The sequence below is a fragment of the Oncorhynchus masou genome, chromosome 20 (assembly GCF_036934945.1).
Source record: "Oncorhynchus masou masou isolate Uvic2021 chromosome 20, UVic_Omas_1.1, whole genome shotgun sequence".
Lineage (NCBI taxonomy): Eukaryota > Metazoa > Chordata > Actinopteri > Salmoniformes > Salmonidae > Oncorhynchus > Oncorhynchus masou.
This window is the reverse complement of record NC_088231.1, coordinates 8,682,530-8,824,910: the sequence shown is the minus strand read 5'-3', so window position 1 is coordinate 8,824,910 and position 142,381 is coordinate 8,682,530. Positions and strand designations below refer to the sequence as shown.

General features: G+C 43.3%; 7 protein-coding genes across 11 annotated transcripts in view; 4 read left to right on the top strand and 3 right to left on the bottom strand.

Moving 5' to 3' along the window:
- The window catches only part of LOC135506842 (phospholipid-transporting ATPase ABCA1-like), a 42,433-nt gene extending 2,456 nt beyond the window's left edge, over positions 1-39,977 (top strand). The window contains exons 3-48 of one of the 3 annotated variants that reach the window (XM_064926241.1): positions 1,154-1,247; positions 4,807-4,948; positions 5,202-5,320; positions 10,621-10,742; positions 13,189-13,380; positions 14,822-14,911; positions 18,622-18,868; positions 19,197-19,336; positions 19,597-19,713; positions 21,028-21,222; positions 22,125-22,333; positions 22,582-22,758; positions 23,079-23,301; positions 23,426-23,647; positions 23,867-24,071; positions 24,294-24,401; positions 24,525-24,699; positions 25,077-25,208; positions 25,424-25,563; positions 25,674-25,811; positions 26,062-26,288; positions 26,616-26,688; positions 26,897-27,099; positions 27,267-27,324; positions 27,435-27,542; positions 27,949-28,097; positions 28,376-28,500; positions 28,780-28,866; positions 29,409-29,598; positions 29,724-29,818; positions 29,938-29,970; positions 30,106-30,211; positions 30,538-30,612; positions 31,171-31,340; positions 31,788-31,965; positions 32,720-32,835; positions 33,872-34,016; positions 34,330-34,453; positions 34,616-34,745; positions 34,918-35,101; positions 35,459-35,565; positions 35,854-35,995; positions 36,341-36,475; positions 36,823-37,019; positions 37,147-37,390; positions 37,654-39,977. In XM_064926241.1, coding sequence (XP_064782313.1) covers positions 1,154-1,247; positions 4,807-4,948; positions 5,202-5,320; positions 10,621-10,742; positions 13,189-13,380; positions 14,822-14,911; positions 18,622-18,868; positions 19,197-19,336; positions 19,597-19,713; positions 21,028-21,222; positions 22,125-22,333; positions 22,582-22,758; positions 23,079-23,301; positions 23,426-23,647; positions 23,867-24,071; positions 24,294-24,401; positions 24,525-24,699; positions 25,077-25,208; positions 25,424-25,563; positions 25,674-25,811; positions 26,062-26,288; positions 26,616-26,688; positions 26,897-27,099; positions 27,267-27,324; positions 27,435-27,542; positions 27,949-28,097; positions 28,376-28,500; positions 28,780-28,866; positions 29,409-29,598; positions 29,724-29,818; positions 29,938-29,970; positions 30,106-30,211; positions 30,538-30,612; positions 31,171-31,340; positions 31,788-31,965; positions 32,720-32,835; positions 33,872-34,016; positions 34,330-34,453; positions 34,616-34,745; positions 34,918-35,101; positions 35,459-35,565; positions 35,854-35,995; positions 36,341-36,475; positions 36,823-37,019; positions 37,147-37,390; positions 37,654-37,797 — 6,732 coding nt within the window. In that variant the 3' untranslated portion in view covers positions 37,798-39,977. Of the gene's footprint in view, positions 1-1,153; positions 1,248-4,806; positions 4,949-5,201; positions 5,321-10,620; positions 10,743-13,188; positions 13,381-14,821; positions 14,912-18,621; positions 18,869-19,196; positions 19,337-19,596; positions 19,714-21,027; positions 21,223-22,124; positions 22,334-22,581; positions 22,759-23,078; positions 23,302-23,425; positions 23,648-23,866; positions 24,072-24,293; positions 24,402-24,524; positions 24,700-25,076; positions 25,209-25,423; positions 25,564-25,673; positions 25,812-26,061; positions 26,334-26,615; positions 26,689-26,896; positions 27,100-27,266; positions 27,325-27,434; positions 27,552-27,948; positions 28,098-28,375; positions 28,501-28,779; positions 28,867-29,408; positions 29,599-29,723; positions 29,819-29,937; positions 29,971-30,105; positions 30,212-30,537; positions 30,613-31,170; positions 31,341-31,787; positions 31,966-32,719; positions 32,836-33,871; positions 34,017-34,329; positions 34,454-34,615; positions 34,746-34,917; positions 35,102-35,458; positions 35,566-35,853; positions 35,996-36,340; positions 36,476-36,822; positions 37,020-37,146; positions 37,391-37,653 lie in introns of all 3 variants that reach the window. The other 2 variants (XM_064926240.1, XM_064926239.1) reach the window with 2 other exon arrangements.
- A 1,573-nt stretch (positions 39,978-41,550) lies between these two features.
- Positions 41,551-50,361, bottom strand: LOC135506843 (beta-1,4-galactosyltransferase 1-like). The gene is made up of 6 exons (XM_064926243.1): positions 49,540-50,361; positions 48,071-48,306; positions 43,610-43,797; positions 43,282-43,404; positions 42,822-42,926; positions 41,551-42,576 (listed from the first exon to the last, which is right to left on the bottom strand). The coding sequence occupies exons 1-6, from the start codon at positions 49,910-49,912 to the stop codon at positions 42,447-42,449; spliced, it is 1,155 nt and encodes a 384-aa protein (XP_064782315.1). The 5' UTR covers positions 49,913-50,361; the 3' UTR covers positions 41,551-42,446.
- Positions 50,362-65,719: 15,358 nt separating this feature from the next.
- On the top strand, positions 65,720-68,366 carry spink4 (serine peptidase inhibitor, Kazal type 4). The gene is made up of 4 exons (XM_064926238.1): positions 65,720-65,875; positions 66,208-66,242; positions 66,624-66,736; positions 68,252-68,366. Exons 1-4 carry the CDS (start codon positions 65,821-65,823, stop codon positions 68,295-68,297), a joined length of 249 nt encoding a protein of 82 aa, XP_064782310.1. The 5' UTR covers positions 65,720-65,820; the 3' UTR covers positions 68,298-68,366.
- On the bottom strand, positions 68,364-76,053 carry LOC135506839 (beta-1,4-galactosyltransferase 1-like). 2 transcript variants are annotated; one of them, XM_064926236.1, is made up of 7 exons: positions 75,739-76,051; positions 72,939-72,998; positions 72,566-72,801; positions 70,540-70,727; positions 69,756-69,878; positions 69,346-69,450; positions 68,364-69,233 (listed from the first exon to the last, which is right to left on the bottom strand). In XM_064926236.1, the coding sequence occupies exons 1-7, from the start codon at positions 75,965-75,967 to the stop codon at positions 69,095-69,097; spliced, it is 1,080 nt and encodes a 359-aa protein (XP_064782308.1). In that variant the 5' UTR covers positions 75,968-76,051; the 3' UTR covers positions 68,364-69,094. The 2 variants fall into 2 exon arrangements, with proteins under 2 accessions (XP_064782308.1, XP_064782309.1); XM_064926237.1 differs by having other exon boundaries at positions 69,145-69,233; positions 69,346-69,406; positions 75,739-76,053.
- A 3,346-nt stretch (positions 76,054-79,399) lies between these two features.
- On the top strand, positions 79,400-103,668 carry LOC135506838 (tudor domain-containing protein 7A-like). Its single transcript, XM_064926235.1, has 23 exons — positions 79,400-79,710; positions 79,873-79,945; positions 82,214-82,360; positions 83,139-87,798; positions 88,131-88,278; positions 88,526-88,763; positions 88,983-89,035; positions 89,323-89,564; positions 89,771-90,248; positions 90,305-90,546; positions 90,758-90,894; positions 91,163-91,352; positions 92,710-92,821; positions 93,188-93,393; positions 95,267-95,401; positions 95,534-95,617; positions 95,818-95,952; positions 96,117-96,221; positions 97,694-98,110; positions 101,672-101,793; positions 102,059-102,219; positions 102,465-102,586; positions 102,844-103,668. The coding sequence occupies exons 4-23, from the start codon at positions 87,598-87,600 to the stop codon at positions 102,940-102,942; spliced, it is 3,627 nt and encodes a 1,208-aa protein (XP_064782307.1). The 5' UTR covers positions 79,400-79,710; positions 79,873-79,945; positions 82,214-82,360; positions 83,139-87,597; the 3' UTR covers positions 102,943-103,668.
- Positions 103,669-103,975: 307 nt separating this feature from the next.
- Positions 103,976-130,574, top strand: LOC135506836 (tropomodulin-1-like). 2 transcript variants are annotated; one of them, XM_064926232.1, is made up of 11 exons: positions 103,976-104,283; positions 115,639-115,849; positions 117,583-117,739; positions 120,572-120,688; positions 122,464-122,553; positions 123,056-123,186; positions 123,624-123,731; positions 124,193-124,336; positions 126,096-126,240; positions 127,720-127,844; positions 128,295-130,574. In XM_064926232.1, the coding sequence occupies exons 2-11, from the start codon at positions 115,724-115,726 to the stop codon at positions 128,295-128,297; spliced, it is 1,146 nt and encodes a 381-aa protein (XP_064782304.1). In that variant the 5' UTR covers positions 103,976-104,283; positions 115,639-115,723; the 3' UTR covers positions 128,298-130,574. The 2 variants fall into 2 exon arrangements, with proteins under 2 accessions (XP_064782304.1, XP_064782305.1); XM_064926233.1 differs by lacking the exon at positions 127,720-127,844.
- A 391-nt stretch (positions 130,575-130,965) lies between these two features.
- On the bottom strand, positions 130,966-142,171 carry LOC135506837 (complexin-1-like). The gene is made up of 4 exons (XM_064926234.1): positions 141,946-142,171; positions 140,948-141,065; positions 136,716-136,894; positions 130,966-132,196 (listed from the first exon to the last, which is right to left on the bottom strand). The coding sequence occupies exons 2-4, from the start codon at positions 140,976-140,978 to the stop codon at positions 132,002-132,004; spliced, it is 405 nt and encodes a 134-aa protein (XP_064782306.1). The 5' UTR covers positions 140,979-141,065; positions 141,946-142,171; the 3' UTR covers positions 130,966-132,001.
- Positions 142,172-142,381: the final 210 nt, after the last annotated feature.

The following is a 142,381-nucleotide window of genomic DNA, read 5'->3' as shown; positions in this document are numbered from 1 at the left end:
ACAGAAATAATAGCATTGTCTATGTATTGGTAAAAAGGGTGAGATTGTAAAAAAAAAAAAAAATGAATGAACTTGATCCTTTGACTCATTGAGGATGTTCAAACCGTAGAGGATGTCAATGTAGCAGAAAGTCAATGTAGTGATGGTGACTCGTAGCGTGGAGGAGTCTTAAGTGCTCTCCCAAGTGCACGTTTTCCACACAAAGCGTTTGGATTCTGGAACATTTTAAACAACACCGTCACCTTGTCTTATCATGTCATCCAACTGTTAAACCTCAAAATCTCTCAGAAGAATCTAAGAACCAGACACATTTATAGAACATATCCCCGGCCCCCATTTGACCAATCATCCTTTCGTCTCCCATCCCCCATCCCGATGCTCTGTGAGTCTGGGGCTGGGAGGACAGCAGCTGTTGTGAACATATGTCCACCCAACCAACACCTCTCCCTTCCCACTCCCAGTCCTAGCTCGGATAAAGATTATAATATATTTACCAACAACAGCTGATAAACCCCTTAATGGCTGCCTGACACCCCAATAAGGGTTTGTGGAATGACCCACTTCCACTGAAAAGCTGGACCAGTCCATTCTAAAGGGGATCCTAGGTTTTAAAATAATATTTCTGTAATTGATGAAATGTCTCTTAGAATCAAAATGACCCATCCAACATAGTCAAGAAATTGGTAACCTGGATTGTAAGACTAAAGTACACAAAGAAGCTTAGAGGTGTGTTGTCTACTCTAGCACAGTGGTTCCCAACCTTTTTCAGTTATTGTACCACCAACTACATTTTGCTCTGCCCGGAGTACCCTTGAAGTACCCCCTCATGAGTCTTCTCAAGTACCTCTCCTCGTACCCCTGGTTGGGAACCACTGCTTTAAGTCACTGAAACTTTCAGTATTTTTTTTGCGTCAAATTGTTTTTACATCCATGGCCACCCTACTTTGCAAACAATGTCAGGTTCAAAGATTCCTCCTCATCTGTCGTTTTGCCCCGAATAAACTCCACATGATTGTATGATTGAAATCTCCAAATGGGTTGTTCTGTAGGGAGACCATTCTTCCTTACTATGGCATTGGTTTCACTGTTTGAATGCTGTTTGTCCTGACTGAATTTGTCAGTCTCTCATCGACCTTTTGAACTTCCCTTTCAGCTCCAGTTAGTTATCGAGATAATATGGCCGCTCTTCATCTTCTTCATCCTCATATCTGTGAGGATGCATTACCCGCCCTACGAGCAACATGAGTGTGAGTAGCCCACACATACAGAGTGCCTGAATTCACAGTGTGCTATTTTCTGTCTTATGTCAATTTAAATAAAGCTTTTAGAATTTGAATTGAGCTCAAATCGACTCAAATCGAGCTTTGTCTATTTGCGCAGTTATAATGAGGCAATTCAAAAATAATGTTAGTGCCTCGACTGGGTAAGTAGTGACGTACTAGAGGCCTCATGACATTTGGTCCGAATACTGTTGCCCGTAATCATTTGTTCCCATTTTCCATTCTTTGTAGTCAGATGAGTCAGAGATCACAAGATGGAGGACAACAGGATTCTAGACAGTTGTCCTTTATATCATCAGCCACTATTGTTTATTGAGTCCAAGACTCATTGGAAAGCAAAGCAATACAGACAAAAGATACTTCAGGGAAAGAGAGAGCTCATCATTTTTAAAGGACATTACTGTTCGTATCAAAGACAGTTAGTCACAACAGAACAGTGGAAGGCAGGAGATTCCCACAAGAAATGTGTCTCAATGGATTTCATTTTACTAGAATCTAGAACAATGGATAAGGGAAGAACATTTGTGGACTTAGTGAACACATGTGGAAATGATACAAATACCTGGAAAGGAATATATATATTTTTATTGTCCAAGAAATGTCAATGCAGAGAAGAGTACGTTAATGGCCTTACCTGCCATTCCTCATCACAAGCCAAGGTCCTCCCTCTATACTGTTTTCTTAAAAACATCCCACTCAGTCGGTCAATATCCCACTCAGTTGTCAATATTTGATATATTGACCCATTGGCCTTTAAAACTCCTGTAATACACCATAACAGCTCTGGGAACAGTTTGTTACTTACACAGATAATATATTCTCAACTTTGAGGGTACTTCATTTATAGTGTAATTCTATTTCCTTTGCATTCCACTTTGTGAAAGACCCATTGATCATTGATTCAATGGAGTCAGTCAAGAAAAGCCGTTTTCCTGGAACGACCAGATTACAACATGTACCTGTTGTATCTTGGCAAACTCACATTGATTAACGCGGTCAAAGAATGTTAATAAGAACATGATAATAATTCTTAGAAAACGTCAACTCCGAGAAACCCGTTGTTGACATTTTAAAGGTGTTTTGACAAAGTTAGAAGCTAAAATAGAATTGTTTATTTCTGTAAAATCAGAGAGTGCAATGAAATTGAATTATTGCGAAATTCACCTGAAAGCAATAGTAAATGAATCTCCATTAAATGAACTTCCTGAATTCAAATGTATACCAGTAGGACTCCAACAACACTGTACTGTGCAGTATGTTTGTTTACATCAATACAGTATGGATGTCAGTGGAAGGATGTATAGCTACTATACTGTCTATTGCCCTCCTTATATCTATCTTGTCAATACAGGTCTCCAGTAAAGATCTTTGTTTCATCCCAATTGGCATGCTATTCCCTATATAGTGCAGTACTTTTGACCAGGGCCCATAGGGAATATGGTGCTATTTGGGATGTACATACTGTATTTCATCAGGTCAGAAGGCTATACCTTTGCCCTCATATATCCCCCTCACTAGCTTTAAGCACCAGCTGTCAGAGCAGCTCACATATTATTGCACATAGCCCATCTATAATTTAGCCCAAACAACTACCTCTCCCCCTACTGTATTTATTTATTTAATTATTTTGCTCCTTTGCACCCCCATTATTTCTATCTCTACTTTGCACATTCTTCCACTGCAAATCAACCATTCCAGTGTTTTACTTGCTATATTGTATTTACTTCACCACTATGGCCTTTATTGCCTTTACCTCCCTTATCTCGCCTCATTTGCTCACATTGTATATAGACTTATTTTTCTACTGTATTATTGACTGTATGTTTGTTTTACTCCATGTGTAGCTCTGTGATGTTGTACCTGTCGAACTGCTTTGCTTTATCTTGGCCAGGTCTTAATTGTAAATGAGAACTTGTTCTCAACTTCCCTACCTGGTTAAATAAAGGTGAAATAAAAAAATATATATATATATAATACACTGAGTGTACAATACATTAGGAACACCTGCCTAATATTGAGTTGCACCCCCTTTAAATTCATTGGGCATGGACTCTGCAAGGTGTCGAAAGCGTTCCACAGGGATGCTGGCCCATCTTGACTCCAATGCTTCCCACAGTTGTGTCAAGTTGGCTGGATATCCTTTTGGTGGTGGACCATTCTTGATACACATTCTTGTTGAACGTGAAAATCCCAGCAGCGTTGCAGTTCTTGACACACTCAAACCAGTACGCCCGGTGCCTACCATATCCCATTCGAAGACACTTAAATCTTTTGTCTTGCCCATTCACCCTCTGATTGGCACACACACACAATCCACGTCTCAATTGTCTCAAGGCTTAAAAATCATTATTTAACCTGTCTCCTACCCTTCATCTACATTGATTTTAAATGGATTTAGCAAGTGACATCAATAAGGGATCATAGCTTTCACCTAGATTCACCTGGGCAGTCTATGTCATGGAAAAAGCAGGTGTTCAGAATGTTCTGTACACTCAGTGTAGGTTGGACAGCAGGCCAGTAGGCTAGACTATTAAACTCTGTGTATGATACGTTAACTGTGGACTGTGAAAGGACAATTCAAGTGTCACTACAATGGCACCGCTTTTAAAAAATCCAGCAGGCGTGTCAGACACACACACACACACACACACACACACACACACACACACACACACACACACACACACACACACACACACACACACAAACATTGACAAAAAAGTAAAGTGTGAATACTTCTATAACATCTTGTTTTGCAGAATGTGCACGTCACCATTTTGTTGACTGTCAAACTTGTCACTAGTCAACTCGGCCGTAGATAGCAATACTTGATTTCACCCACTCAACTCGACAGTATTGACCTCAGGACTGGGTCACACTGTATCGTCCCACTCTAGGTGATTGCTTCACAATCTGCCGGGCTTTACAGTAGCAGATAACGGTTTACTGACAACCTCTTCTGACTCGTCACTGAAAGTGAATGCTGATCCAAAGGTCACATGAGTCATGTGGTTCACCGAGGCAATTATTCACCAGATACCCCCACGGGGGTCTGACTGTTGTCTATGGTACGGAGTTTGAGGTTGCGGACAATGGCGGTCTCTCTTGGTCTCCGTCCCAGATGTCCCCCTATTCCCTACATAGTGCACTGCTTTTGACCAGAGCACCTGCGGAATAGGGGGGCATTTGGGACGCAGGCTTGGTCTCTCTGCTAGATAACACAGTTCCTCCGAGAACACGAGGAACCTGTGCCCACTCCAGGTTCCCCCGTTGTACTGTGCTCTTGCTAAACAAGATGTCCGCCTGGCTGCTCTTTCGATCTGCTGAATTGAGCCAAGCTGAAATGGAGTTTCACTCAGTCCTCCTTGCTCTGCCGTTGTGAAATGTTGGGTGACTGACTGAAGTTCCACAATTACCCAACCTAATAATTTGACTTCAGTGGCCGTCTGGGCAGTTTCATAGGGAGATATTGTGACATAGAGTGGTGTCGATCATTGAACTTCTCTATTCCCCCCCCCCCCTCCAGGCCATTTCCCTAACAAGGCCATGCCCTCCGCGGGCACCTTGCCCTGGGTACAAGGGATCATCTGCAACGCCAACAACCCCTGCTTCCGCCACCCCACACCAGGAGAGACCCCAGGGCTGGTGGGCAACTTCAACGATTCTATGTGAGTTCATCCCGGGTAGACTGACCCTTTGACATTGCCTGAGTTGATAGGATGATTTGATTAGTCATGTCTATGACAAACAACCAGTAATAACAAGCAAACAATGTAAGCTAAGACATTAAAACATTGAAATAATGGACCATGCCACAAGGAGCATTGTTCCTCCTTTCAGACCCTCAACCCCAGAGGATCCCATGTGTGTTTTACCACCGTTGTTCCTCACATCGTCTATTCGTCTCTCTATGAAACACAGAATCTCCCGTCTGTTCATTGATGCCAAGAAGATCCTCCTCTACAGCCAGAATGACAAGAGCTTCGAGGGCTACAAAGTTCTGGTGCGGGCTCTGAGGAAACTACAGGGCAACACGGCAGGTAGGACAGATCACAGTACATAGACCCTGAGCTTCAGACGTAAAGATGCATCCCACTGGGCCAAAAACTGGTTGAACCGACTTTGTTTCCATGTCATTTCAACAAAGTAAATGCAATGCGATGACATTGAATCAATGTGGAAAACTGATTGGATTTGCAAAAAAGAAACAACAACATGCGGGAATTTCGTCTTTTTTCTTTTGTTGTTGATTTCACATTGAATTCTCGCTAGTCGACAACTTAACCAAATGTAAATTAAAACTAGACATTGAAATGACATCTGTGCCCAGTGGGATGTACATGGATATTGATGCACCGTCCATATATTTACGCTGATGTATATATTTGTACGTATTGTTTAAAGTACTGCATGACATCACATTTTATGTATGTTTCTGCATGTACATTGATGTTACTGAATCTGATCCTAAGCCTGTACCCACCTGCATACATAGGCCCTGAGCCATAGACGTATTGCACGCATACTGATCTGAGTTTGGTTAGCCTGGTTTTTCAGTAGGTAGGTATGATCACCTATCTGTACATGCCTTCTAGCTATAGACGTAGGACACACATTATACACTTGAAGCACATAGTACTGAACTTGAGACTTGTTTGACGGTTTCAGTCCTTGTTTTCCTGGGGCCATACGGTGCAGAGAGTTCAGAGCAAATGGCATGCTTAGATTTTAATGGCCTCCATGAAAACCCAAATTCCTAATGCGAAGAAAAGCAGATTACTGGGGACCATACAGCTCCTAATCAAAATGGGGCCTTTTGGCTCATAATGGAGGGCAATGGGTGCAGGTTGGCAGCATAGAAATAGAATTACTAGAATGGACGTTCTCATTCCAGTAAATGTTCTATGATTCAGTGTACCCATGAGTGATCCAGTCAAAAAACGTGGTGGTCTGAGGGGCTTTGTTAGCCTGGTCACATATCTGCTGGGAGTTGGCTTGAGGGCACAAACAAATATGGGACCAGGCTTTGTCCCTTCTAGTAATTAGATTTCTATGGTCGGCATAGCACTGGTGTAATCAGTCCACGCCAGTCCTGGGGTGGGGAGGTTGCTGCTGGACCAATGGGGGGAGGGGCAGCGCCCATGTCCTGTTCTATCTCTTTAAATGGCAGGAAGACCTCTGGACCCACCCATCACAACAGGATACAGATTTAAACTAAGTGGCCCTTTAATGTTTTGACTGCTGTGTCTGTGTCTGAACTGGACCAACCCTGGGCTTGGAATGTGTCTACATCCTGTTTGAGGATCATTATGTGCTCTCGTCTCCCCTCGCGTTACTGTCCATCTCATTTTAGATGGTGAATAAGTAATCGTATTAACTGCATGATAAAACTGAATACCCATTGAAAAGAACCTCCTGCACACTGCTCCACAGATTTAATGGGTACTGTATATTCGCTTTTGGCTCTTGCTGAGCGGCCATTTTCAGAGTGGAAGGCACATGGGGATGTCATGACCTTGGCCCAGGAAGAGGGGGGAAAGGTCTTCGAGGATATCAGGTTGATGATAGTATCTTTCCCTTGCGTGAGTCTTGAGGTGTCCCAGTCCCCACACACCTACATATCTGCCATACATATTGTCTCCCCACCGGGCAAAATGCGTTGAATTAACGTTATACCAATGTCATATTTCAACGTTCAACTGACATTGACTATTAATTGACTTTTTTTTAGGGTTGAATTGGCTTATTATGTCATATCAACTGCTGGATGAGCCTCATGGTCTCCTCATCGAGGGTAACGCTAAGACCGCTGTTAAACCATTTTGAAGATAACAAATGTCATTCGTTATTACATAAAGGAGCATAAATGAACTGTGTCTGTGGTAACCATACTATCTAACGATTCTATATCTAACCAAAGAGTAGTTCCGCGACTGACATAGGCCTACCACTAAAAGATGAATCGCTTCAGAACAGAGCTCACTGACCCCACTATGGCCTGGATAGAGAAAAGGTGTGAAAAAGTATTTCACATTTCCACTCCAACATGCATTTATCGTCTATCTACTTCTTGCAGTATAACTTCACACCTTCCTTCCAGAGGACTCGAGCACAGTTAAGATATTACCTGAGATATTCAGGTCACAAAGACCCTGTCAACACTATTGCGTAACAGCTCCTTCCAGCATAATTATGTTGTGGGCAAATTAAAACGAGTCACGTGAACAGTCTGGCCAAACGTGGAGAAAGGTGTCAGTGTTAAAAATACCAGTGTTTTAACTTCAAGACTTGAAAAGCAACCAGTGTTAAAATTGGTTACGTCAGTGTTTAAAAGGAGTCTAGGAGCAGATCACAGCTCTGCATTGAGCCTCTATAAATCCTTCCCCCTATATAAAGCCTTACAGTGGAGTGTCATTGTGTCAAAGGGGAGAAAGTTCATTTTGTTAGAATTAGTGCCTCGTGTCACAACAGAAGCACTTTAATCTTATTCATGAAACATATCCACTTCTCTTTAATCTCACGAAATCCACAGACTTTTTCTCTTCTCTCACTGTATGTTCTATATATGCTAGACATCGATACGATGCTGATTGCATTTCTCGTTTTGGGTTTGTAACAAAAACTAGCTTTAATGTAATGGGTTGATGTGTCAGCCAGACTGACACTGACGGGGGTTTCCTAGGTGGGTCGTTTGTTCTTTCGAAGATCGCTAAAACTATTCTCTTCACACAGACGCCCGGATCCACGGCACTCACAATTCTCCTTCTCAAAGTGGTCTGGCTCGCCTAGTGTCCCACATTCTTTGTCCTTTTTCCCCGTCGCTCGGTCAAGTTCCAGATCAGCCAGACTCTCATTTCCCGTTTTGGTTCTGTCGAATAACACCACAGGCAGCTTCCTTCTCTCAGGTTATTAGACTCAGTCAGTCAGGACAATCATCCCCCTGTGTCCCAAATTGCGCCCTATTCCCGATGTAGTGCAGTACGTTTGTTCCACGTCTTCTATCAACCTGAAATTATCTGTAGCCAACTGTCTTTTGCCATTCTTGGCAAAGGCAGCCATTTTGTTTGTCTGATTGTAGGTTGTTTGTTGAGTCAGTGAGGTTTGGGAACAGGTGAACCATCAGTCTCCTCGGGTCTATCAAGTATTACTCACCAGAAGCCAGAGCCAGTAGTGACAAGTCTGGATACCAGTCTGCCTTGTATTGTTGTAGCCTACTTGTTATTGTTTTGGTAGGTCCGAGACACAGCATAGTCACCACCTAAGCCAAGTGCAGGGCTATCCCTCTTTCTTGCATGGCGGTACTCTCACTAAGTAGTTAGGGGCCAAGTGCAGACAGACAGTACCTTTAGGGGCTATCCCTCTGGTCTTGCATGGCGGTACTCTCACTAAGTAGTTAGGGGCCAAGTGCAGACAGACAGTACCTTTAGGGGCTATCCCTCTGGTCTTTCATGGCGGTACTCTCACTAAGTAGTTAGGGGCCAAGTGCAGACAGACAGTACCTTTAGGGGCTATCCCTCTGGTCTTTCATGGCGGTACTCTCACTAAGTAGTTAGGGGCCAAGTGCAGACAGACAGTACCTTTAGGGGCTATCCCTCTGGTCTTTCATGGCGGTACTCTCACTAAGTAGTTAGGGGCCAAGTGCAGACAGACAGTACCTTTAGGGGCTATCCCTCTGGTCTTTCATGGCGGTACTCTCACTCAGTAGTTAGGGGCCAAGTGCAGACAGACAGTACCTTTAGGGGCTATCCCTCTGGTCTTTCATGGCGGTACTCTCACTAAGTAGTTAGGGGCCAAGTGCAGACAGACAGTACCTTTAGGGGCTATCCCTCTGGTCTTTCATGGCGGTCTTTCTCACTAAGTAGTTAGGGGCCAAGTGCAGACAGACAGTACCTTTAGGGGCTATCCCTCTGGTCTTTCATGGCGGTACTCTCACTAAGTAGTTAGGGGCCAAGTGCAGACAGACAGTACCTTTAGGGGCTATCCCTCTGGTCTTTCATGGCGGTACTCTCACTAAGTAGTTAGGGGCCAAGTGCAGACAGACAGTACCTTTAGGGGCTATCCCTCTGGTCTTTCATGGCGGTACTCTCACTAAGTAGTTAGGGGCCAAGTGCAGACAGACAGTACCTTTAGGGGCTATCCCTCTGGTCTTTCATGGCAGTACTCTCACTCAGTAGTTAGGGGCCAAGTGCAGACAGACAGTACCTTTAGGGGCTATCCCTCTGGTCTTTCATGGCAGTACTCTCACTAAGTAGTTAGGGGCCAAGTGCAGACAGACAGTACCTTTAGGGGCTATCCCTCTGGTCTTTCATGGCAGTACTCTCACTCAGTACTGTTGCTAAGGCACATCTCCAGTCTCTTGTTTCCTGAAGTCAGGATGATTAGAGCTCATGACCACTCCTTGGTTATTTGCTCTGGGGTCGTCCCTATGCACTGGAGTGGTCTCTATGCCGTGGGGACGTCTCTTCAACACATACCACGTCCCCCCTGACCTGCTCCCAGGAGCCTCTGGGGCAGCTAAGTGTTTCCTGTCTAGTTTGTGTTACCAGTTGAGATTTACCTGGAACCCAAAAGGGTTCTCCTACAGGGACAGACAAAGTTGTAGGTATAAGTTTTCTTCAAATAGTATAGGGTTAGGAATAGGGTTAGGGTTGACCAGGAAAAACTCCTTGGCCCTAGTTATGGGTGAAACTACCTTCTAGTAACCCCCCCTCCAAGGGGTAATGTTGCTACTTTACCATGTATCCGGTAGCTACTCTTGTCACTGTGCTAACTAACGCAACACAAACACAGAGACGTTAATGTTTAAGTAAGGAGATTACAAATTCAAGGTGGGCAGGGAGGGACGGAACAGAGTGAAAAGTGAGGAGCCCAGAACTCTAGCTCAGTATTTGGGCCAAAGTGGAACGCCCTAGAGTAACCCCGGCTACGGAGTGCGAAGCAGCACAGTGCTGAGCTGACTTCAACTGGTTTTGAAGAGGAGATGACTTCTCTGGAATGGTCTGACCCAGTGAACACAATAGCCCTCAGGGTAAACTGGGTCCACGATATCTCTCCCTTCACTGTATCACTCCATTCTGTCCATGCCAGTATATCAGTATCATATATCTACAATACCATATTATTGAGAACTTTACAGTTTTCACCCAAAGAACACTGTGTATTTGGAGTTCCCCCAGATAATAGACTATCATTTCTTTATTCAAGACGATGAGTTTCGATGCGAAATCACAATTGTATCCATAAAAACACATTTCTGTCTTTGAAATAGATCCGTTTCTAAGTTTGCAGCGCGGTGTTCCTAGTCAGTCTGTTGAATGTGCATTCCATCATCCCATTCAAGGTTTCAAGCTGAAGGACTTTCTCCGCGATAAGGAGACCTTGTCGTCGTTCCTGCATTGCAACGCCTCCCTATCCCATCACGCCGTCCAGCAGATTGTGGAGGCTGACCTCAACCTGGAGAAGGTAAACATATTCACTGTGTGAGGAGAAAAGAGAAGGCTTCTCCTTCTGTTTGTCACCACATCAAGTACCTTATTAAAGACAGCTACACTTGTAACGCCCTGTAATGACATCATAAGGGGGGTGGTGTTTTGAGGAGAGAACCAAGTCTGTGGCTCATATCATCCTCTTTCTCAGGGAAAATAATTCAGCTCAGTTTCAGCACAATTCATCACTGTCTGTAGTTGGAGGGCAGTAGTCACATGATTTAGCTCCGCCCTCCGTCTCTCCTCCGTCTTCTGTCTGCCTCAATGTGAGCATGTGCAGAGAGGGTCTCACTCACACGCGGTGGGTCTATTAACTGTATCCCACCCCCCAACCCCTGGGGATGTTTTATTACCCATCAGCCCCCTCTCTCTCTGGCCTTTTTCCACAGATTGTCTGGGAAGGTCCAACAGTACATTGTAGAAATGTTCAGGGGATTTTAGTCCGACTTTCTGTTGAGATACATTTCTTCTTCTGATATGAATCAATTTGCGTAAGGGATATTTGGTTTGGTAAAGGATTTGGCAGTATTATCCACGCACAAAAAAAACTGTGGCGCCTTTAATACCCATAGGTACCAAGTAGTGCAGTTATCTAACAGTTTGTCTCTGGTTCAAAAGTAACCTGTGATGCTGAGGGTCAAGGTCATTAAGGGAGTCTCTTTACTCTTCCACTCCACTCTACAGTTACACAGAAAGAATGTCCTGAAGCTGTCTCAGCCAGGCTATTATCTAGTTCATCCCAGCTTGGATGTGGTAATACAGGACGCACTGTTATTCACCGCAGCAGCTTCCCTCTGCCTCCCTCCCTTCCTCTGCCTCCCTCCCTTCTTCTGCCTCCCTCCCTTCTTCTGCCTCCCTCCCTTCTTCTGCCTCCCTCCCTTCCCCTCCCTCCCTCCCTCCCTTCCTCTGCCTCCCTCCCTTCCTCTGCCTCCCTCCCTTCCTCTGCCTCCCTCCCTTCCTCTGCCTCCCTCCCTTCCTCCTTCTGCCTCCCTCCCTTCTTCTGCCTCCCTCCCTTCCTCTGCCTCCCTCCCTTCTTCTGCCTCCCTCCCTTCCTCTGCCTCCCTCCCTTCTTCTGCCTCCCTCCCTTCCTCTGCCTCCCTCCCTTCCTCTGCCGCCCTCCCTTCTTCTGCCTCCCTCCCTTCCTCTGCCTCCCTCCCTTCTTCTGCCTCCCTCCCTTCTTCTGCCTCCCTCCTTTCTTCTGCCTCCCTCCCTTCCTCTGCCTCCCTCCCTTCTTCTGCCTTCCTCCCTTCTTCTGCCTCCTTCCCTTCTTCTGCCTCCCTCCCTTCTTCTGCCTCCCTCCCTTCTTCTGCCTCCGTCCCTTTTTCTGCCTCCCTCCCTTCCTCTGCCTCCCTCCCTTCCTCTGCCTCCCTCCCTTCCTCTGCCTCCCTCCCTTCCTCTGCCTCACTCCCTTCTTCTGCCTCCCTCCCTTCCTCTGCCTCACTCCCTTCTTCTGCCTCCCTCCCTTCCTCTGCCTCCCTCCCTTCCTCTGCCTCCCTCCTTTCCTCTGCCTCCCTCCCTTCCTCTGCCTCTCTCCCTTCTTCTGCCTCTCTCCCTTCCTCTGCCTCCCTCCCTTCTTCTGCCTCCCTCCCTTCCTCTGCCTCCCTCCCTTCCTCTGCCTCCCTCCCTTCCTCTGCCTCCCTCCCTTCTTCTGCCTCCCTCCCTCAGTCAGCCAGTCTGGACACATGTGCACTTGTATGCGCCTCAGACCGGTGGGACCTTTGAGCTGTGCCTCCCTAAGTGGGAAAAACAAGTCTCTCCCATGCATGACTGAAAAGCGGCACAATGCACATTTTTCACACGTTTAGTTGTTGACCATGTTGTGAGATAGCTATGACCATGTGGAAATGTAGAATAATAAAAAATTTAAAAAATTAATGGGTCAGTCCGCAAGCAAATTACCTTCCTGGAATATAATTTAAAAAAAACTGTAATTCCAGAGTGGTTCTGAAAGGTTAGAAATAACATTCCCCAAACATCTTTGTTTGTGTTGAGTCATAGGAACATTTAGTAATGCCTCTGGAGCACGTTCTGGTTTTTTGCCCTGGCGCTACACAGCTGATTAAAATAATCAACGCCTGATGATGTGTTCATTTATTTGAATCAGCTGTGTATTGCTAAGGGAAAAAAACAAAACGCGTCACCAGGACTGAGTGTTGGGAAACGCTGCCCGAGAGGCAGTAGTACTGACAGCAGAGATATGACAACAGCTTTTCTGTGATGATATATGATTCAAAACATCTGTTTCTAATTTCTGTTTCTAACATTTGCATAAATCATTCCTGACTAGGCATTCATTGTGAAAGTTGATAGAGTTAAAACACGACATCACAATTATCCCCGACATCGTCGCAACACATTTATTTTTTTTGTTTCTCGACTGCGAGAACTTGATCCCTGAAATACAATTTCATATCATCTACCAGGTCCTGATTGGAGGTTTCGGCGTCCATCTTAGAGATATGTGTAACACCACTTCTCTGGAGGAGTTTGTGACCATCTCCGACAAGAATGTGTCACGGCTCACTCAAGACATCATCTGCAAGGCCTCCCCTGATTGGCTGAACAAGGCCCAGGACCACTTCCTGTCCAACCTGGACTTCCTAAAGCCCATACGGGTAAGAAACACTTTTTAAAACTTAACACAGAACACTTTAACACCGGGGGCTTTAACACTGGGGGCTTTAACAGTGAACGCCTAATAACACAATTCCATAGGCCTAGAAAATCTTCATTTGTTCAATGAATGTATTATTACACTATTGGTCAGTCAGACAAACTGAATAAGCTATTCCCTTTGCACTCACTTTCACACAAAGCACACTTTATGGCGGGATAATTTAGCCTGCTGACACCAAGCCTTCCTTCTTCTGATAAAGAGAACATCATGTTCCCTGGCATGATTACTAGTTAGGTCAGGAATTATCAAACCATATTTCTGTACAAGATTTAGAAATCCTGTTCCAGTCACCAAACATTAGCTTGACAATGAACGCGTCCCTTTGTCTCTTTCTCGTAATGGGAGTTGGAGAGGCCGTGAACCCTGTTGTGGCAGATGTCTGAATATAGACTTTTGACACACACACACACACACACACACACACACACACACACACACACACACACACACACACACACACACACACACACACACACACACACACACACACACACACACACACACACACACATAGAACAATACAGTGTGTTAACTTCAACAATAATAGGACTCAGTGAATAGAATCACTGTACCCCTCAGATAACCAACACACTAAAATGCAAATAGAGGAGTGATCCATTTTAGCTGACCCAGTTGCGTTGGCTCAGTCAGAACTCTCAGTCCGGTTGTTGGGACAAGCTTTTGGAAGGTGCCAAAGTGTACAGAACAGTCTGCCAATGAAAATGCTGTCGCAATGGTCAACTAACACGGGAGAAAATGTTGTAAATATTTGTTGAAATATCCTACTGCTGAATCAGCCGTAATTTCAAACCGGTGTTATGGTGATACTATTTGTTCTGAAAAAGACCAATAGGTTTCCCTTCCTAACAAAACAGATCCGGGATATTAGACTAGGGTTTGAATAAATACCCCATGTTCTGAATACAGTATAAAGTACTGATATAGGCCCTGATCCAATATCCAATATCCACATCCTACAACTACACATACCATTAAACCTTGCATTAGGCTTGTGTTCTAAGTGGTACACTAATATGGACAATGGAACGCAGCAATATTGGACCTATAAGGAAAGCTGACCCCAGACCTGTACTTAGTGGCTCAGGTGCGTCTGAAATGGCACTCTTTTCCCTATGTAGTGCAATATATAAGGAATCCGGTTCCATTTCAGATGCACCTTAGCCACTAAGTACAGGTCTGGGGTCAGCTGTGAGAGTGCAGCAGCTCACATTTCAGCGGCCCTCTTCTGACAGTCAATAACAGATGAGGTTGAACAGGAACCACTCTCTGAAGTGTCCCTGGAGAGTGTTTGTTCTCATGTCTTTTATCCCCCCTCCCCCTCTCTCCCTTTTCAACCCCCTCCTCCTCACCCACAACAGAAGGACGTGAAGTCCGACCCTGAGGTCGTCCAGAAGGTATCCGCGGCAACTGACGGTCTGCTAGAGAGCTTGGGAGCGCTGGCTGTAGAGGTAGGTGCTGTCTGTCAGGCACACACACACACACACACACACACACACACACACACACACACACACACACACACACACACACACACACACACACACACACACACACACACACACACACACACACACACTCAACCTGCCTTATCCGTGAACTCATTTGAATGTAGGCCGAAAATAACCACAAAGATAGCCATCAGTTGTAGCAGTGGTCTGACAAAAACTGGTCCTCCCGCTGCTCATCTCTGGACCGCAATGTGCAAACAAAACCCATCTGTCCCCTCGATAATAACAAGCTTGCTTGGTGCTCTGGCCCTCACAAAATGGCCACCTCAAATGGCTGCAACCCTGCAATTTTGTACACAAGGTTAGTCTTTCGCAACAAATCGACTGTTTAATGTCAGCAGTCCAGTTGGTACCAGTCCAGGTCAGGACATGGCCAAACTGTAATGCTATCCCTCTGTGGCATCTGCACTGTCAACATAGCTAACTGCCCCCAACATATCAGACCCAGTTTTGGAGTAACCAAATCTGTGCTAGCTACAATAGAAATGTCCACTATGGGGGCCTCCCGAGTGGCGCAGCGGTCTAAGGCACTGCATCACAGTGCTTGAGGCGTCACTACAGTTCCTGGTTCAATCCCGGGCTGTGTCGCAGCCGGGCTGCGCCCAGGAGACCCATGAGGCGACACACAATTGGCCCAGCGTTGTCCGGGTTAGGGGAGGGTTCAGCCGGCTGGGATTTCCTTTTCCCACCTCACTCTAGCGACTCCTTGTGGCGGGCCGGGCGCAGGGCACGCTGACACTGTCACCAGTTGTATGGTGTTTTCTCCGACTTATTGGCGCGGGTGGCTTCCGGGGTTCGGCGAGCAGTGTGTCAAGAAGCAGTGCGGCTTGGTTGGGTTGTGTTTCGGAGGACGCACGGCTCTCGCACTTCGCCTCTCCAGAGTCAGTACGGGAGTTGCAGCGATGGGACAAGACTGTACGTACCAATCTGGGAGACAAAGGGGTAAAAAGTACAAAGACATAAAAGTACAAAAATAAAAGTAATGTCCAATACAGTACATGGCTGGGAAACGCTGAGAGACTTAGCAGGATGTACTAGGGGAAAAAGACTACAATAGATCACCTTGTCACGAGACTCTCAACTCCCTGTCCCTTCTCTCCTCCTTCCACCTCCGCCCTCTCTCCCTTCCACCTCCGCCCTCTCTCCCTACCACCTCCCCTCTCTCCAGCCACAGCACTGCTGAGTTGGCGGAACATAAGGAAGCCGTCAGCTGTGGTTTAGAGAGGTCGTTCCCACTGATGTGTTTAGCATACGCTCTCTGGCAGAACTGTATGTCCCTGTATATCCACCTGGCATACTGTATGTGTCATCAGAGGAAAGATAAGTCCCTTAAATGAATGATGGAATGATCCCCTCCCTACTCAAGTCAAACAAGCAGCAATGTTACAAGACAAGAGAAGCTCCCGGTATGAATGTCTCAAAAACAGAAAAATACACCTTTTTCCACCTTTAGTTAACCTCAACCACAGCTTTTTGCAGTTAGCTGCTTTTGTTCCCTGGTGTGAGGGGGAAGACGTTTAGTTAGTCTCATAGCTAACTGACCTGCCTTGGCACGGAGACATAACCTCTAGTAACCTCTCTTCAGGCTGGAGGCACGAGGTGTTGGAACAGACGCAGCCTTCCTCAAATGACTCGGCTTGTTTGCGTGCTATATGTCTGGCCCGCGGGGCATGAGGCAGACAGATAGGCACAGACAGAAAGGTGGTGGAGAGGAGAAAAAACCTTTTCCTCTCGTCCTTCCACTGGCTGCCCTGTTCTATCTTTGTGTGTTTTTGGACAGTGAGGAAGCATGTGACTTGCTGAGGCGGCTCCCGAAATCAGCTGCAACCACAGAACACTGAGGGCGGATCTCGGAGTTTGCTGGAATTTCTTTGTCTTTGTTATGAGAAACTTGACTGCAAATGATTACACAATTCTAAAGGATTACACCATTCGAAATGATTATACCATTCTAAACGATGACAAATTCTAAACGATGACAACATTCTAAACGATGACACCATTCTAAACGATGACACCATTCTAAACAATGACAACATTCTAAACGATGACAACATTCTAAACGATGACACCATTCTAAACGATGACACCATTCTAAACGATTACACCATTCTAAATGATTATACCATTCTAAACGATGACAACATTCTAAACGATGACACCACTCTAAACGATGACACCATTCCAAACGATGACACCATTCTAAACGATGACAACATTCTAAATGCTAAGAACGTGTTGTCATCTTTGTCAAAAAGGGGCAGCTCTAGGAAAACTAGGGTTGTTAATTAAAGGGTCAGTGTCAATGAAGATATGTTACGTGTCGGGGGGTCTGAAGTCGTCTCCTTGTGGAAGAAAACTACTAGAACTGTGCAACAATATCCAGTCTGTTGCATTTCATCACGTATCACAAGATATTATGCAACAAGGTTAGATAATAAAACCAATATATATTTCATAGTTCCAGAAAGATGCTGAGTTGGGTTATAATTACTGATCTACCTGTTCTATTCTCCGTCTTAAATGACAAAAGACCTTGTTATGCATCGGTGCGTTCATTTTTAGCTCCGTCCACCTTCTTCAAAGTCTTTTTCCAAGATAACCAGCCACTTGTGCGGTGAGTCCACTGTGGCTCCTTTCTTAGGTTACTCTCGGCCATTTTTCTTTTTCTCCATTGTGCAAACACTGATACACACGCACAGGGCCTGTCTCACTCTCAAGCACACAGGTCGGCCTGGTTTTCGTAACGTTACATTACACGCCGACAGGCCCAGATGAGCTAAATAGACTCAATAAAAAGGGGAGCATCACGCTCTCCCAGACGTTTGGTTGGTGCATAAAACCTGGGAATTCAGATAAGCAAAAAGGTGTGATGGGTCCACACAACAACAACAACAACAACAACAAGTTATACTCTCATAGAAGTTTTTTAGGGTCTTAAATGTTTGTGGATCTTCAGCATTTCTGACCTAGAGTGCACAGTGAACCCGTTGCTATTCTAATTTATTACCAGACACACAATTCTCACAAGTAGTGAGGACTTGAGGAGAATAAGGATTTGAGTATTCAAAATGTTTTTTTTTTAATCCTTTATTGAAAATATGGGAAGGGGGGGTTGCACAATAGATCACACAAGCCACATGTTTTCAACATTCTCAGGCTACCGTGTCATTTTGAGTGAGTGCGACAAGAACGGTTGCTGTATTTGTCCCAGGCTGTTAGGCAGTCAGTTAGGACAAGTGTTTTTCACCTTAAGTCTAACAAAGTCTGTTTCCCAAATGGCACCCTATTCCTTATATAGTGCACTACTTTTGACCAGGGCCCGTTGCAGCCAAAGGCTCCTACCTGGAATAGCTTTCATTAACTCTCTGAACTCACACAGTACATCGGTTCTAGAACATGTCTCGACATGTCTTTGGCACATGGTGTAATCATGTGTTGACTTGACACATATTACTGTACTCTGAAAAGACTTTAATTTACGCATACACAAAACACAATAGAACACAATACACAAATACAAGAGTAAACATTCCAATACATCGGTACCAGACAAATGCGTTAAAAAAAATTTTTAAACTCAATAATACGATTCATAAGATGTAATCTATGGTGTTTTAAATGTACACATCCCACTCCTCTTCCCCTAGCTGGCCAGTATGAAGAGTTGGAAGGAGATGCGTAACGAGATCCATTACCTGACGGTCAACGCCACAGGCTCCCCCAGCCACATGTACCAGGCCGTGTCCCGTATCGTCTGTGGCCACCCCGAGGGCGGCGGACTGAAGATCAAGTCGCTCAACTGGTACGAGGACAACAACTACAAGGCCCTGTTCGGTAACCACGGCGGCAACGGCAGTGACGACCAACCCGTGTCCGCCTACGACAACACCTCAAGTGAGTCCTTGGTCAAATCCCTGATCTGAACTCTTACATTAATTAATAGTTTTTACTGATATCAAACGTGGATCAATTTGTTAGTCATTTTATAGTAGAAAAGGGAGTCTCCATGCACTTCAATCAGATGCAAATTCTGTTTTGTAATTTTTGGTAAAACTTTTAACAGTTTGGGGGGGGGTACAGGATGTATGGACACCAGTGTAATCCTCCCTGGTGTTATGACAGAGATAGCCACAGTAACCCTCTTCAAAGTGTATAGGCTATGGAATACTCCGCCTACGGTGGTGTGATACTAACCTGTGTCCGTCTGTCCTCCGCCCCTCAGCTCCGTACTGTAACAGCATGATGAGGAGTCTGGAAGCCAGCCCCGTCTCCAGGATGATCTGGAGGGCCCTGAAGCCTCTCCTCATGGGAAAGATCCTCTACACCCCCGACACTCCTGCCACACAGAGGATCATACACGAGGTGAGAGACTCTAACGGAAGGAACACCAAAGGAACCTACATATAAATGTTTCTCCGCTAACTCGGCATCGAGGACAAGGCAGCCATTTTAACCATCTCTCTCCGTTCTCTCTCCGTTCTCTCTCGCTCTCCTATAACTCTCTCTGATCTCTTTCGCGACTCGCTCTTTCTCCCCTCTCTCTCCCTCATATCAACTTTTCTCTCCTATCTCTCTCTTTCTCTCCATATCTCTCTCTCTTTCTTCCCACCCCACCTCCCCAGATGAACAAGACATTCCAGGAGCTGGGTATCCTGAGGGACCTGGGTGGGATGTGGGAGGAGATGAGGCCTAAAGTCTGGACCTTCATGGAGAGCAGTGATGAGATGCACCTGGTTCGGGTGAGTTTCTACTCTCTCATCTGATCTCATGGTATTTACAGTTGTAACTATTGTAAACAGTAGCTACAGATCGGTTGTCATGATACCAACTGTATCGGGCACTTTAGAAGAACACAGAAAACAGAGAACAAGATGGGGTTCCACGCATAGGTTTGGTGTTGATAGGGTTTGAGTCTGCTACTGTTATCATGGTTCCTATTAGCCTAAAAGAAGGCCGCTGGGGAAGATCTTTTACATTGATGCTTGAGTCATTTAGCAGACTGTCTTATCCAAAGCCACTTACAGTCAGTGCATTCATCTTAAGATAGCTAGGTGGGATGACCACATATCACAGTCATGGTAAGCACATTTTTCCTCAATAAAGTAGCTATAATCAGCAAAGTCAGAGCTAGGAAGGTAGGGAAAGCATTTGAAGTGAAAGATCTCCCAGACAGTCCAAGCAATATATCATTTGCTGTGTGGTTTATAATTATTTATTGACAAGATTTCGATCACCGTAACTAACGTGGTCTACGGTGTCCCTTACGGAAATAAAATTACGGTCAGAGTGCAGTATAACTGCAGTATGCTGCAAATACTGTGTCCAAAATAAAAATAAATGTTGACTGCAGTAATTTTGCAGTGCAGTATATTCTGCAATTGCGGTGTCCAAAATACCACAGCCGACTGCAGTTACTGCACTTCTACTGCAGTTTCAAAACTGTAATATTTTTTTGGAAGGGGTTAGAAAAGAGGGGACATTGTTTTCAGTGTACACACAGCAGGTTTATCGTTTTGAGAATCTGACATGCAGTTGAAAGAAAAGGGACAATGAAATGACATTATTTGATTCATGTTAATTTAAGGTAACCGTAGGTGATAGGATCTTTACATTTCTTATGGAGGTAACCACCTAACATGGCTCCTCCTCGTGTTATGAGAAAGGCCATGGTCCTACCAGTAATGTATATCACCGGTCCAATACTGCCACGCAGTGGTCAAAAATATATGACAAAAATAAACTCCCAGAGGCATTTTCTCCATTATCTCCAGCTAATGTTGCCATTAACCACAATGGCTTGTAATTGAATTATCATTACATAATACTTTGTGGTGTGAGTGATATTGATAGGAGACACCTGATAATAGATACAGGCTCATGGATACGATGGATGAACGATTTGAAGGAAACAAAATACAAACACATACCATTTATTGTCTTTGAACTGGTGGAAATGCTTATGAGAGAGCTCCACACTACACAAACAACTACAGGCAGCCAACACGACGTCTATACCTGAATCTATATCCGTCTGTTACCTTATTCCTGTTTAGACGCTGCTTCAGAACAACGCCAGCGCCCGCTTCTTTAACGACCGCCTGGCTGGCACAGAGTGGAAGGCGGAGGACGTGGCCCGCTTCCTGACCAAGACTGCCGAGGACAAACGTCCCGCCGGCTCGGCCTACACCTGGAGAGAGGTGTTCAACGAGACCGACGACGCTATCAAGACCATCTCCCGCTTTATGGAGGTGCGTGTGCGCGCCGTTCTCAAGGGCATTTACACGCTTAGATGACACGAATAAGCTCATTTACAGACCGCAGGTGGAATTGGCCCCATTCTATAGCCTACACTCCTATCTAATTCTGTCAGCTCAGTTCAAGGTAAAGGACGTAAGGTAACGAATAAGACCGTGGTTGGTTTCTGTTAAGACTGAACACCAATCGATCGTGGTAATTCTAAGCCTTGGGCTTCCCGTGAACATCACAGTTACCATGCCTTTGCAAATCAAATCAATTCAATACAGTTTAAGACTTTGGGTCCGTTTGTCAGTGTCTTACGTAACCCCGCCTTCTGTAGCAGAGTGCCGATCCATTTGAATGGCTCCACTGTAAGGGTTCCTGTCGTTGCCATGCCGGGTTAAACGCTATTAGACAACCCAATGATTTTCCATTCCAGATCATCATACATGACACATACTGTACGGGTTGAAAATAGTTTAGGGTGAACATATAGGCCTTGGCTTGGTGACTCTGGTCCCTTCAAATAGACATGACACAGGAACAATGACGACTGGGGATGAAACCCGTAAGGGAGTGACTGATAAAGGGCAGGTAATCAAGGAGGTGATGGAGTCCAGGTGAGTGTCATGATGCGCAGAACGCTGGTGACAGGAGTGCGCCATAACTAGCAGTCTGGTGACCTAGAGGCCGGAGAGGGAGCACACAGTGACACTTTCTTGGAAATAAGGCCAATGGCCATTTAAATAAGCTTTTCAATGTGCATTTGTCAAAATGAGAAACTAATTGAAAATGGTCATTTATTTGTACAAGTCATTTGAAATCAAGTGAGTAGTTATTATCCTGACAACCCTTCTCGTATCCCTCCGCAGTGTGTTAAAAGCCTGATAACCCTTTTTGTAATCCTCCACAGTGTGTGAACCTGGATAAACTAGAGCCAGTGGCCAATGAGGAAAGACTGGTCAACAAATCCATGGGTCTCCTAGACAACCAGAAGTTCTGGGCTGGGATAGTGTTCCCGGACATCGCCCGAAGCAACAGTTCTGACCTGCCGGGTAACGTCAACTACAAGATCCGCATGGACATCGACAATGTGGAGCGCACCAACAAGATCAAGGACGGGTAAGATCCCATTTCATAAAAATGTTTACCGTGACAACTCTGGCTGGCCAAATCAAATTGTCTCGCAGGTTGTATTTGGCCCGTCGGCCGCCGGTTGCCAACCCCTGCTGACTCTAATGTATTTCATGCTTTTAGCCATTCTAGTCATTGAAAGAGTCCCGTATGTTGTAATAAGGTAGTAGAAGCCAATCGTGAACATAGAGTATATGAACACGTCTTCCTAACCTTCTACCCTGGTCTCTCTGTAGTTACTGGGACCCTGGTCCCCGGGCCGACCCCTTTGAGGACCTGCGCTACATCTGGGGTGGTTTCTCCTACCTGCAGGACGTTATAGAACAGGGAATCGTCAGGGCGGTGACGGGCAGTAAGGAGAAGACTGGAGTCTACATCCAACAGATGCCCTACCCCTGTTACGTGGACGATATGTAAGTAGCCCTGCGGAGACTTGGAGACATGCTGTTGTTCTATAGCCAGGATGAAATATTACAGTGTATATGTGAATAACACAATATTATATTATGTCGTAGCATAGCATAACACAGCACAGCATAGCATAACACAGCACAGCATAGCATAACACAAAGCTCCCCCCCCCTCACTGGGAGTCAAGCTGAAAAGTAGACATTTTTGAGCATAGAGATGAGGCTACAAGCTCCGGTTAGTTGTTAACACTGCCTGCGAAAGTACGCTGTATCTTTAATCATTTTCAGCGTTTCGGGATTTCTCTGTGCTCCCTCCTCTCCAGGTTCCTGCGGGTGATGAGTCGCTCCATGCCTCTCTTCATGACCCTGGCCTGGATGTACTCTGTGGCCCTCATCATCAAGGGCGTGGTCTATGAGAAGGAGGCGCGGCTCAAAGAGACCATGAGGATCATGGGATTGGACAACGGCATCCTGTGGCTCAGCTGGTTCATCAGCAGCCTCATCCCCCTGCTCATCTCCGCCTCGCTGCTGGTGGTCATACTCAAGGTGTGTGTGGAAGCAGGCACACACACACACACACACACACATGCACAGAACCCTTACGCAATCACATACATACACACAATTCACCATGTTTCACAATCTCATCCATCTCCTCTGGTCCAATCAGATGGGGAACCTGCTTCCCTACAGCAACCCTTGCGTGGTCTTCCTGTTCCTGGCTTCCTTTGCTGTGGTAACCATCATGCAGTGCTTCCTGATCAGTACCATCTTCTCCCGTGCCAACCTGGCGGCGGCCTGCGGAGGAATCATCTACTTCACCCTCTACCTGCCCTACGTCCTCTGTGTGGCCTGGCAGGACTACGTGGGCTTCGGGGCTAAAGTCATTGTGGTGAGTTCAGATCGCTAATACACTCTTTTGTTGTCGTGGTAATGTTGGAATGGGGATTGTAATGGAGGTGGGTTCGTGAAACCCTCTCATGTGATGACGAGTTACCTTGCCCGAGACCTGAAGACTGTTTGAATCTACTTTGTCACTTTTCTGTTTGTTCTTTGTCATAAACATAGTCCTCTTTTCTAACTTGTGTTCTATTCTCCCATCTTTCTCCAGAGCCTGTTGTCCCCAGTGGCGTTTGGGTTCGGCTGTGAGTACTTTGCCCTGTTTGAGGAGCAGGGAGTGGGAATCCAGTGGTCCAACCTGTTGTCCAGCCCCTTGGAGGAGGACAGCTACTCCCTCACCACCTCCATCTGTCTCATGCTGTTTGACTCCTTCCTCTACGGGGTCATGACCTGGTACATCGAGGCTGTCTTCCCTGGTAAGCAGCAGCCAGAGGAAGTCATGTTGTTTGATGAAGCTGTATTGTTTTTGAATGTGTTCCCAAGCATACCTACACACGTTGTCTTATGTCTACCAAAGGTATTAGGCAAATAAATTAGACCAGAAAAGAAATGTCATATTATAAAATGTCATATTATATTGTACATAAAGGAGTGTGTATTTGTACTCATCATGTATGATGCCTGGTACTCCCCTTTAGGCCAGTATGGGATCCCCAGACCCTGGTACTTCCCCTTCACCAAGTCCTACTGGTGTGGAGAGAAACAAGGGAAGAATATACAAGAAAGAAAAGAAGGAAACGCAGAAGGTAGATTTAAAAAAGAAAATCTGCTTACTGCTCTTTAAAAAAAAATGATTTAACACTTTTTTTTATTGGCTGATTTTGATTTGAGATATTTCAGCTGCTAATTGTGTCTGGTTTCGTCCTCAGCTGTGTGCATCGAAGAGGAGCCGTCTCACATCGAGCCTGGTGTTTACATCAAGAACCTAGTGAAGGTATATAGCCATGGCAACAAGCTGGCTGTGGACGGGTTGACTCTGGGTTTCTACGAGGGGCAGATCACCTCCTTCCTGGGGCACAACGGAGCCGGCAAGACCACCACCATGTAAGGCCTAGGATCAAAGAGCGTAATCTTGGGGGCCGTTTCCTTAAAATCTGCATCCAATCCCCTCGATCCCTTACATAACTAGACCAATCATATGCTTCAATGTGCCACGGTTCACAGAGCTGTGGCAGGACAGCTTATGGGGTTTATACACCTTTTATCAATCTAGACATTTTACACAGCTGACATTAATTTGTGTGTAAGGGCAATCTTTTGTTTGGATCGTTATTAACGTCGGGACAGATACAAATAAAACATTTTGACACGTTGAAAATACAACAGTCCAATGCAATATGAGTTCATTGGAAATGTGTGAAACTAAACTGTGTTGAGTATAAATTGTGTTAATTGACAGGTATGGCTGTGTGTTCTGATAGGTCCATCCTGACGGGTCTGTTCCCGCCCACCTCTGGCACCGCCTACATCCTGGGCAAGGACATCCGCTCGGAGCTCAGCGCCATCCGACAGAACCTGGGCGTCTGCCCGCAGCACAACGTTCTCTTCAGCATGTAAGTCATCGCTACTGTACCATGACTGTTACACATACTCACTGGGGTTGACCGTTTTAGTCCTTCACTAGTTCAAGTAAAACATAATGACTAGTAGTTTCAAACTCAAGTTAATTTGCATAATACGATTGTAGCTGTTTATGACTGACTGTATCTGTTTCTTGCCCTCGTATCTTCCTCCTCTTCCTCCTCTTTCTTCTCCTCCTCTGTCCCAGGCTGACGGTGGAGGAGCACATCTGGTTCTATGCCCGTCTGAAGGGTCTGTCTGAGGAGAAGGTGAAGGCTGAGATGGAGCAGATTGTCAACGACATCGGCCTGCCTCACAAACGCCAGTGTCGTAGCAACACGCTGTCCGGTAAGTGGCTCTCCTTCCTGTCGATATAACAACTATATCAGCTGTTGTTAAAAATAGTAGTATTGCTGAGAATAATTGAAGCTGATCGACCCTGTTTGTTTTGGTCTCAGGGGGAATGCAGAGGAAACTGTCAGTGGCGTTGGCGTTCGTTGGAGGGTCCAAGGTCGTGATCCTGGATGAACCCACTGCTGGAGTCGACCCCTACGCACGCCGGGGCATTTGGGACCTGCTTCTGAAGTATCGTGCAGGTAGCAAACTGTACATATACTTTTGACTATTTCCCCTGTGCTGGAGGAGTGAGACTGTCATTATGCAAACAATTGCTCTGAAACAAATGTGTATGGAAAACAGGCAAATGATTGTGTAAATAGGCTAATGGCTAGCTTTATATCCAATCTAATGTCCTCCTCTTGGTTCTTCACACCCTCCCCTGGTTCTCTCTGCCCCCTCAATCGCACTCTCTCCCCACCTCTCGCCCCCCCTCTCTCGCCCCCTCAGGCCGCACCATCATCCTCTCAACTCACCACATGGACGAGGCGGACATCTTGGGCGACCGCATCGCCATCATCTCCCACGGCAAGCTGTGCTGCGTGGGCTCCTCCCTGTTCCTGAAGACCCAGCTGGGGACGGGCTACTACCTGACCCTGGTGAAGAGAGACTTCGACCTGACCCTCAGCTCCTGTAGGAACTCCTCCAGCAGCAGCTCTGTCTCCTACAGCAAGAAGGTGGGCATCCCTCAGCCGCAACCTCAGGCCCTCACAGTCCTAAAGGTAGATTGAAATACATCCTGGATGAAGGGACGAAAATCCCCCAGATCCCGACACCTCCCGACACATATAAACTGCGGTGCTCACTTTTAAAGGTAGATTTAAAGACATCACAGTTGTGAGAAATGGCAGAAATTGAACTCTTGTCACAGCTAGACTGCCCTGATCTTTAAGTCACATAATAACCAAGTCAATCGCCCTGCGCCAGACAAAGATAAATGCACCTTTTGCTAAAGAGATTTTTTATCTCAGTTAGACTAACCAGTGTTGTTTTTCTCTCTGCAGGGGGACAGTGTTTCTGAGAGCAGCTCTGATGCTGGACTGGGTAGTGAACCTGAGAGTGAAGCCACCACTATTGGTAAGTCAGAAAAATGCCTTACGAGCGCACCATGATCCCTACAAAAGGATCGTTTTTATTGTACCCTTTTCAATTTGATCAGAAAGGAACAATAAATGATCATTTAAACCTTTTGGTACTTGTCCTTTTTTGGATAACAATAACATGATGACGACGCTGACGATAATGATGCTGACGATAATCCTTTTGATCCTTATCCTCCTCGCAGACGTAACCATGATCTCCAATGTGATCTTCAAGCACGTCCCCGCTGCCAGGCTGGTTGAGGACCTGGGCCATGAACTCACCTACGTTCTGCCCTACGAGGCGGCCAAAGGTGGAGCCTTCGTGGAGCTCTTCCACGAGATCGACGACCGCCTGTCTGACCTCGGCATCTCCAGCTACGGCATCTCAGACACCACCCTGGAAGAGGTATGGCAAATAACCAAGCAGTTGGATTTTACACATTTGTTTTTCAAATATTGATATGATATATTCTTGTAATTGAGTTATTGTGGCAGTTGATTATTTGATGCATGTATGTTGATTTTGGTTCTTTTATAAAAAAACAACAACATATTTATAATATATTTTTGTAGATTTTCCTGAAAGTAGCAGAGGACAGTGGAGTGGACGCTGCTGAACTTCCCAACTCTGGTGAGACATTATCATACTACCCCATTGAAACCCATTTATAGCAAGTACTTCATTTCCGTTACTCGTTATTATTCCGTGACTCAACCTCCTCTGTGTCGCCTTTCATTCAGATGGCACCATCCCGGCTCGTAGGCACCGCAGACACGCGTTCGGAGACCACCAGAGCTGCCTGAAACCCTTCACCGAGGACGACGCTTTCGACTTCAACGACTCAGAAGGTGACCCAGGTACCATTTATTACCCATGAACCATCACTTCACTCCTCTCACCTTCCATTGGAACGAAGTGCTCTTCGTTTCGCCGTTAATTCACTAAAAGGATCTCATCTCATTTTAAAGCATCATATTTGTGCATTTTGTCCTTGAACACGGTCGTCACTATTTACCACAGCCACAAAGTCATAAACCCTGCCTATTTCTACAATTTTTCTTCTTAAAATATGATTTTAAACCCTAACTTTAATCACACAAACACACATTATGCCTAACCCTAACCTTAAATGAAACATGTTATTCATTTTTACAATATTGCAATTTTCACGATATTTCAACTTTGTGGCTGTGGTAACTAGTGGAAACCCTCGAACACTTGAGGCTCATTCCCTTTCTCCTCTTCCTGCCCCAGAATCTCGTGAGACAGACTGGCTGGGAGGCTCGGATGGTAAAGGCTCGTATCAGGTCAAAGGCTGGCGTCTGATTAGACAGCAGTTTGTGGCGTTGATATGGAAACGCTTCCTGTATGCCCGACGCTCCAGGAAAGGCTTCTTCGCTCAGGTAAACTGGACTCATTAGGGCATTACAGATAAAATCAAAGTTGATCAAAGTTGTTAAGTGTTACATTTTAATTCATCATCATTACATGATCTAGCAATGGTGCAGCAGGTACATTGACCTCTCTGCATCTATTGTACTGTGCAAGTTTATACCATATTTTTACTGGCATTGTGGGTAATTGTTTACCTTGGAACCTCCTCATTTGGTAGCGAAGTAGATCTTCAACGTCAAATATCAGTTCCTGTTGTAAACGGAGCCTTGTCCTGTGTTGGTTTCAGATCGTGCTTCCTGCTGTGTTTGTGTGCATCGCCCTCGTCTTCAGTCTCATCGTCCCTCCGTTTGGAAAGTACCCCAGCCTGGAGCTGGAGCCTGGCATGTATGAAGAACAGTTCACCTTCATCAGGTACGACCAACGCTAACTTTATGGAGCGATGTTAGTGCCAACAGAATCTTTATTTTGTTTTCATATATCTTTGAATATGTAGATACTTCTCCCATTCACTCAGTTATTTGAACCGAGGTTAGAAAGCCTGGAAATCAAAGATCAAAAATCAAAGTATAGTGTTTCTTACGTTGAGAAATTATGTTATGTAAATGTATACAATGAAGGTCACCCATTGGGTTGTAAGAAGTAGTGCCGTGTCTGTTTCCGTGACGATGGTACAATATTATCTCGTTGCAGCAACGACGCCCCTGAGGATCCAGACACTAACAAGCTGCTGGGTGCCCTGACAAACTATGATGGCTTTGGTTCACTCTGTAACTCACCGTAAGTCTGACCCCCCCCTACTAACCAAGTACAGTGAGGCTAAACTACAGTATCGATATTCACTGGTTGTAAAAGAGTTGATAGTTGATACTTGTCGCTTTGAATAGTGATTATAACTCTTTCTCTCTTGCTCTCCCCCGCATCCTTCCCTCTCTCTCTCTCTCTCTACTCTCTCTCTCTCTCTTTCTCTCTCTCTCTCTCTCTCTCTCTACCTCTCTCTCTCTCTACCTCTCTCTCTCTACCTCTCTCTCTCTCTCTCTACCCCTCTCTCTCTCTCTCTCTCTCTACCTCTCTCTCTCTCTACCTCTCTCTCTCTCTCTCTCTCTACAACCCCTCTCTCTACCTCTCTCTCTCTCTCTACTCTCTCTCTACCTCTCTCTCTCTCTCTCTCTACCTCTCTCTCTCCCCCTCACTCTCTCTCTCTCTCTACATCTCTCTCTCTACCTCTCTCTCTACCTCTCTCTCTACCTCTCTCTCTCTACCTAACTACTTCTCTCTCTCTATCTCTCTCTCTCTCTACTTCTCTCTCTCTCTCTCAACAGTCATGTTCCTTGCAACACGTTGGATGAGGAGTGGGCCATTCCTGAGGTACCGGAGAGTGTGAGGGACATATTTATGAATGGCAACTGGAGTATGGAAAACCCCTCTCCTCTGTGTGAGTGCAGCTGTGAAGGACGCAAGAAGATGCTACCTGAATGCCCAGCGGGAGCTGGTGGTCTTCCTCCTCCACAGGTACACACACATAAGAAAACACACGCACGCACACACACACACACGCACACAAAAACACACACACACAGAAATGCAAATAATGTAGTATCCACGAAAGTTTAATCTCGTTCTTTCTTTCTCTTCAGGTGAAAATCAGTGACCAAGGTACCCTGCAAAATCTGACTGGCAGAAATATCTCAGATTACCTGGTCAAAACCTATGCTCAGATTATCGGGAAAAGGTATAATTGATAGTATTATTTTATTACAAATATAGATGTTTATTTTAATGCTCCATTTGATTTCAATGAAAAAGGAGGTGGAACATTATGTTAATACTGTACATGGTGTCTTTTCACAGTTTGAAGAACAAAATCTCGGTCAATGAATTCAGGTAAACTGGCAGGCGTCAATCTCTCAATGCTAAATACACTGTAGGTCTTTAGAACGTGCCATAGGCATCAGTAGTGGTCTGAGAACATTCTGTACCACGTTATTCAATAATATGCAATTGTGTTTTTTTATGCAGATATGGTGGATTCTCATTGGGCGCTAGGAACACTCAGCTCCTCCCACCAGGTGATGATATTGATCAGGCCATCTCTGAGATCAGACGACGCTTCCACCTGGAAAGAGTAAGCCTTACCATTACATACTAAATATCCCCTATACTTACCCTGGAACAATGCCACTGTAATGTAGTGTACAGTATTATCAACATAGAAATAGAATTGCTAGAATGGACGTTCAAGTCCAGGTTCTGTTTTGCGTGTAACGGCGGCCATATTGAGTGTACTCATGACTGTGCCACTCAAATTATCAGGGTCTGAGGGGCTTTGTCCCTTCTAACAAATCAATTTCTATGATTACCAATACTTGCTATTTGTTTAAATGTTGGCATTTAATGTTGTTAGGGTTAGGTTGCGTACTTAACTGGTTCTTGCGGTCTTTCTCTGTATAGGGCACTGCTGCTGATCGTTTTCTTGCCAGCTTATCGAGTTTTATCCAGGGACTGGACACTAAGAACAACGTCAAGGTTAGTTTAGTGCTTTGGTGCAAATTTTCCACACTCGTATAAATGTAGGGTTCAACTGCAGGTCTTTTGTTGCACAATTTAGATTGCACAGTGATTCATTTAATCACATGTTGAACTTCGTTCCTGCTTGTACTGTGGGCACATTGTTTGAGACCCAACACAGTAGATTTCTATGCTTACACAGCTGAAAAGCTTTTAAAATTGCTACGGCTGCACTTTGACCTTTAATAAGCAGGTTCAGACTGACGGAAATGCCATGACCAGGAAATGAGACTTGAGGAATGAAGAGGAAACGCTCACACTGTTTTTCAGGGAACTTGAACGATGTTGATTATATCCAGACCAAAGACCTTTTGTTCTAGAACCTAAAGTCACTCATCATCACTTCCATTATTCTACCAAGAAGCGGAAGATGAGGCCTTTGGGTGTGTGCTTAGTCAGTTTTCGCATTTATCGCTTCCGCCATTTTTAAGACCTCACAAAAACACTTCTTCCTTCCTCTTGTTTTAATAGCTCCTCCCTCCTAACCTCTGTCCTGTAACCTCTGACCCCATCCAGATCTGGTTCAACAACAAGGGGTGGCACAGCATCGGGTCTTTCCTGAACGTGATGAACAACGGAATCCTGCGCGCCAGCCTGCCCGCCGGCCAGGACTCCAGCAAGTACGGCATCCGTGCCTTCAACCACCCACTCAACCTCACGAAGGAGCAACTGTCCCAGGTCGCACTGTAAGTACCTCGCCGACAACTCAAATTCTTCCATGAAATACATTTCTCATCTATCAATAACATGGATTGCTAGAAATCTACAGTATGACAATGCACCTCCTTATAGTAATTGAAAGGTCGCTAGTTCGAATCGCAGAGCCGACAAGGTGAAAAATCTGTTGGTGGGCCCTTGAGCAAGGCACTTGATCCTAATTGCCCAATGGAGGGGTGAATCAGAGAGAGTTGGGATACGCAAAAAAAACACATTTCCAAATCACACATGCATATAATACACACTGTGTGTGAAATAGAACAAATATAAGTACCTACCTAATTATTAATGAATTATTTAATTTTTTATTAAAAAAGCATGGCAGCACTTTACTTAAATCATCCAGGCATACTGCTTTATAACCTGTTCTATGTATGACTCAGAAGCATCTTTTCCCCCTGCGTGCTCCCTTCCAGGATGACCACCTCTGTGGACGTGCTGGTGTCCATCTGCGTGATCTTCGCCATGTCTTTCGTCCCGGCCAGCTTCGTAGTCTTCCTCATTCAGGAGAGAGTCAACAAGGCCAAACACATGCAGTTCATCAGTGGGGTGCAGCCCTTCCTCTATTGGCTGTCAAACTTCATCTGGGACATGGTAAGGCTTCTCATCTCATCATGCACTCTTAGGAAGAAGAAAAAAGGTTCTATCTAGAACCTTTAAGGGTTCTTCAGCTGTCCCCATAGGAACACCATTTAAAGAACCCTTTTTGGTTCCATGTAGAACCTTTTTTGGGTTCCATATAGAACCCTTTCCACAGAGGGTTCTACATGGGACCCAAAATGTTTCTACCTAGAACAGTGGAGGCTGCTGAGCGGAGGACAGCTCATAATAATGGCTGGAATGGAGTCAATGGAATGGTATCAAAGATGTTGTTTCCATGTGGTTGATGCCATTCCATTGACTCCCTTCCAGACATTATTATGAGCCGTCCTCCTCTCAGCAGCCTCCACTGGCCTAGAACCAAAAAGGGTTCTACCTGGAACCAAAAAGGCTTCTCCGATGGCCAGAGAATTGTAAGTTGTAAGAGTGTAGAGAATTCAGTGTGGATGTACAGTATACCATATATATTAGTTTACAGTGACTAGTGAACGTACACCCCATTTAGATGTCATTTGACATCAGCATAATGTGAAGACTGTACACATTCAATAACTGTATATTAGACTTAATACAAATGACTTGAGACACCATGGAAATGTCACAAACACATCTTCTCCGTTGTTTGAATTCAACTCATTGGAAAAGCTCTGTATCTGGACTGTACGCAGCATGTTCCTTTGCCCTGAAATGGTACGTGACTGTATGAGAAAGTCCTGAATGTCCTGCCCTCTTCCTGTATATGTTCCAGTGTAACTACATCGTCCCTGCTACTCTGGTCATTATCATCTTCATTTGCTTCCAACAAGACGCCTACGTCTCCTCCACCAACCTGCCTGTACTGGCCCTGCTTTTGCTGCTCTATGGGTGAGGGACACACACATACACACACACACACACAGAGGTACACAGATGCAGAAACACACACCACATGCAGAAACACACACCACACACAAACACACGCAGAAACACACACCACACGCAAAAACACACACCACACACAAACACACACACAGAGGCACACAGATGCAGAAACACACACCACACACATACACACACACAGAGGTACACAGATGCAGAAACACACACCACACGCAGAAACACACACCACACACAAACACACGCAGAAACACACACCACACGCAAAAACACACACCACACACAAACACACACACAGAGGCACACAGATGCAGAAACACACACCACACACATGCACACACACACACAGAGGTACACAGATGCAGAAACACACACCACACGCAGAAACACACACCACACACAAACACACGCAGAAACACACACCACACGCAAAAACACACACCACACACAAACACACACACAGAGGCACACAGATGCAGAAACACACACCACACACATACACACACACACAGAGGTACACAGATGCAGAAACACACACCACACGCAGAAACACACACCACACACAAACACACGCAGAAACACACACCACACGCAAAAACACACACCACACACAAACACACACACAGAGGCACACAGATGCAGAAACACACACCACACACATGCACACACACACACAGAGGTACACAGATGCAGAAACACACGCCACACACAGAAACACACACCACACGCAGAAACACACACCACACACACACACGCAGAAACACACACCCCACACACACACAAGCAGAAGCACACACACACACGCAGAAACACATGCCACACACACTCACACACGCACGCAGAAACACACACCACACACACATACACACGCAGAAAACGTGCAGGCACATATGTTGCACACTCAGATATGTCGCAGACAAGCCACGTCACTCACCATATGTCCTAGCGATGCAAGGCTGCGTCGATATACGATTGGGAGTTACAGCGTACCTGTTCTAACTTCCTTTTTGATGTATGTTCCTAGGTGGTCCATCACGCCCCTGATGTACCCGGCGTCCTTCTTCTTTAAGATCCCCAGCACGGCCTACGTGGTGCTCACCTCCGTCAACATCCTCATCGGCATCAACGGCAGCGTCTCCACCTTCGTCCTCGAGCTCTTCGGCAGCAACGTGCGTACAACAAGGCTTCATAGGGCTTCTTAAGACTTCATGGGGACTTAATAGGGCTTCATATGGCTTCGTTAGACTTCATAGTGACTTATAGGGCTTAATGAGACTTCATAGAACTTGCGAAAGTCATTAGGTGGAACCATACTGCAGAAATCAAAGATCTCTGTGGAAATGCTTTTTATCCGTGTGACATACTGTTTCAATTCAGCACTTAATTTATTACAACATTTAAAGTGAATTGAATTAACTGGGGACTTTAGAAATGAAGGTGACAGTTTGACTGATTGGGTGTTGTTCTACAATGTGACAACAGGAGATCGGAGGGATCAACGACATCCTGAAGAACGTGTTCCTGATCTTCCCTCACTTCTGTCTGGGCCGAGGCCTCATCGACATGGTGAAGAACCAGGCCATGGCCGACGCTCTGGAGAGGTTTGGTAAGTAGGCTCAGGTCATAGGTCGTAGGTCGTTTATTACGTTAGGACAAAAATGTCAATGAATCAAGTTTGTGATTTAATGTTTTTTAAATGATTATTGTTAATTTGTCAATGCTCTGCTTCTGTTTCTTGACAATCATCTGTTCCTTCCATTGGTTCAAGGTGAGAACCGGTTCCGTTCCCCTCTGGCGTGGGACATGGTGGGCAAGAACCTGTTCGCCATGGCTGTGCAGGGCGTGGTCTTCTTCACTATCACCGTGCTCATCCAATACCGCTTCTGTATCAAGGCCAGGTAGGCGTGGCCTTGCATTTCATTGGACAGACTAATCAGACTCTTTTGTTGTGTCCTTTATCCACTTTCTATTTAAAAAATAATACAAATCAAAATTGTCAAGTCAGTAAAACATTTTGTATTCATAATGATCTGCTGTAAATATCCTCCCTGATCTGATTGTTTGTCTCAGATCTTTGCGCACCGACCAGATACCTATCGGTGAGGAGGATGAAGACGTGGCCAGAGAGAGGCAAAGGATTCTGGGAGGAGGGGGACAGTCTGACATTCTGGAACTCAAGCAGCTGACCAAGGTGTACAATAGAAAACAGAAACCAGCAGTGGATCGTCTTTGTGTGGGAATTCCTCCAGGAGAGGTGAGCTGGCTCTGCTACCACTGTACAGCATAGATAGGTACAGGAGTTTTCCCTGGCCACATGACCTGACCTGCTCACTGGCCTCCATTAAATTAGTTTTCCTGGCCATAATTCCTCACCTGCTCATTAGTCTCCATTAGATTCGTTTTCCTGGTCACATGACCATTAGACTCCACTAGACAGGTTTTCCTGGTCACATGACCTCACCTGATCTTTGGTCTTCAATAGACTAGCTTTACTGGTCAGGTCAGATGGTCAGGAAAAGTTGCTGGCCCTGCCCATAGATTCTCCCCTTTTCCATATCCTGTTGGTGGTTCAGTCCAGTGAAACTCTTATCTCTCCTCTCTCTCTCTCTAGTGTTTTGGTCTGCTTGGAGTCAACGGAGCAGGGAAGACGAGCACCTTCAAGATGCTGACTGGAGACTCAATAGTCACGAGTGGAGAAGCTTACCTGGCGGGAAAGAGGTGAGAAGGATAGTAAAGATAATTAAACAAGCTGAACAAATTGTCATTATGGGATTTATACAGTACACAGGTGCCGTATTTTACAGTATATCTTAATGGTTAAATGCATGATTGATTATAGCCTCTAAGACCTTGTTCACAGGGAAGCTTCCATGACCTTTGTACAACACAATAGTCTTGAAATAGCCTTACAACGTCTTGAAATACGTACTGTGAACAGAGTCTTAAATAGTTTGGAGGTGTATGCTGTTGTGACTGACAGTGTGCGTTCTCTGTGTGGCTTGTCAGTGTGTTGACGGAGATAAACGAGGTCCACCAGAACATGGGCTACTGCCCTCAGTTTGATGCTATCAATGACCTGCTGACTGGCAGGGAGCACCTTGAGTTCTATGCCATCCTGAGGGGGGTTCCCGAGAAGGAAGTGTGTGAGGTGAGTGTGTTATCCTCTTGACAAAAAAATAACATTCTTACAACCGTGACATTTTGTGCCCTGTCAAAGGACAGGTAACTTGTGTTATGCTCTTTATTTGGAGACCTTGTTGTTGGTCCATTTTAAGGACATGTTTTTGTTTTATGGGACGGGTTGTTGTTTTAAGGACGGGTTGTTGATTTAAGGACAGGTTGTTGTTTTAAGGACAGGTTGTTTCGGTTCACTTCCTGAATTGACTGAAGTAAGATGGGATTGACCCCAGCCCTGGTGGGCTATAGTATGTGATCTTGTTTGTCTAATCATGTCTTTGGCACCTCTCTCTCTCTCTCTCTCTCTCTGGTCCAGGTGGCAGAGTGGGGCATCCGTAAACTAGGTCTGATCAAGTATGTGGACAAGGCAGCAGGGAGCTACAGTGGAGGGAACATGAGGAAACTCTCCACGGCCATGGCACTGATCGGTGGTCCACCAGTGGTCTTCCTGGTTAGTAGGCCTACTTTATGAGCCTTTTAACTAACTAATTCTTTGTTCATATACCCAATCATGGTTATAATGTTATTCAGTCATGGTACGATACAGTATAGCAATGTGTGTGAACTGGACCAACCTTTTAAGTTCAAGTTCAATACCTATTACAGATCTAGGGCCCAGAGTTTTTCCTGATCACGTCATGGTCAGTTGGAAAAACTCCCAGCCCAACCTAGAAACCAATCTCTCCATTGAGGATGTCAACAATAGACCAGGCGCTAGAGGATGTTGTTTCCTACACCAACTTGTTCCTGGGCCTAGTCTGACCAGGCTGTGGTGGTGTTATTCTTTGTGACTGACAGGACGAGCCCACCACTGGTATGGACCCCAAGGCCAGACGAGCTCTGTGGAACTGCATTCTCAGTATCGTCAAGGAGGGGCGATCGGTGGTTCTCACCTCGCACAGTATGGAGGAGTGTGAGGCCCTGTGTACGCGGATGGCCATCATGGTCAATGGGAGGTTCCGCTGCCTGGGCAGCGTACAGCACTTAAAGAACAGGTAAGAACAGAGACGGGGAGAGATGGGATGTTCAGTAGTGAATCACTACATTGGTGAAGAAGCACTGTGGCCATTTTGGATCAACATTGAGCTAACGCTAATCATTCCTATGCGTTTCCTCATTCAGATTTGGGGATGGCTACACCATCATCCTCCGGGTGGCAGGACCAGACCCGGACCTGAGGCCGGTGATGGAGTTTATTGAGAAGGAGCTTCCAAGCAGCACTCTGAAGGAGAAGCACAGGAACATGCTGCAGTATCAGCTGTCCTCCTCCAAAACCTCCCTGGCACGCATCTTCAGCATCCTGGCCAAGAACAAGGAGTGGCTGCACATTGAGGACTACTCCGTTTCCCAGACAACTCTAGACCAAGTAAGCACTGAGGCTGGTTGAAGACATTGTCGTAGACCATTTTGATTATCGTATCAATTACTATTTTATTATATATAATTTTTTTATTGAAATAAAGTTGTTTTTTTAGGGGGTCTTGCGTAGGTTTAGTTGAAATTAGTGTTTCATTGCCAATACAAAATAGAACAATAAAAATAAACATTTAAACCAAAATACAAATGAAACAACCTTTGCTTGCATAGCACACTGATTCATCTGGTCCGTGTGTGTTCTCTTGTCTTCAGGTGTTTGTCAATTTCGCCAAGGACCAAAGTGACGAGGACCACTTAAAAGACATTTCCGTGCACAAGCGAGAAGCGGTGGCAGTGGACATTACTCAGCTCAAGTCTTTCCTCACCGACGAGAAGGCCAGGGAGAGCTGTGTGTGAATCCAAGGCTGAAGTGGAACTCTATTCCCTGCGTAGTGCGCTACCTTCGACCAGAGCCTGGTCAAAAAAGTGCGCTATGTTGGGTATAGGGTGCCATTTTGGACGAACCCTGTGTCTGTTCCTATCCCTCTCCCAGATGAACTGCTGAGGCCCCTGTAGACGGGTCATTCTGGAGAGGAGGGTTTTCTACTTTATTGTAGTGGTCTTTTAATTCTTTCTCAGTGGGCTGCCCAGCGTTAGCGTTCTTTGTAGGGCGACACGAGAACGAGCGGCAGAAGTTCAACACTGAAACTCAATGCAAATCAATGCAAATCAATGCAATCCAATGCAAATCAATGCAAATCAATAAAGATGATACAATCCTCATGAAGTGTTCTCCGAGGAACAGCCTTGTGCCCCTCGCTAGCTAGATTGAAAAGACTTGAATATACTTTAAAGTTGCACCCCAGGCAGAGAATGAAGGGTTCTCAGTTTCTGTGTGCTCACTCGACCAGGACCTTCGACACGCTCGACAATGTAAAAAAGAAGATCCAATCAACTCGCTCACTTTCCAACCGACGGTCATTTTGATTCAACGTCTATTTTCTCTCCCTCGCTTTGTTACCACGAAAAGTACTTTGTTTTTTTTATGAACTGGAAGAACAAGAATCAATTTCAACGACAGTCCAATCCCAAATAAAATACATTTTGAATACAGTATATTGATCAATTTAGTTTTGCATCTGAAAAAATGGAACCTAAAGGTGTTTGTTGTATTTTTTATATTTTTTTAAAGATGACTGTTTTGTCGTTGTTGTCATGACGCCTAGCACAGTGCCTGCAATCATGGTGGAGATAATGTTAACACTCCAAAAGAGAGGCCATGGAATGTTCTGGAATGACGAAGCAAAAAGGCCGGGGCTTCTTTAGAACCCTGAAGGGATGTCAGAGAGACCTTATTGTCAGATTATTGCTTTAAATGTACTGTCCTATGGCAGTGAGGCGTCAATTTCTGTACCTCTGTATGTGAATGTGCAGTCTAATAATGACAAAGGTTGTTTATGAGCTAACAATCATCCGTCTGACATTTGTGACAGGTTTTCTGAAGTATGAGGATGGAACTTCATTTCATGCTTTCTAATAGCGGACAACCTACTGGGTTTTCCCCCCCAGCAGGCTTCAAGATTCTGTGTTAAAAAGCGGTATTACTAACATGACCACGGGAGAAATGGGACTGTGTATTCATTTTTTACTTCATGTTCATTTATATATGTTTTGTGAAGTGACAGGAGAACAGACGTTGATGAGATATATCTTCAATATAGAATATATATATATATATATATATATATATATATGAATATGTGTCGTTCAGTAAACACTGTCACCAGTGCCAAAACGTTGAGTCAACGTTATGTTGAGGTTGAGTCAGGATGGCGGGCGACTTATTTGTACATTTTTACTTGTCTTTTTCCTTGAACAGCTGACTTCCTGTAGTTCAGCCACCATCTTTGGAGTTTTTCGCAGAGCACATGGCTACACATGGAGGCTGGGTCTCACGTGTTGCTCACAAACAATCCAATCATCATTGTACTTTCTGTTGCCGTTGCCACGGTCCTTCTTGTGCATTGTTATTCCTGACCATAACCCCAAATGTACACCTCCCTCTTCTGTAACTCCCGGTGTTGTATTTACTGACACACGACACTTTTGCCATAGTTACACCAGCCGTCTGCCATATTAACATGCAAATTTAGGGCCAAACAAACACGATAAAAGGCAACAGTCGAATTGAGAGGGACCAGACCAATAAAGTGCCACTGTTTTGGTTACGTTACGATGAATACTACGTTCATGCGGACAGAATAGCTGATGACACAAAGATGTGATGTGGACACCTTCTAGCACTTTATAGAAGTTTTCTATGTAATCTAATCTACACAGTACAGGATTTACACTGGAATTGCCCCAGATTTCAGAAGACACACCTGAAACTACAATGCATTTTGTTTGTTCCATGACAAAAAGAAAAAGAAGGAAAAAACAATTGAGGAGAAAATGTCCGACAGTACCATAGTAGTTATATTCTTGTGTTTGAATATTATATGTTTACATTTGAAGTATTAAAAATGATGTTTGTGTCTGTTTTTGTTGTTGTGTACAGTACTTATTTACATGAATAAAAATTGATACATTTTGAAGATATTTTGTCTGCTTTCTTTAAATCTTAACAATGATCTTGTCTTCATCACGATCAAGTCTGGATATCTTTAAGGTAAAGTGTTTTCCAAATCCTTTCTAAAATACATGGCTTATATTTTGCCCTTATTTCTACAATAACTCAAGTCAAACACCTGTTAACAGGTGGCACCATTTCTGCTGTTTACATGTCAACTTTTCTCTTCTATCAAAGATGATAGATATACTGACAAGATACATGTCTCACCCCAACAGCAGGCTGTTGCGGCAGAGGATGTAAAGCCACAACACATACACATTGTTTCGGCAGCAGACTGATTGATAATGTCAAAAGCTACACTGAAGTCAAACAAAACAGTGATAATCTGCTGCATCTAATCACCAGCTTGTGATAGTTTTTCTATCTCAAGTTTACCTTTCCGTTAGTCAGCACCTCTAAATATTTTTGTGTGTTTTTTTAATGCTTTTCATTTCATGACTATCTGCTGGCGTATTACCCTGCCTTACATCTTCTCCTATCAATCACACGTCATAGATTGCATCAGGTAGGTAGGTAATAGCAGAGCGGAAGAGGAAGAGAGGCCCAACTCGACGGAAAATCTGTCTCCCTCCAGCAGGTGTTTTTTTCGTTGTGTTTCGCCCACCAAGCAAGGTGTTTTTGTATGGAAGTCAATGAGTATCAAATGCGGTCAACAAAAAATGTATAGGTTATTTGTAATTTGCTACGTGATGTTTATTTGATCAAATAGAAGTTTCATAAAGCCAAAGTTGTTATGATTCTACTGATATAAGTAGGACAAGTGACATCCCGACAACTTTGAGGAAACACTGAAGTGGGCGTTGTCTAGAGATGTTTATGTATATTCATGAAATTAGGCTAGTATCATGGAGTCTCTATATTGAATACAGGTGGATGACGTCAACGACCCTCGTTTTAGAAGATTACAATAATGAGATGTATCCACCAATCCAAAGAAAAGATAAGCGGCAGCTTGTGGATCGAGAGTTACGGAACACAGAGGGTGTTTTTAAATGCTTGCCTCTGACGATAACCAGGTAGAGTAAGGCATATCTCTATTTTTACTGAAGACCCACCACTATCCTTGAGTAAAGCCAGTGTGTCCGCTGATGACTCAACATTATACACGTCAGTTCCCACAGCAAGTGAAATCCCTGCAACGTTTAACAAAGAGCTACAGTCAGTTTGAGAAGGATTGACAGGTAATAAGCTAGTCCTAAATATATATAAATACAACCTATCTGGGCAAATTGAGGAGACTAAGCTGCTTGGTGTAACCCTGGATTGTAAACTGAAATAGTCAAAACATATTGATACAATAGCAGCTAAAATGACTAAGCACAAATTACCATACGTTACTGGTTTCCTTGTAACAGGACGAAAATCAAACAGTACTAGGTCTGTAGGCACTTTTTGGAGTCCTTAACTTGAGACTTGAAATAAAATAAACTCAATAAAATAATGTACTCCAATCATTCTAATTCTAATAAATGTATGTATTCAATAGCTCAACTGGAGAATAAAGTCAAACGTATTCAATAGAACAATTATTTGAATAATTAAAATGTAAAACTTTTTTATTTTACTTAATAACTTCCCCCTGTTCTATTCCATTGACTGAACACCAGACATTAGGCTTTTACTTTCAGTCACATGAAACACAGTGACTTCAGTACCTTATTCATGTTACAGGTACTGAATAGGTTTTGAATGTAAAGAAGCAAGAAAGTGATCATTAATGTAACAAGTACTGAATAGGTTTTGAATGTAAAGAAGCATGGAAGTGATCATTCATGTAACAGGTACTGAATAGGTTTTGAATGTAAAGAAGCATGGAAGTGATCATGTCACAGATTGGAATTGAATGGACAGAATACAGCAAACAAGTGTGTATCAACTGATGTTTTGGGAAACATGTATAAGTAACCAAACCAACAGTTGCTGTAGATCGGGATTAAGACCTTTCACACCGTTTCAAACATGGGAAACATTTCTGCAAAATATATTAAACCATAATCATCTCAAATATCTCTGCCAAAAATGCAAGAAGAAAGAAACAAATGTATAAAATATGTATTAACTATATACATATTTATTAAACTGATATACGCATTTAAATCAAGTAGTTGTCCCTTACTGAATTACACAAAGGCAACTCATTACAAATGATGTACAAAATAACTTATTCGTCCCACGCCCCTCCCCTTTTGTACTGCCATTAGAAGTCAAACACGTTGACCAAACATTTTGATCCACTCTGATATTTATAAGGTCTTGTCGTGCCGTCCCATTCATCCAAGTGCTGCCCATTTGTTTCCACAATAAATGCCCGTGTTCCCGGAGAATTCAGAGTATCCTCGGTATTGTATTCCATGGTTCCGCCGTGCTTTCTCTGCCCACCACCGTGTGATAAGTGATGTGCAAAATAACTCCTCACATTTATCCACTTTCACTAAGGTTTCCCCACATCTACTGTGATTTTCGTGAACAGAGGATCCTTTTCCACTTTGACGACTTCGTACTTGAGAGAGTTTATACCGTCGGTATTCATCGTCAGTCTTGTGCGTTGTATTCTGTCAAACCTGCGATGCAAAAGGAAACGACTATCAGGACACCATCCTCATATGAAGATATTTGGGATGCACTGATATGTCCATTCTGGGGCCATACAATAGCCAATGTTTTCTTGGCTTTGATGGCAGAGTATCAATGCTGATATTATCATGAAGAAAGAAAAACTTTCCCCCTTAAAATCTAAATTCTTCTTTTAAAGATACAACCTTGTGGGGAACCTGGTGAATGTGGTTGTTCTCATCTAAAGCTTTACCTCTGAGGATTTGGGTCGTTCAGTTTGTCTCTTTCGTGACGGATCATCCGGCATTTTCCGACCTCGCTATCTGGACGAGAGATGGACATTCCTCTAGAGCTCACCCTGTGGAAATCAGAGTTTACTATTATAATGGATTTTGCATACAAGTTGGAAATACTGTGGAATTCAGGGTTGGGGTCAATTCTAATTCAATTCAGGAAGTGATTTGAGAAAAATAAATTCATCTTTTTAAGTAAATAGCTTCTCCTTTTCAGTTGATTGAAAAATCCTTGAAAAAATAATTGCCATTTTAGTTTACTTCCTGAATTGACCGACACTAACACCCTGTTTTGCATAAACATTATACAATACATCGCTAACATTAGAAAGTGATGATGTCCCATTGCCAAGTCTGACTTTAACATAGGCTCATCTGTAATGCTTTAAAATCTGTTTGGATTGGAATGCACTGTCTTGCCTGTTGAAAATGTCATCATCTTCACCACCCCAGCCCCAGTAGTTGTTGGGAAAGCCATTGATTTCCAGGAACTGCTCCTTACTTAACGCTGAGACACCGCCAAAGTACTGGTTATAGGGCAACCTGTGGATGAGACAAAGACAAAATATTTCTCATCTGGCCCATACAAAGAGCCAAGTAATGAAAAGAGTAGGCTAAGCATAAATAGATATACTTGTTTACTACTCTTCTAGCTATGTACTCATGGTATGAACTGAGGAAGAGGGAGAGTCCCAATGAATCCAAATAATGATGAGATAGAAGTTGTCGGTTGAGTTTTGTGCCGTACTTGAAATCAAACTTGTCCATGGAGACAGACAGGTGTCTGGGCTGGCGGAAGCATTTGTAGGTGTTGCGGTCATCCATGGGGATGAGGTCCACGTCACTGAACACAAAGCAGTCGTAGTCATACTCTTTCAGGGCCTCAGCATAGCCAATGTTCATCAGCTTGGCCCTGTTGAACGTGTTGTCTCCATCCTAATGAAGAAGTTACAGTCATTTTCAAAACATGGGTACGCTAAATTATTTGCCAACTAATTCACATATAATTGAATAACGTTTGTCCATAGAAAATGTTTAATTCATCGAAAAGTGTAAAAAAAGAAATGTAAGTTCCGGTATATGCAAATTTTTGTCATTTAGCAGACGCTCTTATCCAGAGCAACGTACAGTTATCTAGGCGGGACAACCACATCGGAGGCATAGAAATAATAATGTCATTCTTCTTAGCTGTCACTTAGCCATTCCATTGTTGGGTAAACTATTTCCAGATTTAATGAGAAGGGGCTCCCGAGTGGCCCAGCGTCGTCCGGGTTAGGGTTTGGCCAGGGTAGGCCATCATCGTCAATAAGAATTTGTTCTTAACTGACTTGCCTAGTTAAATAAAGGTCAAATAAAAGAACCAAGCTGATCAGTTATCTAAGTCACTGACAGCCTGAAGATCTACTGAGCTGCACCATTACAGTTCTCTTTCCCACGCACCCAGCTAACTTCACATTGTCATTAGCATTTGAGCAAAGTACCAGAAAAAAAAGGAAGGGCCTCACTCACTACTTTTTTCTATTACAGATTACTTCAGGTCAACGCACCACCTTCTAAAAGAGTCACCAGGGGCCCGCTTCTTGGACACAGATTAAGCCTTGTCCTGGTCTCAAAAGCAATTTAGTCTCGGACTATGCTTAATGTGTGTCTGCGAAGGCACCCATAGGAGCCCCAGACAGGTCTTGTCCTTATCTCATATGAGGAAAGTAAACAATATTTTCATAACCATCATGCAGTACACTAAATAATCAGCTGCGTGTTAGAGAACCATGAAGTGCTTAGTTACCTCAGAAGAAGAAAGCAGAAAGAGAAGAAGAAAGCCACCGAGCATTGGAAGAACCCAACCATAATTTAGCTGAGATGTGATTGGTTGCAGACATGCAGTGCTAGGAGAGTGGAAACAGAGTTAATAGTAGTTATTAGTATGTCAGAGTGAGAAATAGAGAGAGGGAAAGAGAAAGACAGAGAGAAAGAGAGAGACATACAGAGAGAGAGAGAGAGAGAGAGAGAGAGAGAGAGAGAGAGAGAGAGAGAGAAAGGGGAGAAAGGGGGAGACAGAGAGAGAGAGAGAAAAAAGTTATGTTATTTTGGTTTCAAGTGCTGCCTATCACAAGAACAGGAAGCACCTGTAGAAGTAAGGACACACTTCTGTCCTCTACACTGTCAATGTCGTCTTCAGAGGAGTAGGCTTCTGTTCACTATCAATGTGTGGTAGTCATCAGCTGACAGTTAGGTCCTAAGTGGTGATTCTGTCATCCAAATACACAACAAAAATGAAATAATATTGAATTTGATTATTTTTTTAAATAATTTAAAGTTCCAATTCTACAACAGGTTGGTCAAAACAAGCATTGTGATTGGTTGAGACGCATTCTAAGCCATACTTTTTTAAAAACGGTCTAAAATGGGTTGGTCAAAATAAGCTTTGTGATTGGTTGAGGGTCTAAGCAAACCAAATAACCCGTTTAGCATGGGTAAGCCTATAACGTAAAAATTGGCATATTGTTTTCTGTTCTATCAGAGAAATGACTGCGCACCCACTGTCACATCAGCCCAGCAATTTATTACCTTGATTTCCACTAAAAAAAGCATCTTGACATTATCTCCCGTGCTTCCAAAATAGTTACTGGTTATGTGTGCAATAAAAGTTCAACATTCACCTTTTGCTACTATTTCTGTCAAGTCGACACATACAATGTGATGCATACGTTGGATAAATTAACCAAAACGCAATGACACTTTTGATTTGCAACAACGGGGGTTTGTACTGTACATACGTTGCTGTCTGTCTCTCCGACATTTACAACATTGATTCAAAATATGAAATTATATCTCTCACTGTCCCAATGAGGATCATCGTGTCAGGACGAGACAAACATCTTTTCTCAGCCCGTCCAAATCATCAATCAAACAAAATGAAATGCAGCTAACTTGCGGCTTTTCCAGCTTCAGTTTGAAGTGACTGTGTTGTTGTGTAGTTTGCTAGCTCCTCCGAACAGTGTCCGAATGAGATCATTAGCTTATTGTTATGTATCCACATAAATGACAATAAACAACTTAAACAAGCGCAAATACAGCTACTTTGCTGTTATTCTGGGAACACTGTTTGACGTGACTGTGTTAGCCGTAGTTGGTTAGCTAGCAAGCAAAAGAGAAGAGCGTTACCATGAACATTTAGACCGTCCATAGATATAGAACAAAAAGACTTCACCACTGGGTCACGGCTCTGGCAACCTAACCTATAGAATGAGCGAGCAACCGTAGTTTGTGTCAGGCCTATATTTTCATCGAGGTATGAAATAATAGCATATAAATACATTTATCAAAATCAAGTGTTTCATTTCATTGGTAACCCGTTGTAGAAAAGCAATTATTCACTCAAGGTTGTGCGAAACAACATTTTTAACACGGCTGCGCTGATCTACCGCACTCGGACCCGCCTCGTACATACGACCGCAGCACAGCCGTGCTAAAAAAGCACACCCTCTCATGTACAAAGGGCTAAGAATCATGCTTTCATTTGCCTTTGTTTTATCTTCGTAATTGGAGATACCTGCTATATCCTGAAAACTACTGTACATGACCATTTTCATAAGAATCATGCTTTAAAGGGGAAATATGTAGTTACTACATCCAATTTTGGACTTATAAATTAATGATAGATGCGCATTCTTGAAGAATATAGCTTCTAAATGCCTTTGAGCTTTGTTCAACTTTCATACTCCATCAGAACCCAAAATATAAGCCGGTTATACTCCAATGTTTGTAAACATTGTAAATGTATAGCCTGAAAATATGCTTAAAACAATAATGTTGAAATCTTGGATGATCAGTCTTTGCATAAATATCTCCATCTATGATTTTAAGAGTCATTACATTTCTCCAGGCCCTTTTTTAAAAACCAAAACAAAGGCAGGGAGTCCCCTTTGTTATTGTTTCAACTGTAGATTGCCCCTTTAATTGTACTTTTTTTTTTTTTTTACCTATGGGAGAAAATCCTCTGTCTTTTTATCATTACAGGTTAGGAAAGGCAGAGAGTTCATTGAGGTGATGGATGTGGTGGAAAGGAGGAAGAATAAATCCCTCATGCAAAATATTTCCTTGTGAGCCTTTTCTCTTCTAATGTTGTAGGACGGGCTCTCATTCTAACATATCTGGTTTCTAATCTGTTTACAAGACATCTGTTGACTTAAACTAACAAACATTTGCCCATTGGATAAACCATCAAACAGGAATACATGGACCTGCATTACCACACAATCAGGAAATAGAGGCTGTCTGTCAACCATGTTTATTTCCTCTTAAACTACCTACAGTAAGACATGTTGTCCGTTAAAACAATACAAGGTGCTTTAGAATAAACTCATACTTGATGACATCACATCAGGCATCACAGTTATTTGATAGAGACACTCCATGTTGCAAACCGTTGGTTTATAAGGTTTCCATATGTTCATCATGGTGGCTTGGCTGTGCCCTCTGATTATTTGTGAAAAACACAGCAGGACAGCTGGTGGTCTACAGATAGTGAGTATAAACTTTAACTGACAGCTGAACCATGTCTGTGTTTAAAGTACAGGCCTGGGCTTGTGTGGAGCTGGGGTGCTGGGGCTAGATAGCTGGGGGGCTGGGCGGCTGGGGAGCTGGACTGGGGCTAGGGCTAAGCTGGGGCTGAGGTTCGGGCTGGGCCTGGGGCAATAATAGCCACCACGGTCCACCCTCTAACAACTGTTCTCGGAGAAACAGCTGAAAGTGCAAGCTTTGTCTGTCTGTGTGTCTGTCTGTCTCCTGTTTCAGTGTCTCTCTCAGAGCTCTCTTAGTTTCTCACAAACGTTGCAATTTCTTACAAATCTATAATTTCCTAATTCTGTACATTTACGTTTCCTCTTCTTTCTTCCCTCTTACATTGTCTGTAGGAAGCGAGGGTGAAGGACGGCAGGAAAGGACACAAGGAATCGAGGATAGGTTACTGAGACTCAGCCTCGGTTTAAAGACCCTGATTTGTAACTGTCAGGCGGGATGTTGCGACACACATTAACATTTTTCCTGTTATCTACAATGAGGGGGTGGGAGGTTACTTGTGTGGAAACCTTCAGGCATGAATAAACAAATGTCGGACAACTGAGCGGTTTTCTTTGTTCAGTGCAGTGCAGTGAATAGATGAAACCAGTCTTATGCACAGAGATTAGATTGGTTTCTCTGGCTTCACCTGATTGATGACGTAGACGCCATAGTCCAGCTGTTGGCGCTGAAGGATGGGATGGAGGTAGTAGAGCCAGAACTTGAGGTGCTCGTCACGAAGGCGGAAGGGGATGATAAGAGCAACCTTTTGGAGGGCGACACAGTCATGTGGTTTGTAGCGACCTCCTTCCTGCAGGCCTGGGTTCTCCTTCCTCACTGTATCCAAGCTGACAGGCGTAGAGAACACAACCCTGAGAGGCCCAACTGCAGGTCGGGAGAAACAGATATGTTGGGTCACAAACTCTCACACACCTCTTCCTGTTCCTCTACCACATTCACTTCCTTTTCACTTTCTGCCTTCACGCCTCCATCTCTCCATCTCTCTCTCTTTGTTCAAAGTTTGCACCCTTTGACCTCATGTAAAAAAAACAAAAAAATGAACACACACACACATGCACACACACGCACGCACAGACGCACCCATAACCACAGGAAATGATGCTGACTTAACGGATATCTCATGCTTGTCTCTTTGCTACAGGCAGTTCAGGGGTTAAGAGGAAATATGTGTTATCTCGCCCCCCCCCCCAAAAAAAAACAACAATATGGTCTATGCTGCTGAAAGTATTTTCCCCGAGCCATGATTGAGCTGAACACAGAACATTTTGTATTTTCAGCAGCAGGGCGCAAACTTCACAATGCAGCTCGGCTTAACATGAAATAAATCGAGTGATCTTTCCTCGCATCGACTTTCAGTTAAAGGCAGGAAATGTAGACCTAATATGAGATGCACACTACATAATATATGTATAACTACATAATACAATGTTTGATGCAACTGTTCTTTCCATGACAGACTGACCAGGTGAATCCAGGTGAAAGCTATGATCCCTTATTGATGTCACTTGTTAAATCCACTTCAATCAGTGTTGATGAAGGGGAGGAGACAGGCTAAAGAAGGATTTTTAAGCCTTGAGACAATTGAGACATGAATTGTGTATGTGCCATTCAGAGGGTGAATGGACAAGACAAAAAATGTAACTGCCTTTGGGGTGCCAGACTCACCGGCTTGCCTAGTAGGTGCCAGACTCACCGGTTTGTATAAAGAACTGCAACACTGCTGGGTTTTTCATGCTCAACAGCTGATAATTATATATATTTCAAGGATATGCAGCATGTTTATTTACTTGTTATTTTTGGCAAAACAGTTCGATTAAATATAAAACGTTTGAATGTATTTCCCTGGGAGGCCAAACTACCTGGATTTAGGTTTCATGTTGGATTAGGGGGGGAATAGTCAATATGTGCATGACAGAAGAATTTGAGAGAAAGAAAATCTGCATAGAAATAGCCTAATAATGTGTTATAAAGACTCCTCTTGCATGTTTATAACAGTTGCATGTATAATTCAGTATAATGTAATGTTTCTGCTGTGCATGTTTGATTAAATAACAGCCCTTGCATTAAAATGAATTGCTGAAATCATAGGCTACTTACCAAGATGTGGAGACGGATCAGGACATTTTTCTAACTTTTTCCACGAAGTTGTAGTAGTAGTAGTAGCAGTAGTAGTAGTGTTATCAGTTGTTGTAGTAGTTGTATTGGGTAAATGTATATCGTGAAGCTTCGGAGTTTGCAATGTTACAACGCTGTTATTAAGGTCGTGATGTCCAATATCTTCCGGTGGAAGTGTCACGGTAATAAAATCAATTTCAATTCGCGTCTGTGTCTGTATATGTTGGTTTGGTGAGAACCCATTCGAGTAACCCATGAAATAAAATAAAGCCACTAAGAGATTAATAACACCTAAAACTACAACCAAGGTGCAGCCTTTCCTCCGCAGCCTAAAATTGAGAGATGAGTCGAGCATAATGCGGTTGTCATATGCCGAACCGAACCGAAACACACAACCGTTTACGCAACCGACGGTATTAAAAAAAGCAATTTACAAATACTCTATTTATTTTTTTGCAAAACTCAGTATAGTTTAAAGATTTTTTTAAAAACAAGGTAAGATAATCTTTTCCTCGACTATGTGGTAGTGGCATGCTGGCCGTGACCATCAGTTTGACGTAGGCTCCCGAGAGTGAATTCACTCTGTACTACACTTTATGGCAGTAATATGACAGCTCGTGAACCTGTAGCTTCCTCTATAACAAAAGTCACGACGATGAAATCCTAGTCTACTAGGGAACTACACGAGCAAACTATTCAGTAAAATGCCCAAAATATACTCATGACGAAGTCTTTATTAATTTGCAAGTCTCTAGGTTGAGATTTGTTTGAATTTGAATTCACTCTTGGAGAGGGACCAGATGCCTGTGATGTAGGCTATCCCCCCCCCCGGAAAAAGTTTTAGCCGTAAGGCCAGGGCTAGGCTACTTGTTTCTCTGACGCTATAGGCCTGCATTTGAAAATAATTTGATTTAATACAAATTTAAAATCAATACCAGCATAATCGATGTATACACTCCTTTATTTATTGCTCTAAGCATGTGTAATCCTTTATAATGTTTTATGAGAAGGGTTTAAGTGTCACGCCCTGACCTTAGATATCTCTGTTTTCTTTATATTTTGGTTAGGTCAGGGTGTGACTAGAGTGGGTGCGCTAGGACATTGTCTAGGGGTTTTGTATGTTCAGTGTTGTTGTAGGTCTAGGGGCTTTTGTATTTTTATGTTGGCCTGATATGGTTCTCAATCAGAGACAGCTGTTTATCATTGTCTCTGATTGGGGATCATATTTATGTAGCCATTTCTTTTTTTGTGTTTCGTGGGATCTTGTCTATGTGAAGTTGCATGTCAGCACTCGTTTGTATAGCTTCACGTTTTGTTATTTTGTTTGTTCAGTGGTAATTCTTTAAATAAATAAGAATGAACGCACACCACGCTGCGCCTTGGCCCGATCTTTATAACGAATGTGACATTATATATCACATCTAATTGTATTTGTCACGTGATGAACACAACAAGTGTACAGCTTACCGTGAAATGCTTACTAACAAGCCCTTAACCAACAATGCAGTTCAAGAAATAAGAGTTAATAAAATATTTACTAAATAAGTTAAACATCTAAATCAATCAAAAATTAACACAATAAATGTACATAACAATAAGGAGGCTATAAACAGTAGGTACCAGACCGAGTCAATGTGCTGGGGTACAGGTTAGTGGAGGTAATTTGTAAAGTGACTATGCATCGATAAACAGCGAGTAGCAGCAGTGTAAAAACAAAGGGTCAATGTAAATAGTCCAGTTGGTCATTTGATTAGTTGTTCAGTAGTCTTATGGCTTGAGGGTAGAAGCTGTTAAGGAGCCTTTTGGTCCTAGACTTGGCGCTCTGGTACTGCTTGCTGTGCAGTAGCAGAGAGAACAGTCTATGACTTGAGAGACAGGAGTTTTTGACCATTTTTTGGGGCCTTCCTCTGACACCACCTAGTATATATGTCCTGGATATCACGAAGCTTGGCTGCAGTGATGTACTGGGCCGTACGCACTACCCTTACTGTCAGATTTTGTTATTTATTTTTTATTTCACCTTTATCTAACCAGGTAAGCTAGATGAGAACAAGTTCCCATTTACAACTGCGACCCTGGCCAAGAGAGAGCAAAGCAGTGCGACACAAACAACAACACAGAGTTACACATGGAATAAACAAGCGTACAGTTAATAACACAATAGAACAAAAATAAAGTCTATATGCAGTGTGTGCAAATGGCGTGAGTAGGTAAGGCAATAAAAAGACCATAGTGGTGAAGTAATGACAATTTAGCAAATTAACACAGGAGTGATAGATGAGCAGATGGTGATGTGCAAGTAGAAATACTGGTGTGCAAAAGAGCAGAAAAGTAAATAAAAACAATATGGGGATGAGGTAGGTAGATTGGGTGAGGTATCTACAGATGGGCTATGTACAGCTGCAGCAATCGGTTAGCTGCTCAGATAGCTGATGTTTAAAGTTAGTGAGGGAAATATAGGTGTCCAGCTTCAGCGATTTTTGCAATTCGTTCCAGTCATTGGCAGCAGAGAACTGGAAGGAAAGGCAGCCAAAGGAGATGTTGGCTTTGGGGATGACCAGTGAGATATACATGCTGGAGCGCGTGCTACGGGTGGTTGTTGTCATCGTGACCAGTGAGCTGAGATAAGGCGGAGCTTTACCTAGCATAGACTTATAGATGACCTGGAGCCAGTGGGTCTGGCGACGAATATGTGGTGAGGGCCAGCTGACTAGAGCATACAGGTCGCAGTGGTGGGTGGTATAAGGGGCTTTGGTGACAAAATGGATGGCACTGTGATAGACTGCATCCTGTTTGCTAAGTAGAGTATTGGAAGCTATTTTGTAAATGACATCGCCGAAGTCGAGGATCGGTAGGATAGTCAGTTTTTTACGAGGGTATGTTTGGCGGCGTGAGTGAAGGAGGCTTTGTTGCGATATAGGAAGCCGATACTAGATTTAATGTTGGATTAGAGATGTTTAGTCTGGAAGGAGAGTTTACAGTCTAGCCAGACACCTAGGTATTTGTAGTCGTCCACATATTCTAAGTCAGAACTTAGAACTCAGAACGATGCTAGTCAGGCGCGCGGGTGCGGGCAGCGAATGGTTGAAAAGCATGCATTTGGTTTTACTAGCATTTAAGAGCAGTTGGAGGCCACGGAAGGAATGTTGTATGGCATTGAAGCTCGTTTGGAGGTTAGTTAACACAGTGTCCAAAGAAGGGCCAGATGTATACAGAATGGTGTTGTCTGTGTAGAGGTGGATCAGGGAATCACCCGCAGAAAGAGCAACATCGTTGATATATACAGAGAAAAGAGTTGGCCTGAGAATTGAACCCTGTGGTACCCCCATAGAGACTTCCAGAGGCCCTGACAACAGGCCCTCCGATTTGACACACGATTTGACACAAGGCAGTCATTTGAGAAACCAAGGCTGTTGAGTCTGCCGATAAGAATACAGTGATTGACAGAGTCGAAAGCCTTGGCCAGGTCGATGAAGATGGCTGCACAGTACTGTCTTTTATCGATGGCGGTTATGATATCGTTTAGTACCTTGAGTGTGACTGAGGTGCACCCGTGACCAGCTCGAAAACCGGATTGCACAGTGGAGAAGCCAATCAGTTGCCATACCAGTTGGTGATGCAACCAGTCAGGATGCTCTCGATGGTGCAGCTGTAGAACTTCTTGAGGATCTGGGGACCCATGCCAAAACTTTTCACTCTCCTGAGGGGGAAAAGGTTTTGTTGTGCCCTCTTCACAACTTTGTTGGTGTGTTTGGACCATAATAGTTTGTTGGTGATGTGGACACCAAGTAACTTGAAACTCTCGACCCGCTCCACTACAGCCCCGTCAAAGTTAATGGGGGCCTGTTTGGCCCTCCTTTTCCTGTAGTCCATGATCAGCTTCTTTGTCTTGCTCACATTGAGAGAGAGGTTGTTGTCCTGGCACCACACTGCCAGGTCTCTGATCTCCTCCCTATAGGCTGTCTCATCATTGTCCGTGATCAAGCCTACCACTGTTGTGTCGTCAGCAAACTTAAGATGGTTGGCCACGAAGTCGTGGGTGAACAGGGAGTACAGGAGGGGCTAAGCACGCACCCCTGAGGGGACCCAATGTTGAGGATCAGCGTGGCAGATGTGTTGTTGCTTACCCTTACCACCTGGGGGCGGCCTGTCAGGAAGTCCAGGATCCAGTTGCTGAGGGAGGTGTTTAGTCCCAGGGTCCTTAGCTTAGTGATGAGCTTTGTGGGCACTATGGTGTTGAACGCTGAGCTATAGGCAATGAACAGCATTCTCACATACACTACCATTTAAAAGTTTGGGGTCACTTAGAAATGACCTTGTTTTTGTCCATTAAAATTTAACATAAAATTGATCAGAAAAACAGTTTAGACATTGTTAATGTTGTAAATGACTATTGTAGCTGGAAACAGCAGATTTTTAATGGAATATCTACATAGGCATACAGAGGCCCATTATCAGCAACCCTCACTTCTATGTTCCAATGGCACGTTGTGCTAGCTAATCCAAGTTTATCATTTTAAAAGGCTAATTAATCATTAGAAAACCCTTTTGTAATTATGTTAGCACAACTGAAAATTGCTGTTCTGATTAAAGAAGCAATAAAACTGGCCTTCTTTAGGCTAGTTGAGTATCTGGAGCATCTTCATTTGTGGATTCAATTACAGGCTCAAAATGGCCAGAAACAAATAACTTTCTTCTGAAACTCGTCAGTCTATTCTTATTCTGAGAAATGAAGGCCATTCCATGTGAGAAATTTCCAAGAAACTGAAGATATTATACAACGCTGTGTATTACTCCCTTCACAGAACGGCGCAAACAGAAGCCTCACAAGTCCTCAACTGGCAGCTTTATTAAATAGTACCCGCAAAACACCAGTCTCAACGTCAACAGTGAAGAGGCACCTCCCGGATGCTGGCATTCTAGGCAGAGTTGCAAAGAAAAAGCCATATCTGACTGGCCAATAAAAAGAAAAGATTAAGATGGGCAGAGAATATAGACACTGGACTAGAGGTCGACCGATTAATCGGAATGGCCGATTAATTAGGGACGATTTCAAGTTTTCATAACAATTGGAAATTGGTATTTTTGGACACTGATTTGGCCGATTTTTTAAATCTTTATTTAACTAGGCAAGTCAGTTAAGAACACATTCTTATTTTCAATGACAGCCTAGGAACGGTGGGTTAACTGTCTCGTTCAGGGGTAGAATGACAGATTTTTTACCTTGTCAGCTCGGGGGATTCAATCTTGCAACCTTACAGTTAACTAGTCCAACGCTGTAACCACCTGCCTCTCATTGCACTCCACGAGGAGACTGCCTGTTACGTGAATGCAGTAAGCCAAGGTAAGTTGCTAGCTAGCATTAAACTTATCTTATAAAAAACAAATCCATCAATCATAATCACTAGTTAACTACACATGGTTGATGATACTACTAGTTTATTTAGCGTGTCCTGTGTTGCATTTAATCAATGCGGTGCGTATCGTTGCTCCAATGTGTACCTAACCATAAACATCAATGCCTTTCTTAAAATCAACACACAGAAGTATATATTTTTAAACCTGCATATTTAGCTAAAATAAATCCAGGTTAGCAGGCAATATTAACCAGGTGAAATTGTGTCACTTCTCTTGCGTTCATTGCACGCAGAGTCAGTGTATATACAACAGTTTGGGCCGCCTAATTTGGCAGAATGTTACGTAATTATGACATAACATTGAAGGTTGTGCAATGTACCAGGAATATTTAGACTTATGGATGCCACCCATTAGATAAAATACAGAACGGTTCCGTATTTCACTGAAAGAATAAACGTCTTGTTTTCGAGATGATAGTTTCCGGATTTGACCATATTAATGACCTAAGGCTCGTATTTCTGTGTGTTATCATGTTATAACTAAGTCTATGATTTGATAGAGCAGTCTGACTGAGCGATGGTAGGCAGCAGCAGGCTCGTAAGCATTCATTCAAACAGCACTTTCGTGCTTTTGCCAGCAGCTGTTTATGACTTCAAGCCTATCAACTCCCGAGATTAGGCTGGTGTAACCAATGTGAAATGGCTAGCTAGTTAGCGGGGTGCGCTCTAATAGCTTTCAAACGTCACTCGCTCTGAGACTTGGAGTGGTTGTTGCCCTTGCTCTGCAAGAGCCGTGGCTTTTGTGGAGCGATGTGTAACGCTGCTTCGGGGGTGGCTGTTGTCATAGTGTTCCTGGTTCGAGCCCAGGTAGGAGCGAAGAGATGGACCAAAGCTATACTGTTACACTGGCAATACTAAAGTGCCTATAAGAACATCCAATAGTCAAAGGTTAATGAAATACAAATGGTATAGAGAGAAATAGTCCTATAATTCCTATAATAACTACAACCTAAAACTTCTTACCTGGGAATATTGAAGACTCATGTTAAAAAGAACCACCAGATTTCATATGTTCTCATGTTCTGAGCAAGGAACGTTTCTTACATGCCTTTTTTCCTTTCTTACATGCCACATATTGCACTTTTACTTCCTTCTCCAACACTTTGTTTTGCATTATTTAAACCAAATTGAATATGTTTCATTATTTATTTGAAGCTAAATTGATTTTATTGATGTATTATATTAAGTTAAAATAAGTGTTCATTCAGTATTGTTGTAATTGTCATTATGACAAATAAATAAATAAAAATTGGCCGATTAATCGGTATCGGCTTTTTTTGGTCCTCCAATAATCAGTATCGGCGTTGAAAAATCATAGTCGGTCGACCTCTACACTGGACAGAGGAACTCTGCCTAGAATGCCAGCATCCTGTAACGGTTTTCTTCTTGGGAAAGAGAGGCGGACCAAAACGCAGCATGGTTACTTGTAAACATCTTTAATAAAGATGAACAATGAACAATCTACAAAACAAGAAATGTGAAAAAACCGAAACAGCCCTATCTTGTGCAACAAACACAGAGACAGGAACAATCACCCACAAAACCCAACACAAAACAGGCTACCTAAATATGGTTCCCAATCAGAGACAATGACTAACACCTGCCTCTGATTGAGAACCATATCAGGCCAAACATAGAAATAGACAAACCAGACACACAACATAGAATGCCCACCCAGCTCACGTCCTGACCAACACTAAAACAAGGAAAACACACCCGAATGATGGTCAGAACATGACACATCCCGGAGTTGCCTCTTCAATGTTGACATTGAGACTTGTGTTTTGCGGGTACTATTTAATGAAGCATCCAGTTGAGGACTTGTGAGGCATCTGTTTCTCAAACTAGACACTCTAATATACCTGTCCTCATACTCAGTTGTGCACCGGGGCCTCCCACTCCTCTTTCTATTCTGGTTAGCGCCAGTTTGCACTGTTTTGACATTTACACTACATACATAAAAGTATATGGACACCTGCTTGTTGAACATCTCATTCTGGGAATGCTTACCACTCGATGTTGAAACATTGCTGCAGGGACGTTCTTCCATTCAGCCAAAAGGGCATTAGTAAGGTTGGGCACTGATGTTGGGCGATTAGGCCTGGCTCGCAGTTCCAGATTATCCCAAAGGGCTTCAATGGGGTTGAGGTGAAGGCTCTGTGCAGGCCAGTCAAGTTCTTCCACACTGATCTCGACAAACCATTTCTGTATGGACCTGGCTTTGTGCATGGGGGCATTGTCATGCTGAAACAGGAGAAGGCCTTCCCCAAACTGTTGCCACAAAGTTGGAAGCACAGAATCGTCTAGAATGTTAGTGTATGCTGTAGCGTTAAGATTTCCCTTCACTGGATCTAAGGAGCCTAGCCCGAGCCATGAAAATTCCCAGACCATTATTCCTCCTCCACCAAACTTTACAGTTGCCACTATGCATTCGGACAGGTAGCATTCTCCTGGCATCCACCAAACCCAGATTAGTCCGTTGGACTGCCAGATGGTGAAGTGTGATTCATCACTCCAGAGAACACGTTTCCACTGCTCCGGAGTCCAATGGCGGCAAGCTTTACACCACTCCAGCCGACCCTTGGCATTGTGCATGGTGATCTGAGACTTGTATACGGCTGCTCGGCCATGAAAATCCATTTCATGAAGCTTCTGACGAACAGTTATTGTGCTGATGTTGCTTCCAGCAGCTCTAGCAGGGAAGAAGTTTGACTAACTGACTTGTTGGAAAGGTGGGATCCTATGACGGTGCCACGTTGAAAGTCACTGAGCTCTTCAGTAAGGCCATTCTACTGCCAATGTTTGTCTATGGAAATTGCATGGCTGCATGCTCGATTTTATACACCTGTCAGCAATGGGTGTGGCTGAAATAGCTATGTTTATAAACTGATGTAATGTAATGGGACTATTTAAGATGAAATCTATAAAGTTAATATTCAGTTAAGATGAATTAACACAATGCTTAGCATATGTGCACTACCGTTCAAAAGTTCGGGGTCAATTAGAGATGTCCTTGTTTTTGAAAGAAAAGCATTTTTTTGTCCATTAAAATAACATCAAATTGATCAGAAATACAGTGCAGACATTGTTAATGTTGTAAATGACTATAGTAGCAGGAAACAGCAGATTTTTTTAATGGAATATCTACATAAGCGTACAGAGGCCCATTATCAGCAACCATCACTCCTGTGTTCCAATTGCATTTTGTTTTAGCTAATCCAAGTTTATCATTTTAAAAGGCTAATTGAAACTCCTCTCAGCCTCACACGCACCCCAAAGAAAATTCTGATCAGCACCTCAACTTGGTCAAACAACCCCCGCACCTCCACTTGCTTTCTCATACAGTGCAAGGTGGCTTCGTAATTTTCCTTGTCCCTAAGAGATGACCGCACACAGTCAACTGCAGCCTGCACACCAGAGACAGTCTGAGTTTTCTTCAGGAATGAAATGTTTAGGCATTCAAGCTCTCCAAGAACAGCAGGGGCAAGTGTGAGGCCCAACACAGTCTTACCTTTGCTGAAGTGCTCAAATAAGCCACTGGCAGTTGAAGCTGTCTTGGATGCAGTTTTTTTCCATCTCCTCTAGGCTGCTTAGTACCCGATATTACTGCCCTAGCACAGCTCTAATAGCAGTATTCCGCACAGTTAACCTTGTTGGACATAGGGGTTTCAGGGTGGTCAGATGTGTATCTTTGGATGTGGCAATCGATTCAAACATGCTCTTAAACTTTCCTGACTGGCAATAGAGGACACATAACTAATGGACTCAAGAAAGGGAATTCCGGATCAGTGTGGAGGCTGAGCAGCTAGCCTGTGTAATCAGATTTAGTGTGCTCCACAATGCACGTAGTGGGCCAATGGCTGCTGCCTCCTCACAATTGCCTGTGCACTTTCCTGCCATGTTTGAGGCACCATCGTAACTCTGCCCACGCAAGCCAGACATGGGCCAATTGAGCCTCAACAACACAGTTGCCACTTTCGCAATGCCCTCGCCTGTTCTCTCCAACACCCTGTATAGCCCAATAAACTCCTCGTGAGGGACAAGGTCATGGTCAACATAACGCAGGCCGACACTCTCCTGTTCAGCACCAGAGACATCTTTAGTACCATCAACAATTACTGACAATTGTACAATCGGAAGAGACCTAATCTCAGCTGCAACGGCCTCGAATGACTGTATTGGTCATGATGTTCAGAATTTCATTCTGTGCTTTCATTCTGTGCTTTATATTGTGGTACACTCTGTTAACCACTTCAGCAAAATGGGATCATCCTCCTCTGCCCTAAGTTTCAAAAGCTGTTATAAATTCCCACGGTCATCCGTGTGGCCTCTAACGGCTTGTCGCTGTCTTGCTACATGCTGCACCGAACTAACAATTTTCATCAAGCAATGCCTTGCGTCCTGCTGCTGTTTACCCCACACGCTGGGTAACTGGGCACTGATTGGTTTTAGCTGGTGTGCTGTTAAAGTTACAAAGTGGCGGTGGATTTGGCAGTTTTGACACTGTGAATTTTACAATGGCTTTTCTCCAGTTCCTAAATCCTGCACTAATGAAGGCAGCATCTGCTCTTTGGCCAAATTATGGTTGGCTATAAAACCCTTGGCTACAGTGAAAACACAACACTCCTTTTATTGATGGATTATAATGTAGCCAGGAGAAATTGCGAAACAATTTCTCTTGAAACGTTAACAGTGTTGGCAAGAGTTTGCGGTTCTATAAATTGTGGGTGTGGCTGATATGGTTTTGTGCCATCACTGAGGTAACTGGACAATGCTGTGCCACTGTCCCCTATACTGGTTTTTGTATGGTTTTTGGATAAATGCCGAAAATAAGGTCTGTGGTTAACACTTAGGAGATCTTTTTTTATTTTGTTGTATGAGATAATCTTCATAAGCTAAAGTAACTTTTTGGGAATTTGGAAGAATGTAAGTAATTTTAAAAACCATATTAAGACTTCATAATTCATAGAAGGCTTTGAAAATTACAATGTGCTGTTTTCACATACTGTATGTAGACCCTGGTATGGTGCTGGAGATAATGAACATGAGGTTGAAAAGTGGCGGAATTGCCCTTTAATCATTAATGGGGAAAAACACAAAACACAATATTAGCATCTAGAGGCAACAGAGAACTTCACCCTATTCTGTGAATTCAGTGTGATGAAATATTTTTAATAAAAATGTAATCAATAGGTACTGAGACAATCAGTCCCTATTCTATATGACATGCAATAATATCCTACTTGTTCTACATAATGCATTTCTAACTCAGCATTATGTAACATAAGACAAATTCCATTCCATCTTTCATCGAATCAGATGGGCCTATTCATCACAAAACCATTTGATGTTGCCAATTATTTTAATTATTATTTCATTGGCAAAGTGGGCAATTATATTCATGCATAAAAAAAACAAATAATGAAAGAAAAGCAGAGTAATTTTGAATTTTGTAAAGTTAGTGTGGGAGAGGTGGAAAAATGATTGTTAACGATAACCTCCTGTAATTGACAACTTAGATGGAAAGTTACTGAGGATGGTAGCTGACTCTATAGCCACTCATATCAGTCCTATCTTTAATCTGAACCTAGAGGAAAGTCTTTGTCCTCAGGCCTGGAGGGAAGCCAAAGTAATTCCGCTAGTGGTTAGAGCGTTGGACTAGTAACTAGTAATCCCCGAGCTGACAAGGTACAAATCTGTCATTCTGCCCCTTTCATTCTGCTGCTGTGTGTGATGCTCCAGGCAGTTAACCCACTGTTCTTAGGCCATCAAATCAAATTTTTATTTGTCACATACACATGGTTAGCAGATGTTAATGCGAGTGTAGCGAAATGCTTGTGCTTCTAGTTCCGACAATGCAGTAATAACCAACAAGTAATCTAACTAACAATTCCTAAACTACTGTCTTATACACAGTGTAAGGGGATAAAGAATATGTACATAAGGATATATGAATGAGTGATGGTACAGAGCAGCATAGGCAAGATACAGTAGATGGTATCGAGTACAGTATATACATATGTGATGAGTATGTAAACAAAGTGGCATAGTTAAAGTGGCTAGTGATACATGTATTACATAAGGATGCAGTCAACGATATAGAGTACAGTATATACGTATGCATATGAGAAGAATAATGTAGGGTAAGTAACATTATATAAGGTAGCATTGTTTAAAGTGGCTAGTGATATATTTACATCATTTCCCATCAATTCCCATTATTAAAGTGGCTTGAGTTGAGTCAGTGTCAGTGTGTTGGCAGCAGCCACTCAATGTTAGTGGTGGCTGTTTAACAGTCTGATGTCCTTGAGATAGAAGCTGTTTTTCAGTCTCTCGGTCCCAGCTTTGATGCACCTGTACTGACCTCGCCTTCTGGATGATAGCGGGGTGAACAGGCAGTGGCTCGGGTGGTTGATGTCCTTGATGATCTTTATGGCCTTCCTGTAACATTGGGTGGTGTAGGTGTCCTGGAGGGCAGGTAGTTTGCCCCCGGTGATGCGTTGTGCAGACCTCACTACCCTCTGGAGAGCCTTACGGTTGAGGGCGGAGCAGTTGCCGTACCAGGCGGTGATACAGCCCGCCAGGATGCTCTCGATTGTGCATCTGTAGAAGTTTGTGAGTGCTTTTGGTGACAAGCCAAATTTCTTCAGCCTCCTGAGGTTGAAGAGGCACTGCTGCGCCTTCTTCACGATGCTGTCTGTGTGAGTGGACCAATTCAGTTTGTCTGTGATGTGTATGCCAAGGAACTTAAAACTTGCTACTCTCTCCACTACTGTTCCATCGATGTGGATAGGGGGGTGTTCCCTCTGCTGTTTCCTGAAGTCCACAATCATCTCCTTAGTTTTGTTGACGTTGAGTGTGAGGTTATTTTCCTGACACCACATTCCGAGGGCCCTCACCTCCTCCCTGTAGGCCGTCTCGTCGTTGTTGGTAATTAAGCCTACCACTGTTGTGTCGTCCGCAAACTTGATGATTGAGTTGGAGGCGTGCGTGGCCACGCAGTCGTGGGTGAACAAGGAGTACAGGAGAGGGCTCAGAACGCACCCTTGTGGGGCCCCAGTGTTGAGGATCAGCGGGGAGGAGATGTTGTTACCTACCCTCACCACCTGGGGGCGGCCCGTCAGGAAGTCCAGTACCCAGTTGCACAGGGCGGGGTCGAGACCCAGGGTCTCGAGCTTGATGACGAGCTTGGAGGGTACTATGGTGTTGAATGCCGAGCTGTAGTCGATGAACAGCATTCTCACATAGGTATTCCTCTTGTCCAGATGGGTTAGGGCAGTGTGCAGTGTGGTTGAGATTGCATCGTCTGTGGACCTATTTGGGCGGTAAGCAAATTGGAGTGGGTCTAGGGTGTCAGGTAGGGTGGAGGTGATATGGTCCTTGACTAGTCTCTCAAAGCACTTCATGATGACGGAAGTGAGTGCTACGGGGCGGTAGTTGTTTAGCTCAGTTACCTTAGCTTTCTTGGGAACAGGAACAATGGTGGCCCTCTTGAAGCATGTGGGAACAGCAGACTGGTATAGGGATTGATTGAATATGTCCATAAACACACCAGCCAGCTGGTCTGCGCATGCTCTGAGGGCGCGGCTGGGGATGCCGTCTGGGCCTGCAGCCTTGCGAGGGTTAACACGTTTAAATGTTTTACTCACCTCGGCTGCAGTGAAGGAGAGACCGCATGTTTCCGTTGCAGGCCGTGTCAGTGGCACTGTATTGTCCTCAAAGCGGGCAAAAAAGTTATTTAGTCTGCCTGGGAGCAAGACATCCTGGTCCGTGACTGGGCTGGATTTCTTCCTGTAGTCCGTGATTGACTGTAGACCCTGCCACTTGCCTCTTGTGTCTGAGCCGTTGAATTGAGATTCTACTTTGTCTCTGTACTGACGCTTAGCTTGTTTGATAGCCTTACGGAGGGAATAGCTGCACTGTTTGTATTCAGTCATGTTACCAGACACCTTGCCCTGATTGAAAGCAGTGGTTCGCGCTTTCAGTTTCACGCGAATGCTGCCATCAATCCACGGTTTCTGGTTAGGGAATGTTTTAAACATTGCTATGGGAACGACATCGTCAACGCACGTTCTAATGAACTCGCACATCGAATCAGCGTATTCGTCAATGTTGTTATCTGACGCAATACGAAACATGTCCCAGTCCACGTGATGGAAGCAGTCTTGGAGTGTGGAGTCAGCTTGGTCGGACCAGCGTTGGACAGACCTCAGCGTGGGAGCTTCTTTTTTTAGTTTTTGTCTGTAGGCAGGTATCAGCAAAATGGAGTCGTGGTCAGCTTTTCCGAAAGGGGGGCGGGGCAGGGCCTTATATGCGTCGCGGAAGTTAGAGTAACAGTGATCCAAGGTTTTTCCACCCCTGGTTGCGCAATCGATATGCTGATAAAATTTAGGGAGTCTTGTTTTCAGATTAGCCTTGTTAAAATCCCCAGCAACAATGAATGCAGCCTCCGGATAAATGGTTTCCAGTTTGCAAAGAGTTAAATAAAGTTCGTTCAGAGCCATCGATGTGTCTGCTTGGGGGGGGATATATACGGCTGTGATTATAATCGAAGAGAATTCTCTTGGTAGATAATGCGGTCTACATTTGATTGTGAGGAATTCTAAATCAGGTGAACAGAAGGATTTGAGTTCCTGTATGTTTCTTTCATCGCACCATGCCTCTTTAGCCATAAGGCATACACCCCCACCCCTCTTCTTACCAGAAAGGTGTTTGTTTCTGTCGGCGCGATGCGTGAAGAAACCCGTTGGCTGATAGCGTCTCTCCAGTGAGCCATGTTTCCGTGAAGCACAGAACGTTACAGTCTCTGATGTCCCTCTGGAATGCTACCCTTGCTCGGATTTCATCAACCTTGTTGTCAGGAGACTGGACATTGGCAAGAAGAATGCTAGGAAGTGGGGCACGATGTGCCCGTCTCCGAAGTCTGACCAGAAGACCGCCTCGTTTCCCTCTTTTTCGGAGTCGTTGTTTTGGGTCGCTGCATGTGATCCATTCCGTTGTCCTGTTTGTAAGGCAGAACACAGGATCTGCGTCGCGAAAAACATATTCTTGGTCGTACTGATGGTGAGTAGACGCTGATCTTATATACAGTAGTTCTTCTCGACTGTATGTAATGAAACCTAAGATGACCTGGGGTACTAATGTAAGAAATAACACGTAAAAAAACAAAAAACTGCATAGTTTCCTAGGAACGCGAAGCGAGGCGGCCATCTCTGTCGGCGCCGGAAGTACATCATTGAAAATAAGAATTTGTTCTTAACTGACTTGCCTGGTTAAATAAAGGTAAAATACATTTTATAAAGAGGGTGAATGGGCAAGACAGAAAATGTATGTGCCTTTGAGCATGGTAGTAGGTGCCAGGCCGCACCGGTTTGTGTGAATAACTGCAACGCGGCTCTCAACAGTTTCCTGTGTCTATCAAGAATGGTCCACCGTAAAGTACATCCAGCCAACTTGACACAACTTTTGGAAGCACTGGAGATAACATGGCCCAGCATCCCTGTGGAACGTTTTCAACACCTTGTAGAGTCCATCCCCTGACGGATTCAGGTTGTTCTAAGGGGCATAGTGGGCAAGGGGGGTGCAACTCAATATTAGGAACGTGTTTCTAATGTTTGGCATACACTGTGTTTATTTCCCTCCTATGAGAGTAGGTTTCATTGAATTCCAGCAATTCCATTTGTCTCTTTGCAGGGAAACCAGAATGGACATTTCCGTGCTTGACTGGCTATCAATCCACATCGCTCCGGCCAAACGCCACAGCCATTAACGTTTCTTCTCCACGTTGAGACTGGATATGCTTCCTCCCTGACGACTTCTGGAATGCGAACACATTCAAACCGGTTCTGATTGGTCCCAGAAACCATTGGGTTTGTCCAGAGCCGGCCTACACGAATCACGAATCAGGTCATTTTGACGTGAGCACAAAGGACTTCTAGGATAGCAGGTTCAGACTGATGTACGGAGAGATCGATAGAGCAGCGGAATTAAATGAATGATGAGTAGTCAGACAAGGGAGCTGCTAGGGGGGTCTGACATCACCACACAAGTGACATCATCATGATCAGATAATAAATTAATTGGAAATAAAGAAAGTGACCTCAGTTTATTCTATGGGAGTTTCCTATGGCTCACACATTACAAAAACACCACACTATAATACAAAGCGTATAGCCCAATAGACATCCAATAACAACAAAAAATACATACAATTTAAGTTCACGAAATATGATACATCTCCAGGTCTGAGAACTTTACATTCCCTAGCCCTTGTTTGATGTAGAACAATAACACAGTATTGGTAAACTAAATGTAATGCTGTCTTCAAATGCTCCTTGAAAAGGTGAAAGGTCAGAGATGATACTTCACAACTCGTAAACTTGGGTATCAAAATCATCTCAGACTTTCCCACAACAAGGATGGTCATTTAAGGGGTTATTTCAGAGTTGAAGCCTTCCTATGGTACATGTAAAGTGTAACTACAACAATGAACTGAAAAAAGGTTCAGGATATCACCCAGGCCCTCCACAATTAGCTAGAAAACTCTAAGGTGAATTCATAGGAATGTAAAACTACAGCACTTCAACGTGTATTTCATCATCTTCTGCAGAGTAAAGTCCATTTGTGTCTCAAATGGCACCCTACTCCTTATATAGGGCACTACATTTGACTAGGGTTTGACCAGGGTTGATAGGACTAATATAGTGCACTATATTATAGGGGATAGGGTGCTATTTGGGACACAGCGTGACTCCTGTCAGCTGTGAAAGTTCTCACACCTGCTGCTTCACAATAACCACTGAGAGACTGTTAGATAGGGCACTCTCGCTGTCTGTCCACTGACAACATGGCTGGAAAAGTAGTGATGCTGCTGTGTGTGATGCTCCTCGTCGCCTTTGCAGGTCAAGTACTACTGTTTTCTGTGTGATATCTTGGGGTTTAATAAAGTTTATTGAATTTAACTGAGTACTCAAAGAAAGCATTGATTGAACCGTGGAGTAGTTCAGTAACTATGGGGAAAGCTTGATTCTGCCACCTGCAGGAGTCGGGGGACTATGAAACTGTTGAAACTATTAAGGCTAAGTGGCCAGATGATATACCAGTTTTAATGTACAGTACATGAGATGATGGTTAAATGTGTATGATGTTACATTAACCTCCATGGTCTGACATTGTAATAACATTCTTGAGGTGATTTGAAAAAACATTGTAACATACTATTTGTTTTCTTCAGGCGCAGAAGAAGAGAACTCTGGACTTTACAGAAAGGTAAGGCTGATCTTGGCATGTTTAATGTAAATGCTGCTTTGTAAACCAAACCGGGTGTGAATTCAGCTGGGGGTCAAATTCTCCATAGGTACAGATTAAGGATCAGTTTCCCCTCCCCCAATCATAACCTTAACCATTAGTGGGGGAACAATTTCACCCTAGTCTGTGAATTCAGTGTCATGAAACATTCAGAAAGTGTCAGCAGATAGAAATGTAATCAGTAGAGCCTGACACAATCGACCCCTATTCCACACGACATGCAATCATATCGTTCATACTTGTTCTACACAATGCATTTCTAACTCAGCATTACGAAACATTACACACTCTCCTGACTGCCCATGCTCTTGGTCTTAACCGTAATGTCATATTGTTTTGCAGCCATCTTGTGTTGATATGGTGGAGATTCTGGCTTGCCCTATGAACTTGGCTCCTGTGTGTGGCTCCGATGGCAACACCTACCCCAACGAGTGTGCACTCTGTGTCCAGAGACAGTGAGTACTGTGCCGACCTGGGTTAAAGTACTATTTGAAATAATTTCAGATACTTAAAACAGGGCTTGTTTGAGCTTGCCTGGCACAATGGAACCAATAGACTAGTTCCAAAACGGCTAACCCTGCCCATCAGGCATTCCAGACAAGTTGAAACACACAAAAAGTATTGGAATGATGTCTCTGGTACACAGCTGCTCCTTTCTCACAGCCCTGTCCCACCATATCACTATAAAGCTGTGCGAGTCAGTTTACAGAAACAACACTCAACACCTCTAGGTTACCACTGAAGTACGAGGGACTGAATTCATTCAAACCAGTATTTCAGGAAAATCCACATTCTGTAGGCTCCTACAATGTAATGTTGTGCCCACTAAAGTGCTTCTGGAACCACGTTTTCATCCACAGTTTATGTGAGTAAAGTCATACCTTATTTTAAAAAAAAACATGACAGCTGTGATGGAAACAGGTAGTTTAGGTAGCATTTTATAAATGTCAACAGATAGGCCTAATTTGTTGGACATGGTGGGCTCTTTTTGTGTCGGTATACTGAATTATGCGAGAAATGGTGGTGGAAACGCCATTAAGCGTAAATATTGACATAATAACCATAATATCAAAGTAAACTTGAAGTCTACAGATTAAGAGGCGACAGATTAAATAAATGATGATGAACATCACAGGGTGGTGAAAGTACAAGATGACCTTGATGCTCCTTTCCAATACATATCGAGGGTCTTATTTTGGTGACATGATGATCAATTCTTGACTGCAGTTTGACAAATAAAAATATTCTCCTTATGTAGTCTAGCTGCGAGCTGTTGTCTAGAGCACAGGTACATTTGCTATTTAACGCAATAGTTTTTGTGACATAACTATCGGTAGAGTTGAAAGTGCAATGGAAACACATTGAACTTTAGATCTTTATTCGGTACATGAAAACGTAAGCGAAAAAGTACATTTTGTGTGCGCTATGTCATCAAGCGCTGAATTTGATCTGAAAAGGGTCTGTTTGGTGGAAACACACCACTGGTGGGAAAATGTGCTTGTTTTCTTTTTGTGGACTTTAGAATATTTAGAATCTGTCTCCAATTGGATGGAAACCTAGATAATGACACACAGATACTACGGATGTAGGATCTTAATTTGAGCCAGTTTGCTACAGCAGGAAGAAAAAAAATCCTGCAGCAAACAGGAAATGTGAATTATTATGTGGATTATAATGAATGGATATTTTTGTATGGGTTAGCACATTTTTCATTTGGGCAAATCAAGTCTGCAAGTTCTAAATTTAAATGACAAACTTTAGAAGCTTTAAAAAAAACTCAAATACACTACACGTTTGCATTTCCTGCTGTGCAAGAAAATTCTCAGCAACAAAAGAGTGATCAAATTAAGACTCCATGAGAGCAGGTTTCATTGAATTCCATTTGAATGTGTAATACATCCATATTGAACATAATTCATACCCAACGACATAATAAATAAATCATGGCATGAACATTCCTTTCTCTACAGGGAAACCAGAACGGACATCTTAGTCATGAAGGAGGAGAGCTGCTAGTGGGATCTGACATCACCAAACAAATGACATCATCATGACCAGATAATAAAGCAATTGGCAAATAAAGAAGAGGTCTCTGTCATTTTATTTTGAACAGTTGAACATTTTGTTGGAGTTTCCCATGGCTCACACAGTAGCCACACTCTAATAGCCCAATATCTACAAAAGATTTACACACAGAAAATAACTTAAAGGAGGAAAGGCAACACATTCGATCAACAAAAATATCAACAAGCATCTCTGAAACCTTTACATCCCATAGCCTTTGCTTGATGTAGACTAGTGTAGGGCAAAAATACAGTATTTGTAAACCTAAAGTTTGCTCCTTGAAAAGGTGAAAGGTCAGAGATCAATCGTCGCAACTTGGGTATCAGAATCATCTCAGACTTTCCCACTTGTAATTGGAACTTGGAGGGGGGTTATTTCAGAGTTGTGACCTTGTTTCTCCGAGTTATGGAGAAAGCAGTTGAAGGCAGCACTACACAATGCTCTGCCAATTGGGCCGCTCGAGGGACAAAAGTGCCAATTAGTAGGTGGATATCATGACACCTCCTCAAAGATTCATGCTAAGTCATGTTTGCATCACAACCGCTGCAGCCTCTGCAATAGGTTATTGGTTAATGCAACAAATAGATTGTGCGCTGCCCTCTTACCAAGCATCTCTCGTACTGTTCTGGGCAGTTTTTTTGACCTCATTCCAGATGGTTCCTGCCTTCTTCACAGGGCCGGATTTACAAACGGGCACGCAGGGCCCTGCTTGTCCATCTCTTCCTCATTCATCCTTTGTCCATTTCTTCTTAATCTTCGGGTGGCACCCCCACGTCTACTGTAATCTTTGTGAACAGGTCATGCTTTTCAACTGCAACAACTTCGTACTCGAGAGAGTTGAGGCCATCGGTATCCATCGTCTTTAACGTGTGAGCTATTCTCTTGAACCTGCAAGGCAAAATAATCAACTGTCATCAACATTTGGAGTGTAGTTGGGGAACGGGTGGTAGTTCAAAACTTGAGGGGGAATTTAGTGAACGCGGTTGTTCTAAAGCTTTACCTCTGATGATTGTCGTTGTTATTTTTGTCTCTCTCGTGACGGATCATCCGGCATTTTCCGACTACGCCGTCCGGACGAGAGATAGACATTTTTCTGTTATTCACCCTATGGAAATCAGACCAGTGATAGGAATTTGATAAAAAATTCTATATTTTTTAATCACTTTTTTTTTAACAAAATGCATCCTCTCCAGCACCCCCGCAATGTCAACATAATGTGACGATGGCAGGTGTCAATGTTTTGTCGTCGGAAATATAAGTGATAAGGGAAAGATGTGTTTCTGATGGCGTCATCCGGAGATACTGATAACATCATCCAGTGTGCATCATGTGATTTTATGAGCAGGCAAACGTAAGTAAGATCAACAGTTACGATGTGCTACATGTCTATGAGGTTAAACGTTTTCTGACCTGTTGAAAATGTCGTCATCTTCACCACCCCAGCCCCAGTAGTTGTTGGGAAAGCCGTTGATTTTCATGATCTGCTCTTTACTCAACGATGAGACACCGCCAAAGTACTGATTATAGGGCAACCTATGGAGGAGACGAAGACAATCAAATATACAGATATACTGGAAATACTAGCAGCTGTGATGGCCGAGTGGTTGTGGCGTTGCACGTGACGGGCTCTCCCTTGGTGGTCCACTGTAGCTCAGCGAGTAGAGCACGGAGCTTGCAATGTCAAAATAGTGGGTTTGATTCTTGGGGACAATAAAATGTATGCATGCATGACTAAGTCACTTTGGATAAAAGTGTTTTCTAAATGTCATATGTTATCATATATTATAGTTTCCTGTGCCTCCGAAGGTAGGAATTGAAGTGTTAAGGATGTATTCAATCCGTAGCGCTAAAGTTTTGCGTTGGAGCCAGAGTTAAATTAAAAGCAATGTTCCTGTGTTAGTGGAGACTGTATTCACGGTAACAGAGGCATATGTCGGTTCAAGTGGAAAATACCTTCACAGTTCAATTGTGCATTTAAATCTCTTAACGGTTCAGCGAAACAGATTGAATCGAGTCCTTTTCCCCTTGGTAATACTGTAGGTATGAGGAAACATTAACAACCACTCTGGCATTTACCATGGTCATAACAATGAGTCAGCATTTAAACATTTAAAGTGATAGTTCACTCCAAAATAAAGGTTATTGGTTGAGGTCTACACCGTACTGTGGCACTGCGATAGGACTTGACACGTACTTGAAGCCAAACTTGTCCATGGAGACAGACAGGTGTCTGGGCTGGCTGAAGCATTTGTAGGTGTTGCGGTCATCCATGGGGATGATGTCCACGTCACTGAACACAAAGCAGTCGTAGTCATACTCCTTCAGGGCCTCAGCATAGCCAATGTTCATCAGCTTGGCCCTGTTGAATGTGTTGTCTCCATCCTAACAAAGGTAAAAGGCATCCTCAAGATGAAGATTAAACATCTTACTGTAAACCAATCAAATGTATTCATAAAGCACTTTTTAATTCAGCAGATGTCACAAAGTGCTATACAGAAATCCAGCCTGAAACCCCAAACAGCAAGCAATGCAAATGTAGAAGCACAGTGCTGTCGTGTCTTTGGCTATGCCGGATTAAGTGATATGACATTTCTCCGTAATTAATATTACCTGATTGAGCTATTCATGTAAATGTAATTAACTAGAGAGTTGGGCACCACAAAATAATATTTATAGAGCTGTTATCTTCCGAATAAACTCTTAAAGACCTAGTAATATTTTACATCAATAGCAGTCAATATTAATCGTCATCTTAATTCAGTCTCAGCTAAAAGTTGTAAATTCTTGGTTATCTGCACAAACCCTGGCTAACAAGTTGAACCAGCAATAGAAAATTGGGTTTAATTAATTATTTATTTACTAAATACCTAACTAATCACACAGAATTACACATACACATAATTAAATCATAACTTCATTTCAAATTACGTCATAAAGGAAAACCTCCCTAGCGGGCGGAACAGATATGACAGCTTGTTACACAAAAGAAAAGGGGCTGGATTTGAGTGAAAGAGCGGGAAGACTGAGGAACAAAGGGAAAAAGCTGTGCTATCGTAAATACAGTATCTTATGCATTCTAAATTACCGCCCATTTGGAAAAGGAAAATGCAATAAATATTTACTCCGAGCTGGGCTTTGGTAGGTTGGTGGTAGATGGAAGGCCATGTTGCCCAACCGAGTCCTTTGAAGAATGTCTCTGGTTGTCAATTGTATACGTTGTAGTAACGTTGTTGTTTGATAGACGGGATACTCTGTCTGTTCCTTCCTAACCCTTGTTTGCATCTGCTGTTGCTAACTCAACGGCTAGGAGGTATCACTTCTGTAGTGAATAAGAGTTCAAGTTCATACCATTCGCAACCAAAGCTCACGCTGATGTTGGCTTCGTTCTGTAGTTATTATCTGAACCATTCTGACATAGGACCGTCGTCCTCACGTCCTCGAAACAGGAGGTTATATTGTCGTCAAGGGCTTATATAGGAAGGGAGAGGAGGGCGTGTTTGAAAAGTGTTCTAACCCATGTCCCTTCACAGAGGCGGGCCACTGATTGAGCAGAGCCGTATCTTATGAAAACCCAATCTCACATTTTAGAATCACATTTCATCCCATCACAAATAATTTCATATTCAAACATTTAAATTGAACAACAATTCCATGTGAATCCGATAACTATGATGTGTAGACTTTCCACTGTAGAGTTCATGTCATCTTATCATTGATGAGAATGTCTCAGATGACAACCGAACTGACATCATATTCATTAAGTACCACCGCATATGTTACGTTGGTCGGATTACCAGAATATAGTTAATTTCCCCCCACCTTCTGATGTTCCCAGAATCTCTATGTTAACCAAGGGTTTTGCAAATGTAACGTCAGTAGGGTAGAGAGAGGAAAAAGGGGGGAAGAGGTATTTATGACTGTCATAAACCTACCTCCCAGGCCAACGTCATGACAGTGGCTAGAAAAAACTCCCTAAAAAAGCAGAAACCTAGAGCGGAATCAGGCTCTACGTCATTTAAGGGCCAGTTTTCTGTAAACACATTAGGCCTAATTCTGGTCTTAATAGCATGTTGAATGGAGAATCTCCGCTGTAATCGCTACATAGTCCAGGATTAGGCTTAATTTGTTTCCCGGAAACAGGCCCTAAGTGTTTCATTCAAGTGTTTAAATGTAAGTGTTAAATTTAAGTTTTACATTTCCAAATGTGTGTTGTACTGTACCTGATTGATAACATAGACGCCATAGTCCAGCTGTTGGCGCTGAAGGATGGGATGGAGGTAGTAGAGCCAGAACTTGAGGTGCTCGTCACGAAGGCGGAAGGGAATGATGAGAGCAACCTTTTGGAGGGCGACACAGTCATGTGGTTTATAGCGACCTCCTTCCTGCAGGCCTGGGTTCTCCTTCCTCACTGTATCCAAGCTGACAGGCGTAGAGAACTGAACCCTGAGAGGCCCCACTGCAGATCAGGAGAAAAGCTACATTAAATCAACTTAAAATCTATTCATGTGGTGACTTGATGCCTTTAGAAATGGTATCAGTACTTATTGGTATTAATAAAGAATTTAATTTATTGTTTTCTACGTTACCATATACCTAGAAGTTGAGAGGGATCTGGGCATTTCTTTAATTCTTGGGTTTTGGTCTCTGTAGTTTCTGAAAAATCAAATATTAAATTGTTTCAGGTGTTGGACAAAAGAAAATGTGAATAAAATGATGCCTTGGATTTCTTCAAATTTGATTGTGTTACAAAACGGGATTCAAATGGATTTAATCGACATTTGTTGTCAATAATGTACACAAAATACTCTGTAATGTCAAAGCGGAAGACATATTTTATATTTTTTTAAGATAACTAAAATCTAGTTGTTGCATCAGTATTCAGACCCTTTGTTTAGCCAAGCCTAAATTAGTTCAGGAGTAAAATGTGGCTTAACAAATCACATAATAAGTTACACGGACTCACAATTTCTGTTGGTGTCCATTTTGAAAGTGCTGAACGAAAGGCAGCTCGTTTGCTTGCACTTGCTTATACTTGGAGCTAAGTGTTAATGAGGAATTAACAAACATAAATGAATTTACTGAACATAAATGTAATAATGTTTGTGTATGGTTCATGATCATTGGAGAATGCAGTTCTTATCGACTTACACAAGTCCACAAGGAGTCAGTATAAACTTTCTTCATTCAAGCAAGTCAGCCATATCAGGTGTGGCAGTGGTAAGGATTCACTCCATGTTGCTGAAGGGAAAGCTCTGCTGTTGGGACAGCTTTATGTAGGCCCTAACAGTTTATGGCCACTGTTTGTCACCGTTATAGTGCAATTAATGTATTGTTTAGTGTTGTGTTGTGTAGTGGCTTTGCTGGCATGCATAAAAAAACAATTGGTTGAGTTTGCCCCACCAAGATTTCCATGCTAAAATGGCCACTGCGTATTTGTACATTTTGAAGTGATAAAGTGTTGATTCTTTGAAGGGAAGTGTTTAAACTTGTTTTAATTGTTACACCGTTATTCAAAATGAACAAGTGTCTAATGAACTAATGTTGATAAGTCACATATTATTCAGAGGAACTCTGGAGTTCTGTCAGAGTGTCACGACTTCTGCCGAAGTCGTTGCCTCTCCTTGTTCGGGCGGTGCTCGGCGTTCGACGTCGCCGGTCTTCTAGCCATCATTGATCCTTTTTTCATTTTCCATTGGTTTTGTCTTGTCTTCGTCCCATTCATTACCTGTTGTGTATTTAACCCTCTGTTTCCCCTCATGTCTTTGTCAGAGATTGTTTTATTGTCACTATAGTTTGATGTTGTATAGGTGCGCGTTGGGTCCTCGTACCCATGTTTGTTTGTTTATGTACATTTTAGTGTTATGGAGCATACTCCGTGAACTTTATTAAAAGACTCCATTTTACACTCCGTTTGACTCTCCTGCGCCTGACTTCCCTGCCACCTATACACCTATGCATGACACAGAGTAACCATTGGAATCTTGGTCTACTCCCTGACCAAGATCCTTCTCTCCCGATTGCTCAGTTTGGCCAGGCGGACAGCTCTAGGAAGAGTCTTGGTGGTTCCAAACTTCTTCCATTTAAGTTTGATGGAGGCCACTGGGGACCTTCAATGATGCAGACATTTTTTGGTACCCTTCACCAGATTTGTGGCTCGACACAATCCTGTCTCGGAGCTCTATGGACAATTCCTTCGACCTCATTGCTTGGTCTTTTCTCTGACATGCACTGTCAACTGTGGGATCTTATGTAGACAGGTGTGTGCCTTTCCAAATCAGGTCCAATCAATTGATATGTTGATTCTCATAGCAAAGTGTCTGAATACTTATGTAAATAAGGTATTTCTGTTTTTATTTTTTATACATTTGCAAAAATGTCTAAACCTGTTTTCGCTTTGTCATTAAGGGGTATTGTGTGTAGATTGATGAGGGAAAATATGTATTTAATCAATTTTAGAATTAGGCTGTAACGTAACAAAATGTGGAAAAAGGGAAGGGGTATGAATACTTTCCGAATGCACTGTACATCCTGTTCTTGCCCTCTGAAGGGACACCATTTAAGAAATATAACGCTATATGAAAACTAATGATCAAATCATTTCATCAACCACAGCCTTTTAGCTTACTATGCCATACATGTGCCCTTATCTCAGTTCACTGGTCACGATGGCAACACCCATCCGGAGCACGCGCTCCAGCAGGTGTATCTCACTGATCATCCCTAAAGCCAACACCTCATTTGGCCGCCTTTCGTTCCAGTACTCTGCTGCCTGTGACTGGAACGAATTGCAAAAATCCCTGAAGTTGGAGACTTTTATCTCCTTCACCAACTTCAAACATGTGCTATCTGAGCAGCTAACCGATCACTGCAGCTGTACATAGTCTATTGGTAAATAACCCACCCATTTTCACCTACCTCATCCCCACACTGTTTTTATTTATTTACTTTTCTGCTCTTTTGCACACCAGTATCTCTACCTGTACATGACCATCTGATCATTTATCACTCCAGTGCTAATCTGCAAAATTGTAATTATTCGCCTACCTCCTCATGCCTTTTGCACACAATGTATATAGACTCGCCTTTTTTGTACTGTGTTATTGACTTGTTAATTGTTTACTCCATGTGTAACTCTGTGTTGTCTGTTCACACTGCTAAGCTTTATCTTGGCCAGGTCGCAGTTGCAAATGAGAACTTGTTCTCAACTAGCCTACCTGGTTAAATAAAGGTGAAATAAAAAAATAAAATAAAAAATGACATAATTTAAAAAATCTCTTGCTTATTGTCAAATGTCTTTGGTCTTCAGTGACCTTACTTTTTAAACATAATCATAGTAGTGTCCGAATATCCATATATTTGCATATATTTAGAAGTTATATAGCACAGAACTTACCATTTTCCTTCGTTAGATTTTCTTTCCCTAAGTCTAACTCCAAGCGGATACCTCTATAATCAACTCCTGATTTTATTAATCCATCTTCACTTTGGGAATACTTCAAACTGGACAGCAAAGCATTCCTACTCGATTCAGTAACATTTGAGTATCTCAACTGATACCAGAAATATACTGAGAAAGATAAGAGACATAAAAGCACAAGGCAGCAGAATATTTTTTTCAGCATCTCACCGCTGTGTCCCGTGAATCACAGGCTACAACACAAAAGTTTACTGGTAACAAGCTTCCCCACCACAGACATTGGTGCGCTCAACCTGCCTGGCCAGTTTTTCTAGCCAAAATTTGACGTCAGATTACGAAACAACGATTGACCAACCTTATGTCTTTTGTGAGGCACTTTAAAGTCACATAAAAACAAACCTCTTGACAAGCCTCTGAACAAACCTGACAGTATCGGTATCTTGCCTTCTTAGTTTCTAGCAGCACCAGCCACCACTGGACTATGGTAGAGTGAAAATGAATTATTTTCCTGTATTTGATTTACTGTGCATATGGATTGATATAGAATAAACATGACTATGTGCCGGAAGACACAGACAGATGCATTCCCTTTTGGGGAAGGGAACGTGAGTTAACCAAGCATGTTTAAGTAACATATTTATTTAAGTAAATGTCACACGTTAGTCTATAATTATCTGCTGTAACTACAGTCCCTTCAGAAAGTATTCACACCACTTGAATTCTTCCACATTTTTTTGTTGTGTTACAGCCTGAATTTAAAATGGATTCAATTGAGATTTTGTGTCAGTGGCCTACAAACAATACCCCATAATGTCAAAGTGAAATTAGGTTTTTAGACATTTTTTACAAATTATAAAAAATAAAAAGCTTAAATGTCTTGAGTCAATTAGTATTCAAACCCTTTGTTAGAGCAAGCCGAAATATGTTCAGGAGTAAAACTGTGCTTAACAAGTCACATAATACGTTGCATGGTCTCACTGTGTGCAACAATAGTGTTTAACATGATTTTTAAATGACTTACATTATCTTTTACCCCACACACAATTATCTATAAAGTCCCTCTGTCGAGCAGTGTATTACAAACACAGATTCAAACACAACGACGAGGGAGGTTTTCCAATGCTTCACAAAGAAGGGTAAAAAAATAAATATATATATATATATATATATAGTACCAGTCAAAAGCTGGGACACACCTACTCATTCAAGGGTTTTTCTTTATTTTTTACTATTTTCTACATAATTGAATTGAAGACATCAAAACTATGAAATAACACATATGGAATCATGTAGTAACCCCAAAAATTGTGAAACTAATCCAAATATATTTTATATTCTTCAAAGTAGCCACTTTGCCTTGATGACAGCTTTTTACACTCTTGGCATTCTCTCAACCAGCTTCACCTGGAATGCTTTTCTGACAGTCTTGAAGGAGTTCCTACATTTGCTGAGCACTTGTTGGCTGCTTTTCCTTCACTCTGCGGTCCAACTCATCCCAAACCATCTCTTTTTTTGTTGTTTTTTGTTGTAAAAAATGTACCCCTTTTTCTCCCCAATTTCGTGGTATCCAATTGTTGTAGTAGCTACTATCTTGTCTCATCGCTACAACTCCCGTACGGGCTCGGGAGAGACGAAGGTTGAAAGTCATGCGTCCTCCGATACACAACCCAACCAAGCCGCACTGCTTCTTAACACAGTGTGCATCCAACCCGGAAGCCAGCCTTTCAATGTGTCGGAGGAAACACCATGCAACCCTGGTTAGCGCGCACGCGCCCGGCCCGCCACAGGGGTCGCTGGTGCGCGATGAGACAAGGACATCCCTACCGACCAAGCCCTCCCTAACCCGGAAGACACTAGGCCAATTGTGCGTTGCCCCACGGACCGGGCGGTTACGACAGAGCCTGGGCGCAAACCCAGGGACTCTGATGGCACAGCTGGTGCTGCAGTACAGCGCCCTTAATCATTGCGCCACCCGGGAAGCCCCATCCCAAACCATCTCAATTGGGTTGACGTCGAGTGATTGTGGAGGTCAGGTCATTTGATGCAGCACTACATCCCTATCCTTCTTGGTCAAATAGCCCTTACACAACCTGGAGGTGTGTTGGGTCATTGTCCTGTTGAAAAACAAATGATAGACCCACTAAGCACAAACCAGATGGGATGGCATATCACTGCAGAATGATGTGCTAGCCATGCTGGTTAAGTATGCCTTTAATTCCAAATAAATCACTGACAGTGCCACCAGCACAGCACCCCCACACCATCACACCTCGTCCTCCATGCTTCATGGTGGGAACCACACACGCGGAGATCATCCGTTCACCTACTCTGCGTCTCACAAAGACATGGCGGTTTTAACCAAAAATCTAAAATTTGGACTCATCAGACCAGAGGACAGATTTCCACCAGTCGTGTTTCTTGGCCCAATCAAGTCTCTTCTTATGGTGGTTTCTTTGCAGCAATTTGACCATGAAGGCCTGATTAACGCAGTCTCATTTGAACAGTTGACGTTAACAATTGATGTCTGTTACTCTGTGAAGCATTTATTTGAGCTGCAATTAATGCTAATGAATGTATCCTCTGCAGCAGATTTAACTATTTAACTTACTTTCCTGTGGTGGTCCTCATGAGACAGCGCTTGATGTTTTTTGCAACTGCACTTGAAGAAACTTTAAAAGATCTTGACATTTTCCGCATTAACTGACCTTTATGTTTTAATGTAATGATGGACTGTTGTTTCTTTTTGCTTATTTGAGCAGGTCTTGGTATTTTACCTAATAGGGCTATATTCTGTATAACACCCCTACCTTGTCACAACACAATTGATTGTTCAAACATAAACTTTTAACAGGGCATACCTGTTAATTGAAATGCATTCCAGGTGACTTAACCCACTGTTCCTAGGCCATCATTGAAAATAAGAATTTGTTCTTAACTGACTTGCCTAGTTAAATAAAGGTAAAATAAGTAAATAAAATGAAGCTGGTTGAGAGAATGCCAAGAGTGTTCAAAGCTGTCATCAAAGTAAAGGGTGGCTACTTTGAAGAATCTCAAATAGTCTGCTAAATGACTTAAATGTAAATGTAAATATTGTGATTTGTTTCACACTTTTTTGGTTACTACATGATTCCATATGTGTTATTTCACAGTTTGACGTCTTCACTATTATTCGACAATGTAGAACATAGTAAAAAATAAAGAAAACCCATTGAATGAGTAGGTGTGTCCAAACTTTTGACTTGTACTGTATATTTTCTAAAAGTAGACATTGATGATCTCTTTGAGCAGGGTGAAGTTATGAATTACTCTTTGGATGGTTTATTAATACGCCCAGTCACTACAAAGATGCAGGCGTCCTTCCTAACTCAGTTGCCTGGGAGACTCCTCTGGTGACTTTGAAACAGTTACAAAGTTTAATGGCTGTGATAGGAGAAAACTGAGGATGGATCAACAACATTGGACTTATTCCACAACGCTAACCTAAATGATGGAGTTTTTCGAATGCACTCAACCGTCAAAGCACTGCTTCCTCAAAATAAAACATTTTGTTTCTTACTGTTCCGCAAAGCACTGTTGAAAAATATCCCATACAATAATTCCTTTTACAGTGAGGACGAGTGACGAGCTTGGTAATGATAAACTCACAGGAAAATAAACTATCCTTTGGAGGGAGAAAACCTCAAGGGAATCGATCCCGTTGGTTATCTGTTACTGCGCTCTCTGTTGACAGTGCAATTGCACGGTAACATGTCAGTCAATAAGCGAGCACAAGGTGCCACTTGTATAGTTTGGCGTTTGGGGTCAAAGGTACGTCACGTGACTGCAACTAGGAAACGGGGCTTTGAGAGCTATCAGTAGATATTTCTTAAACGCGATAACAGAAAGTACTATCTTTTATGTTACTCCCTTCCTCGTTGAAAGTGGTCCCGACACGATATGAAGCAACATGTGAGTGCAATTCAAATTTTGGCTAACCACTGTGTCAGTTATAAAGGGATGCTTGATAACTAAATCTGTACCACTTACTGACTCGTTCATGGAGGAAATGCATTATTCAGTCTGAAAGTCAACTTTCCTTTTTTAATTGTTTATTTATTTGTTGTCTTGAAGGGGCTCTCCTAACCAGACCTGTGACAGTGGGGTACCCATGGACCTCTTCTTACACTATTCTCTCGTTCCGTCGGTAAGGGGTCTCTGTGTCCTCATACAGTACGTTAACATCCAGGTAACACTTTACTTGACACCTAGCGTCATAACCATGTCACAATATGTCATGACGGCTGACATAACTTGTCATAACCTGTCATAATATGATCATCACACTGTCATGACCCATATATTTACCCCTGTTGTGACATATATTGCGTTATTTTGTGGCTGATTGTGACCCTACATAAGAGTGTCAAAACCCACATTTAATCAAATGTGTTTTTGCCCGGCAAAGAAGTTTCCTTTCTTTTGAAAGTTTGCTTCTTATCCTTTGTTGTTGTATTGAATTCCTTTAAAGTTATGTTTTCACACTTCACGACACTGTTGAGAAGCATTATGACCATCCTGTGTTACTTTACTTGGACTAAGAAAATACACTTTATGACACTGTCAAGAAGCATTATGACCAGTATGATCAGAATCATGTAAGCCAGATAGGTACATGCCCTTATGTCAGTCATCAGTCAAAAAGAGGGTGTCTTGTCCTGCTCCTGAAATCTGCTCCTGCATTGATCCCAGTCAACAGAGCATTGGGGTAGGTACATGTCTGACATCAATGTGTGCACAATTACAATGATAATTCAATATGGTCCATTTCAGAAAATGTTATATTACATAGAAATACTGTTTGACAAGTAGGCTATGGTGTAATGGAATGTTTTGCCTTGTGTGGTAGGTTTTGTCGGTTTTAACACTCTTATGTAGGTGTGATAACCAGCCATAAAATAACCCAATATATGTCACATCAGGTCTACAAATATGTGTCATGAAAGTGTTATGACCATATTATGACAGGTTATGACACATTATATCAGCTGTTATGACATGGTTATGACTGTATCATAATGTGTCATGTAAAGTGTTACCAACATCCACTGGTGCCAGTAACACAACATTCTTAGAAAAAAGGGTTTGGCTGTCCCCATAGGAGAACTCTTTTTGGTTCCAGGGAAAACCCTTTTTGGTTCCACGTAGAAGCCTTTTGGGTCCCACGTAGAATTCTCTGTGGAAAGGGGCCTACATGGAACCCTTAAAGGGGTCATCCTGGAATCAAAAAGAGTTATTCAAAGGGTTCTCCTATGGGGACAGCTAAATAACCCTTTTAGGTTGTAGATAGCTCCTTTAGTACAGTAAGATATAGTATGTTTGACTGTGTTTTTGCTATAGGCATGCTTATGTAATAAGACAATGCTATTTTTCGGAAACATTATCATTTATTCAACAGTGCCTACAGAAAGTATTCACACCCCTTGACTTTTTCCATATTTTGTGTTACAGCCTGAATTTAAAATGGATTATATTGAGATTTTGTATCACTGGCCTACTGTACACACAATACCCCATAATGTCAAAGTGGAATGATGTTTGTATATTTTTTTACAAATTCATTACAAAACAAAGTGTTCAACCCTTTTGTTATGGCAAGCCTAAATAAGTTTAGGAGTAAAAATGTGCTTAACAAGACACATAATAAGTTGGATTGGCTCCGTGTGCAATAATAGTGTTTAACATGATTTTTGAATGACTACCTCATCTCTGTACCCCAAACATACAATTATCTGTAAGGTCCTTCAGCCGAGCAGTGAATTTCAAACACAGCTTATTTTTTCCAATGCCTTACAAAGAAGGGCACCTATTGGTAGAAAAAATGCAGACATTGAATATCTTTTGAGCATGGTGAAGTTATTAATTACACTTTGGATGGTGTATCAATAAACCCAGTCACTACAAAGATACAGGTATCCTTCTTAACTCAAGTTGCCAGAAAGGAAGGAAACCGCTCAGGGATTTCACCATGAGGCCAATGGTGACTTTAAAATAGTTACAGAGTCAAATGGCTGTGATAGGAGACAACTGAGGATGGATAAACATTGTAGTTAGTCCACGATACTAACCTAAATGACAGAGAGAGAAGAAGGAAGCCTGTACATAACAAAAACACACAAAGGCTACAAAGCAAATATAAGTTAGATTTAAATAATACATTTCCTGGTTTCCCAGAAATTTAGCTTATGATTACGGGAATCCTCTAACCAGGATTTCGGGAAAACCAGGGAATTTATTGAAAGTTCCCGGAATTTTGCAACCCTAGACTTTGCTCTCTTTTGTGTATTCTACATAGTTCGTCATCGTCATATTTTATTTATACAGAAGGTGGCAGCATTTCACTGGATTTGAATGACAAAGATTGTGTGGCAAGTCCACGTCCTATAGAATGTAACTCTTTGACTGTCTATTTCAGGTTACAGCACTTGGATCAGGATGATTTTCACAGACCACTACCACAACAACCCTGTCATGGTGTGTTTCTGCCATCTTCTCCTGGAGAGACAACAGAGGACCACAGAGGCAGAATCATACTCCACGTTCAACAACACACCTTCGCCAGGTCAGTTAACGTCAAGATGTCATGAACACAGCTGCAGATCAAAAGAATGGGATGTTTGAAAGATCATTTAGTGTAGGTTGAAGTCTCTCATCATGTGAGTGTGTATTAGACTAAATAGTACTTGAGAGATCAGAAGGTTTTGAGAGCACAAATCATACTAACCTCCAGGGGTGTAAAGTACCTAAGTAAAAATACTTTAAAGTACTACTTAAGTAGCTTTTTGGGGTGTGTGTACTTTACTATTTATATTTTAGCAATTTTATTTACTTTTGATACTTAAGTATATTTAAAACCAAATAATTTTAGACTGTTACTGGGTGACTTTCACTTTAACTCAAGTAATTTTATACTACGGTATCTTTACTTTTACTCAAGTATTACAATTATGTACTTTTCCCACCACTACAAACCTTAGTAGCCCATCACAGACTGTTGATCAAAACAGACAAATAAGCACATCCTGGACGCCTCACACAAGTGACATTTTAGACCTGAAATATGAATGCTAGGACACGTAATAATTATTTGTAGATCATGTCAGTCTCTCACTAAAACCACTGGGTTGCAGATTCAGCCTGTGGAAGTTCTCTCTAATACCACTGTGTTGCAGATTCAGCCTGTGGAAGTTCTCTCTAATACCACTGTGTTGCAGATTCAGCCTGTGGAAGTTCTCTCTAATACCACTGTGTTGCAGATTCAGCCTGTGGAAGTTCTCTCTAATACCACTGTGTTGCAGATTCAGCCTGTGGAAGTTCTCTCTAATACCACTGTGTTGCAGATTCAGCCTGTGGAAGTCGGGCCAGGCGGCGATGGATGCTCCTCTACAGTCTGATGAAGAACCCATGACTGATCCTCCTGAGGAAGAACAGGACCTCCTCCAGTCCCACTCACCAGGACACTGTTGTCCAAGCCTGGCTGCTGGCCTCTCAGACCGAACAGATGGGACAGGCACCAGAGACGACAGCCACAGCAGTTACATCAGATCAGACGACGGCCAATGGGCAGGCATTAACTGACTGATTCTGCTCATGGCTTATACATGCGCAGCCTGAAATAGTGTAGTACAATAATGTGACATAACATTTAGTAGGCCTACACACATTTCGAGGACACCTTTTTGGCTCATGGGTGCTACATTTGATACTACAGGCCAAGCTCTTACAATGCATTGTTTTGTATGTGATGAATCATGGGAAATGGGGATAACTGGTCAGTTGAACAACTGAAATGTGTCTTCTGCATTTAACCCAACCCCTCTGAATCAGAGAGGTGCCGGGGGCTGGCTTAATTGACATCTACATCTTTGGCACCCAGGGAACAATGGGTTAACTGCCTTGCTCAAGGGCAGAACAACAGATTCTTACCTTGTCAGCTCGGGGATTCTATCCAGCAAACTTTCAGTTACTGGGCCAATGTTCTAACCATTAGGCTAATAGGATTAAAGCATTATAAATTCGGAAATACCTACATAATTACTCCTACTGTGAAAAATGATAGGACAAATTGGACATAGTTATGTTTTTACCTCATAACGGTCCATTTGTTTTTACTAGTCCACGTAGCCACAGGAAGTAGAGGTGCTGAGGGTGTTGCAGCACTCTCTGAAAAATCTGAATAAAAAATATACAGTACCAGTCAAAAGTTTGGACACACCTACTCATTCAAGGATTTTTCGTAATGTTTTACTATTTTCTACATTGTAGAATAATAGTGAAGACATCAAAACTATGAAATAACACATGGAATCATGTAGTAATCAAAAAAGTCTTATTCAATTAAACAAATCAAAATATATTTATATTTGAGATTCTTCAAAATAGCCACCTTTTGCCTTGATGACAGCTTTGCACACTCTTAGTATTCGCTCAACCAGCTTCATGAGGTAGTCACCTGGAATGCATTACAATTAACAGGTGTGCTTTGTTAAAAATTCATTTGTGGAATTTCATTCCTTCTTAATGCGTTTGAGCCAATCAGTTGTGTTGTGGCAAGGTAGGGTTGGTACACAGAAAGCCCTATTTGGTAAAAGTCCAAATCCATATCATGGCAAGAACAGCTCAAATATGCAAAGAGAAACGACAGTTCATCATTACTTCAAGACATGACGGTCAGTCAATGTGGAACCTTTCAAGAACAAGAACAAGTTTCATCAAGTGCAGTCGCAAAAACCATCAAGCGCTATGATGAAACTGGCTCTCATGAGGACCTCTACAGGAATGGAAGGCCCAGAATTACCTCTGCTGCAGAGGATAAGTTCATTGGAGTTACTAGCCTCAGAAATTGCAGCCCAAATAAATGCTTGACAGAGATGAAGTAACAGACACATCTTAACATCAACTGTTCAGAGGAGACAGCCTGAATCCGGCCTTCATGGTCGAATTGCTGCAAAGAAACCACTTCTAAAGGACATCAATAAGAAGAAGAGACTTGATTGGGCCAGAAACACGAGCAATAGACATTTAACCGATAGAAATCTGTCCTTTGGTCTGATGAGTCCCGATTTGAGATTTTTGGTTCCAAAAGCTGTATCTTTGTGAGACGCAGAGTAGGTGAACGGATGATCGACGCATGTGTGGTTTTCACTGTGAAGCATGGAGGAGGAGGTGTGATGGTACTTTGCTGGTGACACTGTCTGTGATTTATTTTGAATTCAAGGCACACCTACCAGCATAGCTACCACAGTATTCTGCAGCAATACGCCATCCCATCTGGTTTGCGCATAGTGGGACTATCATTTGTTTTTCAGCAGAACAATGACCCAAAACACCTCCAGGCTGTGTAAGGGGTATTTGACCAAGGAGGAGAGTGATGGAGTGCTGCATCAGATGACCTGGCCTCCACAATCACCCAACCTCAACCCAATTGAGATGGTTTGGGATGAGTTGGAACGCAGAGTGAAGGGGAAGCAGCCAACAAGTGCTCAGCTTATGTGGGAACTCCTTCAAGACTGCTGGAAAAGCATTCCAGGTGAAGCTGGTTGAGAGAATGATACGAGTGTACAAAGCTGTCATCAAGGCAAAGGCTGGATTCCTTGAAGAATCTCAAATCTATTTTTTATTTGTTTAATTTTTTTTTTAGTTCGTAAATGATTCCATATGTGTTACTTCATAGTTTTGATATCTTCACTATTATTCTACAATTTAGAACATAGTAAAAATAAAGAAAACCCCTTGAATAAGTAGGTGTATCCAAACTTTTCACTGGTACTGCATACACATTTTAAAAAGTTATTAAAAAAAAAAAGATGTTTTCTTCTCACAAAGTAGTGCACTGGGCCTTTACTAGTATTAGCAGACGAATATAGATGTCTGTAGCTCAAGCAAAAAAAATTATGTTTCAGCACCTCTGCTTTGGCAAAAAAAACTAGTTGTATAATTATGAACAGTATCTTGCAGGATTCAGTAGTCATTCTAAAGGGATACAGAAAGAACAAAACCATGTCCTCACATTAAAGGTGCAAAGTTATGGGCAAAGACACAAAACATCCATATCAAATTAAATATTTTTATTGATCAAATGACATTGAAAACAACCCCTTTTTATGCAGTATTAATTTACCATCCTTAAAAACCACTTAAGGTAAATGTACATTGCTGTGTAGTACATAGGCTGGTCATGCAAAGTAGCGCAACGATCTAATGCACTGCATCTCAACGATTGCGGCGTCATTACATACACCCTGGTTCGACTCCAGGCTGTATCACAACCGGCTGTGATTGGGAGTAGAGCAGCGCACAATTTGGCAGGTGTAGGCTGTCATTGTAAATAAGAATTTGTTCTTAATAACTGACTTACCTAGTTAAATAAACATTACATTAAAAAATATATATATGGATAATAATCATCTTGGTTTGTACCTGTAGACTTTCCATCACCATGAAAGAAAAACAAAGTAATTGAGTACGTTGAGAGATCAAGTGGTTTGTGATTATGTGGCTCAGTTGGTAGAGCATGCCGCTGGGTTGTGGGTTTGAATCCCATGGGGAACCAGTATGACAATGTAAGTTGCTCTGGATAAGAGTGTCTTCGAAAAGGAATGAATAGACCATTTCAGTTTCCACATAGTTAAAAAAAAAAAAAAACATCACAAAAGTAGTACGCTGGGCCTTTACTAGTCATGTATTAGCAGAGTGATATAGAAGTCTTCAGCACATGCAAAAACAAAAACAAATCTGCAACACCAAACTACTTCCAGCAGTATTCCACGCGTACTGTATATCGGTTGCATCAATGATTGTAATTGAGTATCTTTGACTTGAAAATAAATAATTACATTTGTGTAAATGTCTTACAATAAAATAAATCACATATTTACTAAAAGCTGCGGTGATTCCCGATAATTATTACATTTGACCATCTGAATTTGAGGGCACGTGGGCGCCTTGCGCGCGAACGTTCATTTGAGAACAGTTCTGGGGAGACAGTGACTCAGTAAAGTTTGTTCATTGATTGAAGCTAATAACAGTCCCAGGTAATCAGTATGAGCCAATATGAAATACAACGTATTATACGTCCTTGGACTGTTAATAATAGCCATGGAGCTAACGTTAGTTTGAAGCCTGGGTACTTTAGTTACAAGAACTTCTAGTTAACGTTAGCAGACGTTGGCTAGCTAGATATCATGTTTTCGCCAACAACGCTAAGGCTGTATAGCATATTCGTAGAGAGTGTTATAGTGTAAGGACTGACATTGGATGTTTACAGGAAAAGTTACTTTGAAAAACATGTTTGACCGCCCAAAGATCGGCGGCCTCCTATGACAAATGCCACACTAACGTTATTCAACCAGTTCAACCTACAATCAAAGCAAACTTTTGTAACCTTTCTAAACATCTCTGCTGCAATCGCTACTTTTGTTTAGTTGGCTAACAACAAACACTGGGAAGCTGTAGCCTATGTGGGCACCCGTATAGCTAGCTAGTTATTGAGTTGGATATTTCTAGGCAACGGTAACTTAGCTACATATCGGCAGCTCAAGTATTTAAGTTGGCTAGCACATGTCTCAGTAGTTGAGGACTTGGTAAGTGTGTATAAGTGTGTGTTTGGTGACTAGAACACAACTGTCTTGACTATCTAGCGCAATGATTGGACATTCATTCTAGTCATAATTTAAGTTGGCTCCATTTGTTTGTATTTAAGACGGAACAAAATGGCGCTGCAATACAAAGTAGTTAACGGGACTAATTTTGTGTTGACACTGACAGCGGCCTTCATTATGTTCCTGACCAGGTGTCAGGATGTCTGACGATCTGATGAAGAAGATGCTCCGGGCTGTCCTCCAGGCCAATAAGAACGGGGTGTCCATCACGCGGCTGCAGGGGGAATACAGGTCGCTGACGGGGGAGTTCATCCCTGACCGAAAGCTGGGTTACCCTTCACTGGAGTGCTTCCTCCGCAGTATCCCCTCCGTGGTCAGGATGGAGAATCGCATGGGGGAGGTAAGGCCTAACTCCCAATAAACGGGGGGATGGTAGCCTAGTGATAAAAAGCACTGGGCCAGTAACTGAAAGGTCGCTGGTTTGAATCCCGAGCCGACGAGGTGTGAAATCTGCCTGTGCCCCACAGGAGCAAGCAGCATTTCCCTTACACCAGCCGGTTCCTTTTCTATTGGCCACTTTCCTTTTAAATCTATGAAGGGAAGTGAAGACGTGCACATTTTAGGAGGAAGGACATATTTGGAGTTTGAGGAGAGTTGAGCTAGTCAGATTTAGGTTTTAAGCCAATATGTGTCACTTTGTATGAGCGTGTACTCTCCATATTCCTCCTGTAGATAATGTGTTTCGCTGCAGTCTGTCAAGAAACGGCCCACATTGCTCAGCTGGTCGCCCGTCAGAAGTCCAGCAAGAGGGCACCTGGCAGATCCCAGATGCTGAACTGTCGGATGAGGTCGAAATTGGCTTCACATTTTGTGTTCTATGGTAGGTCTCGTCTGTCCTTGTCCCAGTCTGCGTCATCTGAGAATTGTTCTTTTCTGAATGTCTTTCCTTGATGGTCCAGTTTACTATTCCTTTGAGAACTTGAATTTCAACAAAAAGCTTTCAGACAAATTATATTCCTCTCACTCCTGATTCTTTACACATATGAATAAAATCAGTGAGTGAAAAAGTGAAGCAGGGTGCTATCATCACTGACATCTACCCCTTCCATCTCTCCCCTCGTCTCCAGAGAAGCCTCGGACGTCCCTGCGTCAGCCCGACCGTGCTCCAGTGCGCTCCGGCTGGAGCCAGCCGTACTCCTCCATGGGACCCTCACGGCCGCGGAACTACAACATCTGTGGAGGCTTCAGTGCTGGGGGAGACATCAGGAAGATGTACAGCCAGCATGACGAGCGGGCCAACCCCCCTGCTCCGGCACCGCAGAGTCAGAACAGGGAGCCCATCACTCAGGTGAAACCGAGTGAAAGGTGAGTGGAAGGAACACATGCTTTAGTATGAGAGGTGTGGAGGGCATTAACACACACCAATGTGTAAGGTGTAGATGGTTTGTGACATTATACCATATTCAATGTCATTTTATTTAATGTTATTGACAAATGTCTTCTCTGCATTCAAATAATACCACCAGATGTTACTATCCCTCTATCTTTCTTCAGACCAGTTAAGAAATGTACCTTTTCTTCTAGACTGGTGAAACAAGTCAACCATCACATTTCGAGTACCACCCAAAAAGCTCCTGGTAAGTCTCAAGTGAGACCCATCTTTCTCTAGTTGGAGATTTGGCTAATTGCATGACAGCAGATTCATAGTGGAGATTTTGTCTGAAATCCCAGACTAAGAATATTTCTCCTAGGAAGTGTATGCTTTGTCTCCCCCTGGAGGGCATCTGGTTAGTGTCCTCTGAACACTTTAGTGGTGGTAGTGTTACTGTACAAAACATTTGAAACCGTTTTCACCCTACTGAACATGACTGTGGCTGGTATACTACGTATTAATAACATGCCATCGTTTCATCCTATTTCCCAGCTCTCTCCAGTTTCCCAGCTCTCTCCATTACCATCAGTAACGTCCCTCGTCCGACGCCCAAAGCCCTTCAGCCGGGAGACTACAACCCCCAGGTTGTGCAGAATCGGATCTCTGAGGTGCTGAAGAAGTACTGCAGTGGTCTGTGGCTCTCCAAGCTGCCCACTGTGTACCGGGACATGCACAAACAGGACCTACCTGGCCAAGCAGTCATAGACCTGGAGAACTGGACACACATCTGCTTCGTAAGTATCTAGTAGGAAAATCATATTATCTTTGATTCCCTTCTATCAGCAACAAAAGGAAATGTTTTGAGATTATAGAATAGTTACCACTTTCTCCCCCCCCCCCACAGATTTACAGAACATTAGAAAGTCGTACTGTTTTACTGTAGTGTTTTATGTACTTTAAAAATGCACTTTGATGCATCGATTGACACTTTGTGTTTCAGGTTGAGAAGCCTGTTAGTACCAATCGAGCAGATAGGCTGGTGTACCCCCCTCAGTCCAAACCCCCCAGCCTTGCTCTCTCACCAGTCAAACCCCCAACGGCTCCTTATACAGTAAAACCAGCCACGTCCCTCCTAGCCAAACCCATCACTACCGCTCCAGTCAAACCAGTCACTGCCAACCCAGTGAAACTGGCCCCTCTATTTTTCTCACCGAGGAACCCCTCCTTGAACCAGAGTCAGACCTTGCCCACTCCACCGGCCCCCTCGTGGAAGCACTCCCCGACCCATACCTCCACCTCTCCAACTGCCCCCTCTACCTTGTGGAATCCCTCTCCTTCCCACCTACTCTCTACGCCCACCTGTAATTTGTGGAGACCCTCCCCTACTTCCACCTCGCCCTCATGGAAGCCAACAACTACCCCCACCTCCCCTACTCCCCCTCCCTCATCCCCACCTCCCCTACTCCTCCCTTCCTCACCTCCCTCACACGGATGGCCTCCCCTACCCCCACCACCCCAATCCCCCTCTCCCCTACAGCGGTGAGCATCCCTGCGGAGACGCGCCTCAGACTGAAGGAGCTGCTGTCTAAATACAGCCACGGCCTGTGGGCCCATGCCCTCCCCAAGCTCTACCAGGAGACCTTCAAGGTCCCCTTCCCAGAGGACATCCTGTCCAACCTGTCTCTCTTACTAGACATCTGCACCGTGGAGTACCCCATGGCCGACAACAAGATGAAGGCCATCCTCTACGGCCCCACCACCGAGTACAAGGCCAAGGTAGGGCTGCCTGTTCCACTCCAGAAATGTTATTTCATTTATTCATCATTTATTCAGGAGATCTCATATCGGAGTCATTTCAGATTCCTCGAGTCGGAATTGACTCTTGAAATTGATTCCCTCCCAAATAACATGAGCCGGGTCCAGTAGAAGAAACTGGTAGAGAACACATTGGCACAACTGTATAACAGTGTGTTGTTTGGACATGCAGGTGAGCAGCACCCCGTCTTCTCCGTCGGGTTATAAGCTCAACAGCACCCCCATGGTTCCTCCTCTGCTGCTCCCCAAGGAGGAGTTCCCCTCAGTGCTGGTGGTGGAGGCAAGAAGCACCGACCAGGTCATCCTCAGGTAGCTTATTTCTTTGGTCATTTTACTATTTATTTTGAGAAATTTCTTGTGAAATTTCTGGGATTTATTTATATTTTTTTGTCTTCGACACCGCAATTTCGAGGGCATTTCATTAACTTTTCAGGGCATTTTGCAGCCTCTAATTTCCTGTTTAGAAGATTCCCTCCCCTGCAATATTTCCTGTTGCTTCTGGAAATCCTCCAACCTGGATTTCAGAAAAACCTGAACACTTTAGGAAAATGTTGGGAATTTTCCTCTTCTTACTCAGGTACATAGGTGAGGGCTATTCTCAGGCCCTGGAGGCACTGGAGGAATCCATGAGTACAGTCTACAGCCAGCTCAGCGCTCAGAGGCTCCTCCCCTTCCCCTCAGCTGGCGAACTGGCGGCCGTCAAAGTGGAGGGGGGAGAGGAGGTCGTCAGGGCCCAGGTCTGTGAGGTCATGACCGACAAAGTCAAGGTAAGGATAGTCTTGGAGAGGCAAGCTCAATGGAGAATCTCCATAATTGTGTGGTAATGGGTTAGAAGGGCCTCACGAGGATACTTTTCTGCCAACTCTTTAGTTGGATTTTAACCTCTAGGGTATGTGGGATGCTCGCGTTCCACCTGGCCAACATCCAGTGAGATTGCAGATCACCAAATTCAAATACAGAAATACTCATAAAAATTCAGAAAGATACAACTATTAAACATAGGTTTAAAGATGAACTTCTTGTGAATCCAACCACTGTCAGATTTTAAAAATGCTTTACGGCGAAAGCATACCTTACAATTATTTGAGAACATAGACCAGCAGACAAATCATTACAAACAGTAACCAACCAAGTAGAAGTTACACAAGTCAGAAGGAGAAAATTAAAATTCAATAAATGTTCCTTTTGTTTGATAAAGTCTCTTTATATCCGAAAACCTCCGTTTTGCTCGCTTTTTCTTCAGTAATCCACAGGCTCAAACGCAGTCACAACAAGCAGACAAAAAATCCAAATTGTATCCGTAAAGTTCATAGAAACATGTCAAACGATGTTTATATTCCATCCTCAGGTTGTTTTTAGACTTAATAATCGATAATATTTCAACCGGACAATAACGTCGTCAATATAAAAGGTAAACAAGAAAGGCACTCTCTCGGTCGCATGAAAAAGCTCTGTGACACGGCAGGGTCCACTCATTGAGACTGCTCTTTCTCCCTCATTTTTCAGAATACAAGACTGAAACAATTTCTAAAGACTGTTGACATCTAGTCGAAGGCATAGGAACTGCAATTTGAGTCCTAAGTCAATGGATACTGTAATGGCGTTGATTAGTAAACAACAACAAAAAAATCCTACTTCCTGAATGGATTTTTCTCATGTTTTCGCCTGCCAAATCAGTTCTGTTATACTCACATTATTTTAACAGTTTTGGAAACTTTAGAGTTTTCTATCCAAATATACTAATTATATACATATCCTATCTTCTGGGCCCGAGAAGAAGGAAGTTTAATTTGTGCATGCTTTTCATCCAAAATTCCAAATGCTGCCCCCTACCCTAGAGAAGTTAAAGTATAGTGTGAAAAAAAATAATCATGGGAAGCAGGAAATAATGAGGATGTTTTATTGGCCCTTCCTATGCTAGACTTAGTTACAGTCCACATCACCTACACCCTGTGTTTAACCAGATTTGTCGCCCCTCAGGTGTTTTAAGTGGACAACTTAAACATCCTGTTTTCTCAGTAACCAGCCGTGCAGGTGTACTACTAGAAGACTACCTTGAATTTTTTCAAACCACAGAAAGTTCAAGGCCCTGTTTATAACCAAACTGTTGTTGTTGCTCTACAGGTGTACTACGTGGACCATGGCTTCTCTGAGGTCCTCAGTAGAACCAAACTACTGGAGCTGCAGAACGACTTCCTCAAGCTGCCCTTCCAGGCGACTACTTGTACACTAGCTGGTAACCAAGTTCAACTCCCGTTTCCCCCGTCTCTTCTGAGCATCGCAACTACAGTGTGTCCATGAAAATAATTAGTTTGTGTGATGGAGAATACAAGCAGTTAGCTAAATGTAATGTTTATTTACACGTCACTGCAGTTAGTGGTATTCCACGTTTTGGTGTGTTTAATCTGCTTTCTTTGTCCTTTAGGGATCCTCTCAAATCTAAGTACCTCGGGGGTGTAATATGGGGCAAGAGGTTCATTTTAATCGCTCTCGCTCTTTTTCCATCTCTTTCTCTCCCATCTTTCCCGCTCTCTTCTCTCTCTCTCCCTCATGCTGCTGTCACCATCTTTCTCCCTCTCTGCGTCTCCCTCTCTGCGTGTAGGTCTGGAGCAGTTCAGCTCGGAGCTCTCTGTGCTGCAGACCCTGGAGTCCCTGGCCGTAGGTAAGATCCTCCTTGTGGAGCTGCTGCAGCACGACGCTGATCCGCCCCAGGTGGTGCTCTACGACACATCGCACGATGATGAGGTCAACATCAACGTTGTCTGCCTCAAGGCTCTGCAGGACAAGGCCATGGAGAACCCTTTACAGGTTGTTATAGGTTTTCTAGAGTATCCATTTTTCCTTTCAATGCACATTTGATCAATTTGCATGGAAAGGACATGCAGACAGCATGCTGGGAGCAGCACAGGGTCTGCCTTGGACTGGAGCACATTTCCAGGTTAATAGCCTTGTTCTATGGCACACCGGCAGTAGGTAGCACATGCAATATTGTGTTCTGTCCTTCATCCATCTGAAATGCATGCGTTCCTATCCTGTTTTCTCTTACCATGTTAAGTCATCTACCTCAATCTCACTGTAATGAGGGTTTATTCTCAGTTAGGCGTTCATGAATATGTAGTGCCATGTTATCCAATATTTCTTAAGTATGGAGTTTGAATGTGTCTGGTTTCTCCTCCAGGTCAACAGTACCTAAACTCGGCAAAAAAACAACAACTTCCTCTCACTGTCAACTGTGTTTATTTTCAGCAAACTTAACGTGTAAATATTTGTATGATCATAACAAGATTCAACAACTAAGACATAAACTGAACAAGTTCCACAGACATGTGACCCAACAGAAATTGAACACTTTGTCCCTGAACAAAGGGGGTCAAAATCAAAAGTAACAATCAGTATCTGGTGTGGCCACCAGCTGCATTAAGTACTGCAATGCATCTCCTCATGACTGCACCAGATTTGCCAGTTCGTTGTGAGATGTTACCAAACTCTTCCACCAAGGCACCTGCAAGTTCCCAGACATTTCTGGGGGGTGGGTGGCCGTAGCCCTCACCCTCCGATCCAACAGTTCCCAGACGTGCTCAATGGGATTGAGATCCGGGCTATTCGCTGGCCATGGCAGAACACTGACATTCCTGTCTTGCAAGAAATCATGCACAGAACGAGCAGTATGGCCAGTGGCATTGTCATGCTGGAGGGTCATGTCAGGATGAGCCTGCAGGAAGGGTACCACATGAGGGAGGAGGATGTCTTCCCTGTAACGCACAGCATTGAGATTGCATGCAATGACAACAAGCTCAGTCCGATGACGCTATGATACACCGCCCCAGACCATGACGGACCCTCCACCTCCAAATCGATCCTGCTCCAGAGTACAAGCCTCTGTCTAATGCTCATTCCTTTGACGATAAACACGAATCCGACCATCACCCCTCGTGAGACAAAACCGCGACTTGTCAGAGGAGCACTTTTTGCCAGTCATGTCTGGTCCAGCGACGGTGGGTTTGTGCCCAAAGGTGACGTTGCCGGTGAGGTCCTGCCTTACAACAGGCCTACAAGCCCTCAGTCCAGCCTCTCCCAGCCTATTGCGAACAGTCTGAGCACTGATGGAGGGATTGTGCGTTCCTGGTGTAACTCGGGCAGTTGTTGTCGCCACCCTGTACCTGTCCTGCAGGTGTGATGTTCGATTGTACCGATCCTGTGCAGGTGTTGTTACACGTGGTCTGCCACTGCGAGGACGATCAGCTGTCCGTCCTGTCTCCCAGTAGCGCTGTCTTAGACGTCTCACAGTACGGACATTGCAATTTATTGCCCTGGCCACATCTGCAGTCCTCATGCCTCCTTGCAGCATGCATAAAGCACGTTCACGCAGGTGAGCAGGGACCCTGGGCTTCTTTCTTTTGGTGTTTTTCAGTCAGTAGAAAGGCCTCTTTAGTGTCCTAAGTTTTTATAACTGTGACATTAATTGCCGTCTGTAAACTGTTGGTGTCTTAACGACTGTTCCACAGGTGCATGTTCATTATTTGTTTATGGTTCATTGAACAAGCATGGGAAACAGTTTTTAAACCCTTTACACTGAAGATCTGTGAAGTTTTATGAATTATCTTTGAAAGACAAGGTCCTGAAAAAGGGACGTTTCTTTTTTTTGCTGAGTTTATATGAATGTGTCTGGTTTCTCCTCCAGGTCAACAGTACCTATATGAATGTGTCTGTGACCAACGTGTGTTCTGACGGAACCATCTTCTGCCAGCTGCCCTCCCGAGGTCGGGTCAAGCTCAATGAGATCCTGGATAAGATCGAGGCCTTCTTCATAACCCAGGTACACGAAGACAGTTGGGATAGTTACACCATTCTGTTTTCTTTTTTGGGGGACGACAACAAATTACTGTTACACATATAGCCTAATAATGTTATGGGATTTACAATATGTTGTTGATCGTCTCTTTGCCAGGTGACGTCAGAGTCTCTGGTGTCCACTCCGTTCTGTGGGAAGTGCTGCCTGGCCCGGTACAAAGGAAGGTGGTCCAGAGTAGAGGTAGGAGACTAGAGAGTAAACTACATGGTGAAGACTTAGAAGGAACACTTATCCCAAAGGGATGTTCTCTGACAATACATCTTTTCACCCCAAAATAAATGAATAGTGAAATCTAATGCGTTTCAAACCAATTCTCTGCTCTGTTATATTTTGCGCTGTGCTTGCTTTAACCAAACAGTATGTCTGTGTATTCCTGTCAGATCACCAACCTCCATGGTAGCAGAGTGCTAGATATCAAATTTGTGGACCTGGGAGTCCCGGCCTCTGTAGAGGTCATAGAGCTGAGAGAGATCCCTCCTTCGTTCCTGCACGAGCTCATGGTCATCCCACCACAGGTTGGACGGAAAGACCCCTGGCTGTGTTGATGATTGATCCCTTGTGTTCTCTCCTGTTGTCTGATGTACAGTTTGTGATAGGTTATCTGTACACCATGCGTTCCTTTACATTGTCGCAAGTAAATGTCTCCATGGGATATTAAAGTATACTACTTTCTTCCTAGGCGATCAAGTGTTGTCTGGTAGAGCTGGAGGTGGGGGTCTGGACTCCTGAGGCTGTTCTCTGGCTTAGAGGTGCTGTACTCAACTCTATGGACTGTAGCATGAAGGTATGTCAATCATACACACAGATCCAATTAAAGTTTTCAGATCCCTCGACTTTGTCCACATTTTGTTACATTACAGCCTTATTCAAAATTGATGAAATAGTTTTTTTCCCTCATCAATCTACACACACTATCCCATAATGATAAAGTGAAAACAGTTTGTTTTTTTGCGTGCAAATTGATAAATACCTACCTTATTTACATAAGTTTTCAGACCCTTTGCTATAAGACTTGAAATTGAGTTCAGGTGCATCCCGTTTCCATTGATCATCCTTGACATGTTTTTACAACTCGATTGGAGTCCACCTGTGGTAAATTCAATTGAGTGGACATGATTTGTAAAGGCACACACCTGTCTATATAAGGTCCCACAGTTGACCGTGCATAACAACAATAACGAAGCATGAGGTCGAAGGAATTGTCTGTAGCGCTCCGAGACAGGATTGTGCCGAGGCATTGAAGGTCCCCAAGAACACAGTGGCCTCCATCATCCTTAAATGGAAGAAGTTTGGAACCACCAAGACTCTTCCTAGATCTGTCCGCCCAGCCAAACTGAGCAATTGGGGGAGAAGGGCCTTGGTCAGGGAGATGACCAAGAATCCGATGGTCACTCTGACAGAGCTCTAGAGTTTCTCTGTGGAGATTGGAGAACCTTCCAGAAGGACAACCATCTCTGCAGTACTCCATCAATCAGGCCTTTATCGTAAAGTGGCCAGACAGAAGCCACTCTTCTATTCTATTTCTAAAAACCTGTTTTTGATTTGTCATTATGGGGTATTGTGTGTAGATTGAGGGAAAAAACGTTAGTATTTAATCCATTTTAGAATAAGGCTGTAATGTAACAAAATGTGGAGAAAGTGAAGCGGTCTGAATACTTCCCGAGTGCTCTGTATCAACCGTTTTTGTACTGCAGGTGTGGTAACAGCTAACTGAACAGAATGTTCAGAATGTATTTTGGGAGGAAACTGCAGTCGGCACATTTTTAGATCAAGAACTATTGAATTTGCTTGCCTCGAGCAGCAATATATAATGCTTGAAACAAGTGACGCATAGACAGACAAGTTGATTAGACATTAGAAGCAGGTGTGATCCACAGCTGGCGCAATGGAAGAATTTGGCCACAGAGTTGTCCTCATTAGCATAGCTTTCATCAGCTTTCAGAAGCCACAAACTGAAAGTAGGCACTGGAATGTCGAACTTGTGAATCATATTTTTTTTTTAAATTTTTTTACATGAAAGCCTCTAACTTGGACTGATTTTTAACCCTCTCTTCACCTTTATATATATATATATATATATATAACTGTTTGTAAAGGAAAAAGCTTCATAAGATGAAGGATTGATTTTCCTTCTGTACTGTTAAGCTTTCTAACTCTCCTTTGCACTGTAGCTCTCCAAGCTGAACTTTAGAATGGAATGTTATTGATTCTCCTATGTCATGTCCAAGCAATTTTCAACCCTCTCCTTTTCTATAGATCTCGACGCTGGACGAGGACAAGCTGGTGCACATCTACCTGTTTACCTCTAAGGGCTCCCAGGATGTCACCAACAGTGTTAACCACCAGATGGCCACCTCTGACCTATGGAAGCAACCCGGACCCCAGAAGGACGGCCTCCCTACCCTCAGTTTCCTCGACACCGTGGTCGCCAACATGGTGGATCAGCTTACCCTCGACAGCACAGCCTGCAGCCCTATCCCTGTCTCCACCAACACCCCCAGCCCTCTGGATGGTGCTGGGGACATGTCAAACCCCACTTTGGTCACCTCTGCTTGGGGAGAGAAGCAGCTGGTGCTGCCCCCTCTCTTGGAGCTTCCCCAGGCGGGCCAGAACATGGACGTCTACGTGTCTGTGGCCTGTCACCCGGGACACTTTGTGCTGCAGCCATGGCAGGTAACCAGTTCAAGAGAGCTGTCAAGGGCTAGTGCATCCCAAATGGCACCCTATTCCCTACATGGTGCACTACATTTGCACAAACGTAGCACACTATGTAACGAAAAGGGTGCCATTTGGGACTCTACGGTAGCGTCCCACCTGTCCAACATCCTGTGAAATTGCAGAGCACAAAATTAAAACTACAGAATTATAAATATTTAACTTTCATAAACTCACAAGTGTAATACATCAAAATAAAGCTTAACTTCTTGTTAATCCAGCCGCTGTGTCAGATTTCAAAAAGGCTGTACAGCGAAAGCACACCATGCGATTATCTGAGGGCAGCGCCCCGCATACAAAAAGCATGAAAAACATATTTCAACCAGGCAGGTGCGCCACAAAAGTCAGAAATAGCGATATAATAAATGCCTTACCTTTGATCTTCTTCTGTTGGCACTCCAAAAGGTCCCAGTTATATCACAAATGGTCCTTTTGTTCGATAATGTCCTTCATATCCGTAAAAACTCAGTTTAGCTGGCGTGCTTCAGTAAATAGTCCACCCAGTTTCCCTCCATCAAAATGCATACAAAATGAATCCCAAACATTACTAATAAACTTCTACAAACAACGTTTATTATCGAACCTTGGGTACCCTAATACGTAAATAAACAATCAAATTTAAGACGGAGAATCGTTATTGTATTTACCGGAGAAAAATACCAAAGAACGCACTCTCTTCCACGTGCTTAGAAACACTACAGCCAAAATGGGAGCCACCTAGAAAAACTACAGTTTCTGGCTCATTTTTCCAAAAGTCAGCATGAAACGCTTTCTTAACTTCTTGAAACTCCCCAAACCGGATCCGGGTTTGTGACTAAGCCTCAGGCTCATTAGCATAACGCAACGTTAACGATTTCTGAAAATCGCAAATAAAATTAAAATAATGCGTTTGCTCTCAAGCTTAGCCTTTTCTTAACAACACTGTCATCTCAGATTTTCAAAATATGCTTTTGAACCATAGAAATTGACTAATTTGTGTAAGAGTATGCAAAGCTAGCTTAGCATTTTGTGTAGCATGTAGCACGCAACATTTTCACAAAAGCCAGATAACCAAATAAATAAAATCATTTACCTTTGAAGAGCTTCTGATGTTTTCAATGAGGAGACTCCCAGCCACATACCAAATGCGCAGTGTTTCCTGAAAGCGTCTGTGTGTAGGAGAAATCGTTCCGTTTTCTACATTGCGCCTGGCTAACGAACCGAAAATGCAGTCACCTACAACGTGAAACTTTTCCGGATTAACTACATAATATCGACCGAAACATGGCAAACGTTGTTTGGAATCAATCCTCAAGGTGTTTTTTCACATATCTCTTCATTGACATGCAGTTCGTGGAAGCTTGCTTTTGCGCACCAATTTCGGCGCAGGACACCGGGCGGACACGTGGTAAATGTGGTCTCTTATGGTCAATCTTCCAACGATCTGCCTACAAATACGTCACAATGCTGCAGACACCTTGGGGAAACGACAGAAAGGGCAGACTCATTCCTCTTGCGTTCACAGCCATATAAGGAGATCATGAAAGACAGAGCCTCAAAAATCCTTGTCATTTCCTGGATGCCAAGTCATCTTGGTTTTGCCTGAAGCTCACGTTAAAGGGCACGCACAGAGAAGATATTTGTATTTCTGGACACGTCAGAGTGTTTTCTTTCGAACAGTAGCAATTATATGCATAGTCGAGCATCTTTTTGTGACAAAATATCTTGTTTAAAACGGGAACGTTTTTCTTCCAAAAATGAAATAGCGCCACCATAAGTGTAAGAGGTTGACTGACATCTATTGGAAGCCCTAGGAACTGCAATTTGGGAGGATTTTGCCTTAAAATAAAAGTGACAGCCATTGAAAACAGTGGTAGGCTGAAAAAAAAAACGTTTTGTTTTGGGGGGGGTTGTCCTCAGGGTTTCGCCTGCCATATCAGTTCTGTTATACTCAGACATAATTTTAACAGTTTTAGAAACGTTAGTGTTTTCTATCCAAATCTACAAATTATATGCATATCCTAGCTTCTGGGCCTGAGTAACAGGCAGTTTACTTTTGACACGCTTTTCATCCGGACGTGAAAATACTGCCCCCTACACGAGAGGTTAATGGAGTAGCTTAGTCTTTAGACATTGATTTTGTTTGGTCTTGGAGATCGTGCGTTGGTATATTTTAGTCTGTATTGTTTAACTCTCGTGACAGGGATTTCTCTGCCAATGAAATCCTCGGGAGGGCCGCCCGAAGTCCAAACTGTAAAAAAAGTATTGCTTTCAGTGTGAACTAAGACGACTAAAACCACAAAGTATGTAGAAAAGATAATGGTGCTATATCTTTTTGGGGGATATAATCTTTGAGTACTGACAATCCCCTAAATAAAAGCTAGACAAGGAGAATTGAAAGTTAAAACAACAATGAATATAGCAGTATAGATTTTATTTTGTTTGTCCAAATGAACACCATATTAGCCATTTTAAAAAATGTAGAATTACAGGTAATTAGCTTTAAAACAGCAAAAATATATATTTTAGCTCCATGGCAGAAAATGTATAATTGCATGAAATTTGCAGTGAACTGCAATATTTATCTCAGCTGCATGGAAAATGTATAGAATTGCAGGAAATTTGCTTTAAAACTGTAAAAATGTCTCCACTCCATGGACAAATGTTAGAAAATGTCAGCCAGGCCACGCTCAACACCTAAGCCACTTTTTTGATCCAGAAAAAACCTGCATGGCTGAGGCAACTATGTACACTGAACCAAAATATATATGCAACATGTAAAGTGTTGGTCCCATGTTTTATGAGCTGAAATAAGATCCTAGAAATGTTGCATACGTTAAAAAAAAAAGCTTCTCAAATTCTGTGCACAAATTTGTTTACATCCCTGTTAGTGAGCGTTTCTCCTTTGCCATGATAATCCACCTGACAGAGGTGGCATATCGAGAAGCTGATTTAAACAGCATGATCATTACACAGATCCAACTTGTTCAGCGGGACAATGAAAGGCCACTCTAAAAGGTGCAGTTTTGTCACAACACAATGCCACAGAAGTGTCAAGTTTTGAGGGAGTGTGCAATTGGCACACTGACTGCGGGAATGTCTGTTACCAGAGAATTTAATTTTTAGTTTCTCTACCATAAGCTGACTCAAATGTCGTTTTAGAGAATTTGGCAGTACGTCCACCCGGCCTCTCAACCGCAGACCACGTGTATGGCATGGTGTGGGGGCGAGCGGTTTGCTGATAACGTTGTGAACAGAGTACCCCATGGTGGGGTTATAGTATGGACAACGAACACAATTGCATTTTATCCATGGAAATTTGAATGCACAAAATACTGTGATCCCTGAGATAATTTTTTTTTTTAAGGCATCTGTGACCAATCAATGCATATCTGTATTCCAAGTCATGCGAAATCCATAGATTAGTGCCTAATGAATTTATTTAAATTGACTGATTTGTGTCATATGAACTGTAACTCTTGCATGTTATGTTTTTAAATATGTGTTCAGTATATTTGAAATGTGTCAAATCAAACTCAGGACCTGTACAAGCTGGTGGTGCTGATGGGAGAGATGGTCCTTTACTACAACCAGAGGGAGGAGACGCCGGGGCCCGGAGATGTACAGAAAGGAGAGGTCTACGCCGCCAAGGTGGACCATAAGTGAGTGGACAGATTAGGTTTTGGAGGCCTCCACAGTTTTGGTTTCATACCAATGTTGACTTCATCGTGTTTTTAGTCCTAGATGATTTATGGGTTTTATGTTGTTTTCACATGGCTGAGGCAACTATATCAACTTCAAATGTGTCAAGTAAATGCATGAGTGTTTCGTTCACCCTTTTCCCTCGTAGTTGACGCTGTTGGTCAAGGGTGTTCTCTCCAACCGCCTGGGGTCTGTGTGACCTCTGACCTCTCCCTGTGCCCACAGTTGGCACCGTGTGCTGGTGAATAACGTTCTGTCCAGTGGCCTGGTGTCTGTGTACGAGCTGGACTATGGTAAACACGAGCTGGTTAGCTGCACCCTGCTTCAGCCCCTCATTGAGTCATTCAGACAGCTGCCCTTCCAGGGAATCACCGCACAACTGGCTGGTGAGTACAGGAAAATGGGTAATACTGTGCATATAATGAATGTGTGTCGGACATGCAATTCTCTGTTGGAATAGTCTGACTGGTGACTTGTAGTTTATCAACAGTGTATTTCTATCATGTTGACCTCTAACCTCTGCTGCTATCTTGAACACTTCTTGCAAAAGACACAAACAAAAAAAGACAATCTGACAAACCTGGATAAATAAAGATTTAATCAAATTGAATAAACCCTCTTCCCTCTCCAGGCGTGGAGCAGTGTGTGTGGTCGGAGGCGGCGTCCATTGTGTTCCGGAACCACGTAGAGAAGAAGCCCCTGGTGGCCCAGGTGGAGTGTGTGGTGGAGGCTGAGCTTCCCTGGGACAGGAAGGTGATTGATTTATTGAATTTATTTGAGAATTACAAAAATGCATATAGCCAGTAGCAACACAAATTTCAAAAAGGATAGCACAGTCACTGGTTGTCTCTGAAATGGCACCCTATTCCTTACATAGTGCACTGCTTTTGACCAGGGTCTGTTTCAGACAACCAGTGCCCCCATGGGCCCTGGTCAAAAGCAGTGCACTACATAGGGAATCGGGTGCCATTTTGGATGTAAACACTGACTTATTTCCGTTATGCTCCAAGATGATAGTGTACCTGGTGGACACTTCTCGGGAGGAGAAAGACATCTGGGTCCACAACATCATGGCTGACTTTCCAGAGGAGCAGAGTACCGCCGCGTAGAACCGGACTGGACAGACAGACCACATAAGACTGTTAAACTCTGCCAGAGTATATCACATATGCTGAAATGATGCACACCACTGGCTGTAGCATGACTGTTGGTATCCCGTTCACTTATTCCACAGGTCACAAAGATCTGCCAGAGTGTCCCAGGTCATTGGGGAGCCTGAATTTATGCAGGAGCTCAGTCTATCAGCTTAGCACTGTGTGAAGCATAGAACTGTGATTTTTTCTGATCGTATGGGGGGGGTGAATCTATTTGCTGTGTGTGTGTATATATAGAGAAAGGTATTAAACAACAGTACCCACCCCATTGATCTCCTTAGCAGGGTATGTCGTTCAAGTGTAATGTAAAAAAGGTGTCCTTTATTGTTCAGTTTCAGTCTCCTGTCAAATACTTTGCGTAGAAAGTTCTTTACTGATTTAGTTATTATTCATCGCCATCTTTTGGTTTTGCAGTTGATCTCTTTTAAGTTGTTTGTCCTGACTTGTGATTTTTTTTGCCTTTTACTAAATTATTATTTTAGTTTAAATATATTTAAGTCAATTGTATGTAATTTGTTGTTCAATACCTTGACTTTTGAAATGCGTGAAATTTATTTGACTTTGACACTTATTTTGCTTTTTGTGTGTGATATCCCACAGTACTAACTTTACTTTTGAAGGAAGTGGCTCAAATGGATGAATGTAGACTTGGCTGAATAAATTGTTCATTAAAAAGCTCAACTTTGTTATACATTGTAATATTCATTACCAATAACAGCTACTAAGCTGTTTATACCGTGAGTGGAATATGAAAGGAGAGTTGTGTTATGAATTTAGATAAATTAAAACAATATACGAAATTGTATTCAAAGACGAAGGTTTTTATTCTTTACGATAAACGCACTATTGTTTTTGCTGCTGTTCTGATGCACAGGTAATGTCTACTACTGGTAACGTAAATGGCGCTTGTATCATTTATTGTCCATGTAGCGCGCTTGCCTGGAGAACAAGTGTGTGACATCACTTGACTGGCAGTGCCGGGTGAGGAGGAGTAGCGGTCGGAGAGTTCACTTTGCCTTTGTGGGAGTGTTGTACTACATTACGCGAACCACTGAAAGACAAGTTGTAAGCAAAGTTAAGGATTTCAATTCGGCTGCCGTTGACAACATTCGAGGATATCCGTACGGATATCAAACTTATTTTTCCGCTTGGTTGCGCGGTACTTTACTTTCCTTGTATGAAGCGACTCTAGTGTGACTCGACTGGCCCTAAAAGAATCCATATCTGGTCAAAGTATTCAACTGTCACAAAGCGGGACCCGTTCGCTATAAATAGCCCGGATAAGCAGTGGAGGAGGTACGTGCATACGAAATAACTTCTTGTTCTAACAGAAAAGTCCTTAAATACAACATTTGACGAATCATTTGCATATAAAGATCTTTTGCCATATCCCATGATTTAACCCAGACTGAAGCTTCAAAGTAACTGGTGTTCACTCGAAGTGTGGAAAAAACTAAAAAGTATTGTTTTACTTTGAAAGAACAATGTATTAATTTTAGTATTAATAATGCAAAGTTATGCGTTCTTCGCATTTTCACCCGTCATTGAATCTGCCTTTGAATGACAGCTGTATAAATTCCCCACCTATCTTGTTAACCTAGGGCTTGTTAAAGAACAATCGAAGTGTACTTAATTTGAAAATAATACTAACGTATTGCAGGCCTACTACCCAATAACAAAAACCTTCGCATTATTTTGCTGCCTGGCCTGCTTTATATCAACTCCAGAAATAGATAAGTTAATGTTTAGAACGCTTGTAATTGTCCTTATCTCCCAACTCCTCTTCTTTCTTTCCAAATATAGTATAACATTGTTTGCAGTTAACATAAGTATTATTATATTCGATCAACTGGGAACTCTAAATAACTTTGAAAAGATTGTCAATTCAGGCATTGTTAGATAGATTTAGGTTTTAGGCCTAGGTCAACAAGTGTAGAGCTCTTGAATGTCACTTGTATTAGCCAAATGTATTACAATTTGTGCTGTATGTGTAAGTAGTACTTATTGTATGTGGTTGACTTATCTAGCTACCTTAAGATGAGTGCGCTAAGTTGCTCTGGTTAAGAACCTCTGCTAAATGATTACATATACAGTTGAAGTCAGACGTTTACATACACCTTAGCCAAATACATTTAAACTCAGTTTTTCACAATTCCTGACATTTAATCCTAGTAAAAAATTCCCTGTCTTAGGTCAGTTAGATCAACAATATTTTAAGAATGTGAAATGTCAGAATAGAGTGATTTTAGCTTTGATTTCTATCATCACATTCCCAGTGGGTCAGAGGTTTACATACACTCAATTAGTATTTGGTAGCATTGCCTTTAAATTGTTTAACTTGGGTCAAACGTTTCGGGTAGCGTTCCACAAGCTTCCCACAATACGTTGGGTTAATTTTGGCCCATTCCTCCTGACAGAGCTGGTTTGTAGGCCCCCTTGCTGACTGATGATTTGAGATGTTGCTTCAATTTATCTACATAATTTCCCTTTCTCATGATGCCATCTATTTTGTGAAGTGCACCAGTACCTTCTGCAGCAAAGAACCCCCACAACATAATGCTGCCACCCCTGTGCTTCACGGTTGGTATGGTGTTCTTCGGCTTGCAAGTGTAACAGTATAACTTTAGTCCGTCGCCCCGTCCCGGGCGCGAACCAGAGACGCTCTGCACACGTCAACAGTAACCCTTGAAGCATCGTTACCCATCGCTCCACAAAAGCGGCGGCCCTTGCAGAGCAAGGGGAACGACTACTTCAAGATCTCAGAGCGAGGGATGTCACCGATTGAAACGCTATTAGCGCGCACCACCGCTAACTAGCTCGCCATTTCACATCGGTTACACAAGCCTTTCCCTTTTTCCTCCAAACATAACAATGGTCATTATGGCCAAACAGTTCTATTTTTGTTTCATCAGATCAGAGGACATTTCTCCAAAAAGTACGATCTTTGTCCTCATGTGCAGTTGCAAACTGTAGTCTGGCTTTTTTATGGCGGTTTTGGAGAAGTGGCTTCCTCCTTGTTGAGCAGCCTTTCAGGTTATGTTGATATAGGACTCGTTTTACTGTGAATATAGAAACTTTTATACCTGTTTCCTCCAGCATCTTCACAAGGTCCTTTGCTGTTGTTGTGGGATTGATTTGCACATTTCACACCAAAGTACTTTAATCTATAGGACACAGAACACATCTCCTTCCTGAACAGTATGACTGCTGCATGGTCCATTGGTGTTTATACTTGCGTACTATTGTTTGTACAGATGAACGTGGTACCTTCAGCCATTTGGAAATTGCTCCCAAGGATGAACCACACTTGTGGAGGTCTACAATAATTTTTCTGAGGTGTTGGCTGATTTCTTTTGATTTTCCCATGATGTCAAGCAAAGAGGCACTGAGTTTGAAGGTAGGCCTTGAAATACATCCACAGGTACACCTCCAGATGCCTCAAATGATGTCAATTAGCCTATCAGAAGCTACTAAAACCATGACATAATTTTCAGGAATTTTCCAAGCTGTTGAAAGGCACAGTTAACTTAGTGTATGTAAACTTCTGACCCACTGGAATTGTGATACAGTGAATGATGAGTGAAATAATCTGTCTGTAAACAAATATAGGAGTAATAACTTGTGTCATGCACAAAGTAGATGTCCTAACCAACTTGCCAAAACTATAGTTTGTTAACAAGAAATTTGTGGAGTGGTTGAAAAACAAGTTTTAATGACTCCAACCTAAGTGTATGTAAACTTACGACTTCAACTGTATATTAAATGTAGTACGATAACCATGAGCTAGGAAACTACGAGACACCATCATTGTGTTCATAATCATGCAGTGTTACAGCAGAAACCAGGCCTCTCTATAAATATGTTCCTGTTTGACAGCAGACTGGGAGTGACAGGGGAGCTGTTTTTATCAGCTGTTCCCCATCAGGGTTTAGGAGGCAGGCCAGGCTTCATTACTCCAATTCTGTTGCAAAGCATTTTGTAACAGAAACCGTTTACTTCAAATGGAAAACGTTTTGCAACGAAAATGAGTTTCTTTTGGACAAATTCAAGTAGGTCATTCCCCGTTTTTGTTCCGTTTGCTTCTTAAACGGTTTCCGTTTTAAGACGTAATGAATACACCCTTGTTGAAAGAAAAGTACTGTAGGCCCATCTTCTTAAAGCAGTGGTTTCAAGATGGGTTTTTTCGGGTCATGATACATGTCGTGATCCTCACCGAAAGTTAGTTGTTGTTTTTTGTTGTGAAGCCAAGTAGACTACTGTCGGAAGTTAAGTACAACGGCAGGGGTTCTCAAATGTCTATTTTGACCCAAATAAAGATTGTAGCATTTTTTTTACGTGACCCATCAAGCCTGTCCCAATTTGCTCCCTCCTCCTTGCTCCTAAACCTCTGATGTTTGCAGATCTGAATTGTCTCGGTAAGTATAGGGGCTAAGCAATGTGGTGGTGAAGCGTCCACTATATTGATTAAACCTTACAGATCTGCAGACATTGGAGGGTAAGGGATGTTTCTAGCCATGCTCTGGGCTTGGGACACAACCCACAAATAAGATCCGACCCCACCCAGCGTTTGGAGAAAAAACTCTGCCTTAAGGTATTTGGCTGAAGTGTTGTTGGACCGGCAAACAGCATTCTTAATGCATTTTTGAAATATTTTAATGGCACCAGGCACAAACATCTCTGGACATTCCAGAATGTTAAGCAACACAAGTTAGTTTCTGTGAGTCAAGGGCCCACTTTTCAGTGTTTATCCAACACATCACGTTATTGGTGTTTACCAATAGTTTCTCATCTCTAATTTCCTGGATCAATGTGGTGTTTGGATTTTGCTGGTTGGTCTGCCTTATGACTCAGTAGGTCTAACTGGATATACAGTAGGTCTACCTTATGACTCAGTAGGTCTAACTGGATATACAGTAGGTCTGCCTTATGACTCAGTAGGTCTAACTGGATGTAAAGTAGGTCTGCCTTATGACTCAGTAGATCTAACTGGATATACAGTAGGTCTCCCTTATGACTCAGTTAGTAGGTCTAACTGGATGTACAGTAGGTCTGCCTTATGACTCAGTAGGTCTAACTGGATATACAGTAGGTCTGCCTTATGACTCAGTAGGTCTAACTGGATGTACAGTAGGTCGACCTTATGACTCAGTTAGTAGGTCTAACTGTATGTACAGTAGGTCTGCCTTATGACTCAGTAGGTCTAACTGGATGTACAGTAGGTCTGCCTTATGACTCAGTAGGTCTAACTGGATATACAGTAGGTCTACCTTATGACTCAGTAGGTCTAACTGGATATACAGTAGGTCTGCCTTATGACTCAGTAGGTCTAACTGGATGTACAGTAGGTCTGCCTTATGACTCAGTAGGTCTAACTGGATATACAGTAGGTCTGCCTTATGACTCTTAGACTCAGTAGGTCTAACTGGATGTACAGTAGGTCTGCCTTATGACTCAGTAGGTCTAACTGGATATACAGTAGGTCTGCCTTATGACTCAGTAGATCTAACTGGATATACAGTAGGTCTGCCTTATGACTCAGTAGGTCTAACTGGATGTACAGTAGGTCTGCCTTATGACTCAGTTAGTAGGTATATATACAGTAGGTCTGCCTTATGACTCAGTAGGTCTAACTGGATGTACAGTAGGTCTGCCTTATGTAGGTCTAACTGGATATACAGTAGGTCTGCCTTATGACTCAGTAGGTCTAACTGGATGTACAGTAGGTCTCTTATGACTCAGTTAGTAGGTATAACTGGATATACAGTAGGTCTGCCTTATGACTCAGTAGGTCTAACTGGATATACGGTAGGTCTATGACTCAGTAGGTCTAACTGGATGTACAGTAGGTCTGCCTTATGACTCAGTTAGTAGGTATAACTGGATATACAGTAGGTCTGCCTTATGACTCAGTAGGTCTAACTGGATATACAGTAGGTCTACCTTATGACTCAGTAGGTCTAACTGGATATACAGTAGGTCTGCCTTATGACTCAGTAGGTCTAACTGGATGTACAGTAGGTCTGCCTTATGACTCAGTAGGTCTAACTGGATATACAGTAGGTCTGTCTAACTTATGACTCAGTAGGTCTAACTGGATATACGGTAGGTCTACCTTACGACTCAGTAGGTCTAACTGGATGTACAGTAGGTCTGCCTTATGACTCAGTAGGTCTAACTGGATATACAGTAGGTCTGCCTTATGACTCAGTAGGTCTAACTGGATATACAGTAGGTCTAACTCAGTAGGTCTAACTGGATGTACAGTAGGTCTGCCTTATGACTCTAGTAGGTCTAACCAGTAGGTCTGCCTTATGACTCAGTAGGTCTAACTGGATGTACAGTAGGTCTGCCTTATGACTCAGTAGGTCTAACTGGATATACAGTAGGTCTGCCTTATGACTCAGTAGGTCTAACTGGATACTAGGATATGACTCAGTAGGGATCTGCAGTAGGTCTGCCTTATGACTCAGTAGGTCTAACTGGATGTATACAGTAGGTCTGCCTTATGACTCAGTAGGTCTAACTGGATGTACAGTAGGTCTGCCTTATGACTACAGTAGGTCTCACTTATGACTCAGTAGGTCTAACTGGATGTACAGTAGGTCTGCCTTATGACTCAGTAGGTCTAACTGGATATACAGTAGGTCTGCCTTATGACTCAGTAGGTCTAACTGGATATACAGTAGGTCTGCCTTATGACTCAGTAGGTCTAACTGGATGTACAGTAGGTCTGCCTTATGACTCAGTAGGTCTAACTGGATATACAGTAGGTCTACCTTATGACTCAGTTAGTAGGTCTAACTGGATGTACAGTAGGTCTGCCTTATGACTCAGTAGGTCTAACTGGATATACAGTAGGTCTGCCTTATGACTCAGTAGGTCTAACTGGATGTACAGTAGGTCTGCCTTATGACTCAGATATACAGTAGGTCTAACTGGATATACAGTAGGTCTGCCTTATGACTCAGTAGGTCTAACTGGATGTACAGTAGGTCTGCCTTATGACTCAGTAGGTCTAACTGGATATACAGTAGGTCTGCCTTATGACTCAGTAGGTCTAACTGGATATACAGTAGGTCTGCCTTATGACTCAGTAGGTCTAACTGGATGTACAGTAGGTCTGCCTTATGACTCAGTAGGTCTAACTGGATATACAGTAGGTCTGCCTTATGACTCAGTAGGTCTAACTGGATGTACAGTAGGTCTGCCTTATGACTCAGTAGGTCTAACTGGATATACAGTAGGTCTGCCTTATGACAGTAGGTCTAACTGGATATACAGTAGGTCTCTTATGACTCAGTTAGATGTCTAACTGGATGTACAGGTCTGCCTTATGACTCAGTAGGTCTAACTGGATATACAGTAGGTCTGCCTTATGACTCAGTAGGTCTAACTGGATTATGACTCAGTAGGTACAGTAGGTCTGGATATACAGTAGGTCTGCCTTATGACTCAGTAGGTCTAACTGGATGTACAGTAGGTCTGCCTTATGACTCAGTAGGTCTAACTGGATGTACAGTAGGTCTGCCTTATGACTCAGTAGGTCTAACTGGATATACAGTAGGTCTGCCTTATGACTCAGTAGGTCTAACTGGATGTACAGTAGGTCTGCCTTATGACTCAGTAGGTCTAACTGGATATACAGTAGGTCTGCCTTATGACTCAGTAGGTCTAACTGGATATACAGTAGGTCTGCCTTATGACTCAGTAGGTCTAACTGGATACAGTAGGTCTGCCTTATGACTCAGTAGGTCTAACTGGATGTACAGTAGGTCTGCCTTATGACTCAGTTAGTAGGTATAACTGGATATACAGTAGGTCTGCCTTATGACTCAGTAGGTCTAACTGGATGTACAGTAGGTCTGCCTTATGACTCAGTAGGTCTAACTGGATATACAGTAGGTCTGCCTTATGACTCAGTAGGTCTAACTGGATGTACAGTAGGTCTGCCTTATGACTCAGTTAGTAGGTCTAACTGGATATACAGTAGGTCTGCCTTATGACTCAGTAGGTCTAACTGGATATACAGTAGGTCTGCCTTATGACTCAGTAGGTCTAACTGGATATACAGTAGGTCTGCCTTATGACTCAGTAGGTCTAACTGGATGTACAGTAGGTCTGCCTTATGACTCAGTAGGTCTAACTGGATGTACAGTAGGTCTGCCTTATGACTCAGTAGGTCTAACTGGATATACAGTAGGTCTGCCTTATGACTCAGTAGGTCTAACTAGGATATACTCAGTAGGTCTAACTGGATATCTGTCTGCCTTATGACTCAGTAGGTCTAACTGGATGTACAGTAGGTCTGCCTTATGACTCAGTTAGTAGGTCTAACTGGATATACAGTAGGTCTGCCTTATGACTCAGTAGGTCTAACTGGATATACAGTAGGTCTGCCTTATGACTCAGTAGGTCTAACTGGATATACAGTAGGTCTGCCTTATGACTCAGTAGGTCTAACTGGATATACAGTAGGTCTGCCTTATGACTCAGTAGGTCTAACTGGATGTACAGTAGGTCTGCCTTATGACTCAGTAGGTCTAACTGGATATACAGTAGGTCTGCCTTATGACTCAGTACAGTAGTAGGTCTAACTGGATGCCTTATACAGTAGGTCTGCCTTATGACTCAGTAGGTCTAACTGGATGTACAGTAGGTCTGCCTTATGACTCAGTAGGTCTAACTGGATATACAGTAGGTCTTATGACTCAGTAGGTCTAACTGGACTACAGTAGGTCTGCCTATGACTCAGTAGGTCTAACTGGATATACAGTAGGTCTGCCTTATGACTCAGTAGGTCTAACTGGATATACAGTAGGTCTGCCTTATGACTCAGTAGGTCTAACTGGATGTACAGTAGGTCTGCCTTATGACTCAGTAGGTCTAACTGGATGTACAGTAGGTCTGCCTTATGACTCAGTAGGTCTAACTGGATATACAGTAGGTCTGCCTTATGACTCAGTAGGTCTAACTGGATGTACAGTAGGTCTGCCTTATGACTCAGTTAGTAGGTCTAACTGGATATACAGTAGGTCTGCCTTATGACTCAGTAGGTCTAACTGGATATACAGTAGGTCTGCCTTATGACTCAGTAGGTCTAACTGGATATACAGTAGGTCTGCCTTATGACTCAGTAGGTCTAACTGGATATACAGTAGGTCTACCTTATGACTCAGTTAGTAGGTCTAACTGGATGTACAGTAGGTCTGCTTATGACTCAGTATAGGTCTAACTGGATGTACAGTAGGTCTCTTATGACTCTGGTCTAACTGGATGTACAGTAGGTCTGCCTTATGACTCAGTAGGTCTAACTGGATGTACAGTAGGTCTCTTATGACTCAGTAGGTCTAACTGGATGACTCAGACTAGTAGGTCTAACTGGATGTACAGTAGGTCTGCCTTATGACTCAGTAGGTCTAACTGGATGTACAGTAGGTCTGCCTTATGACTCAGTAGGTCTAACTGGATGTACAGTAGGTCTGCCTTATGACTCAGTAGGTCTAACTGGATGTACAGTAGGTCTGCCTTATGACTCAGTAGGTCTAACTGGATGTACAGTAGGTCTGCCTTATGACTCAGTAGGTCTAACTGGATGTACAGTAGGTCAGTAGGTCTGTACAGTAGGTCTGCCTTATGACTCAGTAGGTCTAACTGGATGTACAGTAGGTCTGCCTTATGACTCAGTAGGTCTAACTGGATGTACAGTAGGTCTGCCTTATGACTCAGTAGGTCTAACTGGATGTACAGTAGGTCTGCCTTATGACTCAGTAGGTCTAACTGGATGTACAGTAGGTCTGCCTTATGACTCAGTAGGTCTAACTAGGATCTAACTGGATAGGTCTAACTGGATGTACAGTAGGTCTGCCTTATGACTCAGTAGGTCTAACTGGATGTACAGTAGGTCTGCCTTATGACTCAGTAGGTCTAACTGGATGTACAGTAGGTCTGCCTTATGACTCAGTAGGTCTAACTGGATGATAGGTCTGCCTTATGACTCAGTAGGTCTAACTGGATGTACAGTAGGTCTGCCTTATGACTCAGTAGGTCTAACTGGATATACAGTAGGTCTGCCTTATGACTCAGTAGGTCTAACTGGATGTACAGTAGGTCTGCCTTATGACTCAGTAGGTCTAACTGGATGTACAGTAGGTCTGCCTTATGACTCAGTAGGTCTAACTGGATGTACAGTAGGTCTGCCTTATGACTCAGTAGGTCTAACTGGATGTACAGTAGGTCTGCCTTATGACTCAGTAGGTCTAACTGGATGTACAGTAGGTCTGCCTTATGACTAGTAGGTCTAACTGGATATAGTAGGTCTTATGACTCAGTAGGTCTAACTGGATGTACAGTAGGTCTGCCTTATGACTCAGTAGGTCTAACTGGATATACAGATGTACAGTAGGTCTACCTTATGACTCAGTAGGTCTAACTGGATGTACAGAAGGTCTGCATTATGACTCAGTAGGTCTAACTGGATGTACAGTAGGTCTGCCTTATGACTCAGTAGGTCTAACTGGATGTACAGTAGGTCTGCCTTATGACTCAGTAGGTCTAACTGGATGTACAGTAGGTCTGCCTTATGACTCAGTAGGTCTAACTAGATGTACAGTAGGTCTGCCTTATGACTTAGTTAGTAGGTCTAACTGGATGTACAGTAGGTCTGCCTTATGACTCAGTAGGTCTAACTGGATGTACAGTAGGTCTGCCTTATGACTCAGTAGGTCTAACTGGATATACAGTAGGTCTGCCTTATGACTCAGTAGGTCTAACTGGATGTACAGTAGGTCTGCCTTATGACTCAGTAGGTCTAACTGGATGTACAGTAGGTCTGCCTTATGACTCAGTAGGTCTAACTGGATGTACAGTAGGTCTGCCTTATGACTCAGTAGGTCTAACTGGATGTACAGTAGGTCTGCCTTATGACTCAGTAGGTCTAACTGGATGTACAGTAGGTCTGCCTTATGACTCAGTAGGTCTAACTGGATGTACAGTAGGTCTGCCTTATGACTCAGTAGGTCTAACTGGATGTACAGTAGGTCTGCCTTATGACTCAGTAGGTCTAACTGGATGTACAGTAGGTCTGCCTTATGACTCAGTAGGTCTAACTGGATATACAGTAGGTCTGACTTATGACTCAGTAGGTCTAACTGGATGTACAGTAGGTCTGACTTATGACTCAGTAGGTCTAACTGGATATACAGTAGGTCTGCCTTATGACTCAGTAGGTCTAACTAGTACGGTAGGGACTCAGTAGGTCTAACTGGATGTACAGTAGGTCTGCCTTATGACTCAGTAGGTCTAACTGGATATACAGTAGGTCTACCTTATGACTCAGTTAGTAGGTCTAACTGGATGTACAGTAGGTCTGCCTTATGACTCAGTAGGTCTAACTATGACTAGTAGGTCTACAGTAGGTCTACCTTATGACTCAGTAGGTCTAACTGGATGTACAGTAGGTCTAACTGGTCTAATGATATACAGTAGGTCTATCTTATGACTCAGTTAGTAGGTCTAACTGGATGTACAGTAGGTCTGCCTTATGACTCAGTAGGTCTAACTGTATGTACAGTAGGTCTGCCTTATGACTCAGTTAGTAGGTCTAACTGGATGTACAGTAGGTCTGCCTTATGACTCAGTAAGTAGGTCTAACTGGATGTACAGTAGGTCTGCCTTATGAATCAGTTAGTTGGTCTAATTGGATGTACAGTAGGTCTGCCTTATGACTCAGTAGGTCTAACTAGATGTACAGTAGGTCTACCTTATGACTCAGTAGGTCTAACTGGATGTACAGAAGGTCTGCATTATGACTCAGTAGGTCTAACTGGATGTACAGTGACTCAGGTCTAGGCCTTATGACTCAGTAGGTCTAACTGGATGTACAACTTATGACTCAGTAGGTCTAACTGGATGTACAGTAGGTCTGCCTTATGACTCAGTAGGTCTAACTAGATGTACAGTAGGTCTGCCTTATGACTTAGTTAGTAGGTCTAACTGGATGTACAGTAGGTCTGCCTTATGACTCAGTAGGTCTAACTGGATATATAGTAGGTCTGCCTTATGACTCAGTAGGTCTATCTTATGACTCAGTTAGTAGGTCTAACTGGATGTACAGTAGGTCTGCCTTATGACTCAGTAGGTATAACTGGATGTACAGTACGTCTGCCTTATGACTCAGTAGGTCTAACTGGATGTACAGTAGGTCTGCCTTATGACTCAGTTAGTAGGTCTAACTGGATTACAGTAGTTCTGCCTTATGACTCAGTAGGTCTAACTGGATATACAGTAGGTCTGCCTTATGACTTAGTTAGTAGGTCTAACTGGATGTACAGTAGGTCTGCCTTATGACTCAGTAGGTCTAACTGGATGTACAGTACGTCTGCCTTATGACTCAGTAGGTGTAACTGGATGTACAGTAGGTCTGCCTTATGACTCAGTTAGTAGGTCTAACTGGATTACAGTAGTTCTGCCTTATGACTCAGTAGGTCTAACTGGATATACAGTAGGTCTGCCTTATGACTCAGTAGGTCTAACTGGATATACTGTAGGACTGCCTTATGACTTATGCCCTAATTTAGGATCCAGCTGGTTGACCAATCAAATCATGTTGACTAAACCTTGTCTCGTTTGTTTTTGTCGTCCACGTTCTTGCAGACTTCCTTTTGAAAACATCGCTGGGCACTTAGTTGCCTTTTTCTTTACGTTATTTGGGGAGTCGCTGTGATTCTATCGCGCCGCCATGTCCACCTCCTATAAGAAGGAAGTGGTGAACTACAGGGATGTGGACGAGGATGAACTACTGAAGAAACTCTCAGAGGAAGAGCTACAGAGGCTGGAGGATGAGCTGGAGGAGTTAGATCCTGACGTAAGTCTTAAACGCTGATCGTCTTGGTGTGTGTGTGTGTGTGTCTTGTTTATCTGGAGCTAGGAGTTCGATCCCAACGCAATCTAAAACATGTATCTTTTTACGAGCTCAACAGAGATGAGAGGTCGGTAGCAGGATAGTGCATTAAATCACGCTATCACGTAAAAAAAATCTAGGACTACAAAAGGATCCTTAAATCAAACATGCAACCCTCTATGCAATAGATCATGGTATAACGCTCAGATATTAAGGTTTACAGGTGTACCAGAGCCCTGGTTTAAAATATCTCACTATATAAGCATTTGGGTGACATCTGAGAGACGTGGAGAATCTCATTTGCGTCCTCTCGCCTCACCTCCTCAAAACCCATTGGAGGAGATGTTCTGAGGGGTGGGACTTCTGGCTTTCTCATCCAATGGGTTTTAAGATGGAAGCGAGGATGTGAGGAATTTGCAATTGAGATTCTCCCACAGACTAAGACTGACAAATGACACTCAAACCAACTTGGTCAGGAGGAGATCTCAGCTGGAAGCGTTGTTGGATGACGACGTTGCGCAAGTTGGTCAGATTGATTTCAGATTTCATTACTGACATTTTGTCCTTTAACCTTTTGACATTCTTATAGGGCACGAACATATTAACCTGTCATATCACGTTGATAACATAAATTACCCTATATATCATATCCCTGTATATTCAATTCAAATATGCAGTTCTAGGTCTAAACAATACAGTGATCCTCAAACCAACTTCCAAAACCAACTTCCCAGGGAACGTTGAGAAAAACAGCAACTTCTCAGAGTTTAAACCTCATCTGTTATTTATAATATATGCTAAGTTATGCCTATCATATATTAATAATAGTGTGTGATGCGGCGGTGCTTGACTTCATCTTTATTCATAAGTAGCTCTTCCGTCGAGGTGTTGACGACACAAGCTGTAATAGGGTTATGATGAATGGTTGACGGCTCACAACAAGTCTGGATGCTTACAATACCAGGAGAGCCAGCCCAGGCTTAGAGGTGTGTGTGTGTGTGTGTGTGTGTGTGTGTGTGTGTGTGTGTGTGTGTGTGTGTGTGTGTGTGTGTGTGTGTGTGTGTGTGTGTGTGTGTGTGTGTGTGTGTGTGTGTGTGTGTGTGTGTGTGTGTGTGTGTGTGTGTGTGTGTGTGTGTGTGTGTGTGTGTGTGTGTGTGTGTGTGTGTGTGTGTGTGTGTGTGTGTGTGTGTGTGTGTGTGTGTGTGTGTGTGTGTGTGCGCGTGCTCGTGCGGTGCTTGTCGTCTTTCCTTGACTTTTGACGATATCTTCCAGATCTCCCACAGAGCCACGTTAAAGAGTTAAACTGATATGTCAGGTATAAATACTACGCTGTCTGTAAGTGGCCAGTGCACTAATAGGTGCTGAAAGCTAAGACAAGATATCGGTCTATCGTTATAATATGGACCTGGTTTAGCGTGCTGCGGTCTAAGAATAGCTGTCTGGGAACTGCCTTTGTTATTTATGTTAGTGTTATTTTAACACAGTTCGTGATGGTGTGTGTGTCCTTTCACTGTTACATTCGGCTATCCCATGAGAGTGGATGAAAAATGTAGTGTATAAACAAGTGCAATCCCACCCATTGCTATAATTATTGGCCAATGACAATCCTTCCCTGTGGTTAGAATACCCTCTTACCTAGTGTAAGTACAACCCGTTGTTAACATTATCGGCCAATGATAAATCCTTCCTGTCTTTAGAATGCTCTGTTGCCGGCCGGGATGAGGCAGAAGGATCAGACCAAGAAGGCGCCGACCGGAACCTTCCAGAGAGAGAACCTGGTAGCCCACCTGGAGAAGCAGGCCAAGGAACACCCTGACAAGGAGGACCTGGTTCCGTTCACTGGAGAGAAGAGAGGTATGACCGCAGTTCCCAGCATGATAGAATACCACTATAGGCCTGTGCTTCACTGGAGAGAAGAGAGGTAGGACCCTGTTAGATCTGATCTGAGCACTGGCGTAACGCTGTGCCGTGCCGACCCCCAACCAGGGTTGGGGTCAGTTCTATTTCAATTCAGTCAAGAAAAAAATCTAAAAAGTAATCTAAAATTCCAAGTTTCCTCATTGAGAAGTGTGGTAGGAGCCCAGTTTCATTTTGGTTCATACTCCAGATAGGTTTTACCAATATGGCATAATCTCCACTTGTGGGGTGTATCCATCCCCCTATCGGCCCGCAGCATACCACCCTGCATCCCACTACTGACTTGCTTCTGACGATAAGCAGGGTTGGTCCCAAGACGGGAGACCAGATGCTGCTGGAAGTGGTGTTGGAGGGCCAGTAGGAGACAATCTTTCCTTTCCTGGTCTAAAACAAAGTTCTCAATGCCCCAGGGCAGTGATTGGGGTCATAGCCCTGTGTGGGGTGCTGTCTTTCGGATGGGACGTTAAACTGGTGTCCTGACGCTCTGTGGTCACTAAAGATCCCATTGCACTTAACGTAAGAGTAGTGGTCCTGGCTAAATTCAAAATCTGGCCCTCATACCATCACAGTCACCTAATCATCCCCAGCTTACAACTGGCTCACTCATCCCCCTTCTTCTCCCCTGTATCTATTCCCCAGGTTGTTGCTGTAAATGAGAATGTGTTCTCAGTCAACTTACCTGGTAAAATAAGGGTTACATATTGTTTACATGAAATCCTGTCAGATCTATGAACAGAAGGGATAGGGGATAGGATCTAGCTTGGCTAGGAGAAGTGGCTGGAGGCCAACATGGACCGTGGCCAGGGACATGCAAGCTGTGATAATAACCTTGTGAGGTGAACCCTCCTGTCAGCATGCCGAGATACTAATACTTTCAGAACATTACAGCCATGTAACTAAAGGCCTAAAGTCCTACATCCATCAGGACCAATCAGTGGTCTCAGACAATAGCTCGTTCCAGGAAACTGGACCCAGTCGCAACCCAGTTTGTATGCCGGTTCATCTGTTCTTGCATCTGTCTGGACATATCCAGCTACGAAACTGCCTGAGCTGAGTCTGCCTACCTATCAAACCAATTATGATCTCAGACAGTCTGGTTCTGGGAAACTGGGCCAGCCGCAACAGAGTCCTCTAGTTCGTCCTTCCTTATATCTGGACGTATCCAGGTAGAAAGCAGGGCCTGGTGCCAGCTGACTCATCCCAGATCCACTCAGGTGTAGATGTAGCCTGCTGGGTATCAGCCTGTCTTTCTGTGGGTCCGCCAGACAGCGTACCGTCTGGGGGGGATCAGTTTTAGTGAGGTAAGGCCCGGAATCTTTAATCTTGATCACATAAGGAGTATTATTTGGGATGCAAGGTGATTTGTAGATCTCTGATTCTGTGCAGTCGATCTCAAACACTCAAGCAAGCACTGTGTCTCAGCCAAGCCTGATAGGTGATAGGTACCGACCAACCACAGAGACGAACATCCTGCTACATCCTGGCACCCGGCAGCTAGCCTGAAGTTGAGGTGACTTTCCAGTTGAAAGTTGGAACGGCTCCACTCGTTCCATTGGTTCGTCAGACCCCAGAACAGATCATCCAGGCTACAGTCAAGGCCAGCAGGGCGGACGCTGCTGTAGCTGATCCTGGACCTGTGACGGCTATGAATAAGACCTCAGACCTTGTATTCATAAAGTGTCTCAGAATAGGAGTGCTGATCTATGATCGGTTTAGCAGTTTAGATCCAAATGAATATGATTACATGGACAGGGAATAACCTGATCCGACATCAGATACATATGGCCCCTGATCTAACGGTGAACTGTGGCCGTGTCCCAACTCTCTTATCCCAAAGTCTGCACTTGCACACTTCCCGTTATGGATCAACTCCCATCCAGCCAACGATTCCTTCCATGACAGGGAGTGTGCAAGACAAGTGCACAGTCTGCAAACTTTGGGAGAACGGTCGATAATTGGACCACACACACAGCCTGTCACTGCAGCCTTCCTCCCCTCAGTGTTCATTCACATAATCCTGTTCCGGTGTTCTGAGGCTTGGCCGGGGCAGCTTGGCCGGGGCAGCTTGGCCGGGGCAGCTTGGCCGGGGCAGCGTGACGCGGGGCGCTACATGTCAGACGTGGCTGGGTAAAACTCGAGAAGGTCTTCGCTCCACCGTCTGTCCAGACAGGCTGCCTGGCTTTTGACAGCTCACTCTGAGTGACGATATGAAAAGTGCCCAGTGACGTAATGTGATATTGCATACCAGCCTTGTATTTTCCGTTGTCGGTCGGTGTAACGTAGATGGAAAACAAAATGGAAGTTTTCCTCACAGAGCGTACGGTCATGTTCACTGTGTAATGGTAGTTGGCTACTATTGGGTAATGATCTGTCGATTTCACTATCGGGGTATTGATGTTTCTGCTTTCCTGCAGTCAAATTACCAATAAAAAAATGGAATTAGAAACGAGCTGGTATAGTAGTGGGTTGGTAGTCGTCGTACTAGTACGAATAGTAGTAGTAATACATGTATCAAATCAATCAAATGTATTTTATGAAGCCCTTTTTACATGAACAGTTGTCATCAAGTGCTTTACAGATACCCGGCCCAAAACCCCAAACGGCAAGCAATGCAGATGTAGAAGCACGGTGGCGAGGAGAAACTCCCTAGAACAGCAGGAACCAGGAAGAAACCTAGAGCGGAACCAGGCCCTGAGATGTGTCCAGTCCTCTTCTAGCTGAGATGAATAGTGGCATGTACTGTGTTAACGATTGTCCTCTATCTTCCAGGTAAAGTCTTTATACCTAAGAAGGTGGTGGACCCCATCATGGAGAACGTAACTCTGGAGCCAGAGCTGGAGGAGGCACTGGCCAACGCCAGCGACGCTGAGATCTGCGACATTGCCGGTAGAAAGACACAAACCTTCACACCCATTTACAGACTGACATCTTTTCTGTTGTCACCGTTCCTGTTTTATTTCCAGTCGATTCACCTTCTTCAGCGAATAAGTTTAAATCCACGCTCACCAAACAGTCACTTGAGAACAATCCCGGACACGAAATCAGCTTCGCGGTTCACTCCTCCGTCAGTAACGTCCTCCTTTCCTCTCTAACTCTTCTCTATCCCGTCTAGTGATCCCACCCTTCTTCTCCTCCTTCTCCCTGTCCCCCTCCATATCCTGTCATCGTCATCACCCCTTCCATTGCTGCTCCTCACTGCTGTTTGGACACCATGGTTGCCCTCTCTCTGGGCTTTGTGACAAGCTGCCGCGGTATTTGCCAGCCCACACACTAGCTAGGGCCGGGACGATAGCAGTAGTCAATGGCATCGTGGGCAAGGAAACAGAAACACGAAGCGAATTTAACTTCTTTAGGAAGACAGACCTAATGTTGGAAACAAACCTCATTATATTGTCATCCATTATTTATTTATTTCTTTTCCAAGCTATAGCACATGAAATGTTATATACAACAGGTTTTTAAAGGACCAAAGAGTTTGGAATGCTTCGTGTTTTCATTTTTGCCTCGGTGCTCCTGGTTCATACGTTACAATCGTCCCGGCCCTAACGCGAGCTGCACGTTATCTGGCCTGTATTTCTCTCCGCTTCACTAAGTGTTAGTGTTAATTAGTGACAAGTGGTTTGCTTGCCAGCGTTTGTTTTGGTCCTTCCAGACATATCCAATGGTTTGTAATTAATCCATAACCTGCTCATGATGAGTTACCAACTAACTCTTCACGGCTGCTTAAAGTGGACCGCTCGTTCTCCGTTGTTTATCTCAAAGATAACTTAACTGTTCTCACACTCTCTGTCATACTGACAGATGAAAATAATACACTTGCTTCATTTTTTCGTTGCTTTTCTGCTGAACTGCTATCTTTTCACTCTCATTTGTTCATTTGTACTGGCTCCAAGTCATCTACGGTGGTCCAGAAAGCACATTTTATTCGAGTTTTCCCATCAAACTGGACACAAGATAAAACTACTGCTACTACTGATATTACATTTGATTTAAAGCGCTTTTCAAAAACACAAGGACTCTGTACAGCAAAAGAGAGGGGGGTGAAAGCAAAGATAAAACATTTAAAACTAAGATTAAAATGAAAGCTAAAACAGGGATCTTTGCGATAATCAAGAACATATTGACTAGTCAAGCATGTTCCTGCGATTCATAGAAGCCCGTTCTAACTGTGGCAGCAGAGGCCATCCAAGACAGGGAGAATAATGTCTGCATTGTGTGACGTCTGCAACAGTGACACATGCTATTTAAACAATGTATTTAATAATGACTTGCAGGCGCTGGCATCGATGCACGTGTTGTTCTTTTGTATGTCTGGCTATGACAGGGACGACTATCTATTGCTGTGTGTGAGATGTTTTGCGAGCCGATAGTTTGGCTTGGATGTTTGCGAGTTTGAACAAGGCAGCCCTCAAGGCCCACTTGTGGGTGTCCTGTCTGCTATCTTAGCCAAGTAAACACAATGTGCTGAACTAAGGAGAGCGTTGGCACTCACACCCACGTCAACTCTTCGGTGTTTATCCTTCAGTGTTCACGTCATTTGACACAATGTATACTCTCTCTCCCTGTCTCTGTTCCCCCCCCCTCTCTCTCCTTTGTTTCTCTCTACTTTATTTTTCGTTCCTTTTGTACGTCTCTCCATCTCTTCTCTTCCCTCCCTCCAGCCATTTTGGGAATGCACACTCTGATGAGTAACCAGCAGTACTACGAGGCTTTGGCCAGCAGCAATATAGTCAACAAACAAGGCCTTAACAGTAAGTGTACCGTGTGCGTGTGTGTGTGTGTGTGTGTGTGTGTGTGTGTGTGTGTGTGTGTGTGTGTGTGTGTGTGTGTGTGTGTGTGTGTGTATCCCTCCTGTAAGTGCCAAAGTTTTCAGGCATCGTTTTAACGATGATTCATCTGTTTATCCTACCATGTATTGTACTTATTAGGGTTTTGTTTTTCAAGTGGATTTAAGAAAGAGTGGCACCAAAGCGTACGTGTTTCAGACAGTTCAGGGAAGTTACAAATCAAACATGAACAGAACCAACGTCAAAGGTTCAAAGAGAACTGGACCAAAATGTTCCTGTTTCCTGACTTTTACAGTCCTCCGTTGCAACCTTTCTGACGTTAAATAATATAATTTAAAGACATGCTTGTTCAGCCAAACAAAGTAAGTGCTGCAAATAATATTTTTTTCTTTCAACACCTTGAGTGCCATTGTTATTACTGATATATACATGATATAGGTATTGTTACTAACGTATTTTCCTGTAGGCGTTATCCAGTGTACTCAGTATAAGCCTGTGCCTGATGAGCAGCCCAACTCTACTGACGTGGAGGAGACGTTGCTGAGGATGCAGAGGAACGACCCTGACCTGCTGGAGGTCAACCTTAACAACATCAAGGTGCTACATTATATTGATTCACATGCACAAGTCAGTATAATTGATTTATATGATGTCATTATGTCCTTCTACCATAAACATTTGTACATTTTTTGTTGTTGTTTTTAGCAGATGCTCTTATCTGATTTACAATAGTTAGTGCATATATTTTCCAACTTTTTGTTGTACTGGTCCCCCCCGTGGGAATCGAACTCACAACCCTGGCATTGCAAGTGCCATGCTCTACCAACCGAGCCACACGGGACCCCCATAGGAGACACACATGTACCACACTATTCTCAGTCTGACTTCAAGAGGTCAGGGCAAACCTCTACCCTGGAGTCAACATTTGATTTAGGTTATTCTCCAGTCTTTTCAAATGCATTTGTAGTCAGTCCTTTTTTAAACAGTGGCGCCGTGTGTGTGGCTTTATTGATTTGAAGCCTCTTGTGTTCCAGAACATTCCAGTGAAGACGCTGAAGGCCTATGCAGACGCCCTGACGGAGAACACTGCAGTGGAACGCTTCAGCCTTGTGGGAACCAGGAGTAATGATCCTGTAGCCTTTGTGAGTATTGCTGTTGTGTCTGGAGCAAATCCCCTACACGCATACTGTAACAGTTACATCAGACGATGTGAATGTACACGTCTCCAAGTCTTCATTCGAAGTCGTCTCCATCTGGAAATTCAGTTTAAAAAACAAAATGGCCTCCCATAGTCGGGTAGCCTAGTGGTTAGCCTAGTGGTTAGAGTGTTGGACTAGTAATCGAAAGGTTGCAAGTTCGAATCCCCGAGCTGACAAGGTACAAATCTGTCGTTCTGCCCCTGAACAGTCAGTTAACCCACTGTTCCTAGGCCATCATTGAAAATAAAAATTTGTTCTTAACTGACTTGCCTAGTAAAATTAAAAATCAAATACCTGGGCCTGTGGCCTGGTCAAAAATATAGATGGGGGAAAATGGTGCCATTTCAGATATGGGTTTAATTATAGCCCGTATAAATATACTGTCCCCATTTGCTGTGTCTCAGGCTCTGGCAGAGATGCTGAAGGGGAACACCACACTGAAGAGTCTGAATATAGAATCCAACTTCATCACAGGGACGGGTATCCTGGCTCTCATCGCCTCACTGCAGTCCAACACAACCCTGCAGGAACTCAAGATCGACAACCAGGTACAATAAAATACAGAACAATCGTTATTGGTACATTCTACTGACAGACAGTGTAAACGAGGCCTGGGTCCATTCTACTGACAGACAATATAAAGGAGGCCTGGGTCCATTCTACTGACAGACAGTGTAAAGGAGGCCTGGGTCCATTCTACTGACAGACAATATAAAGGAGGCCTGGGTCCATTCTACATACAGACAATATAAAGGAGGCCTGGGTCCATTCTACTGACAGACAGTGTAAAGGAGGCCTGGGTCCATTCTACTGACAGACAGTGTAAAGGAGGCCTGGGTCCATTCTACTGACAGACAGTGTAAAGGAGGCCTGGGTCCATTCTACTGACAGACAATGTAAAGGAGGCCTGGGTCCATTCTACTGACAGACAGTGTAAAGGAGGCCTGGGTCCATTCTACTGACAGACAATGTAAAGGACGCCTGGGTCCATTCTACTGACAGACAGTATAAAGGAGGCCTGGGTCCATTCTACTGACATACAGTGTAAAGGAGGCCTGGGTCCATTCTACTGACAGACAATATAAAGGAGGCATGGGTCCATTCTACTGTCAGACAGTGTAAAGGAGGCCTGGGTCCATTCTACTGACAGACAATATAAAGGAGGCCTGGGCCCATTCTACTGACAGACAATATAAAGGAGGCCTGGGTCCATTCTACTGACAGACAATATAAAGGAGGCCTGGGTCCATTCTACTGACAGACAATATAAAGGAGGCCTGGGTCCATTCTACTGACAGACAGTGTAAAGGAGGCCTGGGTCCATTCTACTGACAGACAATATAAAGGAGGCCTGGGTCCATTCTACTGACATACAGTGTAAAGGAGGCCTGGGTACTGCCAAAATTTCACAAATATTACAACTTCTACAAATTATTTCTCAATGATGCTTAAAGATACAAATGTCAAATATGTTGACAATCCTTCCTCCAAAGGACCTTTCTATGGAAAACATTTTGTGAAAATCCCAATGAAATCCCAATATTTATTTTGTCCTGGTTTCATGAGGAATCACCCTATTTTTGCTGTCACAGTGCCCAGCCCAGACAGTTACAATAAGACATCACAAGGACCACTTGAGTCTACTGTTTCAACAGGGTCAGATTGTAAAAAGCTAATCACTCGATTGATTCATTGTGGTGTGATATTGGTGCTAGTGCGAACACTTAGTAGCCGTTATTCCTTCCCAGTGGGCAAAACTGGTTGAAAGGACATCCTTGCAACCTGATTAACCAGATTGCAGCCAAAACTGGTTGAAATCTGGTTGTTGCAATGACCTCATTTCAACCAGTTTTGCCCACGCTGGGCTACCTCTTGCCAGTGAATCATTTTTTCCTAACATAAACTGTGCTGAATCTCTTTGATTCCGTAAGGTTTTATATTTAGACACATGACTAACAACTTCGCCTTCATTTATTAATTGTGCTGAGTCATGGACAAGCTGGTTGAAATGACTCCATTTTACAACCAGAAAAGGCTGCATTGTAACCAGTTATTTCCAACAGGACATTGGGAAATCACCTAGGTTCACTGGTTTACATGACGTAATGTCTGGTTGTAAATTGGTTTGTAATGGCGTCATTTCAACCAGTTTTACCCGATGGGTGATTCCTTCTATGTCCAGTTTTTACCCCAATTATTTAAGCTGCCCATCTGACAGAGCAGACAGGCTCAATCAAATGCTCAATTTGTAAGGAAACAAATGCTATTTGAATCCAGGTCTGATTTCCCCCTCTCCCCTTCCTCCAGAGCCAGCCGCTAGGTAACAAGGTGGAGATGGAGATAGCCAGCATGCTGGAGAAGAACACCACGTTGTTGAAGTTTGGCTACCACTTTACCCAGCAGGGCCCCAGGCTGAGGGGCTCCAACGCCATGATGAACAACAACGACCTGGGTGAGATGATGGTTCTGCTAATGCTAATGCTAATGCTAACAACCTGGCTGAGATGGGGGTTCTGCTCGAGCTGAAGCAAACAACCTGACTGAGATGGAAGTTCTGCTAGCCCTAATGCTAACAACCTGACTGAGATTGAGGTTCAAAGACTAACTCACTCACTCACAATAGATTAAAATCGCTCTGTTATACTCACTGTTTCTCTCCCATCGACACTCACAATCTTAGAGATGTTTACTCACTCACTCACTCACTCACTCACTCCATTTTCCAAAACAATGTTGAACTAATAAAACCTGCTAGAGAAGGTGCAGAGCATGCGTCAGATGTAATTCCAGACCCAGTAGTAATCCATCTTAATTCACCATCACTGTTTAACGTAACTAAATAATGGGAGGAGCCAAGCCAATCACAACGCTCGGCTGTTTGGATCCCTTCCTGGAAGATGACATCACTAGAACTAAAGTGGTGCTCCAGTGAAACGCTCCCAGACTTCCCAGTGTGATCCCTCACAACAGCTGAGACACCACTAGAGACATGGGCTGCGTCCCAAGTGGCACCCTATTCCATTTATAGTTCACTAACCTGTACAGTAGGGCTCTGGTGAAGAGTAGTGCACTATATAGGGAACAGGATGCCATTTGGGATGTGCACTCAAATGGGTCTATTCGGGGACTTGTGTTGTTGCCTGGCTACCCAGACTCCTTACTCTGGCCAAACGCTGTGCCGCTCCACGCTGTAGGACGTTCCTTATTTCTCCTCAATGAGTCTGGATCTGAGTAGTTCCCTGACCCATCCCTGAATGCAAACACATTCGGGACCGTCTGATTGGTCCAGAGACCCATGGGTTGGGCCAGAGCCAGAACACAGTTGGGTAAAGTGGCGGTTTGAAAATTCATCATTGGTTTGGATATCCTGATTGGTTAGAGACGATCCAATCGGTGATGACTTTGTTTAGTGCAACGCCCATCATCACCGCAAACGACTTCAGTGACGGCAGTCTCGGACTAAAGTCTATAGCGAACGACAGAGCAGCGGGAGAACTTAGTGTGAGTCATCGGGCTACATGTTTTGGGGTCCAGAACACATGATCAAAGACATGTCAGGTCTTGTACAAAGGCTGTATAAAAATAAGAGATGGTCTTGTACTAATCTCTTGGAACTAAATGATTGACCTAGTTTGCGCACCAACATCAGTGTGTCATCGGGTTGTTTTGCATCATGATGATGACATTTCTCTTGAACACAGCATGGTACCAGTTCTATCTACTCGGTGACTCTTCCACCAAAGATGTGCATGAGCCGCTCTCGTCTTGGTCACTCATAGTGCTTGTGTGTGTGTGTGTGTGTGTGTGTGTGTGTGTGTGTGTGTGTGTGTGTGTGTGTGTGTGTGTGTGTGTGTGTGTGTGTGTGTGTGTGTGTGTGTGTGTGTGTGTGTGTGTGTGTGTGTTTTATGTGTTTACCACTGTTGTGTTGCAGCTCGGGTAATCCGATCCGATCATCACTCGGACGGTTCCTTTACTCTCACTCTGTCCGTGCCGGAACTGGAGAGGGCATTTGGTAAAAAGTTCAAGCCGAAACTCACCAAGCCCAAGACCAAGAAAGTAAAGACAGCCGTTGTGTCCTCGTCCTACCTCTTCAGCCTTCTCTTGCTTCTTTTCCTTGAGTTCTACCCACAACTCCCTGCGTTGTGCCTTCCATTCCTCCTCATCATCTCTCGTCATCTCTTCTCTTCCCAACATTGGCAGATCTGGCAATCTTTCTCCAGTAGCTCTTGAGTTCTTAAGTGGGTCTTCACTGTAGGACTGATTGCTTAAGGGCTTTTTGCAGTTAGAGCTATTTTATTCTAAACTGCCTCTTACAAACCTTTGGAACAGGTTTTTTTCTGCTTTCTTTCAAGCTGCTTTTCTTACTTCAAACTCTTCCTTCATTGCCATTCCTTTGAGTCAAGTATTTGTTGTGTTTGAATAAAACGTGATGTTACCGAAGACTCAGAAGGTACTGATATGTTTTAATAGTTTGTCTAATTTCTATTTTTTCTTCTCTGACAACAGTAAGAAAGAGAAGGCTTGAAGGCGGTCCCATCTTCCCCAAGTGTCGGACAAGCGTGTAGCGCCGTCAGGCGCTGCCCGGCCCCGCCCAGCCCCGTATTCAGCCAGATGCCCTCCAACAGATATCCCATCAACCCCTGCTTTCCCCAACCCTAACCTCTACCCCTCCGCGATGACCGAAATCGTTCCAATTCGAATGTCAGGGCCGTTGGCAAAGCTTGTTCCTACTGTGGCATGGAGTTGATCTACTATTGTACTATTGTTTCTCTCACAGTTTTCTACTGATATTGGTTTAGATATCTTCGGTAATTATATTATCTGGTAATTGTGACATAGAGAAGCAGCCCACCTATTCAGAAAGTATTTATTTTGTTGTTAGTTTGTTTACTGGAGATGAACTTGTGGTGGTGGAAGATTAAATGGTGTTACAACCATAAGGTATATTGTACCACGTGCCATGGGCAACAGGTAGCCTAGTGGTTAAGAGCATTGGGCCAGTAACCGAATGGTCGCTGGTTCAAATCCCCGAGCCGACTAGGTGGGGTAAAATCTGCCAATTTGCCCTTGAGCAAGGCACTTCACCCTAATTGCTCCGGTAAGTCACTCTGGATAAGAGTGTCTTCTAAATGACTCAAATGTAAATTACTTAACTTGGTTATGACGTTAGTACCACATTATGTATTTCAGCATTTCGCAACCACTTAACGTAATGTTTTTCAGTGTGAGGTTCATATAAGATACGTTTTTAGTCTGCAACTCACACTGTCTGTAAGCAAAGGCACATAACAGTTACATAGAAGCTATGTTCAGAGGAATTGTTGCAGATTTAAAAACACTTTGGGGTGTAAGTTGTTTGTTTGTCCAAGTTTACCCCATGGAGACAGCCACTACAAGCTGGTCCTAGATCAGTTTGTCCTCTATTGTGTAAATTCTGTAGTATTACTGATCTCAATTCAGTTTAAGTCTTCTCAGTCAAACCTTACACAGAGAGAGGTTACTACTAAGCGTTGGTTCTAGATCAGTTTTGTGACAAAGTCGATATCTGCTACGATCCTTTATTGATGTCACTTGTTAAATCCACTTCAGATCAGTGTAGATGAAGGGGTGGAGACAGGTTAAGTAAAGATTTTGAAGCCTTGAGACAATTGACACGTGGATTGTGTATGTGTACCATTTTCAGAGGGTGAATGGGCAAGACAAAAGATTTAAGTGCCTTTGAACGGGGTATGGTAGTAGGTGCCAGGTGCACCGGTTTGAGTGTGTCAAGAACTGCAACGCTGCTGGGGTTTTCACGCTCAACAGTTTCCCTTGTGTACCACCCAAAGGACATCAAGCCAACTTGACACAACTGTGGGAAATATTGGAGTCAACATGGGCCAGCATTCATGTGGAACGCTTTCGACACCTTGTAGAGCCCACGCCCAGACCGATTGAGGCTGTTCTGAGGGCCAAAGGGGGTCAAACTCATAAGGAAGGTGTTCCTAATATTTTGTACACTCAGTATATATTAGAAGTTTGTTCACAACTGTATTGGTCACTGATGGACAAACTGATCTAGGACCATCTCTTAGTGGCTGTCTCTATGAGGGTGGGTTGACTGAATCAGTACTTACACCCGACAGATGTGATGACTTGTCATCATGGCAAGTTATGGTCGATTATGTTCAATTATTACTTGGGTTACACAGTAAAGGGAGTTGCAGCATTCCCCCTCCCCTTTTTCCAGTTACACTGGTAGAAATACTCTTAGTTGAATGTGTCTGCAACCCAAAAAGTGTGCAAACTAAGAATTCACTGTCATCACTGTAGCCTATCAAAGCCCAAGAAAAAGCATGAAGACAAAATTACTTTTCCTGCCTGTTGTAAGGTCCTATGAGATTATTCCTTAATGAACACTCCTTCGGGTATTGTTGCAATGTGGCCGTGTATCAGGGGTGTCAGGGGAGCACTGATGACTAAATTCAATATCCTGTCATTAAATCCATGTAAAATAAACAATATATATTATATTGGATGAAGGATGGATGAGGGGGATTACGTGCCCCCTCAGATTCAAAGAGCATGACGCTCCTGATTAGGTATATTCCTGTATGGTCAAAAGGGACAACTATGGTGTGTACAACAACCCATCCCCGTATGAACTACTGCTGAATATGACTGTGTTCTCCTTGCCTGGCTGTTGTTTCTTCTCTACAGTATTTGCTTGAGTATTGAGTATGTTTTTGTTAGATAGTTCACATTATTGTTGTTTGTTTGTTCATGGATAAATCGGGTTTGAAAGTATTGTGTACTGTGATATTTGTACTGTTTTTACGCTTCTGGGCCTATGCACCAAACCACGTATAACACCGCCCTCTGGGGGAGGTTGAAAATTATAACACCGCCCTCTAGGGGAAGGTTGAGAGAACTACACAATTCCAGTCAGCCATACCCCCAATGAGACTTGTGCCATGACGGGATCAACAGCTGCTGCCAAAGTAAGAAGCTTTGGTCCGTTTGGATTGGTGGCGGACTTGATATTTCCTGCTAAGAATACCCAAATATTGATAACTTTTTTAGTTGCATCCTATGTTAATATATATTGTAAAATAACCTATCCCTCTCAAATAATGTGTTTAATTTCTCTAAAGAACAAGACATACCTCCCACAGCATTAGGAGAAAAAAAAGAACCATTTTGTCTGTGAACCAGGTTTATTCATTCTCAAGCAGAACATACATGATGGTCCTTTATTGCTGATAGCATTCCATTCTGATTACCAACATAACATTCTTACAACCAACCCACAACCAATTACAACAGAATTATCAAGCATTATTACCCTCCTCATTCTTTAACAGTTCTTCGCAAATTCCCGACTTTGACCAACCTTCTGGCAGTCCAATGGGAAAACAGATTATTTCCCTTTTTATTCAGGTGATGGAAAAGCCCTCCAGTCATCACAGATTTTGTAATAGCTTTAGAAATCATGGTCAAAAATAAATAAATGTTATAGCAAATCCTGATAGCGTTGTTGTTTAATTCCGGTTTAATGTCGAAGCATAACGTTTTAAGTGGCACTGCTACACCATGGTTATCCTCCCCGTCCAAAAACTGTAAATTAAATTCCTGAATGCATTTTATAACCATTATTACATCATACCTTATGATAATTTAACCACATTCAAAATCAGAGTTATTGCCATATATTTTTGCGTGACTAAGAGAGGAAAAAAAGAATATTGTACATATTCACAACTTGACTTGACAAAATGGCATGCAAAGACATAAGGTACACAGAATTTGAATATAAAATTGAGTTTAGACCTACGCCATGACCATATGGCTACACCGGGCAAGACATGACGACACAGTATGTGGACATATATACGTACTCACGTGTGTGCAAACATTTTCACATAAACCTCATAGACAAAACCAAACATTACCCTAACGTCATGATATGATTCTTCAAACGTCCTATAAAGATAAAATATGGCTTATAGTGTTATTCTCTGATGTTTTTGTTTTTAGACAGACGCACGGTACGATTATTTTTCATGTATCATTTTTTCCAATCAACCTAAAACAGGTGAAGCGAGGAATGTTTTTTTTAATGTTAATTTCCGGTGCTAACTCTCCGCTGCAGGGGGGCAGAAAAGTAATCTAAAACTCTCACCTAGAAGATACCGTAACAACCTAATGTAACTCCCAACAACGTTGTTGCTCGGCTACTTCTTCAACATGTCTTGGAGAGGACCAGGGAGGTATTTCATGACCGTGTCCATGATGCTTTCCTCTTCGTCATCATCGTCTCCGCAGCCCTTGGGCACGGACGATTTGGGACGGGTCAGACTGCCCTCTGCAGACTGCTCCATAGCAGCCTGGGCCTCGGCCTCAGCCTCCTCCCTCTTCTTAATTCCGTACTGGGAAAACAACATGATACTAGCATTATGGTAACGTTAATATTATTGTGTCAGACTGTCCTCAGGAGAAAACGGAGTGCAACGTTATAATAACATTAACCCCCGAAAATACACTTCTTATGAACGCCACGTGGTTAGGAGGGAGGTGGGGAGTGATACAGGAATTGTCTCCCTCTTTTAATGACTCTGTCTCAGTATGTGTATTCCATGTATCTGATACTGTCTGGACCAAAAGAGTATAACATGTTGTCTTTGTAGAAGTTGATTGATTGATGCCAGCAAGCATTTGGCCACCCTTGATCAAACAATTAGCAAATCAGCTTTGAGCTGAGCTCAACTGTGGGTTATCCTAGTGCAGCGAAACACCCTGCAAGGGAGGCCAGTTTGGATTTGGCTTCAGACCAATCAAAAAACACAATTTTCAGATAAACGTGTCTGTTTCTGGTCTGCTTGTGTTGATGTCCTGCAGTAGCTAGCTTGCTAAATTGGCCCTTTCCTAAGCCATGGATGGACATGGGGATTTTGACTTGTGGTTTTGACTTAATTCTCTGCACAGGCCAATAATTATGAAGGCGATTCAAATCTAACCATACATTAACGTACCACTGGCCTGAGATGATTGAAGTTCAATATGAGTCTAAATGTAGCTTAGTACTCAAACTACTTAGCTGGTTCATTGTTGCTCATGTGAGGAAGTCAGGCTAGCAAGCATTTTAGCTATGTAGTCTATGACAACAAAAACTAAAGGCGTGCTATATGCCAGAGCCATAGACCGTTTTGCCAACATGAAAGAGAGGATGATTGCATTGGTGTTCAAGTAGTCTACAAGAAGGGTGAGTAATAATTTTAAAAAGGGTTTTACTTGTGCACGCACACACAGACACACACACAGAAGTCAGTACTATGGACAGCCACATGATGTTGTTTACGTTGAAATGGTGCTGGAATAGCTGAGTTCCTGTTGTCTTTGTGCTGACTTGCTGTAACTCTTGTGGTTGTAAATCAGTAGTTGTTTAGTAAACTGTCAAACATGAACTTGCTTGACCATGCTGCAGGAGATAACTGTGTGTGTGCAGGAGATAAACAGCGGGAGATAACTGTGTGCATGTAATATTTGCTTTGTGGGCTTCACTGGACAGATGTTGTTGATGAAACAAGCGTATGTGTGTAGTTGAATTTATTCCGCCACTGTGTGACTTGTCTTTTTGTTGTCACGACCTGATTGCATATCCCGGTGGCGTATGATCCCGGTGGCGTATGATCCCGGTGGCGTATGATCCCGGTGGCGTATGATCCCGGTGGCGTATGATCGAATGTGTTAGAGAGCAAACAACACAATTATCACATCTGTTGTAATACGTTTGTTTTTTACTGGCTTGGCTTCCTCAGCTACTGTTAAAAGCTCATGCAGTTTTTTATGAAGTCACCTTCTCACCAACTGCACCACGCAGCCTTCACCTGCATTGTGGGAGGCACTATTTGTCAACCAATCACTAGGGTGTTTTTGTTTTTACCCGCGTGAACGTAGCCCAAAATTTGACTGAAACAGGAACACACTTTGCCAGGATTTCTAAAGCTACATGGGATACAAATGAAAGTGATATTTGAGACCGCTCTCTAACCAATTCATTGTGCAAACATTATGTTTTCAGTGTGCGTGTGTGTGATATGGGGGTATATTATTTTGACATTTATACCGATAAAAAAAAAAAAGAAGAAGAAACAAACAATAGCAACAATGTTGACACTGCAATGTTGATATTTGCCTTGCAGTTGGAAAACCACTACAGTTGTCCGACTTTTGTCTACAGCCGGCTTCGTTAGGCTTACCGCACAAACACACCCATTCTGTTCTAATGCTGTAATGCTACTACTCACGTTACTGGGGTCTGTGACCTCGATGCTGATTGCATGTTAGCTGTAATTCAATCAAAGTCACTGACTGGAACGGGCCTCGGGGGTTAGACCAAAATAACAGTCATTGTGCACTCACTGTGCTAGGAGAATGCTTGGCATGTCATCTTGTGCAACGAAAAGAAACTCAAAATGGAAAAGATGTATTAAAACTCGCTCTCTTTACTGCGCAAGCAGAATGTTGTTTTTGGATCATCTTCTGCCAATCCGCCGAAGGTTTTTGAACGAACTACTGGGAGGGAAGTGTAGGCTTTCGTTCCAACCCTGCAGTAACACACCTGATTCAGCTAGGCAAGGTCCAGACTGAAGACCTTGATTATTTGATTTAGGTGTATTACTGCACCAAACTGCACACCCTGAGGAACCCTGGATAAGGGCTATTCCAGGGCTATATATTACAGGACATAGGAGGATAGGATTCAATACCAAATGTGGTGTGAGCCATTGTTGTACGGTAGACCTACGTAATAACATGTTACAAAAATCTATTTTCGAACTTGAATAACAGAAACTTGGAGATGTGATGTCACCCACTCTGTTGGAAGTAAGAGAGAGTTTTGTGCGTGTGTGTGGTGTGTGTGACAGAGAGGGTGAAAACACCAATCTGTGCTAATTAATGCATCTCTCAGAACAGAAACTCAACTCTCCTTCCTCTGACATATTGTGCACAGCTGTTACTAGCGCCCTTGTGCTTTTTGGGTTATTTTTAGGATCTGTCAAAAAAAGATGCATTTTTGTTATTCCTTCCAAAAACAGAGCTGTTACAACTCTTCTCCTCTGCCTCTCCCAGTCTCTTAGAAATATGTCTTTATTTGTGTTTTACTACACTCATAGGGAAAAAAAGGTGCCATCTAGGTTCTTTGGCTGTCCCCATAGGAGAACACTTTAAAGAACCCTTCTTGGTTTCAGGTAGAACCCTTTAGGTTCGAGGTAGAACCCTTTCCACAGAGGGTTCTACATGGAACCCAAAAGAGTTCTACGTGGAACCAAAAAGGGTTCTACTATCTGGACAACCAAAGAAACCTTTTGGAGCCCTTTTTCGAAGAGTGTAGGGCAGTGCTACCAAGCAGACATCAACCTTGATATTATAGTCCATTGAGAGAATTCAGGAGAGAGCGCGACCTTGAGGATGAGGGAGAGGAGAGAGAGGTGAGATGGGGAAGGATGGAGGATAGGGGGGAGGGGGCTGGAAGGCTGAGGTCATCCTGTCTTTGGCTGCCTCTGCCGTTCTGCTTTTCAGAGTCTCTATTCCCTAGCTGTTATCTTCCTGCACTGTGGTGGCTAGTGGTTTCATAGCAACCTCCGCTAGCAACCATGCAGCAACAGTGCATTAGGCAGATGAAGAGGAGCACCGCTTTAAATACGTTGCATCATGGGAAATGTAGTCCTTCCGGTGGCCTGATATGAGGAAACATTATTTTACAATAGTTTCTCTTTTCTTTCATTTAAAAATGAGCTTCGTGGACTCCCGGGTGGTGCAGTGGTTAAGGGCGCTGTATTGCAGCGCCAGCTGTGCCATCAGAGACTCTGGGTTCGCGCCCAGGCTCTGTCGTAACCGGCCGCGACCGGGAGGTCCGTGGGGCGACGCACAATTGGCCTAGCGTCGTCCGGGTTAGGGAGGGCTTGGTCGGTAGGGATGTCCTTGTCTCATCGCGCACCAGCAACTCCTGTGGTGGGACGGGCGCAGTGCGCGCTAACCAAGGTTGCCAGGTACACTGTGTTTCCTCCGGCACATTGGTGCGGCTGGCTTCCGGGTTGGATGTGCGCTGTGTTAAGAAGCAGTGCAGCTGGTTGGGTTGTGCATCGGGGGACGCATGACTTTCAACCTTTGTCTCTCCCGAGCACGTACGGGAGTTGTAGAGATGAGACAAGATAGTAGCTACAACAACAATTGGATACCACGAAATTGAGGAGAAAAATAAAAAAAATAAAAAATTAGCTTCAATGTTTGCTGAGCGCCTCGAGCAAGCCGCGTCGTGTATGACACGCTTTTAAAAGTGAAAACAATCTGTGCTAAACTTTCCAAAAAATGGGGGGGGGTGGGGCGTGCCATGAAAAGGGAAAATGGTTTAGTTGGAGGGCAGCCAAAAGGTCTTAGAAGAACGCATCCTCCAGTGTCCTCCCGATGCTGTCAAGCGAGTGAACAGTGGCCTCGACTGCAGCTCCATTAGCTGACCCCTGCTCTCACTGGGGCCTCTGCCAGTGTGGAAACAGGATAGCTACCAGCTCTTTACCGACAGGCCAAACTCACTTTCACTTCCCTTACAGTAATTCCAATGCTTTTTTTCGTTGTGTATTTAGGCTGTTTGAGAAGGTTTGACTCCTAAGCAACTTGCCCACAAGTGCAATAAGCCAACAAAGCTACTTTACTAGGTCAAAGCTGTGTGTTGTAACATCTTGATAGAGTATGGGTGAAATAGGCCTTGTGAATTTACTTTATTTTTTCATCATTCTTATTTTTCAATAAGAACTAGGGCCCGGGAGTATTTCCAGCTCAGGTCAGGAGGTGAAGAATAAACTCCGGGCCCAACATGAAATAAAGTTGCCAGTTGATAGAAAGGTAGTGTGTATAACTGTTCAACGTCACATTTATTATTTCGTTTACCTTGTCTCTGATGCCTTGTCGCATTGACTCCCTTTCCACCTCCATCTTTGCATATTTGTCTTTCCTCTCCTCCTCCTGCTGCCTCAGAGCCTCTTGTCTTTCTTCCTCTTTCTTCTCTGCATCGGGGTCGGGCTCCTCTTTGTCTCCTCCCATCATCTTGCCCACATCAGGTGGCCCCCCTGGGTGACACAGAGACAAAGGGCTTGTTCGACAGTGCAGCCGACCGCAGACTGACTGACAAATCACCTTGCATCATAAACAACTACCCATTATTATTTTGTAAATCAGTCAGTCGCCATTTACCCACAATGCATCATGGTTTGACGCTCTCGGACACGGCCATTGACAACTGTCAGACAGGCCTGCTTACTTACTTTTAACTTAGACTGTCATGTTGTAGATTAGGCCCAAACAGACCACATTTACACACATTTTTAGTCACAGACACATTATCCAGAGCAACTTTCAATCGACTTCAATCAGGGATGTTGTCACTTTCGAGTTATTTATTTTTTTGATTACTGGGACAAGGACAAGAACATGGTCCCAGGACTAAAGGAGGTAGCACTTTTGTCATTTTTCCCCCAGCACAGAATATGTAACTGTTTCGGTGTTCCTCATATAATGAGAAACTATGTCGTGTTCTCCTGTGGATCCATTCATTCGTAACACAAGATTTGTTTTTTTCAACGCAGAGGAATGCTGAATGTCAGGAGGGAAAAAATGTTACGTCACAGTCGCATGCGTTCCGCCAAATGAGCAGAACCGTTACAGTCCGAGGTATTGCCCGGCTGTGCCTCACGACTGCATGCTTGGTCATGCGAGAGAGGGAGGGGGAGAGAGAAAGAGAGAGAGCTAGAAAGAGGGAATTCCAGGAGACTGCTGTGTCCCTGGAGCGAGCTGCTAGTCTGTTTTTTTTCCTTTTCTTACTCATCAGCATAAAAAAGAACTGCAGCAAAACAGAGAGAGAGAGAGAGAGAGAGAGAGAGAGAGAGAGAGAGAGAGAAGGAGAGAGAGAGGGGGGGAGAAAAGGGAGACTGCTGCTCCTGTAGACGGTCGGTCGGTCAGGGCTTATAGAGCTGACTGTAAGACTACATTCTCTCTCTGATCAGATAGAATCCAGGTTATATAGCCTGGTTAAACCAAACTGAACACCATACACTCAATGGGGAGCACGCTCGGCAGAGTGTTCCATCTGGTTTAACCAGGCTATATCCAGTCCAGGTTAGTATCAGCAGTGCTAAAAAGCTGTGCTTAGTAATAGGCAGCATCAACACCCCCCCCTCTCTCTCTCTCGCTCTGTCTGTCTCTCTCTGTGTCTCTCTGTCTGTCTGTCTTTCTCTCTCTCTCTCTGCCTCTATCTGTGTGTCTCTGTCTCACTGTCAGTCTCTCTCTCTCTGTCAGTCTTAATCTCTCTGTCTGTCTGTCTGTCTGTCTGTCTGTCTCTCTCTCTCTCTCTCGCTCTGTCTGTCTCTCTCTGTGTCTCTCTGTCTGTCTGTCTTTCTCTCTCTCTCTCTGCCTCTCTATCTGTGTGTCTCTGTCTCACTGTCAGTCTCTCTCTCTCTGTCAGTCTTAATCTCTCTCTCTGTCTGTCTGTCTGTCTCTCTCTCTCTCTCTCTCCCTGTGTCTCTCTCTCCCTGTGTCTCTCTCTCTCTCTGTGTCTCTCTCTGAGTTTGTATTGTGAGTTGATATGAGCAGTAGTTATAAATAGCCAGCTCTGGGTCTTGGTGGCATGTTCTGATGATGACTGCATTGTGTGTTTTCTGTTTCATTGCACATCATGTGCTTTGAAGAGGAAGAAGTGTTTTATGTGGTCGGGCACATTAGATTAAGGATTAAAGAGGGCCCTTTTTATGAAACTGTGTAACTGTGCGTCGTCTCATAAACCATCTTGGTCTCCCTCCTCCCCCTCCTCTCCGTCCTCCTCCTCTTCGTCCTCCCCCGTCATCCCACTCCTCGGCTTTTACAGTTCTACTGTCTCTACCGTTTTGACATTGCTGGGGTAGAATCCATTATTTATAGATTCTGGGCTGTGCTCTGGAGGAACTCAAGGTCACACACTTACGGAGGGAAATGATTTGCTTTGCAGTACAGAGGGAGGGAGTCGGGGAGATACAGGAAGCAGTGAGGGCACCCTCTCCCTGACACAATCTAAGAGTTTTCGAATAATGAGATTAGCTTTGACTTTCAGTCAATTATTGAGCTAGAAGAGCATCTGAAGATGCCTCCGTTCTATTTTCTGTTGAGGAAAGGAAATAGGCCTCCACTGCGTTGTTCGTTGCCCCTTGGCAGTACAGTACCCTTCAAAAGCAGGATAGAATTCCTGCAGGCTCAATAAAACTGTAGATTTTCTTGGAGGTGAGAAATATGGCTGATTCTCCCCTAGGCTCAGTGGAAGTCTAGGTGGACCGAAGCCCCACCGTTATACTGGATCTTACAACTATCAGAGCTGGTCCCTTCCGATCGGCAGACACCAAAAGGGAAATGGGCTAGCTAGAGGAAAAAGAGGTTGTTTTCAGATTGGCTGTTAGTCTTTCATAATCTTGTGTGTTTCAATGTTCCTTTTTTCCTTCCATTCCAATGTTTCCCATTGAGCTCCACTATGTGGTTGAGTGTTTTAGGGTTAATTTGAAGGACTAGGTCTCGGTCTGAGACTGGTCTTGCTCAAGTTCAGATCCTCCTCAGATGAATCTTGAGTTGCTGCCTCGGTCATGATGACACGCCGGGTCTCGGTCTGATCAGGTTTGTGCCAAGTCAGCAATGAGACACACCTTGGCCTAGATTCCATTGAGTGTATGTGTGCTATCGTAAAATAGCGTGCACTCTAACCAACTCATACAGTTTCGGCATCCACGGCCTGTATTCACAAAATGTCCCAGAATGCTGATCTATGATCACATCCCGTCATGGATTTTACAACGGTGGAAACTCTCTCCAGCCAAAATCCGAATGCAGCACGTCAATCCATGATGGGAAGGGTGCAAGTGCACACCGCCAGCGGCGGTAGAATGTATGAAATGGTAGCCTATTACCATATGGTCCTGGTCAAAAGCAGTGTACTATACGTAGAGAATAGGGTGCCATTTGGGAAACACACTGGGTGATGGAGTCAGTGAGGTGGATTCTGACAGGCGTCTGTCACCAGCTACCCGCAGCTTGATTGTTAGTGTGAAATTGCTTTTTGTTCTGTCAGGTGACGTCGACATCGTGCAGGGACGTAATAAGAGTTCAGATATATGGAAATCAAGAGATGAGATTTGTGGATAAATGCCATTTATATATATTTAAAACACAATAATAATTAGGTGTTGATTACATTGTGATTATTTTTAAATGATTATTTATTGACTGGTGTATTTAATTCATTGACACACATTGAGAAGGTTAAGTTCGTCCCTTTGCGCTTTACTGTCGTGACTGTTCCTCTGCATTCAGGCTCTGTTGTTCAAGTGGTCTAAAGGGGGCAGATTAGTTGAAGTTGTTTGTTTAAACGTATTGGCAGACGAGCCACATTATATTTGTGACAGGCATCTCAAAGTGAACTGTAAGAGAAATGAATGTAGTCACGTCTGAATGAGTTAAATGAATACAAAAAAATACTAGGTTGATATTCCAATAGATAACAGGCCAGATTATATGAGCATAAAGCAGAATAGCTGTGTGCATCTACAGTCAAACACTTTAATGCTGGTATGTGAAAAGGGGCAATGCTACTGTTTGTTTAAGGATTTGTATCATGGAGACTGGAGAGAGCACGGGGCGATGCAGAAGTTGGTGGTTGGTCCTGCATTTCAATGAGAAATGTCAGCTACCTCTCGCAATCTCGACTCCCACACACCATTTCTATAGGCTGCTAAGCCAGTGCAGCAGAAGCCCCTAACGATGCAGAAGACCCCAGCAAATATGATGAAAAAGTACCACAGATGTACAGTATTATATTCCTCTACACTAGGTGTTCACTTATCACATTTGACCTTAACATTTTTTATAGTATAGTCCACAGCAGTTTTATCCATACCCATAAAATGATAAAGGGACAATATAAGTCGAAATAATATGGATATAGCTTATAGTTTATAACTCTATACCCATTCATTAACTTAGAAATAATGAATAGAATTGAAAGAATGTCACACGTGATGTCCTTTCCCATCCCGTGTACTGTATATGCTGCATTGCCTTTGAGTGTCCGACACGACTATGGTAATGGTGCAACGCATTAATCAACTTACCTCCCATAGCTGCCTTCATTACAAAATTCATGATGATGCTTTAAGTCTTGCCTCCCCTCAGATTCACAGTTTCACGTCAGACAGGACAGATGCTGCCCAGGTGCCAGAAGAAAGGAACCTTCGAAATTAAGACAGTAGAGGTCGAGTGGTTATATTGACCCATAACTAACTTTCTCTGTCAATGACAGTGTGGATGCTCCCTCCTTTTAGTTTGCAAAGTGAATGGTGTTGTGATTTACAAACAAGATGCGTTGTTGGCTACACCTCCTCCGGGTAATGCTAACCTCAAATGTATAAACCACTCTTATTTTAGGAATTTATTCTGATATGGTGGATTCCACGGAGAGAGCTCCGTGAAGGTCAGAAAAAGGTCAATTTAGAGCGGTTTTCTTGTGACATATTTTGTGAAAAGGCTATATATTGACGGCACAGGTGTCGTAAATAACCGGCCCAACATTGGTAACCTGCAATAGCGTAGCCTAGTACGTTTCATGGGGCCAATTAGCTTTCCTATACGGTACTTCAAATGGGAAGAAGCAGCCTCGTGTAAGCATAGGCTACCAGACAAGATATAGCACACCAATGCCGATAACAGGGTTCATTTGATCAGGGGAAATATATAAGGCTAATCAATTCCTCGAGCCCATAATTCGCTTTCAATGTCAAACTTTCAATTGTCCGGATTCAGTCATATGGTTCAAAACCCAAATGCACCGCGAGTTGTAGCCTACGACGTCCCAAGTAGGCTAATCATAATCCCAACCCTGGCTAATTTGAAATGAATAGGGCCTACGATCACGTTTTTTTAAAGATATATTTTTTTAAATTCCCGACACATAACCTTGTCTGAACCCACACACAGAGCTACAAAAGCAACAGCAAAAATCACTTCCTTTCTCGGGCGCGGAGCGATTTCAGCACCATTTTTGGGGGACAGCTCCCAATTCGTCCCACAACATCAACATCTCTTGTGTCTTGCGATCGGGACATGCGATTACCTTTCCGAGCGCCTTGGATCTCTCGAAATAGCAACGTTATCCTGGCAAAATATGGAAGTTGTCGCGAAATGAAGAGGGTGTGGAGATCCTTAGATGCTCACTCTGAGCATCCCTGCTGTATTTCTCACCGTCTTCCTGGCTTCTGCACAACGACTGCACGCGCGTCAGAGGAGGGAACTGCAGTTGCTGTCTGATGATGAGGAGAGGAGGGTAATCACATGGGAGTTCGACCAACCTTCTCCCAAACGTCCCACGCCTTCACTGAAAAAAACCTACTGCGAAACGTCTGCTGCCCCTATTACACAAGATTAGGCTACTAGGTTACACTGTTTGGCAAACTTCCACTTAGATACCCCAGATTAGCTATATATATATATATATGAGAGAGATAAATATATATATATAGATTTATCAGAGAGTTTATATATATATATCT

Excerpts from the sequence above, each read along its gene's own strand:
- LOC135506843 (XM_064926243.1), bottom strand. The coding sequence starts at position 49,912 with ATGCTCGACTCATCTCTCAATTTTAGGCTGCGGAGGAAAGGCTGCACC. Across the intron at positions 43,798-48,070 it reads GCGTCTACGTCATCAATCAG|GATGGAGACAACACGTTCAA; the intron begins GTGAAGCCAGAG and ends CTTCTTCATTAG. Across the intron at positions 43,405-43,609 it reads ATGGACAAGTTTGATTTCAA|GTTGCCCTATAACCAGTACT; the intron begins GTACGGCACAAA and ends TCTCATCCACAG.
- spink4 (XM_064926238.1), top strand. The coding sequence starts at position 65,821 with ATGGCTGGAAAAGTAGTGATGCTGCTGTGTGTGATGCTCCTCGTCGCC. Across the intron at positions 65,876-66,207 it reads GCTCCTCGTCGCCTTTGCAG|GCGCAGAAGAAGAGAACTCT; the intron begins GTCAAGTACTAC and ends TGTTTTCTTCAG. Across the intron at positions 66,243-66,623 it reads ACTCTGGACTTTACAGAAAG|CCATCTTGTGTTGATATGGT; the intron begins GTAAGGCTGATC and ends ATTGTTTTGCAG.
- LOC135506839 (XM_064926236.1), bottom strand. The coding sequence starts at position 75,967 with ATGCTGAAAAAAATATTCTGCTGCCTTGTGCTTTTATGTCTCTTATCT. Across the intron at positions 72,999-75,738 it reads AAATCTAACGAAGGAAAATG|AAACTACAGAGACCAAAACC; the intron begins GTAAGTTCTGTG and ends TTGATTTTTCAG. Across the intron at positions 69,879-70,539 it reads ATGGACAAGTTTGGCTTCAA|GTTGCCCTATAATCAGTACT; the intron begins GTACGTGTCAAG and ends TCTCCTCCATAG.
- LOC135506838 (XM_064926235.1), top strand. The coding sequence starts at position 87,598 with ATGTCTGACGATCTGATGAAGAAGATGCTCCGGGCTGTCCTCCAGGCC. Across the intron at positions 88,764-88,982 it reads CAGGTGAAACCGAGTGAAAG|ACTGGTGAAACAAGTCAACC; the intron begins GTGAGTGGAAGG and ends CTTTTCTTCTAG. Across the intron at positions 101,794-102,058 it reads GCCGCCAAGGTGGACCATAA|TTGGCACCGTGTGCTGGTGA; the intron begins GTGAGTGGACAG and ends CTGTGCCCACAG.
- LOC135506836 (XM_064926232.1), top strand. The coding sequence starts at position 115,724 with ATGTCCACCTCCTATAAGAAGGAAGTGGTGAACTACAGGGATGTGGAC. Across the intron at positions 120,689-122,463 it reads TGAGATCTGCGACATTGCCG|CCATTTTGGGAATGCACACT; the intron begins GTAGAAAGACAC and ends CCCTCCCTCCAG. Across the intron at positions 124,337-126,095 it reads AACTCAAGATCGACAACCAG|AGCCAGCCGCTAGGTAACAA; the intron begins GTACAATAAAAT and ends CCCTTCCTCCAG.
- LOC135506837 (XM_064926234.1), bottom strand. The coding sequence starts at position 140,978 with ATGAATTTTGTAATGAAGGCAGCTATGGGAG. Across the intron at positions 136,895-140,947 it reads AATGAAGGCAGCTATGGGAG|GGGGGCCACCTGATGTGGGC; the intron begins GTAAGTTGATTA and ends TGTGTCACCCAG. Across the intron at positions 132,197-136,715 it reads GACAAGGCATCAGAGACAAG|TACGGAATTAAGAAGAGGGA; the intron begins GTAAACGAAATA and ends TTGTTTTCCCAG.